General features: G+C 48.6%; 1 protein-coding gene across 6 annotated transcripts; it reads right to left on the minus strand.

The window, feature by feature from the left end:
• Positions 1-27666: 27666 nt before the first annotated feature.
• Positions 27667-110433, minus strand: Chst15 (carbohydrate sulfotransferase 15). Of its 6 annotated transcripts, none has more exons than XM_038347126.1 (8): positions 110260-110433; positions 64401-65403; positions 63296-63635; positions 60814-60960; positions 56727-56883; positions 41644-41800; positions 33009-33156; positions 27667-30265 (listed from the first exon to the last, which is right to left on the minus strand). In XM_038347126.1, the coding sequence occupies exons 2-8, from the start codon at positions 64944-64946 to the stop codon at positions 30075-30077; spliced, it is 1686 nt and encodes a 561-aa protein (XP_038203054.1). In that variant the 5' UTR covers positions 64947-65403; positions 110260-110433; the 3' UTR covers positions 27667-30074. The 6 variants fall into 6 exon arrangements, with proteins under 6 accessions (XP_038203054.1, XP_038203062.1, XP_038203072.1 ...); XM_038347134.1 differs by lacking the exon at positions 110260-110433 and adding an exon at positions 109511-110027; XM_038347144.1 differs by lacking the exon at positions 110260-110433 and adding an exon at positions 107534-107625.
• Positions 110434-144179: the final 33746 nt, after the last annotated feature.

A 144179-nucleotide genomic window follows, 5' to 3' on the forward strand; every position in this document is an offset into this window, starting at 1 on the left:
TTGATTTCTGAGCATGGACCATGCCCCCAAATCCAGTCTCAGAGACACAGATACCTCCTACTCTCCCAGGAATGGGCATGTGTGTGTGTGTGTGTGTGTGTGTGCGCACACACACACACACACACACACACACACACACACACACACACGCCCTCATCCCCAGAGGTCAGTTCTACTTCATAGTAGGGTGGACATGGGGCCAGAAAGGAGCAAGTCCTAATGGGAATCTGTACCTGGAACTCTAGTACTACTCTTAGCAACTCAGGGTGCAGAAAGAGGCCTCGAGGAGAGGGGTTGTAGCTGGGGTCCAAGCTGGCGCTGTCCTGCCTTGGAGCTTCCTGAATCCTAGGCTTTCCACTTCAGAGCTCTTTTTGCAGACTGTGGCAAATCACAGTCACAAGGACCATAGCTTTTTTTTTTTTTTGATGAATTGATTTTATTGAGCTCTACATTTTCCTCTGCTCCCCTCCTTGCCTCTCCCCTCCCCTTCAACCCTCTCCCAAGGTCTTCATGCTCCCAATTTCCTCAGGAGATCTTGTCTTTTTCTACTTCCCATGTAGATTAGATCCATGTATGTCTCTCTTAGGGTCCTCATTGTTGTCTAGGTTCTCTGGGATTGTGATTTGTAGGCTGGTTTTCTTTGCTTTATGTTTAAAAACCACTTAGGAGTGAGTACATATGATAATTATCTTTCTGGGTCTTGGTTACCTCACTCAGTATGATGTTTTCTAGCTCCACCCACTTGCCTGCAAATTTCAAGAAGTCGTTATTTTTTTCTGCTGTGTAGTACTCCATTGTGTAAATGTACCATAATTTCCTTATCCATTCTTTGGTTGAGGGGCATTTCGGTTGTTTCCAGGTTATGGCTATGACAAAAAATACTGCTGAACTTACAATGAACATAGTTGAGCACATGTTTCTGTGGTATGATTGAGCATCCTTTGGATATATACCCAAAAGTGGTATTGCTGGGTCTTGAGGAAGGTTGTTTCCTAATTTCCTGACAAATCACCATACTGACATCCAAAGGGGCTGTACCAGCTTGCACTCCCACCAGCAATGCAGGAGTGTTCCCTTTTCCCTACAACTTCTCCAGCATAAGTTGTCATCAGTGTTTTTGATCTTGGCCATTCTCACAGGTATAAGATAGAATCTTAGAGTTGTTTTGATTTGTATTTCTCTGATGACTAAGGATGTTGAGCATTTCCTTAAGTGTCTCTCAGCCATTTTAAATTCCTCTGTTGAGAGTTCTCTGTTTAGGTCTGTATTCCATTTTTTTATTGGGTTATTTGTTCTTTTGATGACCAATTTCTTGAGTTCTTAGTATATTTTGGATCTCAGTCCTCTGACCAATGTGGGGTTGGTAAAGATCTTTTCCCATTCTGTAAGCTGTCATTTTGTCTTGTTGACTGTGTCCTTTGTTTTACAGAAGCTTTTCAGTTTCAGGAGGTCCCATTTATTAATTGTTTCTCTCAGTGTCTGTGCTGCTGGGGTTCTATTTAGGAAGTGGTTTCCTGCACCAATGCGTTCAAGTGTACTTCCCACTTTCTCTTCTATGAGGTTCAGTGTGGCTGGCTTTATGTTGAGGTCTTTGATCCATTTGGACTTGAGTTTTGTGCATGGTGATAGATATGGGTCTATTTTCATTCTTCTACATGTTGATATCCAGTTATGCCAGCACCATTTGTTAAACATGCTTTCTTTTTTCCATTTGATATTTTTTGCTTCTTTGTCAAAAATCAGGGGTTCAAAGGTGTATGGATTAATATCTGGGTCTTCGACTCAGTTCCATTGGACCATAGCTTTTAAGGGAGGCCAGCCACTTACTCATGAGAGGAACTCCCCTTCACTGCCTGGTGGAAACAGACAACGGAAAGTGCAGGGAAGTGAGTGTAGCCTGTGAAGTGGCCTGCAGTCCCCAGATTAAAATGGACCTCCCGGAAGGGTCCTGGGAACCAACAAGCTACCCAAACCCTCAGTTTCACTAACCAACCTCAGCAGAAGTGCCCAGGTCCCCATCTTACCTGTTCTGGAAAATTCTATGCTTAGAGAGTTGCATTCTTCTCCCAGCTGGGCCTGCAGAGCTCTGGAAACTGGTTCTAGTTCTCAGAGTTTAGGAGGAAAGGACAAGCAGATCTTCAATGCAGTTGGCACCTGAAGCCTGAGCCCAGCAGCCCCGGAGGAGCCTAGAAAGAAAAAGCAGTGCATCAGCAAGAGCAGGTTTCCATGGAAACACGAGTCCAAGACCGGAACCCACACTCACTTTAGCCTCTCTGAGCTGCCCCTGTGAGCCCGTGTGCTCACACCTATGCAAGGGCTTCCTGCCCCGCTCCACCTGGAGGCAAGTCTCCCCACATGGAGGCCTGATCCATGGAGCTGATCCAAGCTGACCATGGCTCACAGAACCAAGTCCCATGGACATGATCCATTTAGCCCTCACTCTGACAAACCAACAGGACAAGAGGAGGATCTGAAGAAGAAGCAAGAAGCTGCAGAGTACTGTCACGTCCCCCAGCTGGTTCACTGCAGAGAAGGAACTAGCTCCAGCTCCACCACCCTCCACTCTCCACTTCCCGACAATCCCACTGCTCACAGGAAGCTGCTACATGGGTCCAGTACTTCCATTAGCCCCTATAAGGCCCCCAACACTCTCCCTCAGCGGCCCATGAGCACACGCCGCTTTCCCAAACTTTATTTTTTCACCTGCCCTATTTGTTTGCAGGTGGCAAACAGGTACCCCCCCCCCATTGTCTGCTCAAGAACCCCCAGGGTACCCACATCTGTTCTGAACCCCCGGCCACATCGCTCCTTTCACAGCCCATCCCAGGAGCCTCCAGAGCCCGTGCCCTACCTAATCCAAAGACAGTTGTTGGCTCCCTTTTGGGTGAATGACTCAATGTGAGAGGGAGAAGCCTGTGCCCTGCCCTGTTGCCCCACACTCAGATCAAGGGGTCCTCAAGCTGCCCCCATATCCCTTCCCAGAGGGCCCATGCCCTGCCTGGCTTCCGTATCATTCATTGGTCTTAAAAGAGTTTTGCCACTTGCAGAGACTTGTCCATTCTGGACAGAAAGAAGCAGGGAAGACCAACGATGAGATTCAGGAGGCCCTGCAGCAGAGGGTGACCTAGAGCAAGGATCTCCCTTCCCAGCCCTGTTCCTAGTCTCTAAAGGAAACACACTAGAAGCCCCCCTCCAGCTTGACAGACCAGCCATCTTTATGTAATTAATATTTCAGCTGACTAAGGCCATCAGTGGAAACCAGACAGAGCAAGAAGGGTAAAAACAAAAGAGGCTATCGTTGGAATTCGCAGTGTACAAACCCAGGCCCTGTCCACGATAAAGACTCTCTTAAAATTGGGGCAAAACCAGCCAAGATCTGATCTCTACCATTGAAGCCAAGGGGGAACCTGAGATCTTCCCAGGGACTTTGGCTGGGAAGAACTGGGGTGGGCATGGCAGGGAGGAGCAGGCACAGAAGCTTAAGGACAACCCTGGTCTCCAGGGATTGAGCCCAACAAAAGAGCCTTGTGAAGTGAGGAGCTCGGTGCCCGGTTTCCTGTGCTTTGGTGACCCACACAGAATAGTGTATGACCGCGTCTGGACATGGTTTCCATCCCTCCCGGCATGCTCTGGGCTTCGCTTGGCTGGAACTCAAGCCCTGGCCGTGTCCATGGTCTGTGCCTAGGCTGAACCATCACAGGGCAGCGAGGAAGGCTCAATGGCTCTCAGGAGTTCTCAGAAGCCTGGCATGCCTCTTGGGGCTTCTGGAATGAGCCCCACCTGTATAAAATTTCAGAGTCTCCTTCCTTTTCCAGAGTCTGAGCTGAAACTCAACCTCAGCATTTAAAAGCAACAACAGAAAACCTTCGTCCTCTTCTGTTTGCAGCACACAGGGACAAGAGCCTCACAGTCTGGAATCTCCGTGGAGTTTCCTCCACCGGCCAAAGCTGACCTGGGAGAGGCCGGTGCTGTCCTGGGAGGGGCCAGTGCTGATCTGGGAGGGGCTAGGGCTGACCTGGGAGGAGTCAGTTCTGACCTGGGAGGAGTCAGTCCTGACCTGGGAGGAGTCATGGCTGACCTGGGAGGGGCAAGTGCTGATCTGGGAGGGGCCAGTGCTGACCTGGGAGGAGTCAGTCCTGACCTGGGAGGACTCAGTCCTGAGCTGGGAGGAGTCATTGCTGACCTGGGAGGGGCAAGTGCTGACCTAGGCCTCTGACTGGCTAACCAGACCCAGGTTGGTTCTGACTGTGCCCCACCCTACAACAGCATTGTAAGGCCCACTGGGGAGTACCAGAGAAGAGAGTGTCCCACAGTCTCCCAAAACTTCAGGTGTCTATGTCAATAACATCTCTCACAGGTCTTGTGCTAAAGCCACCTTCTAAGCACTTCGCAGAGAACTATTTAGTCCCTTTTATCATTTCCTTTTTTAAAAAATTAGGTGTATAGCCAGGCAGTGGTGGTGCACACCTTTAATCCCAGCACTAGGGAGGCAGAGGCAGGTGGATCTCTGTGAGTCTGAGACCAGCCTGGTCTACAAGAGCGAGTTCCAGAACAGGCTCCAAAGCTACAGAGAAACCCTGTCTTGGGGGGGGGGAGGGGGATTAGATGTATATGGGCATTATCTGAATGAATGCGTGCCACATGTGTGCAGGGTGCTGGGAGGCTAGAAAAGGGTGCTAGATCCCCTGGAGCTGGTGTGGAGCTGTTATGAACCACCCCATGCAGGTACTAGGAGCTGAACTCAGGACCCCTGGGTGAACAGCAAGCATTCTTAACAGCTGAGCCATTTCCCCAGTCCCTCACGGCCCTACATGTGTGCCTTATGACAGGTTCTCATGCAGCCCAGGCTGGCTATGTAGCCTTGAAAAATCTGACCATTCTGCCTCCATCCCCCTACTGCTAGAATTACATCTGTGCCCACCATGCCTGGTTTATGCTCAGGATTGACCACGGGGCTTCACACACACCAGCGAACTGTGCCACATCCTCAGCATCCTCTGCCTGCCCCCTTTTGTAGCTCTGTGAAACAAAATGTCAGGTAACCCAGGATGGCCTAAAATGCTTTAAGTTGTTCAGACTGACCTTGAACTTCTGCTCCTCTGGCCTCCACTTCCCTAGCACTGAGATTACAGTTGTGTACCACTAGGCTCTGTGTTTAGTCCCATTTTACAGGTGAGAAAATTCAGTGCATAGGGAAGGTTGCACTGGTCCTGCATAGGTTGGGCCTGGAGGGGAAAGCGGTGGCAAGGGCTGGTTCGGGGCAGACTGGGAACCACATTCCCCATGGGAACTGAGAGAATAGTCTCAATGGGGTAGGGGAGGGGTAAAGCAGGGATCCAGCTCTGTCAGTCAGAGGATGCTGGCTCAGAGCCCCTAAAGGACAGATTCCAGGCCCTGGGACAGAAAGGGCAGGGGACAGGACCTAGCCCAGAATGCCAGAGATCCCTCTCTGGTGGGGAGGAAATCATCCTGGCCTTAACTGGTGGAGGGTGGGGCTGTAGAGGATGCCAGCCCCCACTTTCTTAGGGGTTGGGGGAAACTGCCTGTCGCTGGTGGAAAGGGAGCATTTTGAGTACATTCCCAGGCTCAGTCTGCCCCCTCCTGGATGCAGTGGAGGACATAAAGTCAGCCTCCAGCAAAGGGGTTCTTTGTAGAGTTCTCCGATGCAGATTTCAAATCCAATTCAATTCGAAAGCTTGTTGATTGTGTGCTGTGTACGTTTGCATCCTCCTGTGCAACTCTTCACAGGCTGGAGAACTTTCCTTTCCAGTCCACGTGCCAATGAAATCATTGCACAAAAGGCATGAAATGTCTGGAATATTCCGCCACACCTGGGGCTAGGTGAGCGTCAAAGTTCAGGGATAAATGAGCTGGACTCCAGGGCCCCACATCCTAATGTTTCTGAGGTCCACTCAAGATACACGGAACAAGACCGTGACTCAAGCGTAGAAGACTGCCCTTTGGCCCTGCCCTTTGGCCCCATGTCAGCAGAGGGCCCTCGGGCATGGGGTGGGACTCAAAGTCCTGAGGTGCTTGGAGTATGCTTCTCAGGATATAAATACCTGAAATGTTTTTTTTTTTTTTTTCAGAACTCAAGAACAGAGTCTCAAGCAATCTTAGCTGGGTTAGCTGACATGCATCCCCTTTCTGTTCACGTCATTGAGTCAGCAGAGGTAAAAGCCCTTTCACAGTAATGTGATCCCACAGGCTCCTTAGAGGACCATAAGGCCAGCAGCAGTGTGTCTTTCATTGATCCAAACTTAATCACTAACAGAATCCCAGGCAGGCTTTCTGCCTGCTGCTGGTATTGAAGCGCTGGCAGCAGAAACTGCCATGTTGCCAGCTGTTGGCCAGGACCCTGGGCTTCTATCTAAAGCAGGAATGAATATCTAGGTCACAAGCAGAACAGGTGCTGTGTCCTTCAAGCTGGACTTACCTTGGAAATCAAGCCCCCATCCACCAAAGACCAGTATTATAAGCCCCCAAGGATGGCTCCAATCTTTGAAAGGTGATAGGATCGTGAACACCATGACTTCACCCCATTACCAGATGTTGCTGTACAGACCTAGGATTTCTGTGTTCTTGGAGCCTTATTCAAAGAATTAAAGGAACATGATGATTTCAGAGTAATGAAGAACAGTGTTTCAGAAGCAAAGCAATCGTGCAGACTGGATGTGGTGCAAGTGAGCAGTGGGCTCCTGAGTCGTACTCAATGGCATTGGTCATTTTCAGGACTTCCTTTTATGGGATCTGGATGGAGGAAGAATTAGTTACTAAGGTGCATACCACGGGTGGATCTCTGGGTTAATTGATGGATTTGAATTATGTACATCTAAGCTACCTGTGCACATCCTTTCCCACGATGCATCTGATTTTTAACCACATGCATACCCAATTAAGCACAAGTATACGGTGGCTTCTTCATCAGGGTTTCTGCTGCTGTGATGAAGCACCCTTACAAAAAGCATGGAGGGAAGGGTTTATTTCATCTTATATCTTGTAAACCATCATCCAGGAAAGTCGAGGCAGGAACCTGGAGGCAGGAGCTGGTGCAGAGGCCATGAGGATGCTGCTTACTGACTTGCTCCTTGTGGATTTCTCAGCTTGCTTTTTATACAAGCCAGGATCCCATGCTCAGGGGTGGCACCATGCACAGTTGACTGTGCCCTCCCCTATCAATCTAACGGAAGCATTTTCTCAATTAAGATTCCCTCTTCCCAGTTATGTTGCGGTCTGTGTCAAGTTGACAAAATCTAACCAACACAAATGAAAAATGGGAGGCTGAGTTTGCCCCTGCACCCCAAACTAGTTCAGGCCACATCAGCCCCCTGCTTCCTGTGCAGAAATACATCTTGGTGCTTACTTGAATGGAAACTAAATACAAAACAAAGAGTTACTCAAGGTTGCAGGCAGCAAGAAAATTCATTCCTCCCTCCTCCTCCTCTCTGTTTCTCCCTCTTCCCAGCCCCTTAGATTTCAAAGACCCATGGTCACCTGCAGAGAGTTCTCAAAGTTCTGAGGTGAGCCTGCTCCCAGACCTGTAGCTCAGGGAATTAAGACAGCAAAGGGGACCTGGCTCCCACTTCCCTGTGTGACCTTCTGCTAGGGTAACTGGCCCTGATGAGGCTTCCTGGAATAAGGGACTTCAGTGCTGAGGTCACAGAACTCCTGGATAACCAATGGCAAGTCAGTCACCCTAAGGCCAAACACTCTCTGTGGTGAGAACAGTCACCCAACAGTACTAGGCCCAAAGAGAAGAGGAAGCCTGCTGGAAGGAAGGGCCCCTCCTCCTCTCCCTTTCCCAAGGATGCGCAGGCTTATTTCTCTTGCTTACACTCTATGTCTGTACGTAAACTTATCATATTCAGCTAGGGCCGGAATATGCTTTACTCTCTTGGATGCCCTCTTATTTACGAATTCCTAATCTGGAAGCAGCGGATTTCTAGCGTGGTTGCTGGCACTGGCTCTATCCAGCTCTTGTAGATCAAGACTCCGCAGAGCCTGCAGGACAATGGGACCTGGCACATTCTTCCCCGGGTTTTGGCAAGCTCTGAGCTGCGCTGCTTTGAGCATCTCAAGTCTTGTCATCTCTCATGTATTCTCTTGCCTCCCTTTGTGTTCAGGACTACTGCTGATGAGCCCTGTGCTGCTGACTTACTGAGCTCCCGGGCTCACACTGCTCTAAGCTGTGCTGGGCTCTTCTGAGTTCTGTTGTTTGACCCGCTTCACTTCTGAAGGCAGGTGTGCTGGCCTTAGTCAGAAATGGGGTTGCCTTTGAGAAAAGAGGAATTATTTTCAGATCTTTCTGAGTCTCTTGCCTGTTCCTAGACAAGGTTCTTGAACCTAGGTAGCCTTAACATTTCATTTTAGTATTGGTTTATCGTGGAGCAGTTGGTATTGACTTACCCTGGTTACAAAAACAATTTGAAAATTTGGGGAAATTAAGAGACTGTGAGGAGCTGGGAGTACGGCTGAGTTGGTAGAATGCTTGTCTCGCATACACAAAGCTCTGTGTTCTGTTCTCAGCACTGTATAAACTGGGCACGATGGTGTACATTTGTAGGCCTAACGCCCATAAAGTAGAAGCAGGAGGATCAGAGGTAAAAGGTCATCATTGGCTGCACAGCAAGTTCAAGGCCAGCCTGGGATACATAGGACTCTCTCTTTAAAAAGAAATTAATCGAGTGGCTATTTTTCTTTTCTATGTCCTCCTGCAAGTGACACAAGTGGCTCTCCCTGGCTTACCTTCCTGGATGACTCCCAGCCTATGATTCCTCCTTTAGAAACAGAACAAGTGCCCTAGCGTCCTACCCTATGAGTTGACAGCACCCTCTTGTTGGGTATGGCACCCTCTTGCTGGGTGTGGCACCCTCTTGCTGGGTGTGGTACTCTGCTCACTCCCTTGACTCCGTGTGACTTGCCTTAGGCTAAGCATGGCCCAGCAGAAGTTAGAAGCAACAGTGGCTCCTAGAGGACAATCAGCGTGAGGCAGAGCCAGGTGACCCCAGAATTCCTGCCACATCCCTCCTAGACCAGCCAGTCTATGACTGACCACTCAGCCAAGACCACGAGAACTACCCAACCGAGCTTGTTCACATCCTTGACCCACTGACCCTAGTTACAGCTAATACTGTGACATCAAGATGTTGTGGTTGGTGGGTGATTTTGTTTGTTTTGGGGAGACTGAGGGTTTAGGTGGGTGTGTGCGGGTGTGCCAGTGTGGGCACATGTGTGTGAGTAAATGTGAATGCAGGTGCATGAGAAGGGGGGCATGGACATGTGGAGACCAGAGGTCAATGCTGGGTGTCCTTCCTCAGGACCTTGGTTTCTGTGACAAGGTCTTCTACTCATCTGGGGTCATTTATGGGTAGGCTGGCTGGACAGCAAACTATAGAGGTCCCCTTGTCTCTATATGCCAACAGCTCTGGAAATGCAAGCATGTGCGACCATACCAGGCTTGTGTGCTTTGGGTCTGGGGATGGAATTCAGGTCCTCACGCATGTGCAATCAGCACTTTACTGAGTGAGCCATCTCTCTAGCCCTGGGGCTGGTTGCATGTCTTCTCATGTTGGGTTGTCTCATCTCTGAGTGATCTTTGCAGCTAGTAAATCTGATAACCACTCACGGAGCAATTGTGCACCTGGAAGGACTTTAAAAAAAACTTTGTTTAGAGATAGCCCCTTAAATTTTCACCACAGCCCAGTAACATGGGGCTGTTTTACCAATGGGAAGACTGAGTTACAGGGAGATTAACTGAGCAAGCTAGGGAACATAGCCTGTGCTTTGGGTCTGTGTGTGTGTGTTTCTTTGAGCAGTGTGTAGAAGTGTTCATGTGATGGCATATGATATGACATAAGAAATGATACAATTGACATACTATGATAAAGGGTATTTTTTACATGATATGACATAATGTGGGATGGTATAGCATGACATTGCATGATATGACATGGCATGGCATGATTTCATCTGATTGACATGATCTGATAATATAATCAGCATGACATGATATGCTACAATATGGTTAACATATTATGACATGATGTAATATGCCATGGCATGATGTGCATGGTATAATATGACAAGGAACGAAAAGATATTGTTGTCAGAGGTTTCTGTCCTGCCTGGTCCTGCAGGCATGCAGGTATTCAGTCCCAAAGAAACACACAGAGGCCTACATTAATTATAAACTGGTTGGCCTATTGGCTCAGGCTTCTTATTAACTCTTATATTTTACATTAACACATAATTCTTGTCTGTGTTAGCCATGTGGCTTTGTACCTTTTATCAGTGAGGCAGTCTCATCTTGTGTCCTCTGTGTCTGGGGGACGACTGCAGACTGAGCCTTTCCTCTTCCCAGAATTCCCCTGTTCTGGCGGCCCCACCTATACTTCCTACCTGGCTACTGGACAATTAGCATTTTATTAAACCAATACAAGTGACAAACCTTTACAGGGTACAAGACCATTGTCCCCCACAGCAAGATAGTATTGGCATGATAAGACATTTGATTGACACATGGCATGGCATGACATGATATGGTATGGTATGATTGACATGACATGTTATATGATATTGTATGTTTAACATATTACATGATATGATGTGGCAAGACATAGCATGAGATATGACATATATTCTTGACCTGTGACGTGGCATGATATGATATGATATGACATGATTGATGTGACGTGAAATATATAGTTCACATAATATGGTATGACAATACATGATGTGTTGACATATAATTGAAATGATATAATATGATATGATACATAATTGACATGATCACTGATGTTATGATACACATGGTGAGGTATGGGTGACACGGCATGATATCAATTAAGCCAAATGCATAGGAACAACTGGAAAATGAGATATGTAAGTAGCACTTTCCTGTAAGTACTGGGTTTTAATCCTTTCCCTTCCTGTTCATGTTAATCTCTTGAAGGCAAGTATTATCTTTATGTAAAGTGTACCCCTGGGATGGAGCGCTGAACAACATGCCTAAGCTTGATCTCCAGGACTGATAAACATCTTAAATGTTCCTCTCTTCCCAGCATTTGGCTCATTTCCTTTATCTCACAGATATCATGGATGTCTGGTTTCAGAATGGAAGCCTTTAAGTTTTTATTGCCGTGTACACAAGAGCCATCAACCTGGAAGAGCGGTGATTGCAGGCCACTTTCTCCTAACAGCATTTCCTGTGTGCAGGCTAAAATTTGTATCTGGTAGAGGAGGGCTGTGTTGGGGTAATGCAGAGGCAAAATACACTATGGCCCAAACACAAGAGGGACCAAACAAGCCTGAGAGAGGCCACACCCATAACACAAAGTGATTCTCCCCCCAGCAGCCATCAACAGCCAGTAACTCTCAGGAGGTGGGCCTCTGCTATCTGAGCTGGAATTTTGACCAGCTTGACCTTGTATGGATCTTGTTTAGGCAAACAGTAATTGTGAGTTCGCGAAGACAGCATTTCACAGCGATCACCCCTACCTCTGCTCTTGCACTCTTCCTGCCCCTCATCTGTAATGTTCCCTGATATTTTGTGGTTGTTGTTTGGTGGGAGAGTGGCATGGACATCCCATTCTTAGTGATGTAAATTTGTCTTTGCTCTTCAGATTCAGCCCTGACAGTTCAATTCCAGGCTTAGACACCTTAAACCCTGAATAGCTTTTTCCAGTTCTGCTGCTCTCACATTTGAGGCCCACTTGAACTATCTCCATTGTAAACTTTATGTTTAAAGTCTTTGTGTCATTGTTTCTGTTGATGGAGTTGATTTGAGTGCTACTCCCAAGGTTTGAATTTCTCTGAGATGAGGGACTGTAACTGAAGAGTCCCTGGAGCCTTTAATCCTTGGAGTGATCGTGATCCTCATGGATCTCTATTTACCTTTGTCCCTCAGGCATGCACCTTCTCATCAGATTCGAAACAAAGCTTTTTATATCCTGCTCTAAAAATGCATCTACTGGTAAGGCCAGTGTCTCCTTTTAGGCTCTCTTCCTTCTCAGCTGTCTCCAGAAGATTCTGGGAGAATTCAGGTTTCAGAGAACATTCTTTGTAGCGAGGACAGGAATATGGATGCATTTGTCAGAGGTTCTGGAGGGTTTCAGAGGCCCCAAGATGGGGAGGCCATGACTCCACAAATGCTGGCAAAGATGTGGGTGGAAGGAACTATTTATACACTGCTGATGGGAGCATGCATTCCAGTCCCTCCGGAAATCAGTAAGGACATGTCTCAAAAAAACAAAACATCTAAAAATAGAACTACCATATGATCTTGCTGTGCCACTCCTGGGCATGCTGCCAAAGGCAGCAAAGTCAGCATATCACAGAGAAACTTGTACATGTGTTTATTGAACACCCTTCACAGACCCAATGTGTGGAACCAGCCTAGGTACCCGTCAACAAATGAATGGGTAAAGAAAATGTGGACTATATATCTAGTCCAGCTTCATTCACCCATGGAGAAGAACAAAAGTAATTTGCTCTTTCCTGAAAAATATAAGAAAATAAGTCAGGCTCAAAAGATAAACACATTCTCTATCATATGCAATATCTAGACTATAAACAAGTACATGCTTGTACATATACTTTTTGGAATGAGGAAATGGACCAGGGAAAGGGTGGAGGTGGAATAAGAGAGGGTGATGGGGAAACAAATAGAAGTCAAGTATAATAATATACCTGAATAAATGTATCATAATAAAGACCAGAGTTTAGTACAGTAATTTTTAAAAAGTGAATAAAAGGATAATAACTGACAGTCTTCCCAAAATGGAAACGTTGATGTGATGCAGAATTCCCCTCTGTATGCTATGAATATGTCTTATTATCATTGGTTAATAAAGAAGTTGCTTTGGCCTATGACAGAGCAGAATAAAGTCAGGTGGGAAACCCAAACAGAGATATATAGAGAGGGCATAGGAAAAGTCAGGCAGATGCCATGTAGCTGCCCAAGGAGAAAGATACCAAAACCTTACCAGTAAGCCACAGCCTCGTGGTGGTACATAGATTAGTAGAAATAGGTTAATTTAAGATGTAAGAGCTAGCTAAGAGTACACCTAAGCTATTGGTCAAACAGTGTTGTAATTAATATAGTTTCTGTGTGGTTATTTGGATCTGGGCGGCCAAGAAACAAACTGTAGTCTCCCTTTACATTAAATGCACAGATTAAAAATCACTGTATGACCTAAGCAAGATAAATGTAAAAGAAACCATAATTTGCTATAGTTAAACTGATAAAATAATACAGAAAAACATTAAAGTTGCTGCAGGAACTGGGCATGGTTGGCACACACCTTTGACCCCAGCACTGGGGAGGCAGAGGCAGGCAGATTTCTGTGAGTTCACCACCAGCCATGTCAATGTGGCAAGTTCCAGGCCAGAAAGGAACACGGAGTGAGATCTTGCTTTTTGAAACAAGCCACCTAAATAAGGAAAACTCACCTGTAATTCTATGTCCAACAAAACACCATACAGCCTTCAAAAATAAAGGGATTTGAGTTAGTTAGGTTTTAGTCTTTGTGACAAAAACACAAGATAAGTAATTTAAAGGAAGAAAGGTTTCCTTTGGCTCTCAGTCCTTGAGATTTCAGTCCTGAGCCACTTGGCCTGGGGTGAAGCAGTTCATCATGGCAGAGGAAAGAGTTCCCCTCATGGAAGACAGGAAGCAGAGACAGGAAGTCAGGAAGTGGGCAGTAACCAAATGCCCTTCTAAGGCATGCCTCTATGATCTACTTTCTCAAACTAGGGCCCATTCCGGCTGTCTCCCAGTCATGATATCAATGGATGAAGTCATTGATGAGGTCAGAGCCCCTAGTGACCCACTTCCTCCAACAAAGCCCCACCTCCTAAAGTTTCCGCAACCCTCTGAAACAGCACCTCCAGCTGGGAGCCAAGTGTTCAAACATCTGAGCACGTGACCTCACTCATGTGGAGACATGTGCACATGCACCCACACACATGAACATGTACACACACATATCGTACCGACAGAAAACAATGTTGAAAGAGCGCTGGGAATGTAGCTCAGCGGTAGAAGGCCCTGCCCAGTGTATGGGGTGGGGGGCTCCTGGTTCCAGCCAAACAAAGTAAAAGTGATGGTACCAGCTATGTGCACATTTACGAGTCAATGCCACAGAAGACAGGAAAATGTCACGTGGACACGCATGGCCCTAAGCTGTAAACTGCACCTTAAACACCCATAAGGGAAGCTTTGGCCTATATGAGGCTGTGAAGACCTGGGCAGAGTGTGCCCAGCACTTCTACTCCTGCTGAGCAAAGCCAGGTAACAACACAAAAGGCATGCCCAGGACAAGCCCGGCTCTGCCCAAAGAAAGGTACAGAAGAGCATTGAGTTCAAAGGGGAACCCACCCTAACCAGATCCCACCAAAGCAAGCAAATTCCTCCCACTTCCAAAGAAACACTGCTTCTATGGCTGGGTCTCATTCCAGCTCCAAAGGCCCTTCAGTGGAGGTGCATAAATGCCCTTTGGGGGAAAAAACATCAACAGCACTCAAGAAAAGCCAGAACTTCTTGTTTACTCATTTTTCAGTTCGCATACAAAGCAGTAGGTTTCCCAACAACCTCTGCCTGTTCCTCTCATTTCTCCCACTCTCCCCAGTATCTCCTGGTATCTCCCTTCCATCTTCTCATCAGTCCCTTAAAGTTGCAGGCCCCGCTTCCCACTCGGAATAGGGGAAGTAAGTGGATGCAGTCACCAGGGTAAGTGGGTCCCGCAGCACTTGCTAGCAATAGCCCAGATCAAATTATAAACCAAATATGTTTAAAAAGACTAAATGCATAAGAAGGATTACAAAGCATATTGAAAGAACAATATTCTATGAAAATAAAATAGCAGGAAGGCTTGAAAATGGACCAAATCATAGTTTGGGAACTAAAAATAATTCCCCCCAAATCATTTAAATTTTGATATTACAATCGACGGTATAAACCCATAGTAGGCATTAGCGGCCTGGGAGGTAAATGCATGGGAGGCTATGGAGGCTGTGCAGATGGGGGAGGGGGGAGGGAGACAAACAAACAGCAAGAGGCAGGTGGATGGGAAGGAGTGAGTGAGGGGAGACATCAGGAACTCAGGAGGATTCTGAGCACAGCGGGGACCCATCCGTGTGTTCCTCTATGCTGGGATGAGCACAGCTGTCCGCGGGACACCTTAGCACAGGTCTATCTCAGGATGCGGAGGAAGTACTTAATGGATCACTGCTCAGTGGAGCTAAGCAGGTTCCCTTTGGGTGCTAAGCTGGGAATGCTACTTCAGAGGGTGCTGAGGGAGGTGGGCAGATCTGAAGGTGAAAAGCCTGGACAGCTAGACAGACAACTAGACAGACCCAAGGCCACAACAAGCCCAGGGCCACAGACTGGACCGTCCAAAAATGGTCAGCATTCAGTCAGTATTCACCCAATATCCCAGCATCTGGAATCTGGTCAGTGTGAGCCTGGCTTGGTTTGGCTTCTTGTGGGGACTGTGGGTACCCCTAAATCTGTACTGTTGCACTTCTCTAGCACCTCTGCCCTGGGGTACCCCAAGCCCAAGCCCAAAGCCATCTGTAATGATTAACTTTGACCATCAACCTGAATGGACAGAGAGGTAACCAGGAGACTAGTGAAGCCTCCCTCCAGTGTGCTGTGTGTCTGTGAGGGGGGTGTATGGAGAAGAAAGAGGGGTGACCCACCCTGAAGGTGGGCAGTGCCATCTGGAAGTCCCAGTAGGAGGCCAAACAGAATGAAATAAAGGAAAGACAAAGGCCATAGTCCTCCCACCCCCTCCCTCCTAGTCACCATGATGCAAAAGGCTCTTCTTAGCCACACCCTCCCTGCCAAGGCGGGCTAAAACCTCTGAGTCTGTCAACCAAAGTGAATACCTACTTAGGTTGTTTGCATCAGGTGTTCCGGCCCACAAGGAGAAGGCTAAACAACACTACAGCTCAGTCTGGTTAAGCAAACTTGTCACTGCTGGAGAGAGAGCAAGGGGTCATGGTGGCCAGCGGTGTGTGTGTGTGGGGGGGGGAGAACCCAAAAGCAGATGGTCAAAGAAGGATGGGTTTGCCCCACATGGTGATTTGAATAGAAATAACCCCACAGATTTGTAGGTTTGAATGCTTTGCCCATAGGGAGTGGCACTTGGAGTAGGTTCAGCCTTGGAGGAAGTGTGTCACTGTAGGGACAGGCTTTGAGGTCTCCTATGCTCCAGCTAGGTCTAGTGTGGCAGTCTCCTTCTGTTGCTTACGGATCAAGATGTCGACCTCTCAGCTACCTCTCCAGCACCATGTCTGCCTGCATGCCATCATGTTTCCCCACTTGACGATAATGGACTGAACCTCTGAACTGTAAGCCAGTCCCAACCAGATGCTTCCCTTTGTAAGAGTTGCCATGGTCATGGTGTCTCTTCACGCCAATAGAAACCCTAACAAAGACACCCACCCCACCCCACTTGGTCATTGTAAAAGGCTGAGAATCCAGTCCAAGAAGATAGTCCTGGACCTGTGTGTCTACACTAGGCTGGATGGGTGGTGAATTAACACAGGAGGCAGCATGGGAAAGGGTTAGGAATGGGTGAGTCACCGTTCCCTGGGCCTGCCGAATCTCTCCCCATTTGGGAGGGAAGAGCCTGATGGCAAAGACTGAGCAGTCTGAGGAATGGAAGAAGTTGCCTGGAGCCAGGCAGTCTTTCCACAGGGTGAGGAGAGGAGAATCCAGAGCAGAGGGAAAGTTTGGAAGAAGCTGAAAAGAGAGGTTTTAGGGAAAGGCCCTGCTCACTTGGCAGGTAGAACCTGATGGCACCGCAGGCCCTCTGTCCTCACACGGTCCCCTGGCAGGAGGAACAATCCCTAGACAGTGGTGACTAGCGGCCAGGCCAGATTCTGTGCACCTTCTCCCAGCCTCACTGTCCTGAGGGTGCTGTTCAGATGGTCTACAGGAGTCCCTGGCACCCCTGCTGGGAGCAAGTAGCGTGTGGGACTCACTACTGGGAGGTCGGCCATTACTCTTGGACCTCTTCAGAACCACAGCCGATGGCTGGTCTTTATTCCTGACCCAGGTCAAAGGTGATCCCTACAGTTAAAAATGGTCCTGTCTTGGTGGAGTTATTTAATTCAAAGATTAGGGAAGGCCCTCCTGATGTAATGCCTGAGTTGACCACAAGAGGGCAGCGCAGGGACGCCTTTTGGGTCTTCCTGGTCGCTGGGAGAAAAAAACTGCTAGGTGCTGAGGAGGGGACTATCCCTTCCCCCTACACACACACACACACACACACACACACACACACACACACCACGACCACCACCACCACCACCACCACCACCACCACCACCACCACCACCACCACCACCACCACCACCACCACCACCACCACCACCACCGGGTCCCTATCCTCTTCTTCCATACACTTTTGCAAAAACACTGCAGGAGTTAGTTGCCTTGGTGACTGGGGCAAGTGAATTGTTTTCAGGCCGGTAAAGAGGCAGATCTGCAGAGGCCCCTCGAAAGCCTCAAGACTGCACCCCAATCAGAAGCCCCCAGTTTAGCCCTCTCTCCAGGCACCCATCCCTAGAAACTGGGCCGCACTGCTGTGTGTCTGGGGATGGGGCAGTCCAGCCAGCTCTTGTAGAAGCTGTAACCTTTGAAGCTGGTCTTGGGGTCCAATAAGGAATCAACCCTGTGGACCAACAGTGTGGACAGAGAGCATGGAACATGACGGGGGTGGAGGGTGAAGGATGGATAGGACGTTGGCCTAAGCTGAGTCCTTGCAGGCTGCCTGGGTCTCTGCCTTTAGAACAACTGCTGGCTCCCTTCGGAAATTTCCAGAATTCCATTTTGCTGAAAGTGCTGTCCATGGCAGGAGTTCTCAGATTATCTCATATTGAGGTGGGAGTAAACAAGCCGTTGCCATGGCCACCGCCGAGAGGTTCAATGGCCCCTCTGTGGGCTGGAGGGCAGCCCTGGAAGAAATTAACCTCAACTCCATTCCTCCACCGTGATTTGAACCCACCGCAGTCCAGACTGACCACAACTGACTGACTGTGGCAGCCCCGGGTTCCTTGCCTCTACGATGGCCTCACCCGGGAGGTGCAGGGACCACATCTGGCTGGGCATTTCCTCACAGGATCCGCAGCACGGTGCACAGAGCCTACTACCCAGGTTCAAGCAGGTTGTGGAAAGGATGTAGCGGGGGCAGTGAGGTGGCAGTGAGGTCACCATGTCACTCCTGTGGGTACAGGACGAACTAGAGGCCAGAGGGGTCCCAGTGGCCATTTCTAGGCTTTGTGAGTGAATAGCATTGAAGCTGCAACCTGGCCCACACTCAGTCCCACTGCCTCCCAGCTGCTCTGCTTTTAGAACTACCTGGCCTCCCAGCCCACACATGATCTAGAAGGCACCACCTGCTGCCTCCTTAAGAACCTTCTTCATGCCGGACCAGTGGTGGTAGTGTGCCTTCAATCCCAGCACCCGGGAGGCAGAGGTAGACGGATCTCTGTGAGTTCGAGGCCAGCCTGGTCTTCAGAGCTAGTGCCAGGACAGGCTCCAAAGCCACATAGAGGAACCCTGTCTCAGAAAACCAAAACAATAAAAAAATTAAAAAAAAAATTTGAGAAGCTCTGAGCCAACATACCTAAGCTCAAGGCCTCACTCTGTTTCTCGTGGCCTCGGGGCCCCGGGTACGTTCTTCGACCCCTCCGAGTGTTTATTCTCTGGTCTTTGTAATGGAACCAGAGTACAGACAGGACCTGCCCCAAAGGCTGTGGAGAGTCCAGTAAGGAACTCATGGGTGCCCTTTCATGGGGCCTGGTCCCTACCTTGTGACAGCAGCGTTAGCACGTCTCATTCCCACCCGCTCACCACAGATGCCTCACAGCTGGTCTCCCCAGTGACAGGCTTCTCACCACACCAGGAAACATCCCAGATGATGCTAGGGACATGCGTCGGCCCTCCTGGTTTTAGGCCAGTGTGCAGAATGCTCCAGTCAATTTTATGTTCACCACAATTCAATTATATTTGTCCCCAGGCCTCTTTATAACCGTTGTTTTGGACATTATAAATATGCTATTTAATTAAATATTAGATAAATCAGCAGTTTTCCAACTGGCTCATCCCAGGAGTCTTTATAAGTCTTGACATTACTCAAGACCACAGGAAACAGCATGTATTATATGTGTATGTGTGTCTGTTTGTTTGTCTGTCTCTCTGTCTTCTGTCTCTCTCTCTCTCTACACACATACAGAGAGAGAAGGGGGCAGGGGCAGAAGAAGAGAGAGAGAAATAAGAAAAGAAAAAGAAAAGTGGGGACTGATTGGGAAGGACGCCAGATGTCAACCTCTGGGCCTCCACAAGCATTTGTGCACATGAACTTGACACACTTGGGCACACACAAAAGACACAAGAGCCTAAGTGAATTGCTTGCTAAAAACCAGGCCGGCAGTTTCGGAAAGTCATGCTCAGACGTGAGAAGTAGAACAGCAAGCAGCCAGAGCGCCTGCCTCAGTGGCTTTTTAAACACCCCCTGGTTCCCAGGCCCGTTAGAAAAACCGAAACCTGAAACTCGGGCTGACTCATTCCACAGGGTTTCTCTAAGGCAGCTAAGACCTCATGTAGACCTATGCTGGGAAGAGGCTTTGGCCCCTCACAGAGAGACTGGCAAGCGAGAGTGCTTTAAATATCTCATTTAGTAGCATTGCAGGGCCCTGGGTTCAATTTTTTACACTATTTTAAATGTTTGAGAAGAGTCTGTATGTTAGGTAGGAGTTGCCAACCTGTCCAGGTTGCCTTGTGTTCATGGTTCACTCCCCTACTGTGACCAAACACTGACTGAAGGTCACTTGGTGTGTGGGGGGGGGAGGGAGGACTTACATTTCTAGGCCACGGTCCATCACTAAGGGAAGGCAGGACAGGAAATGAAGCAGGAACTGAAGCCGAAACCACTGGCTCATGTTTAGCTTCCTTATACAGCTTGGGACCAGCTGCCTAGGAAAGGTGCTGCCCACTGTAGGCCAGGACTTCCTATATCGATTAGTAATCAAGACAATCCCTCCCAGTCATGCACACAGACCAACGTGATCCAGGTAATATCTCAACTGAGGCTTCTCACAGATGACTCTGGGTCACATCAAGTTGACAATTAAGGTTAGCCAAGTCTCCAAACTACCTCCATTTACAGATGATGATCCAACCAGGCCCCCTCCTATCATGGTGAATGGCCCTCCTCCACCTTGGGCTGGACACCAGCTCTAAGTCTCACCCTTGCCTTGGGTCATTTTGCCTTTCGCCTTGCCTTATTCATCAGATAGCGGAAGCCAGCCTTGTGTATCTGAAAAGCAGTTCCTTTGTGACTTTAAAGAAGCCACCTAACCTCTCTGAGCCCCAGTGTCCTCTGCAGTGAAGTGGGAAATCACATATAAACACGTGTGTAGACTCACTCCCAACAGCCAACTGTTCCTGCCGTGTGCTGGTACTGCCACTGTCACATCCCCCACGGGCACAGTGCCTCAGAGATGATGCTCACACATACATCCCACTCTCTCCCCATCCCTGTGACCAGCCAGGACCAACACAGGCCGTAACCTGAGTCTGCCCTCCAGCTTGTGCACACTCCCTCTGCTCTCCCTGAGAATGCTGACTGTTTAGAGGGTCAGGCAGGAGGCTCGGCACACACTCCCTCACCCAGCCCTCTGGCTTCTGGAGCTCTCATTTCTCTGGTGGAGCCTCACCTACTAAGCTCAGTGCGTTATCTCCATGACTAGGATATAGATGCCCAGACCTAAACTGCTTTCTGGGACCAGAGACTAAGCACATCCCATTCTGCAGGGAAGAAGGCAGAGGCACAATGGCACCAAGTCCCCGCTATGGAGCCACACATACGACCTAATAGAGGTCAGTCTGTATGTCCTTGATTCTGACCACCGCATTCTTGGGGACACTGAGTCTCTCCAGCTCCTGTGTCTTCCCACCTCCATCCCAGGTCCTCCTCCTAGGCTGATCTCCTTGCCAGCCTTCAGGACTCTGCTTGAGCACTATTTCTTTATCTGACTGACTGACTGGCAGCTCCGGTCATCCGCAGTCCCTACCCATGGTCTGAGGACTCCAAAGATCTCCCTGCCAGTTTCTGATGACTTGTCCCTGAGGCTGGCAAAATCTAAGGCCACGCCTTACTCGTCCATAGCCTGGGGCACCACTTTGCATTTCTTTGCTCTGAGGCTGCTCAGTCTAAGCTCCCAGGACTCGCTGTTGACAGAAATATCTTCCACCTAAAGCCGATTGATGGCTCTGGTGAGAGGACAGCCCGTAAGCAGCAGCAGGACACAGGCGACACATTTCAGGTGACTGTTATGTGATGAGTGCTCTTAACATAGCCAAGTGAGCAAGGCTGGGACACACACACACACTCACCACATACACACACATACACAGACACACATATACAAACACACATGCCACACACAAATACATGCACAAACACAAACACACACACCACATACACACACATACACAAACACACATGCCACACACAAATACATGCACAAACACAAACACACACACCACAAACACACACACATACACACACATACAAATACATGCACAAACACACACACATACACACACATATACACACACACATACACACACGTGCTCGCACATGCAGCCACCGGTCTCACTGTAGGACCACAAAGGCCTGGAAAGGGTGTGTGAGACAAGAGTGCCTGGAGCACTAAGGGCAGCGGAGAGGCCACAGTTGGCGCTACATGAGGGTGAGGTGAGAAGCTGAAGTCTGAGTCTGAAGGAACGCCTTGGTAGAGGGACAGGCCTTCGCACTCTATCCAGCATGCACTGAGGATGCCCGGGCTTCAGAGAGGAGAGCGCGCAATTAGGGCAGTGTGTATGTGCATGTCAAGGGGTGGGGGTGGGGTGGGGTAATGGATCCAAGTGAGCCACATGGGGCTACCATGTTGCTGCGGGAAACAGTATCGAAATGCTTCCTAGTCCCTCGGGTTTGGAGTGTCAGGGATCACTTAGGAAAAGAGCTCGTCACTCACAACTCCACCTGGCACTGCGCCACCCAACACCACACCACCCAGGGTGTGTCAGGAGGGAGGCCGAGAATAACCTTGGCTGCCCTTTCTCTAGGGAAGAATTGGAGACAATCAGGTGAGCAGCTGGTTGCCACTGGGCAGAGTTTTATAGGGGGTGCTAGGGTACAGGACCTGCCTTAATTGTCTGGCACCTACCTGATGTAAGGGAGGAAGGAGGTAGTGGGGGACCCCTAAAAGATCCATGAATGAGGGGTTTCCTGAGCTTTGCCTTGATGTCCTTGCAGGTGAGTGGCTTTCTAGGGAATGGCCAGCCTGGGAAGGTCCCAGGAGCAACTGGAAACCATTAGGTAACACAGAGAGGATTGTTCTCCAGTGGCACTGATGGCTTCAAATGCAGGAGCACAGCATGTTGACGTGGGTAGGCCTGCTCATGAGAAAGGGCTTCCTTCCAGGGTGGGAAACGTTCCGCTTGGCAAAGCTGGTGCAGCCTCTCAGGTGGAGGGCAGGTGCCCTCCACAGGTGCTGTCTCTACCTCAGCCTCTCAGCCCCACAGGCCTCTCTGATAGCTTCCTCCTTCTGAAGTGCTAACTCCCTGCTGAAGCTCCACCAGCCTCCATGGTGACTGTCCCTCTCCCTCCTACTCTCTTTGAGCCTGCAGCAGGGGGCCCCAGCAGCCCAGGTTACAGCCCTCCTGCTCAAATGGCCTTCCCACAGCTGCTCTTGACCCATCCCTGGTGCTGAGCTTCTCTTGCTGAACTCCCAGCCTAAGAATCCCACGCCAGTGTACCTTCTGGAGCCAACAATGGCCAATCCAACCTGAGTGACAGGGCCAAGAGCTTGGGCTCCATCCCTCCCCTACAGAACCTACCTTAGCCTTCAGGCTGAGCTCCCTGCCAGGACCTGCTCCCTCGGGGCCAACCCCTCTACTTCTCTCACCCACCCTCTCGCTCCCACAAACCTTCACTGGGAGCCTCTACCCTTGAGTGCTTCCTTCAGGTCAACCTCTGTGTCTACACTACTCCTACCACCAGCCTCTGGGACAGCCCTTGTACTAATCGAATGTTATTACACTTGGGTATCTTGGGCACTCGCTGATGAACTGGTCTTTTGGAGCAAGAAGGTGCCTGGTACCTCCTGAGAGCAGATGGGGCAGGTGCAGTGGCTCTCATGGAGGACAGAGAGTGGACACCCAGAGCAGGAGTCTAGGGCCTTGGGGTGATCTGGCCAGCACGGACTCCAACAGGACCTGGCCATGTGGGGAAGCTATCCTTACCCAGCATGGGGAAGACCAGATCATTGGTTCCAGCGATGCTTGCTGTCAGGCTTGGCGTGGGGGTGAGCACACAGGGAGGTGACAAAGTACAGCAGCTAAGGAGGGTTTGGGACCTTCAGATTGAAGGTGTCATTGCCCGCATCACCTCTCTCCGTAGCTGCCACAGCTCTGTGCTGCTTTGGGCAAATGATCGATTCCTGTCCTTGGCAGCAGGTGCCACATGACTCTCTCAGATGCAAGGCCACATGGATGACCCCCCCCCCCCAATCCTTACTGAAAAGAGAAAAGATCAGCACATAGGCACATGAACTACAGGCCAACCTCGCCCCATTGCCTGGCCCAGGGCCTTGTGCGAAGTAGATGTTCAGAAAATATTTACTAAGAAAATGAAATGTTAGTTCTTTGAGCAAGTTCTAGCTAGGGTGTGTACCTTGGTGCCGCCCAGGCAGGCCTGGGGCCAGAGGGTGGAGCTGTCCTTTTCAGGCTGTGACTCAGGTCTTGAGGGACACCTCCCCATAGGTCAGCCTCCGGTAGCCTGTCTGTGTGGGAGGCTTAATCCACTGGCCAGCCAGTCTGGGGCAGGGAAGGGAGGGTGCCTCTGTCAGCCAAGACTCAGTGCAGAAAGCCTTTGAGTGGAACAGGTGTCTTGAATGTCCTTTGGTTCCCACGAGGAAGCTTGTCACCACTCAGACCCCTAGTCCAGGTGACACCAGAACCAGCTACTTCTTCCTGAGGGTGTTTGAAATGAAGCCTGAGGAAGTGAGTCAGAACACTCAGACAGCCCACCGACCAGGGGCACCAGGGTGCCAAGGACATGCAGTGTGGCACCAGGGCTAAAAGCGTTAACATGGAAGTGAAAGTTTAAGAACTCCAAGTTGACATTGTGCGACCGCTTTCTGGGAACCTGCACTTTGTGACTTTGGCTTCTCTGATACTCAGCCTGCATTGGTTAACTGTGATGCCCACTCATGAGGACAACAGAAAAGTTGTGTCCCCATGGTTACAGAGACACTGGCCTTTAGACCCAGGACTCACTGTCTTCCTCCATGATAATGCTGAGGGTTAAGGAGCTGGGCTGGAATCTGAAGATGCCAACTGAAGCATCCTTCTTGGTAGAGAATAGCTAGGTCAGGGGAGGTGCCACCTCCTTACCTCCATTCCAAAGACCCAGCCTTTCCCGGTTTAGCCAGGAAGGGCCTTCAGAGACCTACTGAGTTAGGTCACCCAATTATTTTGCCTTGGGTAAGCCACAAGTGTACTTGTGACCCATATTTCATCCTTAACTGAGACCCACCTGCTTCTATATATGACCAGGGTCTGACTCTCTTGAGGACTTCCAAAGCACCCCCAGAAAACAGGTAGAGCCCTGGTGACCTCTTCACTGAGAAGCCAGATGAAGCTTGGCACCCCCCAGACTGCTGTCCTAGCTAGGGATTCTCCACTGTGAACTAGAAGGTTTCTTTCATACACTTAGCTGTGCCCTATCACAGAGCTGCTGCCATGTGCTGCCCAGCAAAGAGGGCATTCCTCTCCCCACTGCCCTGAAGACCCTGCACAGAACACACCAACGTATCAGTGGCAACCAAGGTACACCGTTGCTCCTCTCCAGCCCATATGCCTGATTTGCATGGTCACCTGAAGGTATGATGGGGTTAAAGTCCCATCATTAATCCCACGTCACTCCTCCTGGGACAACAACCTGCAGTTCCAAGGACCCCATGGCTGCTCACAGACAGTTCTTCCACCTGAGTCATGCTCAGGAGCAAAGGAAGAGAAAGAGGAAAAAGGATGTTGGCCAGATGGGCAGGACCGGGGGCAGAGCCTGTGCTCAGGCAGAGGCAAAGGTCATGAAGGCAAGGCCAGCCAGGACCATTATGCAGATGGATGTCAGCGGGGTTGGAGGTCAGCCTTGCAGAAGTTGGGGCCAGGGAGGCTGTGAGCTTGAAGATCTCTTGGGAACTTAAGAAAGGATTCTATTTTTTGCAACGTTTACGAGCAGTTGTCTCCGCAGAACGAAGACATCAACAACAGCCAAGCTTTGGAACCTCTTAGCTGCCTCGTAGCTGCAACCTGGGGACGGCCAGAGTAGGCTCATAAGCACTAAAAAGCCCAAACACACACCCTTAAAAGACGCTTCTCGTAGAGCTCAGTAGTCTACCTAGTTTGCACAGCAGTCAGCCAGGTAAGCGTCTTGCGGGGGAAGGCACAAGCCAAAGGGCTTACAACTACGACACCTGTCCCACTCACCCCATCACAGAATACCAGAGTATCACCCCAGAGCTTCTACTGAGCTGCTGCCCCCTCAGTCCTGCTAGGACTCCATATGGTAGAGCCACAGGCTCCCAGGGCCACCCTCCTGTGGTCAGCTACGTGACAGCCTCGGAAGATGTTCACATGTGGGCCCCAGAACCTATTGGTATGTTCCCCTAACACAGCAACGGAAACTTCGCAGGGGGGTCTTGAGATGGGGAAGTAACCACGGATCGTTCCATGTAACTCCAAGGGTCCTCATGAGAGGCCGGGGGTGAAGAGAGGCCACATGACCAGGGAAGCAGGGGCGGACAGAGATAAGAGTCTAAATATGCCACCCGAGAAAGGAGCTTATGATTCAAAGCAACTGGCAGCCTCTCAGAGCTGGAAAGGTTTGCGCATAGCTTGGTGTGGGGTCCCAGAAGATACAGCCTCACTGGCACCCTGCTTCAGCCAAGGATGCCTGGTGTGGAATTTCTGTCCTCCAGGACTGCATGATGAGAAACTCACTCTGTTTGAAGTCACTAAGACGACCTGAGGGATTGATGGGAAGGGGCTGGGGTCATGAAAACAAACCAGAAGCCATCACAAGGATGGATGCTAGCGAGGCTGAAGGGCACTCTTCCAAAGGCCCTGACTAAAGAGATTACTGCCCGAAGCTCCCTCTGGGGTGAAGATACATTCCAGTTGAAGTGACTTGTCGTAGCAGTAGCTAAAACCCTCACTCGACTCTGCCCAACCCCATTCCTTCTCTGGTGCCTGCAGGGGAGCTGGTTCTGGAGTTCAGGGAAATCTGAACTCCTTGAAGCTAATTTTTCCTGCAAGTCTCCACTAGTTTGGCGTCAAATACAGGGCACCAGGATGTCCTCAGGATGTGATTGCTGTCCCAACAGAGAAACGCCATCCTGCACAACACCACCCAGGCTTGAGGCTGTAGCTGTGTTTCCTAGCAACAAGGGTTGGAAGAGCTCCTGCAAGAAGGCGCACGAGCCCTCAAAGGCATGCCCTGGCCTTGGCCTGCTTCCTGAATCCCACCATCCTCCGCCTTCTCCAGCCAGAAGCATTCTCACAGAGTAAAGCCAGCACCAGGTTGTGCTGAACCTAGCCCCATATTCAACACACTAGAGTAAGGAGCCATGCTGGGAGACAGGTCCCAGAACTATGGGACTGACCAAAGGTCCATTCTGTGTCCAGGATGACCCAAGCTTCTAAGTGTGGAATAAGCCATCTCTGTGGACTGAATGGTTTCCATCCTCAAATTCATGTGTTGACATCCTGAGTGGATGGAGCGTCTGAGTATGACTGCATTTAAAGGGGAGTCCTTTAAAAAGGCAATGAAGTTAAATGAGACCTCCTAGGGTCTCGCTGTCATCTTTAAGGCAAGAGGAAAAGGTATCGGGGACCTACACAGAGGGGGACACCCATGTGAAGAGGAGGAAGGAAAACAGTCACTAATGAGCCATGGTAAGAGGTCCCGGAGAAACCAATGTGCGTTCCCTTGAGCTCAGACTCGCACTGACAGAATAAGCATGTGTTGTGTGGTGGCTGAACGTGAAATGTCCCCACTGGCTTGCGTGTTTGAACACGGTCTTCAGCTTTTGACGTTGTCAGGAATGTGGAACTTTTGAGGGCTGGAGCTTCACTGGGAAACGTGGCTCAGTGTGTAAAGGCCCCTGTCTGAGTTACTTTGCTATGGAGGCCAATGCTGAGTGGGATACCCTCTCCATCTTCCTCAAGCCCCAGCAGGAGACCCTGCCTACCCAGTGATAAGATACACCCAGAGGCACCAAGCATCCAAACTCACATCCCTGAGGCCAGTGGTCTCTCAATCTTAGATTCCTACATCTGAAGACCATATGAGAGCCGCTAGGAGCTGGACAGGACCTCCCAGCCTGTCTGCCAAGCACCACAGGACTGCACAGGGATTTCCCCAGGGAACAGGTGTGGCCCTGTGACTGCTCTGGGGTTTTCTTCTGCTACGAGGATCATGGGCAACCCCTTTGTGATGAGGAAGACAGGGGAGGTGGTGACCGTCCCTCCACCCCCGTGACTTGCTCGCGCACACAGGACACCATGGAAAGAACTGGCCGGCAAGCTTGTGATGGAGGGCCCACACCCCGCAGGCACCAGCTGTGTGGGTCCATCTTTAATTCTGTTAAATATGAATAAAAGTACAGAATAAATGTGACTCGCATATCATACCTTATATGACACAGGGAGGGAAGGTTTCATATGACCTGGCACACAGCTTTGGGAATACGAAGTGTCTTCGGTACCAGGTCTGTGTTTTGCTTTGGTTTGGGGTGACACGCTAGAGAGCTACCACCCAAAACACTACCTGTGCTCTCAAACAAGAGGAGGCCTCGACCGAGCAAAAGCAAAGGCAATGCTGGTGACGCCTGGGGAGAGACCATTAGAGGCCAAACCGGGTCTGGATAGCCCCAGATGGAAGAAGGGGAGGAGGGGGCTGCATATTTAAAAAGATCAGCAATGAACCAAATAATATTGGAAATAATACCTTTGGCAATACTTCTGTAAGAAGCAGAATTACGCTACATGTTATTCACATGCATAGGAGTGCGCAAGAAAAATGTCTTATAATTGTGGATGGGGTGGGGTAGTGAGAGATATGTTCTGGAAAATGACAGGCTAACTGGTGGAGAAATTAATCCATAAAGGCATTGTGTCTCTAATGGAGGGAGAAGCCTCATCAGCAAGATAGCTGAGGGGAACCCACTCGGTGTAAGCACCCGCACGTGTGTGCGTTCTTGCACACGCCACACGGCCACATGTACACACACACAGTATTCCAAATAAATATTCATTCTCATTCTCTCTCTCTCTCTCTCTCTCTCTCTCTCTCTCTCTCATCATTTCTTCCCAAAGCATCCTTGTACTCAGGCCAGATTTCCCCACTGGCGACTCAGCCAAGGGCTGGCTGTGAGAAAAGGGGGGATTGTCCTGGAATGCAGACTTCAAGACACACAAGCCCTTCAGTAGCATAGCTGGCCCGGTCCATGCTGATGCTCAGAGCTCTCCGAACCTTCCCATGGGCTGAGAGTCCCATCTCCAGCAATGGTGGACAGCAGAAGGACTCACACGGCCGAGCAACTGCGCATCCTCCTGCCACCAACGCCCGGCTTTTCTCACACATTCACGTGACAGTCGGGTATGTAGTGTGTACACTTTTTGACGCTGGTGGACAGGATCCTGACCTGAGAATACAGCTTCCCAGGAAGCATCCCTTGGCAATACTCCAGGGAGAAGCTTTGTGACATTCCACCTGGTCCTGTGTGCCAAATAGGCTTAAGCTGTTCTCCCAGGTATTCCCTGGATGACAAGACCTTCAGCTTATCCAATGCAAAACAAGTTCCTAAAAGGATCAGAAAGGTCCATAGAGAGCCAAGCTATCTCCTCGTCACCACGCACCGCATTTAGCCCAAGCTTAGTCTGTGAGATGTGTTTCTGAGGACACAGGTGTCTTGAGATCCTTCGTGAGTATGGAACTTTGGCCACACATGACAAAGAATGTGGATAAAAGATTCTTCCAACAGGAAGATGGAGGGAGGGAGCCGGTAACCAGCCAGAACCAGAAACTGAAGCAGCTTGCGCTCTCTGGTGACCTTCCACACAGGGCGAGGGCTTCACTTCCTTTCCCGCCAACTGTTCAACGCCTTGAGGTTGCTCTATTCTGGCATTAACACCAAAACTTCCCTTTCCAAATACAAACTGAATTTCTTGAGAAAACATCCAAAGGCGCAGAAAAGAGAGGCAGGGTTAGTCAAATCCAAGGCGCAGTTTAAGAGTGCCCCTTCTCTATGCTGGGCATAAATAAAGTCTGCGGGGGCAGAACAGGAGGTCAGAGAGATGAACGCACTGCCAAATGCCAGGGTTTTGTTTTGTTTTGTTTTGGGCACAGCAAAGGGAACAGGGCTTATTTCTGATGTCACTGAAGGGCTGACTTGGGAATACGAACCAAAATAAAAAGCGCCTCTATTCTCCAAGCAGCTCCGTTCCCTGCTAGATGGGGTTAGCCATTAATGCAAGGTGTACTGGGAAATAACACATGAAGGGTGGTTCCAATCAACCCCAAAGCACGGCCTCTAGTGAGCTTGGACTTAATCGGATCTCAGAGCTGTCCAATCCTACACCCAGACAAGCTCTCCTGAAGGTAGGAGGTCAGGGCTGATCTGTGGATTCCCCAAACCTCCTCTTCCCACACACTGGGTGCCAGCCCACCCTCCTAAGCTTCAAGGTACTCTGGGAACAGACAGAAGCCTAGCCCCAGTGCATTTTCCAAGGCTTCAGGTGGAAGAATTCAAGAGCAGAGCTGTTGAACATGGCAAGAGAAATGTCAGATAGTTCCAATTAACTATCAACTTGGAGAAGAGGGGCACCAGTGGCTTTCTTCACACTGTGGGTGACAGTTCTCCATCAGGAGACTTTTAAAGTCATGGCAATGACAGAGTCTATAGGTCCGGCTCCAGCAGAAGGGACTCAGCTCTCATGGCGTCTTCCAGGCAAATGCTTCATCATCTAGAACCTGTGCCAGCCTAGTGTTGAAAGGCCCATAGAAGTCCTGCAAAATCTTCTGTGTGATTGGCCACATGGGCCCCAGGCTACGATCCTCAGGACGCCGTGTGTTAGACGCAGGGCTCTTGGTCATCAACGCTTCTTGCTTCTCACTTAGAGGCCCTATAATGAGAAGGAAAATGATCCTGTAAGGCAGGAGGTGAAGGGACGTCACAAGAGTCCCAGCTGAACTTCGGGCAAGTACAAGACGTTCTTGTAAGAAGATACATGGCTGGACTGGAAAGATGGCTCAGTGGTTAACCTCCCTGATTCTTGCAGTACCTACGATCCTGTAACTCCACTTCCAGGGGATCTGATACCCTCTTCTGACCTCCGAGGCCACTAGGTGCACAGATGGTACATGCACATACATGCAAAGAGAACAAACATAAAATAAAACTAATAATTTTTTAAAAAAATAAAACGAAATAAAAAAAGATCTGGTTAGATCCACTGGAAGAAACCAAAGAGGGAAGAAACCACTAATACTGTAAAGCGATTCTAAAGTCTAGGGTCATGTCTGCCCTTGTGGGATGGTGTTCCTTCACCTTTGGCACACCTCAGAGTTCACCTCCAGCCACTCTGCATTGGCCACCCTTCAGGGCCCTCAGTTGTCCTGGGTAACTATGTATAGGGACTTCGGTAGCCTGGAATCCTGCCACCATCGTTTTCACGTTGGGTTCCTGAGTGACGCAAAGGGCTTAGGCCCGAGTGAGTTCTATTTCCTCTTTCTTGTGTCGTGGCCATAGGGTGGGAGGACTGACTGGTAGCCCCTGCACCTGCAGCAATTGCGTCCGTGGGAGAAATGCCCCAGGGCAGGCCAGCAGGGGTTACACATGAGGCTATAGCTCACATCCCAAACTTCTGAGTCATCAACCAGTCACTAGGCCACTATCTCCTCATGCTTCTGGACCCCAAGCTTGTAGGACCCAACTAAAACCATTGCAATAGCACTGTCTCTGGGTTATACAAGCCAGAAAATTGACCTTACAGTCCTGCCCCTCTTAGGAACAGAAGGCAACCACATAATGCAAGAGATTTACAGGTGGTCAAATCAAAGAAAAATGGTTCTAAGTCTTAAATGGAAAAGAGAGTGTCTATATTTCAGCCCATACCAGTTCTCAAAAAAAGGGAAAAAAATAATAAAAGAAAGAAAGAAAATTTACAAGAGTCCTGAATACCAGTGGTGGCCAAATAAATTTCAAGAAACATTCAGTTAGCAGAATTCCTAGGTCAGGTCATTGGACCGGACTATAGGAAATGTCCCGTGAAAAAGTGGCATAGGCTGACATTTACAGCCTCAACAGTGATGGAGGAGAGTTATCTGTCTATGTTTCTTTCATTGGTTAATTAATAAAGAAAACTGCCTTGGCCCTTTAAGAGACAGAAAATTAGGTAGGTGGAGTAGACAGAACAGAATTGTGGGAACAAGGAAGTAGAGTGGGGGAGACGCTTCAGGCAGTCGCCATAGGGAGTCTCCATGCTTCTCCTCTCCGAGATGGACGCAGGTTAAGATCTCTCCTGGTAAGGCACCCCTCGTGGTGCTATATAAATTACTAAATATGGGTTAAAGCAAGATATGAGAATTAGCCAATAAGAGGCTGAAACTATGGGCCAGGCAGTGTTTTAAAAGAATACAGTTTACAGTTTCCGTGTAATTATTTCGGGTGTAAAGCTAGCCGGCGGCTGGGTGGCGGGACGCAGCCCTGCTGCTTCACACTACACAACAGCTGTCCTTGGGTGACTCATTCACACCCAGACAGCACTCCTCACCTCTGTGTGTGCCTCTACCAGCCAGGGGCACAACCGGTTAGCAGAGTGCCCTTCGGCTGAAGGCAGGCCAAAGGTCAACCATGAGCCACCTCTGACTTCAGGGACTCCCTACCAAACACCTGAGATGCTGTAACAGCCAGACTTCCAAACTCCACGTCCCTGGAGAGCTTTCCTAGCCACCCACTGTGACCTTGAACTGTTTCAGGATTCAAGCCATCTGCTCTGGCCTTTCATTAATACCTCTATGCTCCTGAAGCAGCTGGGGTCCCCCATCATCACTAGGCCCACCGTGTCAGTACCTACCTTCCCCATGGATACCAACAGTCATTTTGTGAGTTAGGCCGGGCTTCCTTCTCCTTCTTCTAGGATGAAAGAGCTCAGAGGAGTACCTCCTCGCCACAGCCTGCCCAACACCACATGCGCAGGGCCGCATGCAGCGATACCTACCCGGTAAACAGGAACAGAGGACTTCTTCAGAAGTCCCTGGGCCTCACACAGTCCATCTCTGCCCATTTTATGCTTAACCTAGTGCACTCCTAAAGAGCCCACATGCCATGGAGAAGGGGAGTTGCCTCAGAGGGTAAAGTACTTGTAAGGCTTGTTCTAGAAACACAAGGACCTGAGTTTAAATCCTCAACATCCCCTTTAAAAGCAGGGTATGGCAGCATGTGTCTCTAACCCCAGTATTGGAAAGGAGGAAAAAGACAGACCCTGAGACTCCCCGGCTAGCCAGCCTAACCAAAACAACAAGCTGGGTTCCATGAGATCCCTTTCTCAAAAACAAAACAAAACAAAACAAAACAAAACAAACAAACAAACAAAAAACCAAGAAGAGTAGGGAAGATAACGGATATTGACTTCTTACACACCCCCATCTCTCTCACACAGACACACACGTGCAGATACACACACACCCCAGCACACACATACAGGTGCAGATACACACACACACACTCTCTCTCTCTCTCTCTCTCTCTCTCTCTCTCACACACACACACACACACACACATACACTGCAAATACACACACAAATGAGAAAGCTCATGTCCCTGGGGTTCATGTGGAGCCCCACTATCTGAAGCATGGCACATACCCAGGTTTAGAAACTGGAAGACCCTGTGCATGGTGGACTTGACATTGGATGCGTGGTCTTCCAGACGCAGAATGAGGAACTGTTCCTTATTAAAGACAGTGAGCCAGTCCAGAAGGTACACAGCATACAGCCCAACCTGGAGCCTCACCTAGGAAGGAAGAGGAGGATGTTACTGCAGAAAACACTTCCCCAGCCCTCGGTGGTGTTTTTCCAAAGCATGGCGGACATCTCTCTGTAAAGCAACACAGACTCATCTTAGCTAACGATTGCTTTCTGAAGTAAAAAATGTGGCATCTGTGCCACATGTGCAAAGAATCCTCACACTTAGGGCTGCACATAATCTTCATGACAGCCCATGGGTGGCTCCAACCTCTACTCACGAGTGAGAACAGAAGCCTAGGAAAGATGTCAAGGGCATGCAAGTCCTTTGTATAACATGTGGGTGGCTGTCTCCCTGCTGTCAATCACAATAGACACCTCAAAGGCAACCATGACTGTGAACATGTGTGATGCCCTTAGAATACAACCATAGGGGAATAAAACCAATGCACAGACGAAGCCTTCCTCCTTCCCTCCTACTCATTTCCTTAGTCTCTACCCTGTGTCATCTCTCATGCCAAACTAGAAACTGGTAATAAAGAACTGATCCACTCAAAGATAGGTCCGGCTTTTGCCCTTTGGCCTGGAAGGTGACTGCTAAGGCCTCTGGACTGCATAGCCTGGAAGGAGAAATTTCATTTCTCTAGACTGTGAGCACCAGCCAAGCTAACAGTGATTTCTAGTGGAGCTGTGGTCTCCAGAATAACCGGAGAGTATTTTTTTAATTGATTTTAGTGAGCTCTACTCCCCTCCCCTTCTACCCTCTCCCAAGGTCCTCATACTCCCAATTTACTAAGGAGGTCTTGTCTTTTTCTACTTCCCATGTATATTAGATCCATGTATGTCTCTCTTAGGGTCCTCATTATTGTCTAGGTTCTCTGGGATTGTGAAGTGAAGGTTGGTTTTCTTTGCTTTATGTCTAAAAGCCACTTATGAGTGAGTTCATATGATGTTTGTCTTTCTGGGTCTGAGTTACCTCACTCAATATGATGTTTTCTAGATCCATCCATTTGCCTACAAATCTCAAGATGTCATTATTTTTTTTCCGTTGTGTAGTACTCCATTGTGTAACTATACCACATGTCTTAGTGGTACGATTGAGCATCTGTAGATGGAGCAGCGGGGCTGTGTCCCGCCACCCGGCTAGCTTCACCCAAAATAATTACACAGAAACTATATTTTTTAAACACTGCCTGGCCCATTAATTTCAGCCTCTTATTGCCTAATTCTCACATCTTCCTTTAATCCATATTTAGTAATCTGTATAGCACCATGAGGTGGTCGCTTACCAGGAGAGATCTTAACCTGCGTCTGTCTTGGAGAGGAGAAGCATGGCGACTGACTATGGCGACTGCCTGAAGCGTCTCCCCAACTTTGCTTCCTTTCTCCCACAATTCTGTTCTGTCTACTCTGCCTACCTAATTTTCTGTCATCTTAAAGGGCCAAGGCAGTTTCTTTATTAATCAATGAAAGTAACACATAAGACACTCCTCCATCAAGCATTCTTTGGGTATATACCCCAAAGTGGTATTGCTGGGTTTTGACGAAGGTTGTTTCCTAATTTTCTTAGAAATCACCATACTGATATCCAAAGGGGCTGTACCAGCTTGCACTCCCACAAGCAATGCAGGAGTGTTCCCTTTACCCCACATCCTCTCCAGCATAAGTTGTCATCAGTATTTTTGATATTGGCCATTCTTACAGGTATAAGATGGAATATCAGACTTGTTTTGATTGGCATTTCTTTGATGACTAAGGATGGTGAACATTTCCTTAAGTGTCTTTTAGCCACTTTAGATTCTTATGTTGAGAGTTCTCTGTTTAGGTCTGTAGTCCATTTTTTTTAATTGGATTATGTGTTCTTGTGATGACCAATTTCTTAAGTTTTTTGTATATTTTGGAGATTAGACCTCTATCTGATGTGGGGTTAGTGAAGATCTTTTCCCATTCTGTAGGCTCTCATTTTTGTCTTGTTGACCACGTTCTTTGCTTTACAGAAACTTCTTAGTTTCAGGAGGTCCCATTTATTAATTGTTTCTCTCAGTGTCTATGCTGCTGGGGTTCTATTTAGGAAGTGGTCTCCTGCACCAATGCATTCAAGTGTACTTCCCACTTTCTCTTCTATAATGTTCAGTGTGGTTGGCTTTATGTTGAGGTCTTTGATCCATTTGGACTTGAGTTTTGTCCATGGTGATAGATATGGGTCTATTTTCATCCTTCCACATGCTGATATCCAGTTATGTCAGTACCATTTGTTAAATATGCTTTCTTTTTAAATTTAATATTTTTTGCTTCTCTGTCAAAAATCAGGTGTTCGGAGGTATGTGGATTAATATCTGGGTCTTCGATTTGGTTCCATTTGGTCCTCCTGTCTGTTTTTATGCCAATATCAAGCTGTTTTCAGTACTGTAGCTCTGTGGTAGAGTTAAAACTTCAGAAGTGCCTTTACTGTACAGGATTGTTTTAGCTATTCTGGGTTTTTTGTTTTTCCATATGAAGTTGAGTACTGTTCTTTCGAGGTCTTTGAAGAATTTTGCTGGGCATTGTGTTGAATCTGTAGAGTGCTTTTGGTAAGACTGCCATTTTTACTATGTTAATTCTACCTACCCAAGACATCTTTCCCAAGACCCAAAATGGACATCTTTCCATTTTCTGGTGTCTTCTTCAATTTCTTTCTTCAAAGGCTTCAAGTTCTTGTCATATAGGTCATCCACTCGTTTGGTTTGAGTTACTCCAAGATATTTTATGCTATATGTAGCTATTGTGAAAAGTGATGTTTCTTTGATTTCTTTCTCAGCCCATTTATCATCTGTGTACAGGAGGGCTACTGATTTTTTTTTTTGAGTTAATCTTGTATCCTGCTACATTACTGGAAGCTTTTTGTTTTATAGAAGCTCCTTGGTAGAATTTTTGGGATTGCTTTTGTAAACTATCATACCATCAGCAAATAGTGAGAGTTTGACTTCTTTTCCAATTTGTATCCCCTTGATCTCCTTTTGTTGTCTTATTGCTCTAGCTAGAACCTCAAGAACTATATTGAATACGTATAGAGAGAGTGGACAACCTGGTCTTGTTCCTGATTTCAGTGGAATTGCTGCGAGTTTTCTCTCCATTTAGTTTGATGTTGGCTGTTGGCTTGCTGTATATTGCCTTTATTATGTTTTTAGGTATGTTCCTGTATCCCTGCTCAGAGGGTCAGTATTGATGGAATCCCAATAAGAACTCTGGACATTACAACTTGGGGTGGTAAGATTCCCCACTGCAGTCATGTGGTCGTGCATCTATCACTGCTGGTAGGTGCAGGCACACCTCTGACTGAAGGGAGGCGTGAACTGGAGGTGCTGCCCTTCACTTTCCCTGTGGATGTGACTCCAAATCCTTCCATGCCATAAGTTATGGTCATGGTCATAGGAGCCTTTGGTGTGCCCTGTGAACCCTTCTGCAATACCAAACTTGAAGACGGTTGGTGACTTTCCCCCAGATACCCCCAGCTGAGCTGGCGTCAGAAGTGGGAGCATCTCGCTCCAACCTCCCTACTCAGACACTTTGTCAACTCCTATTAACACCCACTAGACACCCACAAGGCTCCTGGCTGGATCTCTCATCGCTATACTCCGTCCTTCCACCTGTCACGGGCATGTGCTTTGTAAAGCACAGTGAGCCGGCCCTGACTAGCTCTGGCTCAGGGCCTTAGGGCTCTCCATTTGGAAAGCCCCGAGCTGCCTCCAACTTCCAATTCATTCTTCCACTGTGGCTCCTCCCAGTCCTAGGCTCCTCTGTGGCGGCATGCTCTTACTTATTATTTATTTGTTGAGGCAAGCACTCTTCATCATTCTCCCTGACCAACTCGACTTTGAGATTCCTTGGGGCAGGGCCATCAAGTCATCTCATACAAAGCTTTGTGTCAGCGCTCAACGTCAGCTCCTGGCGGAACTGCTGAACACAGTATTAGCACAGCAAGGGAACATTTGACAGAGTGCGTGCAGATGCTAACCGTTTTCATCTCTCACAGTCTTTTTTTTTTTTTTTCCAGTTCATCATTTTTTTCTAACAATGGAGGAAGCCAGGGAGGAAGAAAAACAATTAGAGGAAAGACCTAAGTTGTCTCTGAAATCCATTGGCTATCGCTAAGCCTCGCTTTGGTACCACCGCCTTACACACCGGCTCATAAAGACTTCAAACTGGGCTGAAGGCGAAGGGCATGTGCCAGTCCCAGGAACAAGCATACACATGTAGCCTCCAACACGGAATAAGGACGAGAACACCGTGCTAGGGCCAGGACTCCAGGGGCTTTCCCCATCTCTTCCCGACCAGTTTGCAGCCAGCCTGGCCTCACTAGGTTCATCTCTCCCAGAAAAACTAACTACTTTTGTAACTTGACAGCTTTCCAGAAGGAAAGGGGGTGACTGGTCAGCGACAGGACACTGGTGCTTAGAGCAGCTGCATCCTGTCCCTGAATCTGCCCTGGTGGCAGAAGAACCTCGGAGACCATCTTGGTGAGAGTCTACCACTGCCCTCAGGACATAGCCCTGCAGGGTCCTGGCTGCACAGGGCTTTTCTCGCAGTGAGGGCTGGCCCAGCGAGTGAGGACGTGGGATGCCTATAAATGTACTGGCTCCTAAGGGGAGAGCCTCCCACCCACTGGTTCCAGAACCCACATCTCCCCATCAGCCAGGGAGAGCTCTGGGCCCCTCAGGGACATTGTCTATGCAGCAACACGATTGCAACTGGGAACCATGAAGACACCCCTAAGGCAGCACCACACAAAGTCCAGTCCCGTTTAACTCCTGTCTGTCCAGCCAAGGTGGGGAGCAAAACAGAATGAGAATCAAAATAGAACCAACGCAGAGAAGATATTTAGGGCAAAGGCCCAGTACATTTAAAATTAGAGAACGCCAGAGTTGAAGGAAGCCTTTGAGCTATGGATACCTGGTGACTCACTGACAAAGAGTCAGAGATCAGGGGGGCAGTGGTGTCTGCCTGGACTTAGCAGCTAACTCCTGATAAAGTCCATGAGGTCCAGTCCCTCTCGGGCATGATGCCTGTTCCACCACAGAGCAAAGACCCCCTATGGGGCCTGAGGGAGTACATTATAGGAGACCCAAGGAACACCTCGGGGAGGCATAGGAAGCAACACAGGACATCCTAAAAAGTACCTTGAGGAGTCTAAAGACTACTAGGGACCAACTCATGGGAATCCCAGAAAGTACCTGAGGGGATCCAGTTTTGAGCCGAACCAAGTCATAGGCCCAACTCTGGCCCAAACAGCCCTCCCTATTCCCCCAGTTTCCGGTGGGATCCCCACCCAGCCTCCCTTATCACTCAGGCAGTCACTTTCATTCATTCAGCAAATGCTGTGCGTTCACACGGTGTATCAAATACCACACCAGGTAGTGAAGATGTGATGCTACTTCACAGGCAAGGCCCTGACTCCTCGGAGACAGCTCTGAACTGATCAAGGAAGAGACACCTGTCATCGCCAACTGTCAGATTAAAGAAAGTTATTAAAGATGAGAAGGTCTCGGACAGGCAGGGAAAGCATGTCAAGGAAGAGGGGGAAGAGCCACAGAGAAGGCTCCAGAGCCCAGCATAATTGAACACACGCATTTCCACAGCAGGCCAGTTAGGCAGATGGGTCTCCCCACCTGCAGCCTCACCCCCAGCCTAGAGGGGTCTTCACACCTACACCCTCCAGCAGAATCTGCTACATGACATCTAGGGGGAACAGAGGCCTTGCGTTTCTGATCAGTTCTCAGGGACCTCACTCCATGGGCCCTGCCCAAAAGCCATCTGAGGACCTAAATGGGAAGAGGGTGGCCATGACATGGTGATGGAAAAAGAGATATTGTGGGGAAGGGAGGAGGCCCTCGGGCAGTGAGGTGCCATATGAAGGCCTTAATAGAGTACCCAGGGCTAGCTGTGTGGGCATGCCTGCAATACCAGCACCCAGGAGACTAGACCATATTCCCCATGCTATAGATGGGTTGCATGAGCAGCTCCCCACCCCAGTGAAAAACCATCTCCTGAAGTAGTCTCTTTTCCATCCCTAACTGCCCACTCCTCTTCCGGTGCAGAATCCCTTCTGGACTTCAGTTACCCTGTCCACTGCCACGCCCCTGGAGCTCTCTCCCTTAGACAAGAGGTGCCACGCGATAGTGCTGTCAACCCTCAGCAAGTCAGAAATGAAATTCAGAGTACATGCCTCCTGTTGGCTCAGAGCCACTTTTAAGAGCGAGGAAAGGAAGACCAGTTTCAAAGCCTATCAGAACTGGCAGCCTGTTGTTAGCTGTAGGTGGGAGACACCTTCCATGAGTCTCAGTGTCCCCATCTGTAAAATGGGAGTGACTTCACAGGTCAGGGAGGAAGCAGAGTTTAGGACAGTATCCAGTGAGCAGTGAACTGAAGTGAGATGCTTCCCGTCTCTCACCTATGGACTTGGCAAACAAACTAAACTAAAGTAAGGATGTTTCTAGTACACTCAGAGATGGAGAGTATCACACGGCTACTCATGAACTTCCTACCCAGTCACGATGGTGTCCCCATGTTCCGTCAGCCTGTAGCCAGGAAGAAGAGAGGAAACACACCAGGCACGGCCCCTCTTCTCTGTGGGAGGAAATGGCTGTGGATATCCTGTCTCTAGGAAGGCTATTTAGAGACAGCCAAAGTACATCCAGCTTGGCTGGTGCAGGCTTTGTCTTTCCCGGGGCAGACCTCAGGGTAGAATGAAATGTCACCTCATACGGATCAGCTTCTAACAGACACTGACCCCTCACAGGGCGGGAGAAGCTCGGTTCACAGCTATTAAACCCAACTACGCATGTGTCAGAACTCCCAAAGCCTTGCCTATCTCTCTCCATGAAGCCCAGCCAACTGAGGCGGGAATGAGCCTACATCTGTCCCTCCCTCTCTGAAGTCTTCCTCAGGAGAGCTCCCAAAGAGAGAGCTGGGTGCTAATTGCTTGGGTGATAATGTCCTTGCCTCTCTTGGGAGACACACTAGCCAAACCCCTCACGCCTTACTGTCTATCTGGCCTGTTCCTGCTTCCCTTTCTTCCCTTCTTTGCGGGCTGTGTTGAGAGATGCACACCACCATCACAAACAGGAAATTCTAGAAGGTCCGGGAAGGAAGCAGCCCTGAGGCAGGCGGCATCCAGGATTATCTGAATCCTCCCAACAGACCACCTGCCTTCTCCCACCCTCCAGAGCCTGCTGCGTTTTAGCGTGAGAGAGCAGACTTCTGGAGACAGGCTGGAGCCCCAAAGAAAACTGGGTTCAAAGCCTAGACTCAGGTCTCAGATTCCCCATCTAATGCGTAGCTGGCTACAAAAGACAACAAGACAGAGCCTCAATATCCCTGTCTGTAAAAGCAAGCCACAGCAACAGGAGGGTCTGTGTCGAAGAACACCCCCAGGCTGGTGGGCAGCCAACATGGGGCAGAGTCCATCACTTCCCAATCAGGTTGGAGCACTTCCACTCTTTGGGGGGCTCCCGTGGTACCAGGGGGCAGTACCATACGTTTATGAATGCGGAAACACGTGAAACAACTCTCAGTCTTGAGTTCCCATAAAAGCCTGGCCATTTTATAATGAAGCAGCGGAACTTCAGAGAGGCCATGACAGTTGTGCAGAGTCACACAGCCAGAGTGAACCCACGCCACCATCTGCCTCCAAAGCTTGCCTAGCTGAAAACGTGGCTACCTCTGCTGATCTTCCTTGCCGAACGACAATGTCTGCAGGAAGACACCCCAGGGCAAGAAAAGATGGTCTGAGAAGCCAGGCAGAGATACTGAAGTCTTTCCTCTGACCCTCACTGTCCTGGGGTAGGGGGTCTCACCTACAGCTATCTATGCTTACCTGATGTGTGACATGGCTTTACATGGGGGCAGGTAGCTACCTAAGACAAGAGCCCCACTGTGGAAGCACTTAGACCCGGGAGCCTACAATGGAGATGCAACCCCAGCTAAGTCACTGGGTTCACAGCCAGCAAGAGTTTTTTGTGTTGTTTGTGTAAGACTGGAACTTTAGGTGTATTACTTAGGAGGAGGTGGAGAACAACAGAGGAGCCGAGAGAACATCTTCAGTGAAGACCTTCTCGGAACGTTCAGACTCACAAGCGGGTAATTTGGAACCCGACAGAATGGCCCATGCCGCAGTGATGCTCGAGACAACCTGAGGGACTAGAGTCTTCCTGTCTCTAATTACAGAGTGCTCTTTGGAGCCTCACTAAATGGCAGGCCTCTTAAGTGCACCCTGGATCCCTAGTAGAGGGAGGAGATGCATGATGCCAAGTGTCTGGGTGACAGGCAAGGGAGGACACACACAACAGGCTGCAAAGATCCAGCTGCTCTTGCGGCTCTCCCCAGGCAGGAGTATCTGCTTCCACATTAGCCACCGCTCAGAGGCAGCTCGGTATCATCTGCACATTAGGATGCTCTGTCCCCCATCTCTACGCTAAAACCCTGTTCACACAATGACCACTGCACAGAAGAGCATCCCAGTGGCCCCGCTTTGTACGGGCTTGACTTGGCGTATACGCACGGGCATGGCGTTGTTCAGGGTGTTGTTGTAGACACAGGCGCGCAGCGAATAATCCAGCATGCAATTTTCAAACAGCTGCAGAGCCTCCGTCACCTTCTCGTGAAAGTCATCTGCAGATTTATTTGAACTTGCAAAGTAGAGATAGTCTGAGTACAGCCTGTGAAGAAAATAAATGATACTCTCACCACCCGAAAACGTGAAGCCACACCACGTGGGCGACGATGAAAAATCATCTCGCCATTACTTTAGCTAGCTAGATTTATTAAAACACAACAATTTCTCTTCCCTTTCTTTCAGATGAGCCCCCTCCCTCCCTTCTCTTCTTGCTCCCACCCATAACACACCGCCTACCCTTCCCACTCAGACATGTCTACCCTAGCCCCAAACACCAGCCAGTGGTGGCTTTTGTTACTAGCTTGTATTTGTTTGTTATCTTTCTTTCATTAATTTTATTTTGTTTATTATTGGGGCATGGGAGGTCATGCAGATGCCACAGTGCCTGTCATGTGCCGATTAAAGGGCACCTCTGTGCAGCCAGTTCTAGCCTTGAACCTTTGTACGGGTTCCAGACATGAAACTCAGGACCACCAGGTTTGTCGCTAGGTCACCTCGCCTACATCTGCTTTTTAAAGAAGACACGTTTGTTTGTTTATTTATTGGGAGTCGGGGTGGCGCGCATGCCACAGCACGCCAGCATGCAGTTAGCGGTCCTGTCCTTCCACCATGTGAGTCCAGGGACTGAACTCAGGCTCTCGGCCTTGGCAGAAGGCGCCTTTCCCCACTGAGTCACTCACTACCCCACCTTGCTATTTAAAATTCCTGCTAGTTCCCTCAGACGGCAGTTATTTCCACAACCAGGTTTCAAAAACCGTTCAAAAAGCAAAGAGAAGCCATGAAAATGTTTTGCACTGTCTCATTCCCTTCTCTTGAAGGGACCTAAGCCAGGTTACATGCCTTCCAGGCAGGATTACAATCCCCTGTGAAATTCCTGAGTTTTCCCATAGATATTCTGAATATCTAAAGATACATTAAAAATCAGGAATGGTAGCTTAATACCTGTAATCAAAAAGCTTGAGGCAGGTGAATGTCTGAATTTGAGGCCCATGGGGGACAGATATAAAGTCATTAGGCCAGTTTTGACTACTGTGTAAAAACCCTGTCTCAAAACAGACTAACGGCACCCACAAATAAGCATGGAAACACCTGCAGACCGGTGTGTTGTGCAGACACCACACATGGCATTTGCATGTAACCACATTTTCCACATTTTCCGTCTCCCTTAACCTCACTTGTCGGTGGTCCATTTTTCTGTGTGCAATGTCTCATTTGAGCAAGAATTCTGCTGTTAAAAGAATGGCACACGCCTTTAATCCCAGCACTCGGGAGGTAAAGGCAGGCAGATCTCTGAGTCTACCCTGGTCTACAAAGCAAGTTCCAGGACAGCCAGGGCTACACAGAGAAACTCAGTCTCAAAAAATAAAACAAAACAGAAGAAAAAGAAAGGGGGTAGGAGGGAGAGAGGGAAGAAGGGAGAGAGAGAAAGACAGACACACAGAGAGAGAGTTAGTTAATTTATTAAGGTATGTGCTAAGGCACAGGCCTGTAATCCCGGCACTCAGAAGGCTGAGGAAGAAAGATCTTGAGTTCAAGGACAACATATTGGACAATATAAGGAATAACACATTAAGTTCAAGTCCAGTTGTGACTCAAAATCTAGACCCCTGGAAGAGGGAGGAGAGGAGAGGGAAGAGGAGGGAAAGGAAAGAAACAGGAGGGGAGGGACAGAAAATTTATGGGAGGCCACTAGCAAACTAAACAACTAAAGAAATCTGTTGATGTTTGGGTTGTAGACATGGCTAAACTGACTAGGCTGCAACCCACCCCCACTCCTAAATCGTGACCACCCTCTGACTTGGCAGGGATCCTCCTAGCCCAGCAGATGATCCCAGCCTGCTGAGGGAGGAATCCTGGTGCAGCGGCTTAGCCAGATTCCCCCACCCTTAAGTTTCCCTTTAGTGATTTCCACTCCCAGTCCCTGATTCTTGCATATAAAAATCCTGCTTCTGCTGTACTCCAACCTGAGCTCAGTCGCTCCCCTCCACAGCAGAGTCCCAGCGCAGCAGCCCCACACCTCCAGCCACAGCCGGAAATGAAATCGGCTTGAATGTTTCAGCAGATGCTAGGATAATTTCTTCCCTTTGAGAACTCCTGGGACGTGTTTCCTAACTATTTCACCTCCGTTGCTGCTCGCAAAGAAAGTAAGAATTCCCCGCTGTCAGCTTTGTTTTTCCAGATGTTTCCCTCTCTGCTCCTCCTGCAAACACCTGCCCGTGCTCCCACAGCTCTGTAAGACATCCTTCATGAACACGCAAACCCTAACTGCACCCCCTACCAAGGGCGATGCTGGCTGGGCAGGTGCCAAGATCCTGGGGCTCTATGGCATGCTGCCCTCTCCTCCTAGCGCTATACTCTCAACCTTCTGCATCCCCAGTCTGTTATGGCTCCTTCCAGTGAGTCTCCTTATCATTATGTGTCTAGGGATGGGATTTCGGCTCTGAACCTCACCCCTATGCTCCCACCTCCACCAAGCTACATGCATCCTGCAGAGGTCACGGCTTGCTTCCAGGCCTCCTGCTGGGCACTCTCTCCACTCCTGCCTCTGACAACACTGTAACATTCCATGTGTTGACCCCCCACCTGGCGCAATGTCTTTGAGGTCTCTCCCTTGGTAGTATTCTTTCTCAGCCAGGTCCACAGAGGATGTTTTGGGGTGTTTGGGGTTGCTCGGAGGTTGCCTAAAAGCGGCAGCACACAGGTGGGACCGGAGTGTTTTGTTTATTTCAGCTTGGCCAGCCGAACATTTCAAAAGAACTTGCCTAGGGCCAACAAGATGGCTCGGTAGGTAAAGATATCAGACACCTAGCCTACGATTCTGAGTTCAATACCTGGGACCCATGTAGTATGTAAGAGATCCTTGTGAACACAGATAAAGAAGCTTGTCTCTTCAAAGAAAGATGTTTACCCGTCTTCTATCCAGAAGGCTGGGAAACGATGCAGTTTACAACCTGGTGATTCTTTGCTATCTATAAGACCAGGCTTCACCCAAATCCCACAGAATATTGTGTTTTCCCACCAAATCTTGAACTTTGCTTCTCGGTTCATAAAATGCATCCTTGTGAGAAGTGTCACTTGTATGTTACAACAACCTAAGTGACTTCTATGTTATCTTAGGGCCAGGCCAATCCTGACTCCCCCAGACAAGATGTTTACCTCAGCCATTCTCCCTAGAGCCTTAGCTTGAGCATTGTTTCTATATCAGTGGAACTCATCTTTATGGAAGACGCCACATATACTTTGCAAAGTTTCAATATAAACGTATCTTAAGTTCTTTTGTACAAAGGATAGTGAGTTAATTGTCATCAGGAAACTTTTCTCCAAAATGGTGCTGTGCTTAAATATGGCTAAAAACCTACCATCTGGTGTCAGACTTAGGAAGTTTGAAATCAGTGATGGCTAACGAAAGTTAAACTGAGTCGAGTTTCATTCTTGCCTTGAACTCAAGATTGTTCCACTGATGCCCATAGAGGTTGCAAGGACCCCCAGAGGACCCACATGGTAGGAGAGAACCAGCTCTTGAGAGTTATCCTATGACCTTCACAAGCATGCCTTGGCATATGTGTGCATGCACACACACACACACACACACAAAAAAAAAAAAAAACCACATTGTAAATTTTAAAAAAAGTACTACTTTCAAACTGACTTTCCTCATGACATCCCATACTTTCACAAGGCATGAGCAGAATGATCCCCAAGATTCATATGTTGTGGTATTTTGAATGAAGCTGTCCCCATAAGCTCATAGCAAGTGGCGCTATTAGGAAGGTGTGGCTTCGTTGGAGGAGGTATGTCACTATGAGGGTGGACTTTGAGGTCTCACATATGCTCAAGTCGTGTCCAATGCCACAGCCAACTTCCTGTTACCTGCAAGATGTAGAACTCTCAGCTACTTCTCTCCAGCACCATGTCTGCCTGCATGCTGCCATGCTCCCCACTATGATGATGATAATGGACTGAACTTCTAAGTATATGTTTTCCTTTCTAAGAATTGCCTTGGTCATGGTGTCTCTTCTCAGCAATAGAAACCGTAACTAAGACATCCATTTACCCAAGTTAATCCGTGTGGTGCCGCTGGGATCAGTTGTACCACGATACCTTCCTTTTTCACCATCAGAACTCCAGAGCATTTGGTTATAGCCAGGAATCAGATTTGCATGGACCTCAGTACTCAGGTCAGAACCCTTCCTGAGACACGTGTATCCTGGCATCTCTGTCAATAAACAGTCTGACTCAACCAAGAAACTGCCAGAGAAAAATGACAACTACCTCAACTCTTGCCCAGCCCTGCATGTGATACACCCAAACCTGACCCTTACCTAGGATGCCCACAGAACTAGCCACATAAACTCCCTCAGAAGAACCCAGTTATTGGCTCAAGGCTCCTTCCTGACATTTCCCCCTGTGGTAATAGCAATTCTTAGACACATTTGATTCATAAATAAAATGAGTAATTGAAGACTGACGCAATTATTGGTACCAAGTAAAAATGCCTGCCAATTCCGTGAAGTTCTTCAGCGATGGGGCAGTAATCCGTGAGGGAACATTAGGATGTGTTCAGTGTTCCATCCAGGAACTTGCACCCCACCCAGGTGAAGCTATGGATTTGCATGTTCAGGGTATCCAGAGACAAACTCACATATACCAACTACCTTTCAACCTTTTAAATTAGTGGAGGTCATTTTCATGGCAAGGTGAGAGAATTCTGGAATTCTGGGGCAAAGACACACTCCAGTAGCCAATCACAGAATACTGACATCTCTAAAAGCCACCAGAAGCTGCAAGCCAGGGCTAGGCAGAGGACAGATTCAGACACCATGGAGGGTACCAACCCTGTGTGACATCCTGATCTCTGACTTCCAACCTCCACACTGAAACAAAAAAAATGTCTGTTGGTCAAAGCCACTGAGTATGGGATGGTTTATTGGAACAGCCCTAGAAAAATGGTGGAGTCTTTAACCTAAGAAAGATGGAGGGCTTATTTATTCAATGCCACTCTCCACCAGAGACCCGGAACGTCGGCCCCAAATGTACAGAAAGAACTGGCCATGAGGCCATAATTTCCTGAAGGAAACAAGAAGGTAGCAGCTCATAGCAAGAAAGGAACTCAGTCCTCTGAGGAAGGAGAACAAAGCACCAACAAGGCTAATGACCTTGGATGAAGGCACCTGGATGATTAAAGCCCCTCAGAAAACGCTGTCAATGACAGCCAACAGGTCGAGACTATGTATCTAGAGAACCTAAAAGAGCCAGAGCAGGCAGGGGCCTGTAGGGACATCAAACGGAAAGACAGCGGTCCAAACACTCACAGCTCAGGCTTTAACCTCAGTAGCACTGTGATGACGTGAGGAGAAGGAGCAACACAGTGTGAGCTGCATGAATCATCACAGGACCGGAGGGACACCAGTGCCACCTGAGGGTGTATTGACAAAGATAGCAACGAAAGTCTGGGGAGGGTACAGGAAAGTTGCAGACGATTCCAGACCTAAAGGGACACCCATCCTTGGTTCTGGGTGCCAGATGGTGGTGGGGAAGAGAGGTATCCACAGGGAAACAAAGATTCAGTAGGAACGACTGCTCTTCTGAACCCCTAAAGGACAGACCAGTGAGGGGAAAGTCCGGCTTCATAAAAGGGAAATTTTCTCTGGTGAGGGCAGTGGCTCCAGCAGCCCAGAGTGGAGGGGGTGGAAGACCTGCAGTAGCATGCGGGGGGGGGGGGGGTCAAAAGCCCCTGGCACCCTGTGTCAGCGCTGCCCAGCCCCCTCCTGTGATCTACCTCATCTTCTCGGGCCCAAACCACTCTGAACAGATGGGTGTTACATTTGGCCAAGACTGTTTCCAACGGCAATTCCAAATATAAGCCCAAGAACATTCCAGGCCTTCTGTGCTGGGGTTATTTTAGAAGCCTGCTGGTGCAGCTTTGTAACTGTGGGCCTGCGTGAGGGCCAGACATGCCTTGTCAGTGTACCCCACTTCTGTAGAGCATAGAGGAGGGTCCTGAAACCCTGGGAGAGGCGCTAGAAGGGTGTGTTCGTGGGTAAAAGAGGGCTCCTCTTAAAATTACCACATATTCCCACAGAGACAGACAATGCCTCGCCATATAATACTTGGGTGGGGGCCTCAATGCCACGGCTGCTCAATTAAGGGGTTCTGCTCTGAGTTAGCACAAACCAGAGGTCGGCATACTGATAACAGTTAAAATGGGATCTGGGGCTAGGGTGTGGCTCAGTGACTGAGCACTTGGTTGGCTTCCATGTACGAGACTCTCTGTTCTCCCCGCCTCCACAGTTTGTGGGGGTGGGGGGATAAAGCAACTGCTGGTCCCTCGGCTTTGCAAAGGCCAAGTCAAGTTACCCTCTGCAATCCCCCCATTTCCAGCCTGAGGCTGTTTATGAGGGACTTGCAGAGGCTCCATGGTAGGCACAGTGTGCATGTTTTTATTCTGTACCCCACAACCACCCCATGAGATCCATACCCCATCACAGAGGAGATTGGCGTTAAGACAGATTCCAGGTCACACAGCCCAGAAACAAATCAAGGTCTGCCTGGCCCCAAAACCCATAAGCCCCACAGTCCCTCCCAACTTCAGGCAGGAGACAAGACAGTGGCTCTCCAAGGTGGATACCAGCCATTTGAGTCAATGGTTTGAGGATATTATCTGATGTCTCTATCACTTTAGGTGCGCGGCGATTTGGAAGCAAGAGTCAATTTTGTTCTGGAGCGGCTTAATAAGTCACAAGAGACTGGTTTAAAAAAAATTATAACGGGTGACAGTGCAGCCAACAAACATGGGGATGACACCAAAAAATGGCACTGCCATCGTCAGAAAAAGCCAGTGTGTTATGGTGCGTCACCACGCTCATCTACAAAAGCGATAGCAGCGATAAACGGGCGTTCTGGAGCCCACTGCACACCGCACACACTATAGTCACTTGTCACTCGGACAAGCTAATGGGGCTCGCATCGCTCAGTAGCTGTCAGCAGTGTTTGTTACTAAGACCTTCAACAGGTCCCTTCATCACCCTTCCTTCCACACGGGGACTCTGCAAATCCAAGCTCCAGGTCACTAGTTTGGTGAAACCTCTCTCCACAGTGGGTTTCTCCTCTCGTAGCACTTTATTTCTTCCTTGTAGCCCTTCCATAGCCGTAGATAAGCACACCCCATAGGATTCAATCAATGACAGTGTAGCTATGTACAAGGTTGTACGACCATCACCATGGTCTAGTACCAGAGCATGCTCCTTACCCAGCGTGCGACAACTACAGGCAGGGCCATGTCAGAAGTCACATGATCCAGCTCAGAGGCATGCATGCACTAAGTCATAGCCTTCTAGGTCAGGCTAAGTACAACCGTTGGTGGCTTCACCTGGGACTGCCCCTTCCAGGGACTGCTCCGTGCTCCTTCCTCCTAGCGACTGCTCCGTGCTCCTTCCTCCCAGCGACTGCTCCGTGCTCCAGACTTCTCAGAGATATGTTCTGAGAAAGGGTCCAAGGCCAACACTAGTGTAGTGTCCATTAGCTGTGCTGATCCCTTTTGAGCTGGCCCTCCCCAAAACCACCGTCCCCTTTCTGACCTCCACGAACCACCCCCTCCACCTGACAGCATTTCTGTCATTGGCTGCATTTCCTTATCCAGGAGCCCCTGAAGAGTGGGCACACTTTTACCTTTCAAATAACTTTACACTCCCATCTCCTGGTGCTGTAGCCACACAAGGGTCGTAATAAATGGAACACTGAGATGGTCACCAGAGCAGCTGGCCTCATTATTCTCTATTTGCCAGCATCCACATTCTAATCACGGATCAATAACTTCTCAGACTCCGATATGACACATCAATAATCATTATAGATATTTTTTTCCTACATGAAAAAAAAATTTTGTGTAGCTTTAAAGAAGGTCTCTGTCTTCCTGAATTACAGACTGCAAAGACATTATCATGAGCTACGTTGAGGCAGGATTTGGCCAGGCTAAGTTACTTGGAGAAACATCTAGGGTCACTTTAGGCCAGACAGGTGACATAGAGAGGAAGCACACATTATCTAAGTAAGGACATCTAGATCAGAGATGTCACACTTCTAAGTGACACAAGAGTCCTTGTCGGCTGGGACACTAAACAGGGCTCTCCCCTCCTTGTGGCGCCCAAGGTTCCTTGAGCACAGGTGGGTTCTATGTCTAACCTCTGCCTCTTCCAGTGTTCACAGAATGGGGACAAATCCTCTGGTGACATTACACGTCCTCCTGGCATCCCTGAGACACAGGGCTTACACAACACCTCTTGCAACTCACACATGATCCTGAAGGCAGAAAGAGATCCTGAACAGGGGAGAAAATCAGGAGGCTCCAAGCCAGCCTAGGTCATTGCAAAGGGGTGGCTGCCACACACTAGGACTGGCTAATTGGTGACATACATTGACTCTCCTACATCATAGCTCCAGAATCCTTATGTGTGACAAGTCTGGGTAGTCCTCCAGGCTACCCAGAGCCCACTCCCAGACCCCAACCCATTAGGACATCCCTCTATTCTCAGAAAGTAGACAAAAAAACACGTTTCTTGCCCCAGGGTATCTCCTCCACTGTCCCCACTGAATTGCTCTTTGCAAACAGCCTCTTTCGGAATACACAGGACGGCCAATGAGCTGGCAAATGTACTCTCAAGACAGACAGTTTGCAAGCTGAGGGACTCAAGTCCCTCACCTGGTGGCCACCCCAGATAGTCTTCACATAGCACCCCGACAAAGGCACCCACTGTTCTGTGATGTGACTGCTACAAGTGACTCCCCCTTGCTCAACAGTCTAAAGCCAATGCTCCCAGGCCTGGAGAGGCCCAGCCGAGAGGAGGGCTTTAGCAGCAAGTGATCCCTACCTCAGACAAAGATCTGCAGCCACTAGGATGCTTCCCTGAGCCAGCTCCCTTCCAGTGGAGCTAGCTCCTTCCCTAGTTCAGACTTTGCTCCTTAGATGCTGAGGTAAGTGAGCAAGGCCAGTCTGGGCTCAGTCCTCCATCTCATCTTTACTGTCCACACCACTTTGCAAAACCAGAAATCTCTCCTCTTTTTTCAGAACTTTTTCAGAGATAGCAGAACTACCCCTGTTTGGCTGAGATACCCACCTCACCCAGGGGAAAGCCCCAAAGGATTCACATCCAGTAACTAATGGATGGGAAATACCCCAACCGGGAACCATGTTAAAGGACGATTACAGCCCCAAGGAACCATTGTGCAATCTAATGCCTCTGTGGGATGCATCAGAGATCCCCCCTTCCTCTGCGGGTCTTATCTTCACATTCCTCTCAGGGTGGTTTGCAGAATCCTGCTGCACACGAAAGCAGCCTTCAGTGTCCATACTAGCATTGATCCACCACAGCAGAGGAACCCTTGGCTCCGTGAGACCCAGATGTGATGGTTACTTACTCATCACGAAGAAGTAAGAAATATAAGGTGAGAAATCCATCACCGCACCTGCGCCTGTGCCACAACCACCCTCTCACTTGCTGACAAAGCCCAATGAGGCAATGTCTGAGCAGGGCACGACACAGAACTCAGGTGAGCAGGTGCACTGATTTCACCCAAGTCTGTGCTCACACCTCCACTAGCCATGGGCTTCAGGAAGCATCATATGTACACGGCACCTTCAGCGCATAGACGGTACTCGATAGTATTTGATGGATGAACGTTAAGTATGCACGTTTAATTAAATAACAGCCCACTTCCCGCATTTCACTGATGAGGAGCTAAGGCACAGACAGCTTAAGTTTCTTGCCCCAGGTAGTAAAACCTTCAGGTGGCAGAGCTGGGATTCTGAAGCGAGCTGTTTGGGGACCCAGGGATGGTCTTTCGGGGGCACCATCCACTTACACATCTGCACACACACTCAGTGGTAGAAGCTGCTCCCCATCTACATGCCTCCACACATTCTGCAGACTATGGGGACTCCACCAAGCCTATGTCTCCATCCAAATGCTTGGCCCCACTCTTCGTGTGCTCCCCAGGAGTGTGGGCAACTACATACAAATGGGCAACTTTATCTAATACCTCCTTCCTTCCTAGTTTATATGTAGATTAATTTTTTAACCAGCCCAGGGGGTTGCTATAAAGTCAGTTTATATAAGCAGATGAAGAACCCAGTTCCCCAGATTTCAAGGCCCAAGGGATTAGGGTCAAGATGGAGGACTACCTAACCGAGTGGAGCTCTTCTTCCCTGTAAGCCCATCTCAATGAACTGTGGGAGCAACCATTCCTCAATGGTCATTTCTGGACATCGTGCTTTGACTAGATGGAATTTAAAAGCAAAACTGGAGACACTATGAAAGCCTTAGCAAATGGTGCAGGGCCCCTCTCCTCTTGTCCTTTGAACAGAAGAGGAATGTGACAGGCCTGTCAAGGGAGCCAGCACCTTCCTCGCGAGTCATTCCTCACATAGAATGGGAGAGCTGGAGCGGCCCTGAGTAAGGAAACAAACTCTATTGGTCATCTCACAAGCAATTAAAAAAAAAAGGGACTGGACCATTTCAGAGAAGGATTAAATGAAGAAAATTTCTGCTTGTCTGTCAGTGGCTTGTTTTTAATTAAGTGGACAATTTAGCCCAAGAATTCATTAGTTCTCAATTATTTCAGTCTCTTACAGAGGGAGACTAAAAACACGAATTGGTGGCTGGTCTCTTTGCCATTCAAACCACCCCCACAGACTTCTTTGCATTATTCCTCTATCTTCCCCCAGGGTGGGGGTTGGACTTAATGCTTCTGTCTTTTTCTGGGAACCTAAAAGTCATTAGGGTGAGCCTCCTCCAATCCCAGCACGTTCAACCCCTGTGCCTTTAATCTATGAACAGAAATAAAGGCTGTGACTCAGAAACTCCAAAGGACCCTCCTCCCCTCCAGTGAATTCGTAGAATTTAATGAACAATTTGGACCAATCCAACTCGCAGGGAGCAGCCCAAAGCATCTCCCACGTGCAGAAGTCAAGGCCAAAGAATAGCTAAAGTGGGCCAAAGGCCCAGGAGCCAGTTCAGCTAATGAGGACTTGGGCTCTAGCATTTGTTTCTTCAAGAGTAACCTAAACATACAATATTTATCATTCTTTCTGGTTGAGTCAGGGAAGAAGCTGAGCTGGCCACTTCAGATAGACCATCAGCTACGGGTTTCGAAAAGGCGAAATTCCCACTGTTGCGTATTTTTTTGGTCATGTTTCAGAAGCAGCAAACAGCTGCTGCTCTCGCTAACTCAGCACATGACAGCCTCCTGAAGACGCTGGAGCTGGCATCGAGCTGCAGTTACTCTTTTCTAGGCTACAGGGCAGGCACCAAGTTCCCAAGCACCGGTGAGAGACAAACACCCATAAGAGTGGCCAGACCAGGGGATCTGTCTGTGACACACAAAACATGGCAACAGTATCTGGATGGCAGGCCAGCCAGCTGCGGCACAAGGGATCTGTTAGCCAGCTTCTCCCTTGCTGCTTTGATGACACTATCAGCCATGCTGAAAAGCCTAGTGGCCAGAGATTGAGAGCCACCTCCAGTCAAGTCAGAGAAGAACAGAGGTCTGTGATCCAGCAGCCCTGCAGAAACCCAGCTCGGCCACAACCACGTGAGTGTGAGAGTGACTCAGTCTCCCTCCCAAGCCATCGGGTGGGACCCCAACACTAATAGACACCTTAACTCTGAAGCAGAAAACCCAATGACAAGGCATTGAGGCCCCCGATCCCCAGCAACTCTGAAATAGCAAGTGGGCAGAAACTATGACATATTGAAGCAGTTTGTCACACTGCTAGCTACCTAATGCTGCAGGCCACCTACCTAACACATGCCACTGCTACGGCACCCCTTCCCTGATCCCAGTATTATCACATTGGTTACAACACGGTCAATACCTGCAGCCCTGGACCACTATCACAGCTTGCCATTCAACAACTAGGCACCGAGTACAGCACTTAGCATGCAGTAAAGGGCTCAATAGGTGCTTCCCTTGATGGAATATTTGTGTTAAGCTGAGGGCGAGGGAGGCTGAAAGCTTTTGCCTTTGGTTTCTGGCAGAGGTTATGTGCACCTTAAAAACAAGCAAGAAGGAAACACAGTGGGCCAGTTGAACCTCCTGCAAAGTGGTGGCACACAGCCGGGCCAGGAAGGCAGATACAGCAGATTCTACTTTCAGCCATGAGTCTGAGCTTGGGCTCAGTTTCTGAGTGCTCCTGTCCTCAGAAGTGGATGCACAGTTTTAGGAAAGGACACTGTGGGGGAAGATGTGGCATTTCAATTGTAATTTAATAAATAAAGACTGCCTGAAGATCTGAGAGTTACACAGTTCCACTGGTCAGCCTTACAGTCCGGTTATGGTAACACACACCTTTAATCCCAGTAGCCACACTATTTACCATAGAAATGGGGCGGTTCATGCCTTTAATCACACGGTGGTGCACACCTTTAATCCTAGTCCTAGCGATGATTATTAAAATGGGAGGAAACAGCTCTCAATACACAGTCTCATTCTGAGATTCTGGGAGGCAGGATCGCCATTTCAGACTGAGGTCGAGGTAAGAGCCAGGGGCTGGCTATTACCAGCTTTCTGTATCTTCAGATTGAACCCCAATTTCTGACCCTGAGTTTTTAATTAATGGTGCTTCATTTGGTGCCCAACTTTTTGTGGCACAAGTTTACAAAAAAGCAATTTGCCTGAGGCTTTTTAGGTACCAACCCAGGCCAGGGCTGGTACTGGAATTCCAGCTCTAGGAATCAGAACCCAAACCTAGCTACCTGGGTTTGGGAGAAAAACTAACGCTCCCAGCTCCCATCTGCCCCAGCTTAGCTTCCATGTAAAGATGGAAAACAGAGCATCTGGATGCTGTATATTATAGTATGTTGTCTTTGAATTCTTTGATTGCTGAGGAAGGAACAACTGCTCAAAGATATTTGATTATTAATGTTGCTGGATTAATGCAACCCATATATTTTGGAAATGCCTTGATCTCAAAATTTAAGTCAAAAGATATGTTACTTTGGAGAACAGGTTTTGCTTTTATTTACACAGGAAATGAGAGGCTGTGGATTCGTTCTGGATTAAGAAAATAAGGTTTGATCAAGGAAGACCCCTGAAAAATCTGTAGTGGGAACAGATGGCCCAGATGATCCAACATGTCAGAGCAACCTTTGTTACAGTTTCCTCTGAGTTCAACATCCAGAACAGCTTCAAGACTGCTAGCTGAGATGATCCAGCCTCACAGAATACTCAGTAGACTGAGACAATGGCACTGGGTGGTATTCCAAGCACAGGAAACCTCAAAGCCCACCCCCACAGTGACACACTTCCTCCAACAAGACCATGAGTAGTTTAAATATAATTCGCCCACATAATCTCATAGGGAGTGGCACTATTAGAAGCTATGACTTTGTTGGAGTGGCTGCCTTGGAAACCCCATGAAATGGCTACCCCATATTGTGGACCTAGAAAACTACTGTGTCCCAGGCTGCTCCAGAGAGATTGTCCTCTGTCCAATAATCTAAAGAAAGAGCCGGGAACCTTCTAGAGCCTCGTGAGATTTTGGAAATCCAGCTCAGCCAGTGGGAGGGGCAAGCATGTGCTCTCAGACAGCCATGATGGAGGCTAGACAGCATGCTGCACACACAGATGCACACACATGGCACGCGTGTGCATGACAGAAGCTTCCAAAAGTACACAGAAAAACCTAACAGTTATCTACGTGGGAGATCATACATGGCCCGTTTCCTTTATAGTTTCTGATGCACTCCCTTAACGCGTCTACAATAAACAGTTATTGTTATAGTCAGGACGAGAAAGCCGTAGCATCTGAGGAAGAAATCAGATAGGCATTTCCTAGGACTACCGTAACAAAGCGCCACCCAGGACAGGAACTTCTTCGAAGATCTGTCATTCAGGAAGCTAGATTTGTGAAATGTAGGTGTTAGCATGGCTAGCTTCTTCTGAGGTTCCAAGCCTCTCCCCCAGCTTTTAGGAAGTGCAGCAATCCTTGGTATCCCTTGGCTTGTCACCACATCCTTCAATCTCTTCACAAAGTAAATTCCCTAATCCATCTGCAAAGGCCCAATTTCCAGATAAAGCTACAGGATTTAGGATTTCAGCAGATTTTATCTGGGGCAGGGATCATAACTCAACCCATAGGAAAACACAGAAACGAAGAAACAAAGGCTGCAGGCCTTGTCTTTAAATACCAGGTAGCTATCATAGTTTGAAACGGTTAGATTGGGTTGTGTGGCTTACAGGAGAATAAACGAGAGGAAGATATAGACAAAAGACAGTTGATCTCCAGACAGGAAGTTGAGCTGTTCTGACCTAGACTTGAGTGGCAGCCCCTTGTTCCTGAAAACATGGCATTTGGATGGCACAGCAAGTTAAGTGATGTAAAGAGGTCCTGACGGTCTACAGCATATACAGCATTGCCACCCTGGTACTGTCTGATCAGCTGTACCAGCTCTGTTCCATCCAGACCTGGGCAAGCCCTGACCTTATCAGAGGCAGAGCAATCTGTCAGTCATTTCCCCCTTCCTTGGTTTCCAGAGAAACTGGAGGCAGAGGATACATGTTCAGAGCTGCACAGGGAAAGGACCCAACAACCAAAGCCATTAGGATTCTGGGAGTCAGAGCACAGAGAACCCCAACACACCTGACACAAAGGGTATCCCCAGCCCTAACAGCACCTGTATCCTCTGTCACTCGCTCAGACCCACCAGAGGCTAGCACCCACAGACCGCAGTCAAAACTGCTGAGAAAATAGGCCACGATTTGTTTAAATACAGAGAGGATTGCCCTAAGAATAACATTTATGTAAGAAACAGCAGTAATGTAGCAAGTTAAGCTTGTTTATTATTTTTCTTAAACAGGCAAATCTTCTCTGTGAAAAGATGGAAACACTGTGCTCCAAAAAGCCCTTTCTTTTCACCCAAAATGCAAAGCGTGGTGCACCCCCCCCACACACACACACACATACACACACTCACCTCTCCACAGGGTCCCTGAGCATGACAATGAGCTTGGCTTCGGGCTGAAAAGCGTGAATGAAGTCTTGGGTCAGGAATGGTGGCTCACCGTCTGTGCTGTTGTCATAGAAGAAGGTCCAGGCATTGTTATCCCACATTGTAGAGGCGCTGGCCTCTCCTGCAAACAGACAGAGAGCAGATGCTGGGCCAGAGAGTATGGGCTCCCACTGTGAGCCAGAAGCCAAGCCTGGCTTCTGTGCCTTCCTCTTGAATAGCCATGACCGGCAAGCTTATAGGCCATTGTTGGCAGATGGGGACTCCGGGGATCTAATGAGAGGACAACGAGCACCTACTTACCTCTGCCATTGCCGCCGACACCCCCACCCCCACCCCCAGCTTCTTCCTTCAGGAAGAGCAGAAATACAACCTTTACTAACACTTAGGACTTGAATTTCACAACATTTGGCTTTGCTGGCAGCTCATAGCTCTGTGGCATTTTTAAGGGCCCACTGAGAATCTATTAGACAGTTTCCTTCAGAATGTGTCAGAAGAGAAAAGAGTCATCTGCCGAAGCCGACCCTCAGTGGGAAGTCGGACGCGGTTCACATCTATCTTTTCCTGGATCCATAACAGCTAGTCACAGGGCACAATCTGGGGCCAAATGGGAGGAAGGCTTCGCCAGAAGCCCAGGGGGTCTCAGCCTCGGCCCCCCACTTGCCTGCATGGCCAGCTGTCTATGCCCACAACTCAGCCCCTGCTCTTTATCCAGTTAGTACTCTGCAGGATGGTTTAACAGAATTTAATCAGGGTCCTGACAGGAGGATGGAAACAGTCAACACAGCTTTGGGGAGAGAGGTGAAGCTAAGACACGGGCACTTAAACAACAGAGACTCTTGAATAATTGAACTAATTATCATTGTTACTGTGTATGAGTGTGTGAATGCGTGTGTGTGTGTGTGTGTGTGTGTGTGTGTGGTCTGACGTCTGTACTCTTAAGTGAACATGTATGTATGTGTACCTGCTTATGAAGACCAGAAGTCAACAAGGAATGCCTCCCTCTATTGCTCTATCTTTTTAAATCTGGGTCTGTCAATTGGCTTGCCAATTGCCTAGACAGACTGGCCAGTAAGCCCTAGGGGTGCTCCTGCCTCCACCTTCCCAGCATTGGAATTACAGGAACACACAGTCACGTCCAACTTTCTCCAGGCATGCTGGAATCCAGACTTAGTTCCTCATGCTTCTGCAACAGGTGCCTTGCAGATAAGCCATGTTCCCAGTCACATTTATCTTGTCATGTTTTGTGACTGTGTGCAGAGATGTCGAAGGACAGGGACTCCAGGGATCTAGTGAGAGGACAACGGGCACCCACCCTTCCATAGCCACCACTACCCCACTACCCCCAGCCTATTCTTCAGGATGAACAAGCCAGTCAGCTCTATACTTGATTCCTGGACATGGACCATGTGCCACATCTCAATGTCACTCATTTAGAGACAGTCAGAGTTAAGGGCTCTTCCTGGTCAGTGATAAGCACATTATAATAAGATAGCAGGCCCTGTGAGCACACTGTGGACATGTGTGAAGACAGCAGGCCCTGTGAGCACACTGTGGACATGTGTGAAGACAGCAGGCCCTGTGAGCACACTGTGGACATGTGTGAAGACAGCAGGCCCTGTGAGCACACTGTGGACATGTGTGAAGACAGCAGGCCCTGTGAGCACACTGTGGACATGTGTGAAGACAGCAGGCCCTGTGAGCACACTGTGGACATGTATGAAGACAGCAGGCCCAATTCTGCTGCTTGGTCTGTGATGGCGTCAGGAGAACACTTCTACCCCAGCCTTCTTTCCTTTCTTAGTTTATTTTCTAACAACATAACTAAGAGAGAAAAAACAAGTCAAACCTCTGGCAAGCGTACTCACCATGAAGAAGAGAATATGAAATGCAGGTGGAGAACATAACCTGAACCTGGCACTAATTCTGCCCGATCTCAAAAGGGAGCTGGTTCTAAAACAGTGCAGGCATTGGTCCATCTTCCCACCTGTCTGTCCACCCGGCCTTCATCCACCCAGAAAGCATCCGTTTGACATCAGATTCATGCCCCACAATGTCTTGGCATAGGAGACTGATGAGGCTAATGAGGGAAGCAAGACTGGCATAGAGTTTCCTCTAAGAGGTGACCTAAAGGTCAAGAAGCCATCAGTCACTAAGGGAGTGGACAGGGACAAGCCACCCTGCAGGCAGAGCAGGGCCTTTCAGCATCCCCAGCCCCACAGAACCTGACTGCCTCAGTCCTGAGTTCCTGAGTGTCTCTTCTGCCAGAGGCTGCTGAGAAAGGCCTCCTCTGACCCACAGCCCCTCTCCCAAGCTGAGGTGATCCTTTGACCTCTGCCAAGGCCTTCATTGGTGGGGGGGGGGGAGGATGAGTTGAAAAGGGCTGAGTCACATTCCAGGGTTAGGAGAAGCAGGATCCTAAGCTGGTCTGGCAAACCCCATCTTACAGACCTGTAGGCTGGGATGAAAACAAAGCCCCGAAGTGGCATAGAGCTGGCTGGTGACAGGGAGAGCCAGATGCCAGCTTGTCATCTGCTTCTCCACACTGCCTGTCACACCAAGAGGCTATCCTAAGACATAGCACCAACCCTGGCTTGGAGTAAAATATCAATGTAGTATTTTTATTTCTTGTTCTTTTTGAAATAGAGCAGTGACTATAAATAGGACCCAAACGAAGGCTTTCCTTTCTCATTCATTTTCTAAGTCTGTTTCTTGGCTTTGGTAGGAATATTTTTAGCTCTTTCATAGAACCTGAGATTTCCTCAGAGGCATATGGTATGGGAGTCTCAGCAAAATATTAATTAGACTTATTAAATAGGGTGTTTGCACCCGAGTTGAAAATTTAAAAAAAAAATAACTAACAGCCAATTCATACTGTAGGTATGAGCGTAAAGTATGGATCCAGAGATTTTACTTATGAATTTAAAAGAAATCAATCCATCCATCAGCCCAGGCTTTGGCAGATGCCAGAATCTCCTCACAGATGCAGGAACAGGGTCCTCATGCAAGTAGCTGGTCACAGTCCATCCTGCACACCCAGAGATTCATTTGGTTTAGAGAATCAAAATGTAATAGATCCAGGAACACAAAATAGATCATTGCCTCGGGGAACCAATTTAAGTGAAATGTATGATTCAATTTCTCCGTTTCAGAAGGCGTTGGAGATAAACGCCTCATCCCAAGCTAAATCTGATGAAAAGAGTTCTGTCGGATGAAAGGAGTCTAGCATCTAAAGCACAGAGTTGGGGCTGGAGGTGGCGACGCCCTGCTGTGTGCTGTCATTTGGGCTTCAGGTACTCTCACCATTTGAAAGAACGCAAAGGCTAAAGGGAGGAAGCCGTGAGGAGACAACTATGCTCATTTGATTATCTGCAATAATCATTGCATTAAGTGTACGTACCAAAATGTGCACATCTACATATAAACATTTTTTTTTATTTCAACAAAACATTCTTGCAAATTTTTTAGATCAAGGAATCTCGGTTTGTTTCATCTTCCATTGCTTTATTTGTTTGGCTTTGCTTGGTTTTGCTTTGTTGAGACAAGCTCTTGCGAAAGAGCCAAGGCAAGCCTCAAACTCAAGATTCTCCTGCCTCCACGTCCTGAGCACGTGCCACTCCAACAGCTTCATTGTGAGTGCTCAAAGGCTCTTGGGTTGCATAGCAACTCAATCCAGAGGATTGCAGAGCTCTGCTAAGACCAAGAGGAGATGTGGTGTCCTTCCCATTGTCCTCGCATTCAGTCAGGGACTCGCCAGAAGGCTAACCCCAGCCAGGGCATTGTGGGAAGAAGTAAAGCACTCCTGCTCAATTTAAGGAGCAACAAAGAAACTTCCTTAAAGTCGTTTCAGCCATCCATGAGTATGCACAGAATAAGCGAGCTGATTAAATGCTTCTGCTTTTACAGATGGTGTGACTGTTTTACCTGGTTTGGGAAAGGGATTCACCTGTAAACGCTCTGCAGGTGAGTCAGAGCTGGGCCCAGAACATGGACCAGGACCCCAAGGAGGCTGCTTCTGCCAGCTTCCCTGAAGCTGCACAGAAGCTATACCTACCAATGATGATTTTGTTCATCTTGCTCTGGTCCTCTGCAGAGGCAGCCTGCAGCCCTTGATGGATCTGGTGTGCAGCCAAGTCAAAGAGGTCCAGGTAATCTTCCACAGGGTAGCGGTCTCGTAGTCCGTCCCTCAGGCGGACAATTCCTACAGGAACCGAGAAGTGAGTTACTGGCCGAGTGGTGGTGGCTCATGCCTTTAATCCCAGGACTAGGGAGGCGAAGGCAGGCGGATCTCTGTGAGTTTGAAACCAGCCTGGTCTACAAAGAGTGCTCCAAGATAGCTAGGGCTACACAGAGAAACCCTGTCTCAAAAAGGCAAAACAAAACAATAATTAAAAAAAAAAATCTGAGTTACCGAAGATAACATTGTCACTGATAGGGTGGTGGCACCCTGGAGCATGACCAGAAAGGGAGGAAAAGGCCAAGGGTACCTACCTTTAGCAGCAAAAGGCTTGAAGCAGATAAGTTTCCAGAGGAGGCACAAGGGTGTGGGATGGAGAGCTCTGTCAACTGCCTGCCTGCTTCAGTACACACACACGCCTCACAAGGTGAAAGGTACCACTTAAAAGAGGCCACGCCTACTCAAGAGGTAGAAAGGGGGACTTGCGGAGGGCTAGAGTTGAGAAATGACTCGTGTTTTTACCAAAAGAGACTAAAGCAGCCATGCAACAGTGGCACCTAGGATTTGAGTGGCATGCCAAACACGAAGAAGGACAAAAGGGAGGTACCAAGGAAGCAGCCTCCTGTGGCCTGCATAGTGCCTCTTTCTTCAGTGCCCCCATGGTATCAGATGCTCTAATACGGATGCATTCCATCAAGCACCCTGCTACTTGCCCAAACAGTAGGGTGAACTGATAGTACCCTGGATGGACACGGGTTATGGCACCAACTACACATATCTGAAATCTGTTCCCTGTCTTTAACTAGCCTGTAAACATTTAAAAACATGCACTGCCCAGCACCACAGCTACCAAAGTTACTGGGAAGTAGAAAGAAAACAGTTCTGGCCAAAATAGCAAAAGATTCAAGGTGAGACTGAATATCAGAAGCTGAGGCACGCTCTGTTCTTCCCTCCTTCCTGCTGGGGCAGAGGGGGAGCTGGTTCTCTTTAGGGGGAACACGGGCTGTGGTGGGAGAGTATGTGTTCACACAAATACATCAAATGCCTTAGGAAGAGGGACCTTGGTCACTCAGCAGCTACTGCTAAACCACTCCTGAAGGAATAACAAAAGGAGAAAGTCAAACATTTGTCAGGAAAAGTTAGTCTAAGGAAAACATCTAAGATTCTCTTCTAGTGACCTGGGTCCTTTATGTGGAAACTACCCTCGTGGCCCGCCCAGACTTTGGCAGACAACAGGCCGTGTATCACCCATTAGCTTGAGTGACCAAATGTCTCCTGGCAGAAGGAAAAGGTTATGGACAGGAAACTGTGACCAAGGGCCACAGGGTGCCTGGGGCTGGGTGGAGCAGAAACCAGCCTACAAGGAGGGGCAGAGCAGGCGGGGTCTACTGTCAACCTTGGTGACGGGGGGGGGGGGGGGGGGGGGGAAGGGGGGATATGTGTTCCCACTACATTTCAAACACATGAGGTAGAGAGGGTAGGTCCCACAGTTGAGGCCAGAAGCTGTGTCTCCTCCAGGTGTGTTGGCTTCAGTAAAGCAGCCCAGAGCTGGGTGCCAGACACCCCAGTTCCTGGCATGCATTGATCCCTGCTAAGTTTGTATGGTAAAGTTCTCTGGGACAACTAAAACCCTCAGGAACACACACACACACACACACACACATACACACACACTCACCACCACCACCACCACCAACAACAACAACAACAACAGCAACAACAGCAACAAATTCCCATTCTGCACCAGCCCCTTGCCCTGCACACACCTAGCACTCAGCCAGTGCTCACTAGGTGTTCCTTTGCCTGTGAAATAAGGGCTACGGTTTGAGTGTATCCCCCAGAGGTTCATGTGCTGGGAGCGTGGTAAGGCTGGCACCCAGGGTGGGATGCTGAGGGTCATGGAACCCTTTACAAAGCAGAGCGCGGTAGAAGGTGATTTGCTTCTGGAAGCTTCTGCCTGGAAAGTTTAATGCTGCTCTCTCGGAGTGACTTTGTTCCTGAGAGAGGTTTACTATAAAGCCGGGCCCCACCATGAACTTGGCCTCTGTTACCTATGGCTCGTCACATTTTCCTTTCTCCACCACCCTGTAAAGCAGCCAGCGGCCTCCCAACAGGACATCAATGACATGCTTTTGGGAACCCTTAGAACCATGAACCAAATGCATTTCTTTCCTTCTAAGTTACCCAAACGCTGGTGTTTGGTGGTTACGCCGCAAAACAGATTAACGCGACTGCCTACCGACAAGGACCACGTCTCTGAATCTTGGTACATCTTCTCTTCAGAACCTCATACCCATCCCTCACCAGTCACGACATGCATCCATGGCATGACTAAGAGAAAGTGAGATCCAGCACTCACCAAAGCGCTTCCGGGTCCACCAGTGGGGCTCCTTGATGGCTGAGAATCTCACTTCCGGATGCAGCCGGAGGCGATCATAAAGGTCAGTAGTTCCACACTTGGGCTGTCCGATGATATAGAAGTGTGGCAGGCAGCGCAGGCGGAAGTGCTTGCCATGTGCATGCGACAAGTGGCCCCAGAAGACTTTCCGGAGGGCGTCGAAGGTAGAGCGGAACCGCTTGGAATAGAGCACGTAGGAGTTGGTCAGGTAGGGGTCAGTGGTGTTCCTCCCAGAGAATTCCTCGTACCAACAGGGACTCTTGCTGTTCGGAAGGAATTTATTGGGGATTACAGAGAACATCTGCAATCAAAGGAAAAAAGGAGACAGATACAATGAAGGACAGCAATTAGCAAGAACATGTTCCAAACTAGGAGACATAGTGACACACACCTTTAAGGCCAGCACTTGGGAGACAGAGGCAGGTGGATCTTTGTGAGTTCAAGGCCAACCTGGCCTACAGAGTGAGTTCCAGGACAGCTAGGGCTACACAGAGAGACCCTGTCTGGAAAACAAATCTAAAGGATGGGGCCGGGGAAGTGGCTCAGCAGTTAGTGTATACTGCTCTGTCAGATCAGAGTTTAGTTTCCCCCCCTCCCCACACGGGCAGCTCACAACCACCTATAACTCCAGCTCCAGGGCATTCGACTTCCACTCTGGCTTCCAGGGGCACCTGCCCTCACATGCCCACACTCCTACACAGGCACACGCATGCACGTGACAAAAAAAATTAATAATCATTTTTTAAAAATACTAAATGATGGTTAAAGTGACTTTAACCACCATGACCCCATTCCAGGCAAGAAGTACCCAAATGCAATGATGAAAAGAGATGCCCCTTAAATATCTCTGGTGTGGCCATTTGAGACAGCAAATTCCCTCCTTGGCATGCCACAGCATAATCACACAGCACTATCTAATCCCAGAGGCTGTCAAATTATCTTTGTTGTAGACACCTAGGAAATGTCTGTGCCATTCCAGCTATACGCCCCTAAGATGGTGATAGAGAAGGAAGAAGCTACCATTCTTCAAAAGCCAATCATTAATCATGACAGGAAGGCTACTCACATGCAATTCCTGCCTCTTGAGATCTTGTAAGTCTGGGAGCTGCCTGGTCGTAAACTCAATCCTGGCAGCGATGCTGTCAATAATTAGCTTAACGCTGGGATAGTCCTTCACATAGGAGATGTTATTTATAGAAGGCTGGTAGTGATGCTCTTTCATGCCACTGGGGTTCTCACTGTCCATCAAGCTGGGGTTGCTGGGGAAACTCCCATAATGGAAAGGAGACGAAATCAGAAGCTCCTGGTGAGCCCCGGAAAGGAGATAAGAGGCCATCACCAAGGTCATGATTATCAATCCAAAGACCAAGCTACATCGCTTTCCCTTCTTGAAGCGCAAAAACCCACCCCAGTTCTCATTGCCTTCAGTCCTCACTTCGAGAACAGCCAGCAAGTTCATCTGCCTACTGTCCACACGAAACAGAATTTTGTTTTCCCCTTTGCAAGCGGGGCACACTTGATGACTGTGATGGGGGCCTCCTTGGCAGGCAGCTTGCTGCTTGGGTGTGTCCTCAGGAAACAACTGTATGCAGCAATTGATGCAGTGCCTCATGGTAGAGCCCTTGGACAGCCTGCTTAGAGAGCCATGGGCCAGCCCTCAAGGAGTTTGCTGGGAAAGTTTAAGGATTTCCTGTGATGACCAAAGATGGTAAAAAAGGCACGAGCAACAGAAACGAATGCAGAAGAGAGCAGACACCAACGCACTAGAGAACGAGGCACATTCTTTGGTTCAAATACGGAGGTCAATACAAAAAAAAAAATAGCAAATCCCAGTCGTCTGTTCTGCACCAGCCATGCAACACTGAAGCAGCCGCAGGTTTGGAAGCAATTCTGCTTGTGCTTCAGGTTTTTCCCAGGGCACCAAGGAAAGTAGGAGTGGCATCCGTGGAGAGCATGGAGCCACACTGGAGATTAGAAGACATCATGGGATCCTCATTGATAGGTAGACTGGCATTCCTCCAGAATGTTTTCTCGTCGTGGGGAGCAGACTCTTATGAATGGTACGTGACCTAAACATAAAAATATAAGTTGTGTTGCATTGTATGGTAACTATGACAGTACAGGAGTTGCTTCCCAGAGAAGGGCAGATGGTTAGCTGCCTCTTCCGCCTGCCCATTTCAACCATGCTCACTTGGTCGCAAGCAAGTCACAGATCATACGAGGTAAATGGTTTAGGGTCTTTGTGCTTGGATTTAGGGTTCATTCTCTGTCACCAAATGTGACCCCAAACACCACACTTAGCATGGCTGACACACCCTTCAGGACCTCTGCCTTCACACATCCGAGCTATGACATCCCAGTATGTCAAGCTTGAGGAACTACAGTCAGATTCATGCACAGCCGGTTTCTTAGTTAGGCTTCTGCTGCTATAATGAAACACCAAGACCAAAAGCAACTTGGGGTAGAGAAGATTACTTCATCTTATCCTTCTCCATCACAGTCCATCACTGAAAGAAATCCGGGCAGGAACTCAAGGCAGGAACTTGGGGGCAAGAACTGAAGCAGAGGCCGTGGAAAAAGCACTGCTTCCTGGCTTGCTCTGTGTGGCTTGCTCAGCCTCCTTTCTTACACAACCCAGGACCAACAGACCAAGCGTGGCACCACCCGCAGTGAACTGGGCCACATAGGTCATTCATTAAGCAAGAAACTGCCCTAAAAACATGCCCACAGGCCAATCTGATGAAGGAGTTTTCTCAATTGAGGTTTCTCTTCCCACTTAACTGTAGCTTTTGACAAGTTGAGAGAGAGGAGAGAGAGAGAGAGAGAGAGAGAGAGAGAGAGAGAGAGAGAGAGATCGATCCAGGACCATCAGTGATTTCCAATTTGAGGCATGAATCAAAACACCATTTTTACCTCAATGATAAACGTGAGGCGTGTAAGGAGGGGGATGGGAACGGCGAGGAAAAGCGGGGGGGGGGGGGGGGGAGGGGGAGGCAGCCTGTCTCCTCACAGCTTCTCCGTCTCTCCCCCACAGCTTCAGAAGCAAAAGTTAATGAAAATTCAGCAACAATGAAATGATCATCTTCTTCAGTCAAGTGTATAACATAAAAAAAAAAAAAAGAAAACCATCTGACTTCAAGTTATTAAGCAATTAAATCCAATGTACAGGATTCCCCCGAGCCACGTAACACTTCGGACCCTGAAGGCATTTTTCATTTTCATCATCCGGGGAAGATGCGATTCTTAAAAATCCATTAACGTAATGCCATGGCGGTAAAGTGTATTTTTTTCCCCAAAAGACACTTCTTTGGAGATGCCATTAAAGGAGCAACAGATGAACTAATGAAAGAGCCTTACTTGATTTCTAGCCGCCATAAACGACGCCACCCCCAAAACTGGCTGTGAGACCTCTCTGAGTTCTCAGGTCTTCAGCAGTAAAATGAGAATAATAACAGTGTTTCCTTGTGTCTTATTTATTTGTTTTGGTTTCTTGAGACAGGGTTTCTCTGTACCTTTGGAGCCTATCCTGCAACTAGCTCTTATAAACCAGGCTGGTCTCAAACTCACAGAGATCCATCTGCCTCTGCTTCCCGAGTGCTGGTATTAAAGGTGTGCATCACCAACGCCTGGCCTTTGTAACTTTTTTAAGATGCGACATTAATTAATGTGTGTCAAGCATTTGTATAGGCCTGACATGTGCTCGGGGACCCAGGAAATTCACAACATGAATAACAGCATCATCATTGGCCACACTGCCATCTTTAATTGCCAGTGAGTTTTAAAAGCAAGTGATACGCAGTCCCAGATGGGAGATCTGAGCCACATTCTTTCTCCTTAATTACCTAAGGGTGGTGAGCTCACATCCCATTGTACTAGTATACACCTCAAGCAATCCTCTGTCCCCAGAGAAGTGGCATTAACCAAGCCTTCATTACAGACTCTACATATTGGCTAGAGATCTGAACAGCCACCACCCTACAGTAGAAACCTTCATGTCACTTGGATCCAAAGCCCGTGTTTTCTTGAAATATGTTGGCACCAAGTGGTGTTTCTTCCACCCACAGAATGCCCTGCATGCTGCCAGCATTGGTGCTTAAGTATTTAGAGGAGCGGAGAGCTGGACAGATTCTATACAGCTCACCACAGCAGCACTCTGTGGACCTTAATATGAAAATGAGCCTTTGTGAATCCACAGCCAGGAATATAATAAACAAAAGTTGCATTGTGTAGGCCTGGGGGACGGCTCCAAGGATAACTCACTTGCTGTGGGAGCATGACAACCTGAGTTCAGATCCTCAGGATCCACATCAAAGCCAGGCACCTCAACCCGGACTCTGTTTCGTGGGAGATGGGAGACAGAGGCAGGAGAATTGCCAGAAGTTAGGAGGCTAACTAGCCTGGTATATGTGTCCGTGAACAAGAAAGACTGCCTCAAACAACATGGGAGACAAAGAATGATATGTGAGGTCATCTGACCACATACATACCATGGCATGTGCCCCAAATTCACACACACACACACACACACACACAAACACACACACACACACACACACACACACACACACTCTCACCTCATTGGTCAAGGAATTATCACTATAACAAGGAGGTCACATTGAGATGTGCTAGTCTAAGGGACTAGAGTCAGGCAGAGCCTGGGACAGCCAGAGGAACATACTTGAGAAGCGTGGGAGGAGATGCCCTGGACCAAGCTGGGTCCCTCTCCTCCCTTAGGGCAGTTAGCAGAGCATACTTGGAGCCTCTGCTTCCAGCCTTGCTCTGTCACCCCTGACCCATTGCTTGGTACAAACAATTCCTCTAAATAAAGAAACAAAAGGGCAAGATCCCTACTTGGGAACTCCATCCCTGAAGCCAAGAAAACATTTTTTTCACTTGTCAAAGACAGGGCCAAGGCAGGGTTTAAAATGAGGCTCCAAGCAGGGACTCAGTGGGAGGATGTTCACACCCTTCTGTCTTACTGCTAGTTTAAAAGAAAGAAAACCAAACATGGACTTTGAAGCCACAGAACAAGAATGTACATCATTGGGATCCAACAGAATGGGCAGAACATTTCTAACCAAGAGCTAAGCTATCTTATTTCAAGCAAAGTAAATAAAATAAAGCTTAGGAATGGGGAAAGCTGATAAAGTTAATGAGAGTGGATGGGACAGAGGACAGGCTCCAACATGCCCAGTGTTCCTCTACCTAGCAGCCATACCTCCAGCTAGGCTTCCTACTCATTAAAGGACCAGGGAGACTACTCCCCCAAATACCATAACACAGTGTGTTCTCATTTCATTCATTCACTAATTCAGTACACACTTTCTGAAGGCCAACTGTGTGCTGGGTACATCCTAGGGTGGGGACCAGAAGTCAATATAAGATGTAGCATGTAGGTACATGTGCACAGACATGTATAGTTGGTATTTGGCCTCAGTCCCCCCTGCCCCAGCACACAGCTAATGGCGCTAGGAGCCACTAGGAGCTTCAGGATGGGGAGTGGTCCTCAAAAAGCCCAAGCCTCATTTAGAAACTTAAATTTTCAGGTAGGATGAAGTCGAACTGAAGACCGAATTCCTGGTGATAAATGATGTAATAAATCTGCCCGATGTACTAAGACCTCTGCCCAAACTCAAAACCACAGGGACCTGAGGGCTTCGGGACTGATGAGCACACAGAGGCTGGCAAAGACGGGCATCATGAGTATTCTTCCCTGTGCCTGACTGGCTGTGTTCCTGCTGGCCAGTACATACTCCTGATAAACTCCTGCTGGGGCCCTTCCTGGAGAACAAGGCATTCCTCCAGGGACTTACTGAAACCACTCGGGAAACCCTGGGAACATTTGCCGCTGTGTTCAATTCGGACAAGTGTGGGTGTTGGGAACCCCCACTCATGACTGAGATGGAAAGCCGAGCCATCTCTTGAGAATGAGCCCTCAGACTCCAGGCGTTGGGTGCGGACCTTGATGGCAAGACTCCAGGACGGTGTCACAAAATTGAAGAAGTGGTTGGAATTGTAACCCTTCTGGAGGAAGGGGACAGTAAGCATTTCTTCAAGAAAAAGATATGAAACTGTCTTATTTTTACAAGGATTGTTTTTTGTGTTTTTGTTGTTATTGTTTGTTGTGGTTTACCAAAGCCATACAGACACTCTATCGTTTGTGAACTACATCTCAATAAAGTTGAATAAGACCCATCCTGTGACTGGTGCCCCAAGTGCAGGGTGTGAACCTTCATTACCTCTGGACAAGCCATTCCCTGGGTGGACAGGAAAGGTGCAGAGAGGACCTCGACAGAGGTCTCTCTCCACCTGAGCTGGCTTTTACTCCACCTTGGGTAGGGGTGCTGCCAGGGGCATCGAGCCATAAAGGAAGTCACAGTGCACACGATAACCTCAGGCACCAATAAGAGACACAAATTTCCCAAACGGCGAAACCATGAGAAGCCGCTGTTCAGTACCACAATGCAGGGCCTAGATAATTCCTCCCAGCACAGGCTGTCGCCCACTGTAGGATACGCAAGGTGTTCAACAGCTTTCTTAGTCTCCACTGCTAGGTACTGAGATAGGACGAGAAAAAGAAGGTCCAGACACAGGCAAAGGTCCCCTTGGGGGCACAATCTCCCCCAGGGGGAGCCTGTCTTAGAGGTGCCACTGTGTGAAGCCTAAGGAACAGGAAGAAGCCCAATTTCATGGAAATGGAGAAAGCAAGGGAGGGGGGCGCTCTGGGGGGAAATCAAAGCCCCTGAGAACTAGCTGTGGATAGATCCTTGGGAACTTGTGCTGGCTTGTAGAAGGTAGCAACCACATTAGGGGAGCAGTAGGGATTGGATTCTATGTGCCTTGAAGTCTAGAATCAGGGGTGCTATTGGCCCAAGTGCATAAAGAGAGGCACACTACATATTCTTTCCCAAGGCTCTCCATGAGCTGTGTAGCTATTAAATAACACAGCTCAATGGGGGAGGGGGGATCCAATTCACGTGCCTGTACGAGAAGGAGAACAGATTGCTATCACTTCCCTTCGCTGGTGTTTCCCATACACCACAGGTGATCCCAGGGAACAGCCACTCAGAAACTTAACACTCAGGTGTTCTTCCTTCAGAAACAGGTAAGACATTCCACCTGCGCTTCGCCTGGTGCTCGGTGCCAACCGTCTCAGGTTAGACAGGGCTCTCGGTGCTTTCATTCATGTAGGAAACCAGGGTACTCAGGGATACATTACAGCTCTGCCGCCTCCAAGGCAGAGCTCCACGCTGTGCCCCGTGGATACAGACCAAAAGTGTGGGAACCCAGTGCTACCATGAGATCAGATAACTGGTCCCCAAATAGAAAGCATTCAATTACCCAGCCTTTGCTTGGATGCCCCCTATTAACCTATGTACCCCAGGCATCATTAGCAGACCATTTATAACAAAATTGTAATTGAGAGACCCAGAAATACCACTTTAGATTAAGTAATTGAATGCCCCTCAGTGAAAGATCGATAAAGGGCATCCAATTTCACCCTAGGAAAAACTTATTAAATTATTGTAGCTAGAAGCTGATAGAGCAAAAGAAAGATGTATGAAACTTCAAAGGAGACCTGGATGGGCCTCAATAAATAGCTTCATTTAGCCAAAACATTCATGTCTGCCCTCTGGGGGGAGAGGGGGAAAATAGCTAATTACATGATTTTACTTTTATGTTTTAAGGGGAAATTTTTTGAGGGGTCTTAATTAACCTTTTCCTAAAACACAAAGCCTTCTTCCGGTTAGTATGTCTAAATGCTGACATCTCTCTTTGGGCTTTGTATATGAAAATACTCTTTTTTTATCAAGGAATATTAGTCAGTAAGTGAAGGAAGGAATTTTTTTGAGTCAGCCCAAAGATATGAAGAGACTGGCAAGACCAAAAGGAAGGCTGACAGAGTTCTGTACAAACAATAAAGTCTCTCTCTCTCTCTCTCTCTCTCTCTCTCTCTCTCTCTCTCTCTCTCTCTCTCCCTCTCTTCTTCCCTCCCTTTGTGTGTGTGTGTGTGTGTTGGCAACAGATGTCATCATCAATTGCTCTCCTCATTATTTCTTGAGATAGCGTCTCTCCCTCACCCTGGAGCCCACCAATTTAGTTAGACTAGTTGGCATACAAGGCCCAGGTATCCTCCACATGCATGCTATGCGTGTAAGCACAGGCCCTTATTTTGTACAGCAAGTGCTTGACCAATTAAGCCATCTCTCAGGCTCCAGTGTCAATCTTACACCTGAAGTTTTACAGTCAATTAACAGAACGGATTCGCTCCTCGCCTTGACATCCAGCATCCTTTAGCATTGTAGAAAACACATTGTGATCTGGTGAATAAGGATTCCAAGCTCTTGTCTACCAAGGGACATCAGACAAGTGACTTACCTGGGCCTCTGCATTTTCAAATGGCAGACGGTCAGGCATAGACCACCCACAGATTTGGAGTTAAGAGCCTGAATGTTGGGGCCAAATTGCTTGGGTTTGACCTTGACAGGACATTAAACCTCTCTCCTCCCTGTTTTCTTGAATAAGAAGTGAGGCCAATCAAGGGACCTATAGACTACCACTGCCGTGAGCATCAAGTGAACTAACGTTTGCAACATACTTATGAGGGTGACCCATCATAAACAACAGACGTTAGTGAATATCGCATACACATAATGCTGGCCCACAGTAGCATTGATTCTAATTATTATTCATAAATATTACTTAGGACAGATTGTATTACTTGGCCCTATTCATTATTCCTCCCTGTAGTCACACTCATGCCACGTGACTGACTTTGCACTTTACAGTAAAGGAGCAGACTATTTCCTTACCCTTCAACTTGAGCCAGGTGGCCTACTTTAGTCAACAGAATGAGGTAGAAGAGACCACATGCCAGTCTTAAGCCCTGCTGAAAAGGCACAGGGTGTGCCTATTCAACCCACTGGCATCTTTGCTGTCGTCACAAGAAGAACATGGTTGAGTCAATAGAAGGATGGCAAACACATGAAACAGAGCCCAGGACAACACAGAAGAGTTGGAACCCAACTGACCCAGCCACCCATCCAGAAACCATGTTCTAAGTTTCTCATTACGTAGTAAAAGCTAACCAACATGGTGCTACAGGTTATGAGCCGTCAGGGCTACGAAGATCAGCAGCAACAACTGTGTGTTATGAGCTGCACAGAGCCGGCGTCTGATTAAAGCTTAGGAGAACACAATACAGCCAAAGCAGCCCACCAGGGATGCAGCTAATCATGGAGTCGACCCTTGCTCTGAAAGCCTTTTTCCCCCCAGCACCAGAAGGAGGTAATGCCACAACAATGCTGAAAACCAGAAGGAAGCTCTTCCCATGTTAGGCCACAACTGCCCCCACACACCTAACTAGCTTCCGGCAAATCTGTGTATTTTGTTTCAGTTACCTGGACAACTGACCCCACTCCCCAACAGGATGTACAGCCCTTCCATCGAGCCTCTTTGAGGTTATTGCCATTTATCACTGTGTCCTCTCCCCCTAGCAAGCCCTTGCCGTAATCTGACCCTGATAGGTTCCTTGCCAAATTTCATCTTTCCTGGTGCCTGGAGTCTCTTATCAGTGCTTCGTCTGCAAGTATTCCCTGACCACGGTCATCAGGCTCTTCCTGCCTGGCCCCAAGTGTGTATCACACTTAGCACGGGAGTTTTTGCTTAATCTACAGCTGGCACACAGCAAACTTCCGTAAGTAAAAATACCGTCTTTGCATCACTGGATAAAGCCTCAAGCCCTCACTCCAGGGCTACCTGCTTTCTGCTTTCAACACCCTTATAATTCTATGCCTACATGTCCAACTTCACCATCCGCATCCAATGTGCGGTCACAAATTCCAAGAAGAGGCAGATGGCAGAGCCCAATTTCCACAATCGTGCCTGCCCCTAAATGTTTGGAGAAAACTAGGAAGAGTGCTGTAACAGAGAGAAGCCCACAGGGGACACCTAGAACTTCTCCTGAAGGGTCATTTGCAATGGGAAATCTCTACTATATCCTGAAGACAAGAGTGGGCATACTCAGAGTGTAGATAAACCCATGCACTCCAGAGTTATCGGCCAGGCAGTACAAGCCTATAGGCACCTGCTCATCCAGCCTTGTCTTCTGTCAAGGGAACAGGTGCAGCATGGTTTTTTGCTTCCCAAGAACACGTAGCTCATAAGAGACAGACACAGTAAGAGAGTCGAGGGACTGGCACCCCACCTTCACTGTATGAACCTCCACAGAGGGCCACCCTGATTTCAGGCTATTATCTAGCTTAGCCTCAAGTGGTCAGCAGCTCAGCCAGGCCCATCGCTCCTCTCTTTCCTGGTCCCTTCAAGAGTCTGCCTAAAGATCAGCTTCTCTGTCTCACAGGGGCTCTGCATAGAGAGGGGAGGAAGGCACTACCCAAAGAGAAGGAGATGAAGTAGGACATTGTCAAACTTTCTCTGGATGCCTTGTTGGCTCAGAGTCTGGTGCCACGTGTCACATGTCCTGCACAGAGAAGCCTGGAGCCACAGGAAGTCAAGAAGCCTGGACCAGGTGCTGGCTGAAGGAGGAGGAAGAGGCAGGGCTGGGTGCACCGGCACATCTGAGACCACAGAAACACAAAAATGACCTTGCAAAGCAGACAGGTCCAGGAACCCACCTATACAAGTCCCTTCTCACTCCTGCAGGTAACAGGCCAGGATCCGTGAGACGGGCCATGATGTAGGAATGCTCTCGAGGCTGAGTACCCAGTAGGACTTCCTTGTGTGTTTCGAAGGAGGGCTGTGTTTCGAAACTTGAAAGTCTAAAGTAAGTACCCTCCCAGAATGGCAGGGAGCTGCTGGGTAGCGAGGGTTCTGAGCAAAACTCCCTCCATCTCTCAAACCGGACTCAAATACTGGGAGTCATCATTATGAACTGTGGCCTCTCTCTGGCCCTTATCTTTCCCATATGAGAGCCATGGACTGGGGACTTCCCCTTTGAGCTTTAACACTTTCAGAAATTAATTTCTCTTTAACAAATACCTGCCATCATCACTTCTGCCTTTTGCGACTGCTCAGTCACTAGTTTACAGTAAATGTTAAAAGCCAGCACAGCTCTCGCTTTATCAATTTCCACAGAACCATTCTTAAAGCTTCACCACGCGTTTTCTCCCAAGAGCAGACCACCCTTCCCACCCCAGTCCCGTTTGTTCATCACGAGGTATCAACTACTTGCACCATGCTCAAAGCCTGAATTTGCTGGGGCTATGAATGTGGGGGCCACACAGTCCAGAGCTCAGGAGTATCCAGCTAACACTAGAGCAGACTCCAGGGACTCCAGAAACATGATCACCTGCCTGCTAGAACGGTTCAGCCCCATTATGGGAATAGCCCTACCCCCCACCTCGTGCCTGGCAAACTGCAAAAGACACACCTTGGCTTAGGGGCTGGAGACACACTAACAACAGTGACAATGCCTAGAGCCACAGTCCCTGACAGCAGGGACAGGTGGGTGGGTGGGTCCGTCCATCTGTTCCAGCTCCGACCAAGCCAAAGGCAGCCAGATGCCCCGTCTCGTCAATAGTCGTGACATATCAGGTTTGCTTCACAAAGGCGTAGTGGGCAAGGGGCTTCCAATATGCTCACACGGCAGGTGCCACCGGGTGATCTCCACATGCAGAAAGAACTCTAAAGGTCTGTGTGACATTACAGGCAATTTTCTGTTTCTGAGCCCAGCGTGTCTGGAGGTCGACAATTTTCGAGCACTCATTCTATTATTTCGAGTGGTAATTCAAATCATCGGGGCACTAGATCTTCCACTCAAGTCGGGCTAGTAAACTGTCTGCGGCATTCCACTCAGACGCAACCTAAAGAACCCGAGCTTCGTGCTTTGCTTTGGAGCCTGCCCACCAAAATAGCTCTGGGGAACATAGGGACTGTGTGGCCTTTGGACACAACTCCCAGGGGAGCATGTAGACTCAGTGTTCCCAAGGAGCCCAGAAACAGTGAAAGAAAGAAACAAATACTGGTACAGGGTCAGTCATGTGTGGAAGGGCACATATAACCATTCTTTTTTTTGGCGGGAGAGGGGGTGGTTGAGACAGGTTTTCTCTGTAGCTTTGGAGCCTGGCCTGGAACTAGCTCTTGTAGACCAGGCTGACCTCGAACTCACAGAGATCCACCTGCCTCTGCCTCCCGAGTGCTGGGGTTAAAGGCGTGTGCCTCCACCACCCGGCTCCAACCATTCTTAACTCTCCAAGGCCAGCACGCAGATCCTCAAAGTCCGCGTGGAAAACTGAGGCACAGCAGGGTTAAACACATACCCAGAGCCACACAGTTAGCCAGTGGCTATGTTCCCTAGAGCTATTTTGGTGAGCAGGCCCTGTAGCAATGCGTGAAGCTTGGTTACCCTAGGTTGTCCCCTGAATGGAGTAACAGACTGTGATTAGAAAACCACAGGTCTCTTTGACTGGAAAGTCTGAGACCTTTGACCTTTACCACTCGATGACGCTGCCACCAACAGAGGCTGGCAGGGTGGCATGTCAGCCAACACCTGATTGGCCAGTCTGGATTTGAGACCACTAAGGCAAGGCAGCCAGGCTAGACTGTGAGCTGCACAGAAGCACAGGGCTAGCGATGCTCACCTCTGAAGAGCACGGGCCTCCCACTGGATGGGTACTCAGTAAATACTCCCACCTTAGTCACAGGAGAAAACTCCAGGATGCTCCACTGAGTTCCTAGAAATGCTCCAGAACAGGGCTTCTGCAGCTTGGTGACAAGAGCAACCCCAGTGGACACCGACCTGTGTCAATATACCAACCTCGGGTTGATGTGGATGTTTAGGTTTCGGTGTTCTGATACTATTAGAGGCAAGAGGTGAAACCGCTATCCCCACTGTCCAGGTGGCTCGACTATGACTTTCATGCCATATACTTCCTGCTTGGTGTGACTTGCAGAGATAGGAGAGAACATGGGCCTGAAGACGAGGCGGCTAAGGACCCAAGAATCTGCACCTGGGCACCAACCACAACATTGCAGTAGTCATGTGACTGCAGACAAACTCCCTCATCACGGGGACCGGCATCCTCTTCTAAAAAACAAAATGGAAGGCGTCACGTTGCCGAACAGGCCCAATATTCTCAAGAATTCAGGTGTTTGAGAGCCAGTTATTATTCTTCTTGGCTCGCTGTGAGGTTCCCAGCACGTGCAGCCCCAAACTGTAACTACTGGGGAGAGTGACACACTTGCAGACAAGGGTGATTTGGGCTCTCGTGTGGCTGGAGTACAAAGTAGTTAAGCAGTGGCTTGTAGTCACCCTCCAACCATTTCCCCCAACACAATGGGGGGAATGAATGTGCCCAGGGAGGGAGAGGGAGAGAAGGAGGGGGAGAGACAGAGAGAGAGAGAGAGAGAGAGAGAGAGAGAGAGAGAGAGAGAGAGAGAGAGAGAGAGAGAGAGCCCACAAAGGAAATAGATGACTCTGTCCACCTTTCCATCCCTAGATCCTCCTTGTCCACTCTGCCAGACTCTGGGAAGAGGAGAGAAGACCCTGAGTAGCAGGAAGGACTAGCCCAGATGTCCTTCACAGGTCTCTCATAGAACAGAACTCACACACTGAGCACAGAATGCGAATAATGATCTCGCAAATGTACAGCCGAGCTCTGAAATGAATAAATTAGAGGCGGCACAATTGAAAGGGGAGCAGCTGTGAGCTCCCCACCAGATGGCCTCCCTGATCTGAATACTTTTAAATATTGTTTTATTTTCAACAATAAGCAAAAGAAGAGTCTGGTTAACCCTTGAGTGGGGAGAACCTCCTGAAATACTTCAGTGGGACCCCTTTCTTCTTGACAGAAAGAGCATGCAACCCATCTGACAGTGTCTTCCAGATGGTTTTCCAAGGTGAAGCTGGACGTAGCATGCATGACCAATCCCCAGCAGACCAGCCCTTACCAGGTGTGGACAGAGGCAAGCAAGTGTGGCCACTGGAGACCTCTAAAATACGAGGGGCTGCACGCACCTGAGGGTACGAGGCACCTGCATCACAAGTGCAAGAGTCCATGTTTAGAATATTTAAATTTTATCATCATTTTAAAACTAAGTGGTAGCCAAGTACATGGTAAAATGAGAGGTCATGCTACTGTTGGAGTTCACTGTTGGAGTACCGTGGAGGGCCGCCTGGTAGGTGCTGTCTAGTCCTATGCCAAGGACCCACCGAAATCCTCATCTACTGACCACTCACAACGGTCCAGGTAGAGTGTGGCCACTCTGTAGTACCGAAGGAAGGGAATCAGAGGCCTTGGGCAGAGCCTACTCTAAAAATGTCACGGCAGGAGGCAGATCTAGACACAGCAGAAGCCCCAGCTGGCCCTCTCTCCGTTGAGCATGGAGATGCATATATCCCCTATCAATCGGTTTCCAGGAGTGACTGAGGGTGGAGCTTGGGGCACTTGGCCTCACACTTGCACAGCTCCATCTGGCTTTGATGTTCACTTAGATCAAGTTTTCCTCTTGCAGCTACCATAGCAGTAAAGAAATAATGAACATTAAGCAACAGAGCAGGGACAAAGAGAAACAGGCTGGAACACGCCCTTGGCTTCAACTTCCCCCCTTGCACTTAAATACATGTACTCCTTGCTGTCCTCATCCGACAGGTAAACAAGGGATGGAGATGAGGCCTGAGGCTAAGGATGATCAAGGTAAAGGGTTGGGTGCAAAGAACAGCAGAAGAGGAGTTACCACCCAGATTTACTTTAACCCCTCATTTCTCAAGTATCTTTGAATTATTAACATTCCCCCACTAGCCACAGCATGAGGCTCAACCAGTGTCCTTCCTGTTGTTATTGCCATTGCCACCACCACCACCACCACCATCATCATCATCATCATCATCAGTTGAATTCCCATTTGAATGAGAATGATGCACTTGAGGACCATCCCAGGAAGGACGCTGTCTCTTGCCTTCTCTGTCACAATGATGGGACACCCAACAGCAGACCACAGAACTCCCCAGAGTGGGTGTAGATCTTTATGAATACGCACACAAGTCAAAAGCAGAAGCCCAATATGGCTCTGGAAGACGTTGTTTTGTGAGTTACTCATTCATGTGAACAGAGATGTCCTTGGATGTGGCTCCATGTGACTGCATGGGCCATGAGACGGACAGGTAGGTACACTCTGGTGTAAAGAGAAATGTGGAGGTAAGTCTTAACAAAAAAAAAAAATGAGGCTCCAAAACCGAGAAGTACTAACACAGCCCACTTCTGGACAGCATCCATCTCTTCCTGGCTGTGTGTCCCCAGGCCAAATGCTTTACAATTCTGGGCTTGTTTGCTTCCCTCCAGCATAGAGAAAATTGCAGCAGGAAATGCTGGAGGATTAATGGGATCATCCAAGCAAAATGCTTCCTTGATGCCACCAGAGTTTGAAAATCCCTGCCGTGACCACCTCCCCCATCCTCTCATGGCTTTCTCCTTTCCCTAGGTCTGCAAAGATTTCAGCCAGCAATAGGATTGGTCTGATGACAGAAGCCCCAGCCATCCCTGAATGATGCCAGAATTCTTAAGGCAGAAGACTAGCATGGTGCGAACAAGCCCATACAGAGAGCCCCCTCACCCTCAAGTGCATCAAAGTCAACACAGGAACCCCAGAACACTGGGCCCACCAGACCCAATTTCTGGAACCTCGACTCAAACCTGGAATCTACATTTCCAATGTCTGTAAAGTAGGTCAACCAAGGATTTATTTATAGACCCAAGACACTAAACACAGATATGCTGTCTATAGCAGAAGGGGAACCTCACTCCATGGTTATTAGTCAAGCAATTTAAAAGTTCCTGGTCGACCATGAATTTTGCTTTTTGTTTGTTTTTTTTTTTTGTTTTGTTTTCATTAACTTCTCCCCAAGTCTCCATAGCTGAAGCTGAGGAGGTGAACGCCGATGTTCTGACAAGGGTATGCTCTCCAAGAATCCTGGTGTCTGCCAGGTGCTGCTACAACACACTGGAACCGTGGCTGTCTGTGGCTGTCTGCAACCAGCCTGTCAAGGACATCACTAGCTGGGAGGACACTGCCGCTCACAGCTATGTGAGGCCAGGTGAGAACACGGGGAGACTGTAACAAAGCAGATGAAGCCAGCTGGCTGGCCCCAAGAGCTGCTGTGCCCTCAGCTCTATGTAAACAAGTTAATAAAAAAAAGGGGGGGGAGAAAGCACTTATTCAAAAAATAATCAGTGCATCTTGGCTCAAGCACAGACTCCCACAAAGCAAATGATGTATGATATGAGAAATCTGTAACCTCAGAATTAACTACAGAAGAGTGCAAAGTCACACACAGAGACCTGGGTATGTACACCCCCCACCCCTGTCCTGTGAAGTAGGGTTTATTCTCAGAGGTCAGACTTCCTCCTGGACTTGGAAAGCAAGAGTCAAAAGGGAAAGAACCTTGCAACTAACTTCCTACCAAGTGGCTGCTGGTCTCTGTCTGAAAAACAAACATCTGACCCAACAGTTCCCAGTCCTTGGTCAATTCAGTGGTAGTAGCGATGTCTGTCAAGGGCCTGCATGATACACTTGCAAAAGCACAGCAGGCTGAGAAGCTGACATGAGACTGGACTTGGAGTCCGGGGTGCTTGAGATGAGCAGAGCAGGCGTGTTTGGGCTGTGTGGTACTTACAGGGCAGTGGACACCCAAGGTGAGGCAGCAACCACACCAACCATGTGGCCCTGGAGAAATAGCTGCCCCCAGTCCTTCCTCCATCATCAGGGTGGTGCCCAGAGTCACTGGCTGCTCTGTTACTGCATCATGGGAAGAATTAAAGGAGAAACCAAAGTCCACCTATCCACAGCCATCTTTTGTCCTGTCTGCCTCTATGTACCAGTCTGTGCCTTCCTCAGCCTCCGGCCAGTACCTCTTTCCAAATACCACTGCTCCCACTGGCCCATCACTGCAGTCCATGCTGCAAGCCTGAACCAAAGCTTCTCCCTGACTCCCTTGCCCCTCAAGCCCCTTCTGCTGGGTATCCCTGCGGGTGTCTAATAGCACCTGCCTTAATCACTAGGTGGTGAGCTCGGCGCAGAGGGGAGAGCCTCTGTTCACTTGTAACGTGTCCCAAAGAAAGGACACCAGAAAAGGACACGGGAAACATCAGCATGCATCAAAACCCCATGCAGCCACAAGTAAACATTTCTGATAAATGCTCCAATTTTTATATCTAAAATAGAACTTTAAATTCTGCCTCTCTGGGATTAGTGTCTGTCACTGAAAATGCATTTTTTGGTATCTTGCTGGTGGATGTTGTCACTAATATGGGGATGTGTGGGAGGCTGGCCCTGGCCTGAGAGCTTCTGATGCCCACACCCCATTCTGCAGGGGACTGTGAACAAGGGGAGGGTAAAGGCCCCAGGACCTGGCACTCCTGCCAACCCCAGTGCGCCTCTCTGCCCTTCTAAATTAGCTTTCACGCTTCAGAAAACAACAGACTGATATGTCTTGGTAAATTATGATTCTGATCTCTGTGCAGAAGTTCTGTTTTCTCCATTTTCTTTTATTTTGCCCCATTTTCAGCTCTAACACCCCTGTCAGGCAAATTTTTCTGAATGTATTCAGACCACACCATTTTTTTTTTAGCCACACGCTATAAAATCCCAGGTGCTGAGCTCAGGACAAAAGAAGTGTGCGGGGTGGGGGGGGTCCCCTCCTCCTTGTGGACATTTCATTCCTTTCCCATAAAGGGAATTTGGAAGTGTTTCAAAAACATCCAGTATTCAGAGACTAAAACCCCTAATTACCCTGCTTCTCCTGTCTCTCTCCTGGGCTGTGGCTCCCTCAGCTGCTTTTCTCAATTCTACTCTTCCGAAAAGACAGGTTACATAATGGACCTGCTGGGGCCGATGGGGGCAAGTCCTGGAGTTCAGTAGATAACCTACTAGAGAGGGCTGAGGTGAGGACTCTCCTCAAGCATTTGGGGAGTTGGAGGTGTCCCTACTAGAGAGGGCTGAGGTCAGGACTCCCCTCCAGCGTTGTGGGAGTTGGAGGTGTCCCTACTAGAGAGGGCTGAGGTCAGAACTCCCCTCCAGCGTTGTGGGAGTTGGAGGTGTCCCTACTAGAGAGGGCTGATGTCAGAACTCCCCTCCAGCATGGGGAGAGTTGGAGGTGTCCCTACTAGAGAGGGCTGATGTCAGAACTCCCCTCCAGCATGGGGAGAGTTGGAGGTGTCCCTACTAGAGAGGGCTGAGGTCAGAACTCCCCTCCAGCATGGGGAGAGTTGGAGGTGTCCTTACTAGAGAGTGCTGAGGTCAAGCATGGGACGAGTTGGAGGTGCAGATGAGAGAAATGGGGGACATGGAGTAGCCCAGCAGGGCTGGGACTAGCATCCATGGCTGCTTCTGTCTTGCCTCAGGACATGATTTCTCCTGTCTCCTCACCATCCCGACTCCCCCTTTTATGAAACTGTCATAGAGCAATCCTAGTGACCTTCTCAATGTTCTCAAACCAGGATTGTTTCCACTCTCCCATACTCCCATCAATACAATCAGCAGATGACCTCACCAGACAGAGTTTGATTGACAGTTTTCCTGGGATTTTCACATCCAAACACTTGCTGCAGAGGATCGTGAATGGAACTCAAATATTGCTCCCCACACAGGCCCACAGCATTCATTTCACAATTTATAAAAGATCCGGACACACTCCCTTTCATGAAGGGGAACCCCAACTTAGGCCAAGCATCCCCATACTGGAGGGGTAGGTCTGGGCTAAGAGCCTGTTCTCTCCATGTACCCCACACTGCTCCCTCATCAACCAAATCCCAACCCTACCACGTCTTTCTAAGACAACAGGCTTTTGGTGTCCCCAGGACTGTGTAGTGCCTGCCACAGGCTCAGCCTCCTTTTTTGTCCCATGCATTAGCCTGTCTCTAGCATAATCCCCTTAGGTTCTGACCCACCCCAAAGGGGCTTTGCACCTGAAGGAGGAGAGGGCTACCTGTAGATCCCAAAGTAACTGGCTGGCCTTCTCAGAACATCAGTGAGCACAGCCTCCAGTCCCAGGTAACCAGGCACTCCCAGATGCCACACTCCACAAACACACGTCAAAGAACACGCCTGAGGTATCAGGACTGTTATACGCAGCATATTTCAAGGCTCCTTAGAACCATCTCTGGAGATCACGAAAGTAGAGGAATCGTTTTCAGACATAGCATAAGGCGCTTGCCTGTTTCTCTCTATGGATGGTTCCTGGCCTATCATTTTTGTTCACATCATTTATTGAAATCACAGGCAGATTTCAGACTTCTTCAGCCCAATTTTCTCAGTTATCAGCATCACCAAGGAAGGAAGCAGAGAAGGGCAGGCCTCTGTCCCGGGTCCTAAGATTGTGCAATCCAAGTGGTCGCCAAGGCCACTGGGCAGGGGTAACTACAGGACAATCTTGAGTAATGCTAACAGCTCCCAGGTGAGCAGCAAGATGACAGCCTGCTAAAGGCCAAGGCTTTGATTGTGTGTGTGTGTGTGTGTGTGTGTGTGTGTGTGTGTGTGAGAGAGAGAGAGAGAGAGAGAGAGAGAGAGAGAGAGAGAGAGAGAGAGAGAGAGAGAGAGAGAGAGTCAGAGTCTCAGCTTGGTTTCAAACTCCTTATGTAGTTAAGGGTGACTTTGAACATCAAACCTTCTTTCTTTCACTTCTTCATTCTGGGATTATACCACTTGACATTACCATCCTTGTTTTGGTTTTTTGAGGTTTTTTTTTTAGTTTTTTGTCCCCAATCCCACTGTGTGTGTGTGTGTGTGTGTGTGTGTGTGTGTGTGTGTCTGTGTGTGTCTGTGTGTGTGTATATACTGTGCGTACACCCATGCAGAGGCCCAAGGAGAACACTGAATGTCTTCCTCTATGGAAAACCACGGAACTGTTTGAGACAGAGCATATCACTAAACACAAAAATCATTGCTCATGAGCCTGGCTGGCCAGTTGCTCCTGGGCCCACCCTTCAGTGCTAGGGTTATAGGACAGGCACCCCCGGCTTCTGTGTGCTTTTGCAGCAAGTGGTCTTATTCGCTAAGCCAGCTCCCAGCCCCTTCATCTCCATTTTAACTTCAGGAGCTGAAATGAGGTTAGTGATGAGGACCTGTGTCCTTGTCCCTCTGCTCCCCACTGCTCAGCACACAAACCACTCCACACGGAGCCAGTGCTCTGCCAGCCCCTATATTTTCCTCTGGGCCCCCCTGCTCCTCAGGTTGAGAACTTGAGCCAGATATTCCCGGAATGGCCTGTGGAATGGCCCATATGTTCATTTTTTTTTGCTTCAGTTACTTCACTAATTGAGGCAGAGGTGCTGAGAGTTTTGACATTCAGTATCTGAGTCATTGCCTTGTTGTCTCTTTTCACTTCCTGTGCTTCGACACAGCCTTCTGTGGCCCTTTGGAAACACAACTCTATCCGGGGAGAAAAGCGGCAAACTTCAGTCTCTTTCCCAAAGTGTTCGATGCCTTAAGCTTTGAGTTATAAGTTAACCGCCTGAGAAAAACTCTTCAGCTGTCTGCTTCTCAGGCTTGAAAACAAGCCTTGGCCTGGGTTTCAAGCCGAGGACAAAACTGTCACAACCCGTGGAAAGCGCTGAGTGAGAAGCCCAGTGTCCTGCGACTGCCAGGCTACCGTGACTGTCGCGATTCCCATCGCCATTTCTACAGTCTGTATTTAGTGACATGGGGTTGTGTCTATTGTCTGGTCTGGGCCATAACACGCAGGTTATAGAGACAGGCTTCTCTCTTGTCTCTTCCAGAAACCAGATTCCTTGGAATGCTTCAGATACGAAGCAGGAAAAGGTAAAAACCATTTTCATGTCCTTTCTACGTCAGCTGTGAAAAGTATCATTACACTCTCATTTTTAAAAAAAGGTTCTTCAGGGGCTGGAGAGATGGCTCAGAGGTTAAGAGCATTGCCTGCTCTTCCAAAGGTCCTGAGTTCAATTCCCAGCAACCACATGGTGGCTCACAACCATTCGTAATGGGGTCTGGTGCCCTCTTCTAGCCTGCAGGCATACACACAGGCAGAATATTGTATACATAATAAATAAATAAATATTTTTAAAAAAAGTTCTTCAGCCCACCTTAATATCCCTGCTCTCAAATAGGGGGAAAAAATCAGGAAAAAAAAAGTTTACTTTTAAAAGGAGACCTTTTCTTGTGAATGGCTCTAAAGTGTTTGATTTTAATAAAAAAAGACAAATTAAAAATGATAAAAACAAGGCTTTTTTATTTTAGGACGTTCTGCTTTTTGGGCCCCGAGTACACAAAGAAAGTGTAGCAAGATGATCCATGCCAGAGTGTCAGAGCACGCCCTACTGGGCACGTATCCCTGGACGTGCTGCCACAGGCACAGTGGGACAGGATGAGGAAGATTCAACACCAGCCTCTGCCATGCAGAAGCACAGACGCTCCTGGGCTCTGCATAAGCCTCCAATCCCACCTCCAAGCCAGCTCAAGGGGACCATTAGTCTGTGCTTTGCACTTACTATGCAAGCTGTAAATGCCCACACTCCAACATCCCATTGAGTCCCCAACAGACAGTTCAGGCTCAACTGAATCCTGCAGTCTTAGCCCTCTTAGAAACTAGCGCCTCATAACCAGGAAGCACTAATCTTACAAAGTTCAAGTTTATCCCAGAAACTTTCCGGGCTCCCTCCCTACTGGCAGCAAGGAACAGTGGACTGGAAGCAGAGACACCATGTCAGGGTAATACAGAAGAATCCATCAGGACTAGCTCTAGGGATTTCAGAAGGGGTAAGGCCTGGCCTTAACTGTGACAACACATCAGGTCACCGAGCTTGAGAGGGTGACACAGTAGATAGAGCACCATGCTGGGCCTGTGGCCTGGAGAAGGCTGGGGACCCACGCTGACAGTTTCAGATACTAGAAACGTACATCGCTGGCTTTCCACAGAGAGGCAGGCACCGGTGCACAAACTGGAGCAGCGCACTCCTCCACGAGCTCCCTGTAGGGAACACATGCACTCAGAGGCCAATCTGAAAACGGCACGTGCCCAGGTGGGCAGCTTGTTCTCACCAGAGCAGACTCCAATCTTCTTGAGGAGGAATACAGATTTTCTATCATACAACCTGATATCTGACTTCAGTCTTTCTTGCCTGAGGGACTGAGCTGTCAGGATTTAGAAATCAGTGGGCATTTAATGCGTAATATACCAGGGTCAAGAAGTCACGCCAAATGAGTATTCCCCTAAATTTGAAGTCCAGCTATTGCTCCCTCTAATCGTAAGACTTTGGACAAGTGGCCATGCCTGCTTCCCCAAGGCACGTGGAAATGGTAACATGGCCACCATGCTTCAGGAGAAAGTAACTAGGATGGCTGGGGAAACTCTGTAAATAAAAAAACCAAAGAGCCAATGAAGTGAACAAATCTAATCCCAGAGTGACAAATAATGTCTGTTCTCGTTCACGTGATACCTAGATTTTTATATAGATTAAGTAAACTATGCCATAGATTATATGACATGGAAGTAGACTCAAAACTGTCTAGGGCAACAGAAGGGACTAAGAGTGGAGAGAGGTGAGACAAGGAAGTATGGGGTACGGGCATATGCTCAACATACAGTGTGTACCGGTATGAAAATGACCTAAGAAATATAGTTCCACATACAACATTTCACATCAAAGACTCAAAAGTAAACACCCAGCTTGGGGGGGGGGGGGGTGGAGTGGAGGGGCAGGCTGCAGGTTGCATTCTCGAGAGGTGGGAAGATACCTGGGGAGAAGTGGCAGGAAGAACAAGGCCCCAACTTTCCCAGAGTTCCCCCTTTGGACAATGGACACAATGGGCAGGACTCCCACAGCCAACCAGAGCCCAAGAGACCCACACGAGCAATCAGGGGTCCTCAAGGGTAGTCATCCCCAAACACCACACCCAGGAGACAGAGACAATGGGAAACAGGCATTTCCTCCCCACTCTGAACCCCCTGCTGGGCTTGGAAGACAGGACACTCCTCACAGCAGCTCTGAGCATGAGCCCCAGGAAAAGCTCGTTTTCAATGTGCTGTTCAAGCCCCCATCTACGAGATGTCACTATTTCCATACATCTTCATAGAGAAGTTGTTAATGAAAAAAATGCTCATTTTCAGCTTGTCCCATTCTGGGTGCTAAATTCCCATCTGACCTGAGAGTAACTGATCTGTACTTATCTCATATGTCTTTTTTTATGGAGTTATATGCCCACGCTGCTCCAAATACTCTTTTAAAATAATCTTTCAGCACTGGAGGTGAGAATCTACTTTTAAATTTAAATTAAGTGAAATTAGGAGAAGTGAAAAGAATCATAAAGATCTCATTCCTTGGGCTTTCCTGGTCCCAGGGTGGGTCATGAGAGTAGACAGACGGTGCAGGTAGACAGGCTGTTATGTCCAGCGTCACCGAAATGTTGGGACTGCTGGAGCTGTGAGCCCTGGAAGGCGAGGTCAGAGTCACACGGCTCACTCCCTCCTTGCAAGCCTGCCAACCAGAAGGCACTGGGAAGCCACTTCCCTGAGCTGCCGTAACATAAGACTGTGCAATGCTTGTCCCGGTGGATGAACCTACATGGCTGCAGTCATGAGGGTAGGCAACAGCCTAGGTGTAACAGCTCCAACTCCTTTCCCCTCCCATCTCCTGAAGACCTTGTGTGATTGTGCACGGCAGCCCCAGACTCCCCTCTCAGGAGGGCAAACTCCAGGCTAGCTTCTAAATCAAACACTTCCATCTCAAAGATTAGCCCTGAGACTTTACTCCATTGTAGGCACATAGCCCAGAACACCAAGACCAAAATGCTGGTCGTGAGCCCCTTCTCAGAGACTGACCAATCCCCAGGGCCCAAATTTCAACACAGACTACACAGTCCCAACGTAAGGACCCTCTCCTTCATCCGTCAATCCAGTAGTCATCCTCTGGGAAGTTCGAGCAGGACGCAGAGGGAGTCCTCTCTCTCACGTTCCCTTATGCAGCCTCTTACCTCATTTTTCAGGAGAGTAACACACTGCAGGGGGACCTGTTGTGATCACTTGAAGGGCTGGCAGAATCACCCTCAAGTTCATCCCCAGCCGAGCCATCCACCCCTGCATGCGTGCCCATCAGAGACACCTCCCAGGCTTACCAAAAGACACAAGCTGGAACAGCCCGGGTTCTGTCTGTAATGCTCCAACTGTAAGTCTCGCAGTGTCAGCCCACAGTGGAGTGGATGAATGCAACCCAACTACAAAAATGAACAAGCAACAACAGGGAAGAATCTCATAAAAGCAGGTGTTGAACAAAAGAGACCAAACATGAAGGAAAATATCCTGCATGATTCCTCTGTCATGAAGTCCAAGATCCAAGCCAAAAAAAAGATCAAGGCTGTGGAGGTGAGGCAAGAGGTTTCCCATGGGTGGGGTGGGGAGGTGGCTAGTGACCTTTATGGCAGGGTCAGGACTTCTAGGTTGTTACTCATTCCTGCTGGTTGTCCACGGGGGAGCTGTTTGTTACCATCCTTCAGGCTCTATACTTATGGCGTATATTTTTTGATGTAAGTTGTACTCCAGTTTTAAAAACAGTCCATAAATCATGGCTATAATCTCAGAGCACAGGAGGGAACTGCAGGATTAGGAGTTCAAGGCCAGCCTGGGCCACATGAGGCAAAAGAAAGAAAGAAAGAAAGAAAGAAAGAAAGAAAGAAAGAAAGAAAGAAAGAAAGAAAGAAAGAAAGAAAGGAAGGAAGGAAGGAAGGAAGGAAGGAAGGAAGGAAGGAAGGAAGGAAGAAAGAAAGGAAGAAAGAAGAAACAGTTCATAACATTAGTTTAATGGGTAGAGTTAAGTTTCTGTCAATGGGGTGGAGAAGATCCCATGGGCCTTTGTCTAACAGCCTAGTCCTCACACACCTTCACCAGGAAGGTGAGTGTTCTTCCATCAGATCAATACCATTTCCTTTCAGAGGTGCCAAACCGAACTTCCACTCTACATACATTTCTAAGTGGCTAACGGCATTTATAAGCACTTGGGGCTATATTTTATGATCCGGCAGGCAGTCAGATGGCTAATGACCTCCAAGTGCCAAGGTCTTAAATGGTTCCTCTCTAGTGAAGACAGCCAGCAAGTTAAGCCTTGCTCAACCACTCAGTGGCTACTGACAGACAGGGGCACACAGTCAGGGAAAAAGTCTTAGGTAGATATGTGAAATAATAAATAAACAAGTAAGTAAGTAAGTAAATAAATAAATAAATAAATCATTTTTTAGCTATAAGTAAAATGGTCCATTAATGGGGGAAAAAAATCAATCCAGTCCCCAGGAACAGGTTTCTAGCATATTCTAAAACTTAGGAAGAGAGCCACAGGTCCATCAGCCATGTTGACATTTGGGTGACCTCTTCCCTGATGGTCCCCTGATACCAATAACAAGACCATGGTCACAGAATCCCTGTAGACTTGTCTTCAGGGAATCTTCCAGGTCCTTCTATCCCCTTGCCTCTGGGTTCAGGGCTTTAGTGCCCTAGGCTCCCCTCCACATTTCCTCCCCCACAGTCTGGAGCTCTGGAACGCTACCCACCACCCTCCCTGGAGTAGGCTCATGTCACTAACATACCACTCAGCAGTCTCCCCTAGCTGCTATTGAAACCAGAAGCTCGCTTGGTTCCCTTCAAGGCTCTAAGCAACTTCATGAAGGCAGGACCCAGGTGTGCACCTCTGTAATCAGGTATCATGCCACCTACCCTGCGAGCTGAAGAAACTGACGTAGGTTGAGCTATGACAAACACGGGTCACAGTGACCAAACACCATCGTTTGCTTTTTCTTTTATCTCCACAGCTTGCTCCCATCTGAGGACACTGTCCAGGACGCTGAGTCCAAGGCACTAACAGGAATCTACTACCTGGTTCTTTCATTCATTGACAGGTGCTACTGAGTACCATTGCAGCAGGCTCCGGACACAGTGGGCAAACACAACAGAAGGGACCCTGCCCCACTCAGAAGCTGCTGAGGCTTCGCAGAGGACAGAATTTAGCTTTCCTGTTTCCCTCATTCTCCTTTTTTTTGTTTTTAATTTGCCAATTAAGATAATTTTTCTCCAATATCTTTAAACCAGACTTATCCAAGTATAACAGACTCTCGTGTCAGGTAATAAGAGTATCACGGATTTTTAATCCTATTATTCTCCTTTTTAAAGTCAAAACAGTGATTGTGGCGGTCTTAACAGGAAAAATAAACAAAACCAGCTTTCTCCTGAACACATAAGCTCTGTGTTTGTTTATTCAGTGACTATGTTAAACACAGGTTCGGTGCTCTACGGCCCATGAGGATCTATTTCCAGACAAGCAGGTATAGCCGACCTACCCCTGTTACACCGCAGCACACCTGGCTGCCCGCCACGCTTCCTCCCCGTAGCCGGGAGGCATAAAAGACAGCCAGTTTCTTTCAAGAGTCATAGCTCCATTCAGATTTACCAACTTGTGAGAATGCAGAGTGAGAGCAGAATCCTGGCCGGCTGGGGATTCACAAGCCCAGTAGCCTCGGTACAAACTGAGGACAAAAGGTGGTGACCATGGAGGCCATATGCATCACTACCCTGTGACCCAGCTCTGAAGAAGTGAGGTATATGGGTAGCCCTCCCTGTGTAACTCTGAGACCCTCAGTTCCCCCAATCAATGTTTAGGTAATTTTAATCCTTGTTCAAGATTCCTGTTTCCAACTGAAAATCCTTTAAAGTCCGAGCTGCCCTAGGCTGGGAGACACCCCTTGACACTGCTCTGTTTCTTTTAGTTTCCAAGAAGAACAGGGCACCTACCACACCTTGGACCAGCCTACCACACCTGGATCCTCGTGCTGAAAGAGAATGAAGCCTTGACAAGAGGTGGATAGGTTCCTTCCAAGCTCTGCAGCCACTTGCTCCAGAGGGGAGACACCCTCCATAGCTCCTTTCTTCTCCAAAATGCACTGTCCCCCTCGGGAGCCCCCTGACTTCACAGGGTGGCATTCTTCACAGTAACCAGGGTGACCTGTGGTGGCCTTTGAGATCATAGGTTCTCTCCAAGAACATTCCACTCAGCTACAGAGGGCAGAGCCCAAGCAGAAAATATCAGAGGGAAGAAGCCAAGAAGAAAGAGGAGATCAACTTCCCCTCTTGGGACTGAGACACAGAAGCAAAAAGCTAGAAAGAGAAGCTCAGGGTAGCCATTCGCAGCACTGGATAAACACACACAGTTTGTCAGCCTGTTTTCATCATGCAGGGCACAAGGATTCACACACTCACACACACACACACACACACACACACACTCTAGAAGAAATGCATATTCATATTTTGTCTTCTCAAGGCAGAGCTGTGAAGACTGTGAGCTTCATTAGGTATCTAGGTCCGTGCCGCTGTTCATTCTGAATAACCCAGGGTTAATTACTCCAGAGTCTTGATGCATGGAATCTGAGTGTCGCATGAAACCCCAGCTCTGATTAGAAAAATCATGATGTGTCACTTCAGTTCCTCAAGCATTCCCTAAGAGTATCCCCAGACAGACACCCGTGTCCCCAGATAGATACCCAGCCAGCCTCCTCAGAGGTCTGTACTGGTAATACAGCACACCTCTGCCGTCTGGACATGTACAGGCTGACTCTCTCTGCATGGCCTACATCGGGTACCAGCTTCAGTGGCATGCAGGTTTCCAGGGCCGGCTGGATGGACAGGAACTCAGCACTTCCACATGCTCAAAGCCAACCCATGCTCAAACCCTCTGCACACTTGATTTCACGCTCTGCTGGCCCCAGTCTAAAGTTCTTAATTTTTTAATACGGGACTCATATCACCATGTTGCACTGGAGCCTGTAAATGACATTGCCAGTCTAGAGTTTCATAGAGATTAATAATGAAAGCTGAGATGCAGCTCAGCTTGGAATGAGAATGACCCCCATAGACTTATATATTTTAAAACTTTGTCCCCAGTTGATGGCACTGTTTGAAAAGGGATGGAAGATGTGGCCTTGTTGGAGCAGGTGTGCCACTGGGGTCAGGCTTTGAGGTTTCAAAAGACGAGCGATACGCCCAGTGTGTCGCTTTCTCTACCGCCTACCTGTAGATCAAGATGTGAACTCTCAGCTCTTCCTGCCATTAGGCCCTTGCTCCACCATCATGGATTCTAACATCAAATTAAATGCTTTATTTCACAAGTTGCTTTGCTCGTGTGTTTTATAGGTGCATATCTGCAATCCCAGCACTCACGGGTAAATACAGAAAGATCAGAAATTCAAGGTCATCCTTAGCTACGTATTTAGTTTAAGGATAGCCCAAAATATATAAGACACTGTCAGAAGGAGGAGGAGGAAGAAAAGGAAGAAGGAGAAGGAAGATGGAGGAGAAGGAGGAGATGGTGAAGGAGGAGGAGGAGGAGGAGAAAGAGGAAGAGGAGGAGGAGGAAGAGAAGGAGGAGGAGGAGGAAGAGAAGGGGGAGGAGGAGGAGAATTAAAACGACAATGAGGGTCGAATGGAGAGAGAAAACATACCCAGGAATCTCTTCCTATTCTTTAGAGATAATGATGGCAATCATTCAGAAAATTGCATTCTGTCTCCCAGACTTGGGATCATCGCTGGGACCTTCCTAGGAGTGCTTGAGAATGTGGATCAGAATGATCCCTCTCTCGGGAAGAGCTAGCAGCAGCCTGTTTATCACAGTTCCCATCTCAGGACCAGCTCCCATACTGCTCTGCCTGACAATTTAGCCAACACTGGGCCCTTTAATTTATCGCACTAATGTGGTTAGACACTGGTCCCCGGAGTCAGGCCATCTCACAGGCACTGAAGAGAGGCCATGGAGGAAATTTATGAGCCAAGGCTTATCCCTCACAGCCTCTATAAATGGGAAAATCTTTACCTTCGTGGAGTGATGTGCTTAGTCCCCAACCAGAAGAGAAAATTAAGCCCTTCACCCAGCGCTCTGCACTGTTGGTTTTTACAGCTTGTCCCCCAGCCTGGGCAGCTTAGACACCATTTATAAACAGGCTTCATTTTACCCTTCCTTGGTAGAGAATACAAAAACCAATTAGGTACATGCAGATAAAGTTCGCACATTCCATTCTAGTGGCATGTCACCATTTATGGTACCCATGACAGGGAGAGAGAAGGATGCACACGCATCATTTGAGTCTTGAGTCCTGAGCATGCGTGGGGGTTCTGGGTCAGCCTGCCACTCGGGATTTTGCACCTTGAAATAAGTTTGTAGGTAGCCTAATTAAAACACATCAAAACATAAATTAATGGGAACTAAGGTGTCTATCACAGCAGATAGGACTATAGAAATCTCCCTACCTTAAAGCACCCCCAAGGGGCAGGGTAGGGATTTTGCTTGCTTCTTTGAGGATTCCCAGCTCCTACTAATAGAACCATTTCACCAGAGAAACCAACTGCACTTATATTAAGAGACATGACAGAACTCAGACAGGCCCATTTCAGAGCTGGGAGGCCAAAGATGCTCAGAGCAGTCTGGTCAAGTGTGTAGGCCTGATTCAAGTACTAAGGCCTGCCAGGCTGCAAGCAGTCTCTGATTCAGACTGCCTGGGTTCAAGTCCCCACTCTACCACTGAGTTACAGGAATTTAAACTGTGAAGTGGGGGCACTGGGCTGTTAAGCCTGTCTCCTCAAAAGCAGCTGAGAATATTAAAGGAAAGCAGCTCATATTAGGTCCCCCATGCACGCTGGTTACAGTGATCAGATATCAATAACTCCAGATCTCTGTGCTATGTTCCATTATACCAGCCTGAGCTGAACCATCCCTCGTCTCTAAGAACTTCTCAAACCCAGGTAGGAGGGTTTCTCTCAGCACATGCTTCAGGGATAGAAACCCATAGACTACCACATGGGCTGCAGAATTTGGGGAAAACATTAAAGTGGCTCTTCTAGGATTTATTGACCTGACGAAAACTAATGTCATTGACTGCCAATTGGAAAAGATCCAAAAATCATCTAAAAGATAAACGACAGGGCTGAAATTCACGAAATCCTAAAATGCTTCCAAAGTGCTGTGGATCCCTGGGCTTAATAACATCAGAAGGCACAGGATGCAGCCTGCAGCTTTGTTAATGAGACTGGGCCAGCCTCAATTTCCTGGCTTTTATGGGGTCTCAGGGTCACAGATGAGGCTATCATGGTAGGAAGCTGAGCGAAGGGGACATAGGAACACTGCAACTTCCTGCATCTCTAAAATTATTTCAAAATAAAAAGTTAAAATTACGAGGCAGCGTTAGAAGAGGGGAAAGATTAAGGGGGCCCTTGGCAGGTTTTCAGCCTGTCAAGACAGTTTCCAGACAGTTGGACTCGGGCTTGGAGAAGAGAGATGGTGGGTGAACATCTGGAAGGATTCTAAATCAAGCTGCTCTGAAAAAAAAAAAAGAAAAGAAGAACTATTTTCTCTCCATTTTTACTAAAATATAAGGACGTCTATATTTTATATACAACTTAAAAAAACTAATCATAAGCAATAGGAAGCAGATCTATATATTGCCACGTGATAAATATTTATCGGCAAAACTTTCTGGTGTGATAGCTGTAAGGACAGCCAAGCAGAACCGGGGGAGACCTAACACACAGAACGGGACAGGAATAATCTGCTGAGCACCTGTCAGTTCGTTTGCAGGGCAGAAAGGCTGGGGTTAACATGTCGTGGGTGCAGACCAACTACATGTTGTTTGTAGCAGTGCAGCCATGGACAAGGTCTAGACGGAGGACCCAGGGAACTCTAGTATGCACCATGCCGACAGCAGGGCATGAAATGGGGAGGCAGCCTGGGGGTCTACTACCTAGGAGACAGAGAGGCAACAGCAGCAGAGGGAAAACCCATGGCAGGAACCTCAAGAGAAACATCTGGAAGCAGCAATGGCCAGGAACAAAGGCTAATCAAGTTCTGTAGAAGACAGCAGGGCAAGAAAGTGTTGCACTATGGGGTAAGAGGGCCAGTGTGCACATTTCCCATGCCCACTTCCTGCCCCTGCTTGAAATTATCATTGGACTCATGTTAACAGCCTTGCTCACGTTTGGACTTTGTGCTTATTTCAGTATTGTTTCCGGGAGTATGCTTCCAGCTGTCCACCATGGTGTCCCGTCCCTTCCCCCCGTCCCCCCACTGCCAGCTCCCGTTCTCAGGTCAACCATTGCAAGAGAGACTGGGCTGCTGGTATATTTCCATCCTTTTTTCTCTCCCTGACTTCTGAATGTTGAAGCAGCTGCTGGCCAGCAAGGCTCAGATGGGCGTTCATCACCCTAATGGAGGAAACGGCAACTGGCAATTTGGAGTCAGGCTATGCGTTCTTATGAAGGGGGATAAAGGGAGAAAATCTGGCCGCTCATCTCAGCAGGTCTCCCCAGATACAAAGGCAGTCAGCAGGGTGGGGACAGAACAGGTGGGGAGGCCTGCAGCCATCCTAGCACTGTGGGTCAAGACACTTGCACCCACTCTTGCCACCTTCTTTCCACCACCCATCAGCCTGTCTATCCATCCACCCAGCTGCCCAACCCTCTCCTTCCAAGATGAGGAAGACTCATTTCCTGTTCCAAAGCGACTGAGTGGCAGCAATAAAACAAAGGCAAGCGGGTGCTGTCAGCCATTGTCACAGATGACACCCTTTGGCTGTAGGGCAGAGGGGTGGGACCACTCACGAAAAGGAAAACTAATCTAAACTTTACACACACACACACACACACACACACACACACACACACACACACACTGCTGAGCAAGAGAAGGTGAGGTGCATCTAGGCAATCTGGACATGAGACCTAAAGACAGTCGGAGGAAGTCGCAACAGACACTCAGGACAAATGAGCGTCATTGTCACGATCACTGTCCTGATTCCCTGTCCCTCATCTTCAGTGTGAAAGCGCTAGAAATGCCCCCTCAGAGAATGATTGTAATCACAGCCAAGCTCCAGAGAGTGTGTCCTAGCGAAAGAGCTGGGCACACACACACATGCGCATGTGCGTGTACACCTGAGCACACGGGTACACCTGAGCACACGTGCACCCATGCACACACAGATGCCATCAACAAGCCAGTGCAAACAAACTAATAGAAAACCACAGGAAGTCTAGGTCCTTCTAAACCCCCGGGGTGCCTAGTACAGCACCCTGACTTAGAGTCCCTACCGTCCCTCCCGATTTTACCTCTTTGCACAGTTGTGACGCTCGTGACAACAGCATGATAGAGCTATGCCGGTTAATTTGGGAGAAGGGGACGAACAACGTTTCAACTCCTCTTTCTCTCATCTGCGTCTTCCTCATGTACCTTTTCCTGAGTGACCTACGCTGGACCCTTGAGGTGTGGCCCCTAATTTGGTCTGTCCTCTCTACCCCGTAGTCCACCGCAATGTAAACAGTAGCCTCCTCATCCTCCCAGGACCACCGAGCTTCCTTTAGACAGAAAGCAGCACCCTTTAGCTCCCTCCACCCTTTAGGGACCAATGGCAGCTTCTCATTCAACCTTGTGCCACCTTGCATCCCAGTCTGCCTCTCCTCCAGCATCTCTCTAGCACAGCTCCAACAGAGAGGTCATGGTTTGAGGGTTTAAACTAAGTTCAGAATAGGAAGAAGCCAGATGGCTCTCTATTGGACAGCGGGGTCCTTCTTGTCTCCCTGACCCAATCCATAATCTTAGGTTTCCCCACCATAGTGGATTCTGTCAGCGTGGCCACATCATTAAACCCATGGCCACATCATTTCAATCATTAAATAGAAGCTTCTCCTTCTATAACTGTCTCCCACCTCTCAGAGCATTAGAAAGTTCTGCAAAACTGAGGGGCACCTCTGGGGTCTCTTCTCTGTTCTCTGTGCATCTCCATGTCTAAGTGGGCAGAACAGGCATCTGCCTTTCTGGTTTCAGAGAGGTCAGCTTTGGCCACGTGGCTGTCTTGTTTGCTGGTCTGGGTGGCAAAGGGCCAGTTTGGAGCTCCCCAATATCCTCTATAGCCACTTCCCAGGGACTAGGCAGAACTCCTCTCCGAAACAGAGCAAGCATCCCAGCCACAGAACACACACATCCACCGCGGTGGAGCTCAAGAGGGACTTGGAAACAGAGCGTGTAGAAGGCTGGCCTGGGGACACAGCCAGACCCCCAGGACTGCACACTCTAGCCCATTGCCAACCCCAGCCAGGGAGGCCTCCAGCTTGGCCCCAGTGGAGTTTTTCACATGCTTTCGTCCAGCACAATTCTTTAAAACACAACTTCTTAATGTCTCCTGGAAACACAATCACAGCCCCTTGTTTATAGACTTGGCCAGATCAGATAAAATTTCATCCTCTGAATTGGTTCCTAATTTAATTACTCCCCCCACCCCCAGATCAGCAGCGGCCTTTCTGGCTGCAGGGAAAGAGAACTAGAAAAGCCACTGGCGCCACAATTTGCAGCTCTCGTTGGTATCCGGTGGAGATGAGATTTTCCCAGGCCTGTGCTAGGTTAGGAGTGGGCTGAAGCAAGGCAGTCACCATCCGTCCACCCACCCTCACCTACTCCCCAGCCTGGTCAAGAAGGCAGCCTGGAGTTTTACAAAAACTTTGGAAGAACATAGAGAGTAACCGAATTGTAACTCGGAAACCTAGATACAATCCTGGCTCTGTGTGTGACTTCTCTGGGGCCTCAGTTTCCCCATCTATAAAGACGATCTGAACTATGTTCAGTGCTAATCCTTGGAACTCAACAAGTCAGGCTCTTCAGGAACCCCACCCCCCCACCCAGCATTACAGCAAGCAAGGTCAAGACCTCATCTATAATGCAAGACTTCTTTAGGACCGGAGGAAGAAAAATAAATAAGTCCCTGTTGTTAGGAGAAAGCAAAACTATCTTAAAACAAAACAAAATGTAGCCCCAGAAATCGAAACACATTCACGTGAAAAAAAACCTACACACAAAAGTTTACAGCTACGATGCTCATGAAAGCCAAAGCCTGGAGACACTGGAAATGACTCCCAAGGGACACTTGGGTAAATATAACTGTCGTCAGTGCACCCCACAGACTATTATCTGACCATGAGAAGAACGGACTTCCTATGTTACAACGTGGGTAACACAGAGTGAAAGATGCCGTCCACAGAACACCACATTCCTCATGATTCTGTCCTTACAGAAGCCCAGAATTGAGAAACGGGACTGACAGAGACCAAAAGTTGATTTGTGACTGTTCAGGTGGTGGGGGTGAGTGGGTGGGGGGGGTAAGCAAAGGGTGCAGGCTTTCTTGCTCAGTGGCTGAAATGTCATAACACCAGCTGTGATGTCATGCACATACCTATGGGATACACAGAAAACATGAATTATCTATTTCACACGGATGAAGTACACAGCATGTGTCTCTTGTCAACTTGGCTAGATTTAGAATCAACATGGAAGCGCACCAGTGGGGTATCTGTGAGGGTGTTTCCTGAAAGACTCAACTAGAACAGGGACACCCACCCTGACTGTGGGCAGAACCATCCCACAGGCTCAGGTGTCCGGCTGAATAAAAAGGAGAAGTAAGCTGAGCACCAACACTGGTCTCTGTCTGCCTCCTGACTTTGGCTACAACGTGCCCAGCTGCCTCGTGCTCCTTGTGAGCTCACCATGTGAGCTGTGCCCTCCAACTGTAAGCCAGAATAAACCCCTTCTTCTTAAGTTACTCTTGTCTGAAATTTTTGTCAAAACAATGAGAAAAGTAACTAACATGGCATGTAATAGCAACAACAACAACAAAAAAAAAAAACCCTGTTTTTAAAAGAAAATATTGACTGAGGTTTTTTTATAAGGCCTTCTGTATGACTTTCAAAATCCCCCGGATGAGAGTTATGTTCTGCATATATGAATATGGGAGACAGCCAGCCCCTAGGCCATCTCAAGGGGAAGCCCTGTGAATAGACAGGGCTTCCTCTTGTAAACCAAAAACCTGCTGACTGGAGAAGTGAGCAGCCCGGCGGCTTTTCCATTGATTTGTTTGCAACAGCTGAAAGCAAATTTATCTTCCACCACTCAAACAGCAAGGAGGCTTCACCTGCTTTTTAATACATCATTTTTATTCGGAGCCAAATCACACACAGGGCAAAGGATTAGTGGACTCCCAATGGTTGGCTAGGGAGCAAATGTTTTTCCCTGCTTTGGCCTGACAGATAATTCTGAAGAGGGGATCCAAAGCACTAGCTTCCTTCTCTGGCTTCAGGTATCCCACCCGCCCCTCACCCCCAGCACCTCACTAAAACTGCTATTGAGTGGGTTTAAATAGCTTCTCAGAGTTAGCACAATGCAAATGCCAGGCTGATACAGCCTTCATTAATGGGCACCCTTTCACCCCTCCTCTCATCCTCCTGATAACTTTCTTAGGCAAGTTCAGCACATCCTAGAAACAGCTATTGCCTGACTTCCGACATAACGCGTTTCCATTACTGGACAGAGGTGGAACTCCCTGGAATGTATTATCTGTATTAAAAAACTGTGGCAGACAATAAGTGCCACACCATTGTGGATCAAGCCAAATACACACACAGACAAGAATAGTGTTACCTTAACTCAATCCTTAGAACGCACAAGATGTCCTTAGGGTCCTCACTCCTAAGCCCAGATAACAAGTCCTTTGGGTGAGGTGGGTCACCTAAGGCTGGTCAAAAGGAAATGGGAAGTTTCATTCTTGACAGTGTGTAACACAGAACTCTATTCTTCTGCCCTTGGGCCACTTCCTCTTCCATTTGGGGTTCCGCGCCCCAGGATTGTTATGAAGGAAATGCTCCCAAGCAGGAAAGCAGACATTCCTAGTCCCAGAACTCCATTCCCTTTGAGAGACAGAGATGAATAAGGAAAGATGGATCCTGGTGCCTCAGCGAGTCCTTGCCCTAAGCCATCCGTGTTCAGTGGACAGAGAAGAAGGCAGCCTCATCTAAGATAAGACGCATGGGCTGGCTGGGAAGCAAAGACAATGGAGGCCCTCAACTCCAGCTCCAAAAGGAGCCAGAGATGAGAACCAGAGATAGGGAAAGATGAGAGCCCTGAAAGCACCTTTCTAGGGTCCTTCCAACTCCCCTTCATTTGCCCTTCATCCTGCAGTGAGAAGGACGCTGCTACATGAAGGATGCTCAGGGTCCATCATGGTAGGGAAGGCTATAGACAGGCAACTCCATCTAGCCTCAGGAGCTTACAGCCCACCCTATTCACATCTCAGTAGCCAACCAGCAGAGAACTAGGGACAGAAAGAAAGCCAGGCTACAATTATCTAGCTGTCCCTATGATCACACAGCTGACAATGAGACCCCATTTCCAAAAGTTCTACAGTCTCCCAGAACAGTGCTACCAGCTGGAGCCCAAGTATTCACACAAGTGAGCCTGCAGGGAAAGTTTCACACTCAAAGCTTAGCAGCCTACCCTACATAAGCCCCTGGCCATCCGTAATGTAAAATGCATCCATCCGAACTTCAGAAGTCCCCATAGTCTCACAGTTCCAACACTGTTCAAAAGTCCAAAGTACCTTCTGCGACTCATGCACTCTCTTAACCATGAGTCCTTCTAATAGCAAACACCAAGTAACATGTTTTAAATACACATTGGTGTGAAATAAACATTTCCATTCCAACAGAGAGGAACAGACACACTGCAAGGGAAGACTGACTAAGGAAACACCAAAAACCCAGCAGGACAAGACAAACAAACCCTGTAGCTTCACGTCTACCACCCAAGGCTTTCAGTGGAGGCATCTGGACTCTAATAGGCTTGAGCAACCTCACCCTTAAATCCTGTCACCTCTAACGCATGCAGCCCATTTGGTGTCGCTTAGGTTTCGCTCAGTGCCTGTAGCATCCCTTTTCCTGGGATGTAAACATCCCCGGTCTCCGCTGCAAGAGCCTGAGCTTCATCTCCGCAGCTTCACAGGTAAACCTTTCAGGAACTCCACACTCAGAACGCGATTTTTCCTCTGTGTGGCCTGTCCTTCACGGCTGTTTTCTGGAACCCTGGCGCAAGCCTCCACCACCCCAGGGCTCTTGAATTTTGCATGTTTGCAAAATCAGCACCATTTGGACAAAGCCAAATTCTGCCAAAAGCTCAAAATGAAGCCTGGCTCCCAGGGACTTTTGGCTGCAGCGGCCCCAAAAGCCTGGAGGGATGCACCTGGGAAAACACCTCCCTAGGCAATCCTGCCAGAAGAGGATAACCTGGAGGCTTTATCTTCTTTTTTAAAAAATTTATTTATTTATTTATTATGTAAACAACATTATGTCTGTGTGTATGGGTGCAGGCCAGAAGAGGGCACCAGACCCCATTATAGATGGTTGTGAGCCACCATGTGGTTGCTGGGAATTGAATTCAGGACCTTTGGAAGAGCAGGCGATGCTCTTAACCTCTGAGCCATCTCTCCAGCCCCAAGGCTTTATCTTCTTAAGTGATTTCTTCCCCCACTGGTTTACACTGTTATACCCTGGAGTCTTCCATAAGTGAGATCTTGTCTTCAAGGTACCATTTCCATTGTCATGCAATTGCTGCAATTGCTCTTGAATGGCACTAATCTCTTTAACAGTCCAGTCTGCTTGGTCAGGACCTGCCTTGTCCGCAACCTTAAACAAAAGCACAACCCTTTCTTGGCCAAACCGTTCATTTTTCACATCTTTTTTTCCCTCCACATTGCTAAAAGCAGCTAGTACTAACCATGTCTTGGCCTGACTGCTGTGTTGTCTTCAAATTTCCTCCACCAATGAGTTAGGCCATTTCTATCTCATTCAACCGCTCTCAAATTTTCAGAACAAGGACAGAACAAGGCCAAGTTCCTTGCCAGAATGCAAAATAAACAACCTCTTGCCCAGAGGGAATCTCCCCCCCCCCCCCGTCTCGTGAGCCTGACCTTTGCCATCCACAATTTGTATTGGTGTTCTCGTTCCCCAGACTCCCATCAGAAGACCTAGTAAGTTCTGCTCAGCTAGTCTAGGGATTTTTAAACTCATCCACATTTCTCCTGTAAACCAGTTCCGAAGACCCACAAACCACATGGTCAGGTTTATAACAACCACAATCCCATTCTCTATACTGATTTCCTAGTGAAGTTTTCTCATTGTTAAGACTAAATGCCCGACAGAAGCAACTTAAGGAAGAATTTGTTTGGATTTGTGGCTCGGGGGCTACAACCAATCATGGCAGGAAAGGCTTTCTCTGCAGCTGCCAGAGCTTATCATGTCTTGGTTGCCAATCAGCAAGCGCAAGACGCAAGCCAGACTCAGAGACGGCCTAGAACCTCAAGCCCTACCTACAGCCTTACATCCACCAGCAAGGCACCCCCTCCCAACACTTCTACAACTTCCCCACCAGCACCACTAGCTTGGAACCACATGTCCAGACACACCAGTCTGTGGGGGTCATTTCACACTCAGACCGAAGTACCACCGAAACGGGCTTGATACGCTGGCTCCTTCGAACAGAGGCCACCTGAGGAAGAGGATAGAGACTGAGGGTTCCTCTGGGCCCTTGGTGTGCCAGGCGAGGGTCTTCTAGCAGAAGGGCTGTGCTGAGAGTCCCCCTCCAGGCTTTGGTCAGTGTGGCAGACTCACCTTTTCTGGTGGTTGTTCCTAAGATGGTGTTAGTTACTGAGACTTGAGCCACACAACACAGACTCTAGTGACAGTGGCCGTTTCCTCTTGTAATTTGTGTGGCCATCCCCCTGACCCTCAAGCCCTGCTCCTCTCTCTAGTTCGGGAAGGCCTTCAGTCATCCGTCCCTTCATCCCATGTCCTAGTTTGTGACCCTACGATGTGGATATAATCAGCTATGTTCCTGCTCCTGTCCATCTGTCCTGTGTCAGTTTAATTTCTTGTAACCCAGTCAAGAATCCAGATGTACAAGGAAGAAGACATTTTTCACCCTGCGATGCTCTCCATCCAGAACTGATTCAGAGGAAGTCCCAGAAGTGACCTTGCCCCTACGCAGGGCAGACGGTCAAGGCCAGTTCCCATAAGCCACTAGCCTTGAACCCAAAAAATATGACAGGCCAGAAAGGCAAGCAAACATTTGACAGACCTGGGCTAGTCTCCAGAGGACGAACAAAAAGCCAAATTGCCCCCAAAGACGATGATAGAGGAAACTGTCACACAGATTCCACAGTTCAACAGCAACCCAGCAATGGGTCCACAAGGGTTCCAAGATGACTCTTCTGGATGTCTTCGTAGAGCAATAAACACCTCTGAAATGACATGCTTGCTGAAACGACATGGGGATCGACCAGGACCACCGAGCCAGCCCCTACCTAGATGAACAGGAAACGGAATCAGAAATCAGGGTTAGATGATTCCATGGGGCCTGGTCCCAAAGGCTGCTACTATTCAATATAGCTCTTCCGCTCAAAATACAGAAGGATCAGCCGTGTGTACTGAGACTCACCACCAGCAACGCAGATTCGCCCGGGGCCAGCACTTTCCTGGAGGCCTGGAGATCCCTCATGCACACAAAGTAAACATGGTCCGGTATGTGTACATTTGGAAGACTCTTTATATAAACAGGTTCACAAATTGGAGGAGAAAAATCCTCTGTAGACTAATAGTCTGATTTGGGGTTTAGAAATTACAGTCACTAAAAATATACACCAGGGCAAGCTTTATATTTTTAATGTAAATATTTACATTCCAAACAAAGGATCCTGGAACCTTAAGACAAGCTATATGTTCCAGGCACACAAAATGCTAACAGCCCCTGGCTCTTGCCTGAGTAGATGACCCTTGTTTATATTCTTGAAATAGCAACCAAATCCCCATAACATTCTTCCCACAACTCTCAAGACGTACAAAAAAAAAAAAAAAGGCAGTGATTGTTCTTAAAAATAACTGCTCTAAGAAGATACCAGGAGTCCAGCGTCATCACACCAGGCTCTTCCAGAAGGTCACCAAGTGTCAACTCCTGGGTCATGACACCAAGCCCAGAATCCCTATCTTCTGGACATATACGAGCATCCTCCGGAGACCCGCTCTCAGACAGATCTTGGTAAACTGATGTACGGATTCAATACGCGACAATCACTCTCAACTAGGATCAGGGCCAGCCATGAGAAAGGGACAAGGGACAGCCTCCTCGCTGATAAGGGGCCCACTAGACCAGGCAAACAGACATTACCCAGAAATTCAGAACACAGTACACATGGAAAAAAACTCAAAACCAAGAAATACAATGGAGTGGAACTGTAGAAGCTCAGAGGGGGAAAGCTGCACATGGATGGGACAAGAGGCACATGACACTGGCCAATGTCTTCACCACGGACCAGACACTAAGCTCAGCACGTTGCTTCCTGCCCACGAGAGAAGGCAACATGCAGCATGGGGGACCTCTCCAGTGACTATGCTGGGAAGTAGCTGCACAGTCCCAAGAATACAGAAGACACAGATGGTCACTGCCTGCCTCACCTCTCCTGCTGCTTGCCCCAAAGAGGAAAGGGGCTATCCAGAAGGGACCGAAGCTTCCCATGTGTGCAGACTGTGGAGTCCATCAAACCCTTGTTTCATAGTATACCTCTCCCACCATACTGGTTCAGCATACGTGCCAACCTCAGCTTCAGGTAGGAACAAAGTCACATTCGAGCTCCACCAGAAAAGTGGCTGGATCTGAGGAGGATCCCTGAACCCCAGCTTGTACTGGTCATAATAAACCACTCACCAAGGCAGCAGTTGTCACATGAGGAAACTGTGATACATTCAGCCTTGTCCAAGGTCATGGGAACGAGATGGAAAACCACAGTGGGGACTTGAATCGGAATGGCCATGAAGCTGCCGGACGGTCTCTGCCGGGGACCTTAGGTGGCTTTTCTGAGGGTCTGGGGGTCCAGCCCCTGAGCTAGGAGAATGCACTGTGTCCCTAAACATGCTGACCAGAAGTGCTGGCTATTCTTCCAATCGGCTGAGCTCGCTCACAAGCATAGAAAGTGCAGGCATGTTCCAAGCCCCATTCATCAACAGTGTGTCACTTCCCCCCTCCAATCTCTTCCACTCTGAAACGCAGGCTTGGACCTTGTGACAAAGGTGCCACGGGCCAAGTACCCCTAGGGTAGCTAGCTATGCGGGCACGGAAAAGCACGACATCTTCCTCTTAGGTGGCTGTACCACATTATCTTTTTGACCACGGGGAACAAAATAGCCCAGCAGGCACATAGTCCATTTCCAGAGAAAATGTGAAACCATCGGCCCCAGAACACGGTAAGGAAAACATGATTGTGCCCAACCTGAATCTAATTATCTTCCCATGTTGGGGTATTTTCCAGACACCTGGGTGACTAGGCCGCCTGCTTCAGTGTTTCTACCGCAAACACAATTCTGGACAGTATCCAAGTTTCCTTTTTTTTTTTTTTTTTAACGACACCCTCTGCTTTTGAGGATCTGCCAGTCTTACTTTCCTCAGAAATCTAAAATGCCTGAACCAAGATGAGTTCTAGAAATGTAAACGAGGTGTCAGGAGCACCTGCCCTCGCCAGGAGCTTCCTTCCACAGCCATTCCCTCTTAGGTTCTTTCAAACTCAGAGAGGGGCTCAAGATGTGACATTCAAAGGCCAGCTACACCAACCAGCACATTTTTGTCTTCCCGGAGAATGGTCTGGACTCTACTTTGCTTAATGTGACAGCATCAAATAGACGGGCACCTACAGCCTACCTACAAGGCCAATTAAAAGGGGCACAGAGGGTACTCTTTTTAGTGGGTACCCCGCCCCCTCCCTGCACAGATGAGAAGATATCTGGGAGATTTAAGCCACAGCCTGTTCTCTCTCTCTCTCTCTCTCTCTCTCTCTCTCTCTCTCTCCCTCCCTCCCTCCCTCCCTCCCTCCCTCTCTCTCTCTCTCTCTCTCTCTCTCTCTCTCGATGCTTTTCTATTTTTTTTTATCTTGCACATGCTAGGCAAGTCCTCTACCACTGAACTACATTCCTAGCCAAGGCCTCAAGGTAGACTATATTAGACAGAGGACATGACGCTTTAAGGCTCTCAACCTTCCTAATGTTGAAACCCTTTAGTACAAGTTCCTCATGTTGTAGTGACCCCAACCATAAAATCATTTTGTTTCTACTACATAACTGTAATTTTGCTACTGTTATGAATCGTGAAATAAATATCTGTTTTCTGATGATCTCAAGTGATCTCTGTGAAAGGGGCATCTGACCCCTTAATGGGGTCACAACATGTTGAGAACCGCTGCTCTAAGGAACTATAGATACACGGTTTAGGGGTGCTACGCAGTTTTAGGCCTCAGAGATATTCCTCTATCATGTTAGGAATTCTAGAGAAAAAATAACTACAAAAACCAATGCTCACTGAGTGCTATTTACCAGGCATTGTTCCCAGCACCTGGCAGGGACTTAACTCTTTTATAGGACACCTGGGTGAAATCATCCGAAGACTCCAATCTCCAAGGCACTCACCAGACTCCCACTGCACTCTCCCAAGGCCCCTCGAAGATGCCTGTCAGCTGCATTATGTAATTCTGACTTGCACAAGTTCTGCCTCGCCCACTAATCTCATTGCTGTGCAGGAACTGCGTGCTGAGAGCTGACTCTCTGCCCCCATGCACCTGGCCCAGGGCCACACCTAAAGGGAATACATAAATATTGCACGGAGCTGCTTTCAACAATGGGGGGGGGGCTCCCCTCTTCTCTGCATCCCTGCAAATTCTGTAAAGGACAGAAACCGCTGCCCACTTGCCAACTCCCCTCCACTGTTAATTCCACTCATGGAAACACAGTCTTCTCCTGGAGTGAGGACTGTCCCCTCCCCCCTTCACCCATCCTCCCTGCACATAGGAATAACCAAAACTATGGGGAGGGTCTCCATTGCCCTTCCCTGGACCTCTAAGAGAGACAAAAGGATACGTATATCTGTGGAACCTGCCTAGCACAGGGCCAGCTGTGAATGTATAGGGGTTCCTCGATTCTCATGTTTTAGGGAAACAATTCATACTGGCCACATCGACACAAACCCTTCTCTTCCTGGATATTAGACTGGACAAACTAAGTATGTAACTGCCAACTTTACAGTCTCCTAAGGATGTGGAAGAGCCCGGTCTTTGCATGGATCATTTCGTTGTGGTGTTTCAGTGGAGAAGCAGTCTCGGGGAACACACGGGACCCAATATGTGAGGACAATAAAGAAACCCACTGTGTAAGCTGAAACGCATTGTCTCGACCAGCTAAGAACAAACAAGATCTCTCTATTCCCAGCTGGAGGACCCAACTGCCCTTTGAAGTAACGTAATATCCACAGTACCTGAGCCTCCGAACTTACAGTCCAGAAAGTGACACGGGTTGCACTCTTATTCCCAGTGACTCAACGGTCGCTTCTAAGTCACACAGTTACCGAAGACACATCTGCTCGGATGCATGACACTCCCGAGCCTGCTACAACTTTTGAAAAAAAAAAAAAAAACAGTTTCTACCTTTAGAATTGAAAACATCTCTTCTCTCATACAGGTGGTATTCCAATGGCATCTCTACAACTAGGGACCAGCTGAGGCTCCAGGAAGGGGACAGGCTCAAGAGGTGTGGACAGAAGTGACAGCTGTCAACTCCAAAGAGTGTCCTCATCTGAGAGTTTGTAAGAGACCCAAGCCAGCATAGTGGCCATGAAGAGCCACCCCCAGGCTTTTCTCCTGTCCCCACAGCCAACCCCTCTCTTACGCTGGCTTTGCCTACTCTCACTCCAACGCCTGTAGCTGGAGGATCATCTGTCCACCTGACAGTGGCAGGTCTGCCTGCCTCTCCGAAGAGAGAGCCAGGACTCTGTCTTATTCCCATGGCATCCCTTAGGCGCAACTATGGGGTCTGTTCAGTAAACCAGCAGACAAGATGTTTTACGGAAAGTCTCACTGCCCTTGATGGGGGTGCATGGACTAGCTGTGGGACCCACGACACAAAGCACGTAGAAAAGCCTGGGCAGACCTCCTCTAGCTCTAGGCAAGACAAGTAGACATCAGTGTGTGAGCCCATATGGACCATCACCTGTCTATACCAGTTTAAGTCTTCTCTTGCATCTCAACACAGGACCACCACTACCATCACTGCCTCACCTCTATCATCCTTAGACTCCAGCCCACGCATCCATACCCAAGCTTAAGAACTGTTCTGCAATTAACAAGACCCATGGACTCTGCTTTTTCCCAACTAGCTGGAGCTGAGTGGAGGCTTCCTGCTGTGTCACTCGCCTGTTCAAGGCATCTATCTCTCTTTTCTACACACACACAGACACACACACACACACACACACACCCCACCACCACCACCATCACCACCACCACCACCACCATCACCACCATTACCACCACCACCATGCAAATCTCCAGCTTGTTCTCTGCAGTTTCAAAGCTTTCCAGCTCCTGGGGCCCAACTGGTTAATTTGAGATTATTCTTCTCAAGGCACTTAATAGGCACGATCCACTTGCCACTGGCCCAACCTTTCCCTCTTTTTCTGGCTCCTCCCAGATGCAAGGATAACTCTCTTGGGAATGGGGAAAAGGGAGGCCTCTCTTCAGATGCAAGCAAAGACAGGGTGTAGAAGGAACAGTGGCCCTCACAGCAGCCACTGTTAACAGCACTAGATCCCTGGGTAGGACAGTTGCCCAGGTTTCGTATGCATCAGAGAAAAGCATGACAGACCAGCCTCCTCCAGCGCTGTGTTTCCTTCAGGAGACCCTAAGATAGTTCCTGGGGCAGTCAGACCTTGGGAAGAAGGTTGGACCTAAGTCTTCCTGTTCACCTATGCCCTAGTAGGGAAACAATAGCAAGCCACTTCACCTCTCTTGAGGTGACAACAAAGAAAAAAAATATTGTCAGCTTTTCTTTAGTTTGGGGGGAAGCAAACTTGCTGGTAAAATCTAACCCCAAAAGCATTTTTACTCTAAACAAAACCATATGATGTGTGTGTGTTCACATATCAGTCAACTGACCCTGGTTCAACAAACACTTGGTAAAAGCAGCAAACGCCATATTCTGAAGAAGAGGTCTGGATTTTGCGAGGAGGCAGCTGAGAGGAAATTTCTGGTGGAGAACAGAGGGACTTCAAGAGAAACTTTGGGAAAACCTCTAAGCTTCATCTCCCCTCGGAGCAACCACAGTGGAGGAGGATACAGATGTTGGGGGAGGGGGCGGGGGAGCTATTGGTATGATCACTCCAATCCCGGGAGGTGATCCACATCATTCAGTCAGGCATTGCAAAAGATGGGTGCACTGAAAAGCTAGGCTTCAGTAACAGAGGCACCCCACCGGTCAGAAGTAGCAGTTGATAATGGGCAACCAACCTCAGGGGGTCACTGGCCACAGGCCCTCACAAGGCGTTCTTGAACTTCATTCCTGAAAACTGTACTCATCACGGATTGAGTGAAGGAGTTCAGCAGATCTACTAGGAGACACAGGACAAGAAGCTCCCCCCCTCATCCCCCAGCAGCTGGTACCAACCCCCAGACTCGCCGCCTCCAGCAAGCGCGCTTACTAAAGGCGCCAATGTCCGGCCAACAGCCAGCAGCCTAGTAGCAGGCAACCCAGTCCCAACACTGGGTTGCTCTAGCCGCTACTCCAGCAGCGTTGTCTGCACCGAGGCTCAAGACAGGCAAGCAACGTGGACACTCAGATCGTGATGGAGCAGTCAAACAAGGGTGCGCGGGACCTTGGAATCCTAAACGTGGACACTGATGAGCGCAAGCCAGCCAATCAGTTTGCCCGAAGAAGAAATCAGGCGCTTCCCCAGCTCTCCATTCATTCCCTGCAAAGCCTGGCTCCCCTCGCCCCGGCGCCATCGGGAATCCCAAGGGGCTCCACCCGGCCAAGTGCGCCAAGACCTGCCACCAGCCACCACAACGCTCGCTTCCTCTCCACCGGCGCACACAGCCCCACCGTTTAGTACACCATCGCCAACCCCAGCGTCGCCCCCAAGTCCGGGCCGCTGCCTTCCCAGCTCCCGGCGGCGCCCCGCGGCCCGGATCAGACAAGCCTCGTTCTACTCGCTGTTCCCCAACTGGCCGGGGACACCACCAGACTCTTTAGTCAGGCCGCTTCGGGGACTAGGGGACAGGAACGAAGGAAAAGGCCGAGAGTAAAAAAGTTCAGGCCTCTCCATCCGTTCTTCCCAGGCCTGCCCCCACAGTTCCTCCTCAGGAACCCTGGTCCTACAGACGCCAACGCCTGAAACTGTTCCCCCAAACCCACACGTGCCTTCCTGCTGGGAGCCGTATAGCAGCTACAGCCCGGGTTTCCGAGGCGGCTCCCATTGGTACCAGAGACAGTGGTAGATGCCCACGTACCTGCCCCAGGCTGTGCCTGGAAACTTCCCCCAAAGTGTGCGGGGGAGGGGCATTGAGCACGGTTAGGAGAACGCCGGTCCCCAGTTCTGCCTGCGGCGGCGAGCTCGCTCCAGAAAATCGCCGACCTGTCTGTCCATTGGTCCTATATCCAGCGGTCCTCCGCCTTCAGCTTCCAGGGCTGGCTGGCCCAGGGTCGCGCGGATTCTGACTCCTTGGGGCGTTTCTGCGGGACAGCCAGCCGGTGCGTGCCCCGAGGCGTGCGTCCTCCGCCGGCCTCCAGCAGTCCACAGCGCCACCACGCCACCACCCGGGCCCCTGTCTCGGAGCTCGGGCCACATTCGCTCTGGCTTGGGAGGGGGCGTGTGAGCCCCGGCGCCTCCACCCGCAGTCGTTCCCGCAGGGCCCCCAAGCGCGCTGGGCACCCAGAGCGCGGCCAGGACCGAGCAGTGAAAGGGACGCCTCCTACTGGGGACTGCGCCTGGAGCGTGGAGGCCCGACCGAGGGGTGCGGGCCCAAACCTGCCAGAGCTCGGCGCGCTCCAAGTTCATTGTCTGCCTGGGCCGCCGCCGCCTCCACGCCGGGAGCACCGCGGGGAGTGAGGCTGCGCGCAGCCCCCGCCACCCGGACTCCCAGCTCCCGGTCCCGGCCAGCCGGAGCGGAACCCGCAGAGGGGCACCGGAACCCCGAGCCAAACCTCCGCGCGCCGCTTCTCGCCGCCCCCAACCCTTCAGCCCGCACCCAACTTGTACCTGAAAAGCCCAAGACGAGCTCGGAAGCCTCTGCAGCTCCGACTCCGCGGGAGCGCGCACCCAGCCCCGCGCCTAGCGCCTCGCTTCCAGGGCGCATCAACCTGACTCCACGAGCGCTAGGAGGAAAAAGTTTGGGAGTGACTTGCAGATGGCGAATGAAACCTCTGAAGAGAACCCTCCCCCCCGCCCCAAGTCGCGCTGACACACATCAGCTCGAGTCTGGAATGCGAGATCAAGGCGTGCGCGACCCGCTGAGCGGTGGGTTTGGTCCCCGCCCCCTCGCCCTGCAAGTAAATACAGTTTGTGTGTTGCGGTAACTCTGAAAAGGCAAAACCGAAACCTGGTGTGTGTGGCTGTGACCCAGGCTACCAGAGACAGTTTTAAGGAACTTGGAGGTCCAGAGGCAGCCCATACATTGATATTCAAGGCCATTGACGCTGGTGGTTTCGGCGCCCTCTGTTGTATTTTTGCATCCTACAAAGGCTGCCTAGCTCTTTAGCCTGGTAGGTCAGCTTCTTCTGAGAGGTAAAGCTCTGCAGGACACTGAGCACCACTGTCTGCCGCAGTGGCCCACGGGGGGCTTCTCCAAGGAAGGGCTCCAGTGGTCGCCCCCGGCCCTATGCTGTGGGCTGAAGATACAAATCGGTTAGTGTAAAGACACCTTAAACTCTTAAGGCTTGTTCGGGAAAGCCTCTGGAGCACCCAACCCAGACTCTAGGAACAGGATAGAAGCCACAGCCTGTTCCCATGACCAGAATCCAGCACCTTGTTTCTCGAAGCAATAGGGAAACCACTTTCTAAACTGTAGAATGCTGGCACATGTAAGAAAGGTGTTTCTAGACAATGGGAATCCCCCTTCTCTCTTGCTGGAGGTTGCACCTCATGCCTTAGAAGCTACTATCACCCTGAAGTCATAAACTTCTGGCTCAGCCTCCATGGCAACTGACTCAGAGGTCACAATCAGAGGATTATAACTGCAGATGGGAACCGTGAAAGACAAGGGAGTTCTTCAAAACCCCTGTCTTGTTTTCCAACAAATACTGCCTCTTACATAAAAATCTGCAAAGAAAGATTAATGAAGCAATGAGGCTGGGCTCCCCCTCCCCTAGTCAGCAGACTGTATTGCTGTTTCCCGTGTAGACTCGGCCTAGCGATTTGGAGGTCTTTATTATTTTTTTTTTAAACAAAACCCTTTTTTTCTAAAAATACAATGAGCTGGTTTTTGCAGGGTTCACAATTCCCAATAGATAATGATGCCATTTTTCATGGTCTTACACACGTTGTGGCTTTGGGGCTTATTTATTAGCTCCGGAGAAAAGACTGCCTTTCAGTAAGGTTTATATATTCGAGTAATTGCGCTGGGACACAGTGCAGGTTGCTGTTAAAGAGGGTGGGTTGTGCAGGCGCCGGCAAGCAGAGTCCTGGGCCAGGCAGCTGTCAGAGCAGGGTGTGCAGCCGGTTTAAGCAAACACAGGGAAGGTTCTTTGGAAACAGCAAGGAGGAAATCCCCTCCTGTAAGTGTGTGTGGAACATGATCCCCGGGCCACACGGATGGGGGCTTTCCAATACATGCCCCATTATGGAGATGGCGCTGGGCCCACCCTGATGACTTTCAAATTCAGGTGTCAGAAATCACAGCTGACATGGAAGCAAATTGTTTTTAAGTAAAAATCCCTGTGCCGCTTTGATATGAGTTCCACCGGGACTTTCCAACAGTATTATACATGTTCCTGCGATTACCTGGAGAAGGATTTCTTTCTTTTCCTCACTCAACATTAACTTCAAAAAAATATCCAAGTAGTGCCTGTTATCCCAAAAGGCTCTAACAACACCCAAATGCCCTGGGTGAGTAGAGAGAGGGGGTGAGGGATAGATGGCTGGCAACGGGGAGAGACTAATGCTGGTAGGGTCTTTGGCAATTCATAAGAAACAAACACGGCCTCCCCAGCATTCATTCCCACGTTGTCATGATAGGGGGGAAGGAGGGAGTTGTGGCCTGGGTTCAAATCCTGCTTCCAATACCTACTAACTAATTCTGCATAAGTCCCTTTTTTTCTGAGCTGCTATTGGTCCATTGAGTTATTAATCCCAGCTCTTCAATCTTTCCCAGTGGTCATACTCGTACGTTTGCATGACTATAACAAGATATCTGAAGCTGGCTAACACTAAAGAAAAAGGGTTTGTTTACCTCATGATCCTGGGGGCTCAAGAGCCAGTATTTGGCAGAGTTCTTTTTTTACTGGTAGACTTCCAAAGTAATTCAGACCATCACAGCAGGGAGCCGTGTGTCTGTGTGTCTTCTGGTCTGTCTTCCTTTTCTATAAAGCAAGTACCTAATGGGATTAGGACTTCCCACTCTGGTAACCTTATTTGATTCTGATCACCTCCCAGAGGCCCCACCTCCAAATACTATAGTTGAAATTTCTCCTGATGTGTCACAACGAGGATTACATTTCACCATATGCACATTTGGCTGACACACTTCTCAATGGTATCAGTGACATACATCTCCCCTGCCACCATCTCATGGTGAATGGGCTGCTCTCCGTGACTTGACTTTTGCCTTTTTATGTGGGGGAGGACAATGAGATATTGGGGAATGATTAGGTCAGAGGCTGAAAGTGCTCCTGTGAGGCCAGGCTTGCTGTGTCCTATTCTAGTGGCCCACCTTATAAAGAGCATGTCTTAAATAGGAGCTTCGTCTTTCTGCAAGGCTCCAGAATGAACACCATAAAACAGAGCTGAGTTTAGTTTACACCCTGCAGCCAAGTGATCCCAGCTCCAGCTGCACTCAGAGGCACACCAGCTGATGTACACACACACATAAACAAGGTGGGGGGGGAAAACGTTCCTCTGTTGTAAGCTGTTTTGTTACACAGCATTATTGTGGCAGCAGATGACTGGGACATTTACAGCAGTGTGTTTATGGCAAAGCACATGCTAAGCACAGTGGTAGGAGAGATGACTAAACAGTTAAGGGCACTGGCTGCTCTTACAGAGGACCTGGGCTCAATTCCCAGCACCCATGTAGTGGCTCAGAGCTATCTGTAGATCCAGTTCTGGGGCATCCAATGCCCTCTTCTGGCCTTCACGAGCATTGCATGCACATGGAATACAGACATACACACAGGCAAATGCTTACCCGTATGCATAAAATAAAAAATAAATCTTTAGAAATAGAAAAATGATAGTCACAATTATTTGGCTATAGGAAACAAAGTAGCATTTATTAGTGAGCATCATTCTTGAAAGTTCTGTACATAGTTGTCGTATAATTGTTTGATAATGAATTAAATGAGTGACAATTATAACTTGAATAAAGATTTAGAAGGGACAGCACAAGGACATCAGAGCATTGTAAAAAGGACCCACTACTGCCCTTACAGGCACATTCATTCATTCTGGAAATATTCTCTGAACACCTACTGTATGCCATACAATAGGATGACTGAGGGAGCCCCTGAGATAGCTAAGGTCCATTCTCCTCCTAAAGGGACCTCCACAGACCCCCATGAGACAAGCAGTACTTTCCCATTCTTCATCCTTAAACCTACCCAACAAGCAATGCTACTTATGCCCATCCTTCATGCTGGAAGACTGAGGCCCAGAAACCAAGCGTGTAGAAGCACACCTGTTTGCTACCTACTGGTGCCAATGACATCAAGTTAACGGTGGCAAACCCATTAGAACTGGGTTCCTGTCCCTTTCTGGACCTCAGTCATGCCAGGGCTTAGTAAACATGAGGCCCACAAGGCACAGATTCTGCTTCCACCACAGAAAGGGTTTTGCCCGGGGGCCTGAGGGCCCTAGAGGTCATTGCAGAGGCTCTCAAATTCATTCCGGCAGCCCTAGCTTCAGATTTCTGCAACGACCTGCTTCCCACCCTGTGACTTTGACAAATTTAGACTCCTCAGTAACCCGAAGTGCATTTCAATTTTTATAAATTTAGAAATCCTCTGGTTAGGCGGATCCCTCCCGCAGTAATGCATCCATTAAGTGTACTTTAAACCAATTTTGGTATGCTAATCCATCACAAATTGACGTGAAATTTGGGTTCTTGTGAAAATTTCCTACACCCGATCCAAACTCTCTACAGGATTTAGGATAGTAAGAGGTTCCTTAGAGCAGCAGGCTTGACTCGGCCCTGAACGTTGGGGGATGGGGGGAGGCCAGAGCTGATGTTAAACAAACATACACGTTCACACACAAACTGTCTGTGATAATGAGAGGGGAGGGGCAGTTATTCCAAGAAAAAAAAATGCTGCCAGATCATTAAGATTTCAGAACTCTTGGAGCGATGGCGTCACACATGTTACTGCATTCCCGGCCCATAGCCCAGTCTAGCACCACACACACACACACACACACACACACACACACCCTAAAGGTGCTTGGCAAAGGGGTCTATTGGAGTCACCTGCTTGGATTGTGACCTGCCTCCTGTGATTGTCCCCATTGCCTAAAACTCAGACCTTCTCTCCCCACCAGTGAAGCGTGGGGATGCTGCAGGAACAATCCGAGCCCGCTGAAGAACCACGTGAGGATGGGAGTGTGGTCGAGGAAGCCAGGGGAGAACACAAGCCCTGTAATTGGCAGCATAAAGAACCCAGGGGTGATAAACAAGACATAATGTCACTGTTATCACCACGCAGGACTTCGGTTGCTACTGATTGTTGAAGGGCAGTGCCTATTAAGTGGATGTTTTTAGCTGCATAATAGACATTTTGCCAATAAGATCAAGTTTACAGCCCGGAGCATTACACTTACTTGCTTCTGTCATAAGATCTACAACCCACCCAACCGCAGAACTGAGCGGTCGGCGTGGTAAATGGTGAGCATCGACACCTGCCCTGACTGTGAAATACCTGTACCTTCTAAATAAGCTTCATTCTCCTGGTGGAGGGTTTAACGCAGTCAAATGTTACAAAGTGGTGCTTGGGAGGATAATGGGAATGACGCCCACAGGCAGGTGCCGGGAACTGACTGTGATGTGTTCTCCTTGTGTCTCCTTAGGGATCCAACTCCACCACCCTAGTTCTGCGATGCTGTCACATGCACCTGCCTGGGGGCCTTCAGGAGTGCCACTGTAAGGTTTGAAACTGTGTTATGCCAGGCCAGTTAGCCACCTTCCTGGTCGCAAGCCTGACTCATTGTAAAGTCCCTCAGGAGTTTTAAAATATAGAGTCCTGGGTCCTGATAGGTTCTATGTTACAGGCTCTCTCAGACCCACGTCCGTTCTCCTTTAGGGCTGTCTCTTTAGGCTTCTCCTGCTAACTGTCCTTTTCCTCCCTTGACCCCTACTGACTGGTTTTTCCTTCATATACACCAGGATCTCCCCAAACATTATCTGGTCCTGTCAACCCTCTGGTCAAGACCTTTGACACTCATGTCTCAAGCCTCCATGGCACCAGTAAGACAATTGAGGTCTGTAAGGCCAGGTCAGGGCCAAGGCTCCCACAGCTGTGGTCCTTCCTCTTTTCTGGTTCCGTCTCACATCAGCTTCTAGAGTTGATTCAGACAGGACTTCTGTGTCAATGGCATCACAAAACACTGGTGTCTTTGTCCAAGAACTATCTTCTCTTTAGATGGATGTCAACGAAAGGGAAATGGGCCCCTGAGAAATCACTCATGAAATTAACACCCACTGTAAGTACGGCTTTGGCTGCGGGTGGGCATCTGGGAGGGGAAACATCCAGATCCAGCCCTTCTCCTGCTCCATCTCCATCCTACCAGGACTTTTCTAGATGCAGCAGTTGTGCCAGAGAACGGCTGCAATTCCCCAGGCTCTGGTTTGAACCTCGTATGCCCTGGCATCTCTGTCTCACATCTTTCCTTGGGATGTGAATGTTGGGACTGCATGGTCCTTTGGGCTGTTACCTCTCCAAGTTGACATCATAGTTTCTTGTTACCCACCTAGAGAAGTGAACGTAATGGGACTGGCTCGCTATTTCTATTCAGTCTCCTATTGCTATGCAACATGTCACCATCCTAGCCTTAGTGATGAGGAACAATACCGTGCAATAGTCCACAGGAGTCAAGAAAAGATGGGTACAGAGAGAACCCGTTCTCACTCGGGATTTCCTTCTATACATGCTCTCACCTGATTGGATGAGACCCACCCACACGAAGGAGAACAATCACCCATACTCAATGCACTGATTCCAATGTCCTCGTCTTCCAAAAGAAGATACACCCAGCATACCATTGGCTAAGTATCTAGACATCTCAAGGCTAAGTTAAGTGCAATGTAAGATTGGTCATTACAGCCGTCATTCAGCTTCTGGCTCACTTCCTCTTCTGCATCGGGAAGTAAACCTGCTTGCTCACACACTTCCTCCTAAACACACCCAGGAGTCCTAGGGTCCCACTCTATCCTTAGGGCCCCCTGGTCTGCAAAGACATACACAAACAAGGGCTAGAGCTGGTTGCTGCCTTCTCTCTGGCTGCAGAGATCTTAGGCACTTGGCAAGGAGCTAGCCTGAAGAGAAGTCCCCAGCCTCAGTCACTCCAGGTCCTTCAGGCACTTGCTGTAGCCAGGACTTCCCGGTGCCTTGATTTACACTTCCAACCCCACATTCTATCAACACACTCACAGGGAAACATTCATATTCTGGAATGTCGGTAGATAGAGCCGCGCAGCTGCTGGGAGTGGCTCTGTGATGAGGTATGGGAAGAGTTGGGGCATCAGGAAGCAAGCTGCTGGAGGGCACAGGCTTCCAAGGCATCTCCAGCATCACCTGCATTGAGAAATAATCCACTAGGAAAAAAGCTCAACAGCATCCATAAAGGATAATTTTTTCATCAAAATAGAAAACACTGTTATCATTTACTATTTAAAAAATCATCACAAAGTAAACAGATTGAAAAGTAAACAAAGAATTTACATTAGATCAGAGCCCTGAGCAAGGGCTAAAGGCCAAGGAACAGAGCACCATGTTGTCTCTCACAGGGAAAGCTTTCTAAGACTCGTTAGGAGTCTACAGATGCATGTAATCCCAGCACTTGGATTCTGAGACAGAAGGATTGCTGTAAGTTCAAGACCAGCCTACGCTATATACTGAGACCCTGTCTCACCAAACAAAATCCAAGTCAGATTTTTTCAATTTTTATTTTTTTTAAATTACTCATTTATTTATTTTATGTGCTTTAGTGTCTTGCCTTCATATATGTCTGTGTGAGGGCGTCAGATCCCCTGGAACTGGAGTTACAGACAGTTGTGAGCTGTCATGAGTGCTGGGAATTCATCTTCTCTCTTAACCACTGAGTCATCTCTCCAGCCCCCAAGTCATATTTTAAGGAATTTGATGAAAAACTAAGTTCTCAATATGTGCCACTTTTTTTTTTCGAGACAGGGTTTCTCTGTAACTTTGGAGCCTATCCTGGAACTAGCTCTTATACACCAGGCTGGCCTCGAACTCACAGAGATCTGCCTGTGTCTGTCTCCCAAGTTCTGGGATTAAAGGCATGTGCCACTTTTATCTCTAACAGCGGATCCAAGCATCACCTAAAACCCCTCAGGAATAGGTGAGCCCTGAAGCCCCTGCCAGCCCTGTGGTGTCTTAGCTGATGACTGTGGCACTCAGGGACAGGAAGGGGATTTAGACTGGGAAGGAGGTGAAGAATGGAGAGGAAAGCCAAAGTAACCAGGAGTCTACATTTCAGAAAGAAACGGTTGGCCTCACTCCTGACCTTCCTGGATCCTCCTTTCTTCTTAGTTAAGGTTTCTATTGCTTTGATAAAACACTGACCCAAAGCAACTGGGGGTGGGGAGCTGCTTGCTCCTCCTAGCTGGCCTGCTCAGTTCATATTCTTATACACCCCAGGGCCACCTGCTCAGGGGTGGCACTGCCCACAATGGGCTGACCTAGTCCATATCGATCACCAATGAAGAAAATGCCCAACAGGCTTGCCTACAGTGCAGTCTTAAGGGGTGTTTTCTTGGTTGAGGTTCCCTTTAATCAGATGACTGTAACTTGTATAAGATCCACCAAAGCTGACACATGCCTACATCACTACTTCTTCCTCTTCTTCACCCTCTTCCTCTTCAGGGTCTCACTATGTATCACTGGCTAGCCTTCAGCCTAGTAGGTAAAACAGGCTGGCCTCCACCCTCCAAAAGCTAGGATTATGTACTTCTTGTCCTCAGCTAGCCTAAGTTTTCCATCCTGAGGCTGGGATAGCGCACCTAGCTGTCTACCTAGCAGGCAGCTATGAAAACAATTATTTCTTTTCCAGTTCACGCAGAGAACTGAACAAGTGATGGAAGAGTTGAGGAACATACTCACAGAGACTATTGGGATATGGGTAGGTAGGTAGGTAGGTAGGTAGGTGGATGGATGGATGGGGGGATGGATAGATAGATAGATAGATAGATGATAGATAGATAGATAGATAGATAGATAGATAGATAGATAGATAGATAGATAGATGATAGATAGACAGACAGAGAGTTTGTTTTGAAGATAAGGTCTTGTATAGACTAGGCTGGCCTCAAACTCACTATGTAATCTAGGATGATCCTCCTGCCCCTACTTCACAAGAGTTAGGATTACAAACATGCCAGTCCACCACATCCAGTTCACACATAGTGTGCAGGCACTCCACCATCTGAGCTACATCCCTAGCTCCTGGGTAATTCTCCTTTGAAGCATTAATAACGAGCGAGACCCGTCCCATGGATATAGTCCCTTGCTATCAAGTCCTCATGGAGAAGCTAAAAGTACACTGTAAAGAAACAAGGTCCCTCAGCTGCTCAGGACCTGTCCCGTACCAAAAATGACTTTACAAACACTTCCTTATCTGTCTGGGTCTTTGAGCCAGTTTGTAAATCCAAAGGTTCATGGAGGAAATACTGGTGCACTGTTTGGTAAAGTTAGCAGCTGGGTGAGAAAAGAGAGACCTCCTACTCAAAAAAACCATAGCTATTAAATTGTCACTATACCATGCAAGACTGAAGATATGACTCGGGGTATAGACTTTCCTAGCATGTTCAAGGCCAGGGGCAATGTACAGCATGGCAAATGAATAAGTAAACAGATACAATCAAATCTAATGCTGGTCCTGCTGAACCCTCCACCCTTGGGAAATCTCTAGATCCTCATAACTCCGAGGAATTAATATTCTTTAGCTTGTTTCATAAATAAGAAACTTGCTTTGACCCCTCCCATGCATCTACTCACCCCTTCACAGAACCTAGGACCCATGAGGGTGGCATGCATACTGCACATTTGGCAGTCTTTAAGCTCTCAGCCTGGGCTTTAAAAAAATATCAACACAGGGAACCCACAGGACATGAGGTTTGCTGCACCCTGGCAGGTTTCCTGCTGACTCAGTCCTGCTGGGAAGGAGCCAACCATGGTTACTTCTTAGGCCTGTGTGAAAAGCATTTTCGTATATTAGCTGGTCTTATAGCTAATATAAGGCACCAGGGCCTCACGCCTGGGCAGAGGTCTCTGCAGACGCAGCCCTATTCCTCCAGCCCACTGCTTCCCTGGATTCCTTAGGCACAGAGCTGTCCTCTATGGCTCTGGAGGCTTGTGTTGTCCTCTGAAGAGAGGAGAAGGCAGCCAGGACTCATATCTGCAGCTTCTGGCTCCCTTTCCCACCCTCACGTTTTTTGTTTGGTTTGGTTTGGTTGTTGTTGTTTTGGTTTGGTTTTTTACCCCTCAATGACATGGCCTTCTGGCTCCCCTTCACTGTCTGAGAAATGCCTAGAGTGAATTCAGGGCTTGATGCATTTGCAACGAATGCTCTTCTGGTGGGTTCCTGTATTAGTCAGGGTTCTGCAGAAATACAGAACTGAATGTGGTCTGACTGTTGCAGCAATGACTGTCTCTCACCAAAAACCCCAAGGATCCAATATATTCAGTCCACAAGGCTGGATGTCTCAGCCGGTCTTCAGTATACACCAGAATCCTAATGCCAGTGAAGGAATGGACTTGCCAGTGAGAGCCAGAGCAAGCAGGCAGAGAGCAGGCTTCCTTCTTCTGTGTCCTCTAGGCAGAAGGTGTGTCCCAGATTCAGGCTGGGTCTTCCCATCTCAAATTATCCACTCAAGAAAAATCCCTCGTTAGGTGTTCCCAGCCACTTGGGCTTTAATTTCCAGATGTAGTCACATTGACAACCAAGAGTAGCCATCACAGTCCCCAGTACCTAATTCATCCCAAAAGTAAGATAAGCTCCTGCTAAGGGCAGTGGGGTTTTGTTCCTTGTGGCTGAGCAGTGAGTCTGAAGTGATTTAAAAGTGATCCTCCAAGTCAGGTGGTGGTGGCTCATGCCTTTAATTCTAGCACTCAGGAGGCAGAGGCAGACAGATCTCTGTGAGTTCAAAGCTAGCCTGACCTACAAAACAAGTTCTAGGACAGCTGGAGCCACACAGTGAGACCCTATCTCAAAAAAGAAAAAAAAAAGGAAAGAAAGAAAAGTTAAGGTCCTAGAACACCATCTACCCCAGTGTAATACTCAATAGCACTGGTTGTGTGTCTAGGTCCCCTGCATAACAAGCACACACCACTTGGCCTAGGGACTATGTCCCAGCCTAGCAGCCACCCCCAAGCTGGGTTTGTTTCCATTAGGAATCTTATCCACTACCAGAATCAGAACTTTGGCTCCGTGGTAACATGTCAAGTTTTCAATCTGAGTGTATTTGCCTCTGGTCTTTGGAAAACCACTGGTCTGATTTCCCAGCTCCTCTAGGCAGGTTGAGAGGAAGGGAGGAAGACCCTGGAGTAGTGCACCACCCAGCTCCGTGGTCAGACCTCCATTCTAAGCCTTCAAAGCTTGTGTCCTGCGATTGCTGGGTACATCCACTACCGAACTTCTGGTTGTCCTTCAAAGCTGTCCTTGCCCCTCTGACCCACACCTGAGGAATAACAGTCATGGATGAAGATCTGGAGAATTGTCATTATCTCCTCCCTGGTGACACCACTGATAAATCAAGGACCTGAACCCTCCTCCCCTAACCTACTGCCATAGCCTCCATTCAGCCCTGCACCTGTCCGTCTTCCCCAGATCCCTAGAATAGATTAGCACAATGTCTCTTTACCCAACCTTCACCCCATCACCTTCAGTGTGGCCACAGCTCCGGAGTCCAGATGGCTCGCTGTCTTATCCCAGAGATTACCTGGTCCCCATTCGGTCCTCATTCTTTCTCTCACCCCTGCAGCTAAGCTGCCCAGGGCTTCCCCAGCAAGGTCTCTTTCTTTTCCTTCCCCATTGCTTGGAAGACACGCTGCCCCACCCTATGTGCCCACAATATTGCCCACTGAGTAGGCATGAGCCCTCCTGCATCTCACAGCTGCCTTCCCACTGAATTGATACCTGTGATGTGTTCTTGCCAAGGGACCAGGAGTGGGATGGCAAGTGCCATTTCTGGTTGAATCAGGGAAGAGCAGGTGGATGCTGTTATTTAGCCTCCTATCATTGCTGAGATGCTGAACTGCTGAAGCCAAAGCCATATCAACCACTGAGCCTCTGTAAGGACATGGGATAGTGAGCCTCTGGACACAGCCTGTGCATGGCGCACACAAGTAGATTAAATGTGTCTAACCACTGACGTCTTGGGTAGCAGACCATAGCAGAGGCAAGCCTGCCCATTCAGACTAGTACATTAAAGTCACCCTCTAGCAGGTCACACTAAACCCTGTTATCTGTCTTCCTGTGGTTTCCACAAATGAGGGATATGCCCAATAAGTGCCATTCAAAGCTCCTCTACCAGGCCAGCCTGCTCCAGAAATGTTCTTTCAACTTTATTCAACAAATAATTATATAAAGAAAGGCGGATGGGGCTGAGGAGATAGCTCAATTAATAAAGATCTTGCTATGCTACCATGAGAACCTAAGTTCAACCCCTAGCACCCACATAAAACTCGGGGTGTAATGGCATGTGCTTATAATCTCAGCACTGTGGAGGAAGGGACGGGGGATCCCTGAGACTCACCAACTGATGGCAGCTGAATTCTGAGCCCCAGGTCCCCGTAAGAGAAGCTATCTCAAAAGGTAATGTGGACAGTGACTGAGGAGCAACATCCAAGGTTGACCTCTGTCTTAGTTATGAGTTTCCATGGCGGCAATATGACACCATGCCCCAAAACAAGCTGAAGAGGAAAGGGTTTGTTTCAGCTTATAGTTCCAAGTTCATCATCCAGGGATGTGAGGACAGGAGCTCAAGCAAGGCAGGAGCCTGGTGGCAGGAGCTGAAGCAGAGGCCATGGAGGAGTGCTGCTTGCTGGTTTTCTCCCCATGGTTTGCTGCCTTCCTATATCATCCAGGACCTATATTGTTCAGGGGTGCCACTGCCCCCAGTGAGCTGAGCATCAATCTCTAGTTAAAACAATTCTCCACAGACTCACCTACAGGCCAGTCTTACGTTCTCACTCGAGAATCCCTCTTCCTAAATGACTCAAGCTTGTGTCAAATTGACAAAAAAAATTAGCCAGGACAGCCTCTAAAAAAACCTACCCAAGACAATCTCTGAGCTCAGTGTGCATGCACACACACACACACACACACACACACACACACACACAGCACAGTTTCCATTCCTGGCTTCTACCAGGACACTCAATTCAATGGCTTCTGTTGGACCAAGGGTTCTCTAGGCCCAGAGCCCACTTGACTGCCCCACCTTCTGCCCTTTATTTACAAAGGTGGAAGAAGTTTGTGGGCCTGAGGCTCCTCATTGCAAACACTGAGAGCAGAGCAAGGCAGGAGAAGGGAGCTGCAGGCAGCCCTGGCAGGTTTGCCGCTGGTATCACATGTGCTACAAGGGAGTCATTATGCCCACTGTCTTCAGTACTGGGCAAAAAAAAAAAAATAAAAGCGACCCCCAGGTAACAAGCAGGAAGGCTGTTCAGAGGCCAGGGGAGGTCAGCTCTCAGAGCAGGCGCGTGACAGCAGGACCATGGCTGGGAGGTGAGCAGACAGCTTGTGTTTTGTTCTTCGCCAACTGACTGCTAATGTCAGGCTCTGGGGGAAAGGGACTCTCAGTGCAGTCTTGGGGCAGAGGCTTGCTGAGATGGCTCTATCCCTCCCACTAGCCGCTGGGCTCCAGGAATCCGATGGAGGTAGTTGTTTGTTTATCTTTTTTCCACTGGCCTGACTTAGGACCCAGAGACAGCCAACAAGTTAATGCTTAAAAATCAGCTCCCAGCTCTCTTAGGGATTAGAAAATGCCCAATCACCAAAGCCTGTTGTCCATCCGATCTGCTGTCATCTAAAAAAGACAAGGAAGAGAGAGCCCTTCTCCTTCCTGGAGACAGCCAGAGGGAGAAATCAACAAGCAGGATTGGACAGAGCCAATGGGAGACAGGAGAGGTAGAGGCAGAGTCTTGTCATTCTACTTGAAAGTGTGGCCCTCTCTATCTACATTTCTGGACTGAGATGACAAATGTCCTTAGAGGTTAAAGTAGTTTGAATTGAGATTTTCTGTTACTTCGAGCAAAATCATCCTAAATTGAAAAATCAGAAACCTGGCATTGATTCTGGAGGCCATGGAGATTAGATCACGAATATGGATGGATGGATGGATGGATGGATGGATGGATGGATGGGTTGGATGGGTTGGATGGGTGGGTGGGTGGATGGATGGGTGGGTGGATGGATGGATGGATGGATGGATGGATGGATGGATGGATGGGTTGGATGGGTGGGTGGGTGGATGGATGGGTGGGTGGGTGGATGGATGGATGGATGGATGGATGGATGGATGGATGCACACTGCCTGGTCAAAGGCACAAAGTTACTGTAAAGATAATGGACTCACAGAGGAGAGTTTTATGAGCCAAGATCAGGAAGGATTGGAAACAGGCAAAAGCTGAGGGTCCACCAGTCCATGCCACCCCCTACCCTTGAGAAGAAACTTCATCAGGAGCAGGAAGCCACCCTTGGAGCAGCCCACCCAGACTCTGAGACAGAAACCTAGAAAGACACCGGACACCCAGTGCAATAGGCTTCTCTCCATGCTGTTGGGCTGATAGAAGAACTCTCCGGAGACACAGCACTCATTGCCTTTCCACCCACGGAGACCAGGGCCTTCTCTCCTTGTATCAGCACCAAGTCCTTAGAAAGCACGGCTAATAGAAAACACAGCCACATAGGAGAGGCTTCACCTCCTTGTTCCACTCGCCAATAAACAATGCAGGAAGTCTCCGTCCCTAGGCTCAGGAAATGGTAGTGTGGGGATTTGGGAAAAGCAGATCATAGAAGTGAGGGCGTGTGGTCCCTTCTGAGCTGCTTGGATAAGCCACACTGCCTGAGGCAGCCGCCTAATGCATCCTAAACACCCATTAGATGCTTGGTAAATGGACAACTGGATGCTTGGAGCACTTAAGGGACATTTGTGTGAAGTTAATCCAAAATCTCTCGGGAACCCCACTGTGGACAGCACACGGAGTCACAGACTGGAGTTAGTATAATAACTCAGCTCTCTTTGTTTCCTCTTTCATGACTCCAAGCCGTCCCTTTAGGCCTTAAAACCTCAGTTCCCTCAAGAGTCACATGAAGAGCGGGACTCGCTTTTGTGTGGATTGGTTTGCTGCTGAACGCAGGGGTGAAACTTGGCTCTGTGGGGGGATGGAAAGGAAAGAATTAAGATGGGGCAGAGGGAGGATGAATGTGGGGGAAGGAGAGGGCTCGGAGACATAGACTTGTCACTGGGCATAAATACTTAGGCATGGCAATGTCCAGTCTCCTAAAATGTATGCTTTCCTAGGTTAAATGTTACACTGGTGGGTTCTGTTTCAGGAGTATTCCTCTGTGTCTTTTGGAAATGAGACTGGCCCAGACTTCCTTAGTAGTGTTAACCCAGGCTAAATGCTCTTCACCACATCCACTATTGCACCCCAAAAAAGTCAGTGCTCTGACAGGTTCCCGGGCTTCCTCCAATGTCACCTGCACTCTGCTGGCCAGCTTGGTCACAGCTTTCACTGTTTATGTCCCGCTTTAAATCCACAAGCCTCTCGTGTCCCTCTTCCTTTGTATGAGGGCTGGAGGGAAGTAAGAAGGTGTGTCCTTAGAGGTGGCCTCTCAGAGAGGAGCTTCCTCAGGAAAATGCTCAGTTAATAGCTTTTCCCTCTCCTTTCAGGATCCTGGCAGTGCCTGCGGGGCATCAGCCTGGTGGGTTAGCAGGTAATAAACCCAAGGGAGGTGAATGCTCACACTGTGGAACCTCCAAAAAACATTGTTGGGCCTAAAATTACATAAATGTTCTTAGTTCCCATGGGGCTTCTTACTGAAGAAGCTAGTGTAAGAGATGCCTTTTAGAACATTCTATCTCCCTTATACTTGTTCTATAGTCTCCTTCACCCTGTAGTATACGAATGTCTCTGAGAGAAGCTGTCCCTGTTAGCATATGAAAACCATGCCTATCCATTGCTGGCCACAGCCTACCCCTGAACCCCATTAAACTCCCCAGAGACCATAATGTGAAACAGGAAAACAGATTGGAGAATGACGAGAGCGGACAGAGAGGGTCAGAGCCAACAAAACCTTCATTGCAAGTATCTCACCTAGGAGAGAACACAGTCTTTACTAAGGAGGCAACTCCCTTCTCAAGATAACAGAGAAACTGGGGCAAAGGTCCACCTAGGACTAGGCACACACAGCAGAAGGGAGAGGAAATGCCAACAGTGGCTCAGAGGTGCTCCTCAAAACACACAAGGTTCATTGGCTCAGAGAGACTTCTGAACGAATCTCCCGGTGGCAAAACAAAGGGCCTCATATGCTTCCATTCCCTCCACAGGGCCCCGGCAACTCTGGAAGAAAGACTTCTGGAAGGGAGTAGCTAATGTCCCCAAAGGACACCACCTTCCCACTGTGCATGGCTTTCTATGAGCACTGCTAGCACCTGACTGGGAAATGCCACCCTGAGTTCTGTGCCATTTTAAAGAGTGAACATAAAGAAGGAAGGCAGGGCCATTTGATGGAGATGGGAGTAGGATGTCCCGCTCTTGTTTCAAATGGACCAGGAGTGCTTGGCCCACTGAAGGCAGAACACTCTTCTGGGTCATATTGATTATCTTTGGGGACAGAAACTGTTTCGTAGTTATTGCTGATTGAGAGGTTTTCTATTAATTCCTACTGGAGGACAGAATCAGAAATATTGAATGCCTAGTTGCCTTTGAATTAATTATACCCCCAAATACCTTAACCAACACATCATGCAATCAATGTCTTGTCAAACGCTAGTGGTTCAAGAAGCCATAGAAGGTTAGTGTCAGATGAGGAAGGGGAGCACCAAGGCACTGTGCCATGGGGTTAATGCAGGTCACCTCCTGCTTGGGTCTAGGTTCTGTTCTCACTCAATATTGGCCCATTAATAAAGTTAGCAGACAGAAGTCTCCTCTCATCAAGGATTCAGAAAAACAGAAGCAAAGAGAGACTTTTGCTGGAAAGGGCTGGGGGAGAAAAGGTGGGTCACAAAACAGAGTCAGAGGCATGGCTTCAGACACCAGACCTAGTACCATCAAAGCTCCAAGACCCCAAAGACATTAAGCAGCATCCTGTGCCCTGTGTCCTATGTTACATATAAAAAAAGAGTTAGTCCTGGTTTTGTATGACTCATAACTCATTCGTATATGTGAAAGTATAAATTCCGATGATTGTTCTAAAATATTTATTTAGCTGGGTGGGGGTAGTTCACACCTTTAATCTCAGCACTCAGGAGGTAGAGGCAGGTGGATCTCTGTGAGTTTGAGGTCACACTGGTCTACAAAGCAAGTTCCAAGCAGCCAGAACTCTGTTACACAGAGAAACCCTGTCTCAGGAATATGTGTGTGTGTGTGTGTGTGTGTGTGTGTGTGTGTGTGTGTGTGTGTATGTATATATATATTGTGTGTATGTATGTATGTATTAGTTTCTCCCAATACCAGCACTGATCTAGGTGTTAAGGTAACAGTCACGAATAAATCTGACTGAATCCCTGACCTCAGAGAGCTGGAAGTAGGTCCTGAGCAAGGTATATAAATGTGGTCAGCGTTCCACATCCTCTGGTTCTGTATGAGAGAACTCAACCAACCATAGATTGAAAATATCTGAAAAACACTGTATTTGTATTGAACATGTGCAAACTACATTTGTATTGAACATGTGCAAACTCTTCTTTTTGCCATCGTTCCCTACACAACACAGCATAACAAGTATTTACATAACATTTACGTCATACTGGGCACTATAAGTAATGATTTGAACAATTTCAAATGTAGGGAAGGATTGTGTAGGTTAGATGCTAGAATTATAACATTTTATATAAGGGACCTGGGCATATGCAGATTTTGATAGATGAGCAGGGTCTTGGAGCCAATTCCTGGTGGATATCAAGGGCCAATTAATCAGAGAATAATGAAATAAAACAATGAGATCATGAAGAGTGACAAGAGAGTATAGACAGCGTCCTCAAGAAGCGTAGCTGTGACAGGAAGCAGCTGAGCTGGATGTGGGCAGAGCGGAAATGGAATCACAAGATAGGTTTTGTTTTATGAGGGAAATGTACAGCATGTTTGAATAGCCGTGGGTATCGTTAGCCCACAGAGGAAGAAAACCTGCGTTCAGAGGAAGTCAGAAATTGCTAGAAGAATGTCTGAAGCAAGTGGGAGAAAGTGGGATCTGACATCATAGATTAGGTTGCATCTGGATGCAGAGTCCAGAGCTCAAGGAAGACTCATACAGCATGGCTATGTGTTCCTGTAGCCACACTGGCTTCAGGGTCCAGGCTGCTGTGGAATGGGCAGAAAGCTGGACTTCAGGAGCATGGTAATTTGGTAAGAAAGCATCACAGGCAGAAAGGGGCTGGGTTGGAGGGTAGATAGCAGGCAGGGCTGTCAAGACAGCCTGGGGAGTTCATGCTGGAAGAGGGGTAGGAGAGGCCACACTAAGAAGGGGACAGATCTCAGGGAAAGGCCCTCCTTGTGGGGTCAGTGGGTTACTGAATGCAAGAAAACAAGGGGGGTGGAGTTCAGGTACCAGCTGCAGCTTTGATTTAGGTAAATCTTCACTTAAGCATCTTGTGACCCTCTTGACAGTGAGCTCAGGGGCTGTCTCCAACTCTTACAGGCTTTTGGGACCCTACTCCTCATACTGGGTTGCCTTGCCCAGCCTTAGGATACGGGGAGGTGTCTAGTCTTATTGCAACTTGAGATGCCATGTTTTGTTGATACTCATGGAAGACTTGCCCTTTTCTAAACAGTAATGAAGGAGTGAATGGGGGAGGGGGTAGAAGGAGTATGGGGGAAGGACTGGGAGGAGAGAACAGAGGTGAAACTATAGCCGGGATGTCAAATAAATAAATAAATAGAAGTGGGTTTTTGTTTGTTTGTTTGTTTGGCTTTGGTTTTTCGAGACAGGGTTTCTCTGTAGCTTTGGAGCCTGTCCTGGAACTAGCTCTTGTAGATCAGGATGGCCTCGAACTCACAAAGATCTGCCTGCCTCTGCCTCCTGAGTGCTGGCACGTTAGTGTATGCCACCACCGCTCAGCATTTTTGGTTTTTTTTTTTAAACTTACATGGACTAAGGGAACCTAAGCTACTGTCTTTATCCCATGTCCAAGTCATAAATCCATTCTAGAGAAACATTAAAAAAAAAAAAGAATCCCCACCTGCTTTGAAGCATTGATTCATTTTTGCACCTAGGGTCCACCGAACAAACCCATTTTACAGACAGGACAGAAGAGGCTCAATAAGGAGGAAGTTGTGACCCAGTGCAGGTCTACAGCTTGCTAAGGGAATGCACCTGTAGTTTCAAGTCGCCAGCCCAAGTCCCCCCATGTAGTTTACTTTTTTAATATAGACTGTTGTGAGCTGCCTGGTGTGGGTGCGGGGAGCTGACTCAGCTCCTCTCTAAGAGCAGACCGCACACGTTCTAAACCATCCGGCCACCCTGTTACTTTCCTACTTTCTCTCCAACAGACCTCTCATCCTCACCAACTCCCGAGTGGGACAATTTCACAGAGTTCAGCACCCTGACCCTCAGTCTGGCCACGCAATCTGGAGATTTTTCCTAAGAATGGAGCTAGCTTGCTTCTGGGGGTGGAGGGCTCATGACCTCCTTCCTACTCATGGATAAGGATGCTCATTTCCTCTTAGCTGTGCCTGTGATGTCCCCGAATACAGCTGGGATCAGTCCCGATGATCCTGGAGTTCCTAACTTGCAAGGTGGAGCATCCTTCAGGCAAGCTTTTTTTTCTATCTCTCTTTCCAGTGGGAACCCAGCTTGCATCTATAATTTGATCACCATTAGCACACCACTTTCAGAGCACTTTGGGGACTTTAAAGCGACTGCTCTAATTGCCCCCGGATCAGCCCCCTGAATACTTTTTTTTAAAAATGCTAATAGTCATATGTTCCACTGAGAATTTGAAAAAGAAAAGAAAATGAAATCGTACTTTTATGAAAATTATTCACTGTTACCCTAAAAACACATTCCATTTGAGATTTCATTTCAGCTCTGAAGACAAGGCTGAGAGGGGGTGGGAGTGGGCTGGACCAGACCGGCAACAGGAGAACAGCGCAGAGGGGCTTTTCCCAGGTGGCAGGCCCCACCTCAGATAACAGACTTGGCCCTGACCCACACTTGATAAAATCAGCCATATAGTAAAGACCTTCAAAGGGATAAAGAAAGGAGGTCTATTTTCCTCCATATCCCTTCCAGTCTCTTTCACAAACAGCCCCAAGACACCAACCCAGGAGGCCAAGACTCCTTTTCACCTCAGTCCTTAGCTGCCAGAGACTGAAACTGAGAGGAAGCCAGCCCTTCTAAAAGTGCATGCCCGTCTCATGACTCCCGGCATCCCCTGCTGAATGGGGACCCAGGCATAGTTATCAGAGCCCTTTGGGATGTACTTGATACAAAAGGCTCCAGAAGGACAGAAATGCCACCAGAAAGTGACCTGTCTGTGGGAAGAACAAAGACAGAATCAAGGCTCGATGCATAAGCTGCCAGCTGTGCGCCAGTCCCCACATACTCCCGATCTGTGGTGGGCTCTTGGCAGCACTGGTTACATGGCCACCCTCACTCTACCCTGGTTTGCCTGGTTCAGATCCAGCCAGGCATCTGACCTGTGTGTTCTCCCCTGCTTTGCAAACCCACCTGTAGGCTTTGCCCTGTTCCCCTATATATTCCCTGCAGGATCCCATCCCTTCCCTGTTCCCCATGCATTCCCCTTGTAAGATCCCAGCCCTCCCCTGCTATGTACCCCTATAGGATTGCACCAGCTCCCTGCTCCCCATGTACCCGCTGTAAGATCCCAGTCCTTTCCTGCTATGTACCCCTATAGGATTGCACCCTCTCCCTGCTCCCCATGCACCTCCTGAAGGATCCCAGTCCTTTCCTTCTATGACCTCTATAGGACTGCACCTGCTCCCTGCTCCCCATGCACCCCCTGAAGAATCCCAACCCTTCCCTACTATGCAACCAACCCCTGCAAGATCCTCCCACCTTCCCACTTTTTCTCTGGTCTCAGTGTCTGGCATAGCTGGGACCAGAGTCCGGATACACTGGAGTTGGAAGGCACTAAAAACCACCCCAACCCTCCCCTCTCTTAAAGTCAGAGTCTGGGGGTGGGGCGGGGGCACAGTCATGTATTTGAAGTTGCTATTTCATCCCACTTGCTGCTTAGATACATTACAGGGAAACTGAGGCAAGGGAGCACTCTGTCTGGCTCTCATCTTGGATATGAGTCCATCTTCAAGCCAGCATTCTGAAGTTCCTGGGCCAGATCCACTTTTATGCAGAGTTGGTGGGACTAGGTGGAGAGCCTGTGTGAACTGGCTTTTGCAGGGACCACCTCCAATCCCTTCTCAGTAGCCCAGCTGTGACCCAGGCTGGGATCCCATCTCTCTGTATCCATTTAGCTTTCCATCAGCCGCGGGTCAACAGGCACCCTGATGGACAGCCCAGAGCACCTGGACTGTATTAGTAAGATTGTAGGTTGGAGAATGATAACTCTCCCTTGTCATGTTTTTTTTTTTTTTTTTTTTTTTTTTTAAAGGAAGCAATTTTGTAAGGAAACAAACTGTGAGAGCCTGCCTCACCTTGCCCATCCACTCTGCTTGATGGAGGCCAGTGAAGGGGAGAGGAGAGTCGGTAGTGGGTGCTGGACAAGGGCGGCTCCAGACATGGAAGGAAAGTCCCCAGCACGTGTGCTGGGACAAGCGCCCCTCCAGACCTGGGAGAAAAGTCTCCAGACAGAGCTGGTGTTTGCTGTCTGGCTCAGTCTGCTGACTCTGGTAGGGATTGCTTACTGCAAGCCACCTGGCTGAGCCAGGCATTCTCACATGGGTGCGGGAGTCCCATCCCTTTCTAGAACCCAGAGCATGAGCTCTTCTACCTCCCTAAGAAGCCCCGCCCCCAGGAGACTCGTTTTTGCCCTGGGGGCTCCCTATTCTCAGCAGCGGAGGTGGAGCTAACGTTTCATTGTTCCTTTTTCTATGCATCCAGGTTTGGTGAGGTAGAAATGTTTTTTTGTTTTCTGTTTTGTTTTTTGTTTTGTTTTGTTTTGCTCCCAAAGTCAGCTTTGGGACACAGCCACAGCAGAAGGGAGTTGGAACTTTAGCTTTTCCTCCTAGTCCTGGCAGAATCTCGAATCAGACTCTATCTCTTCATCTGCAACATTGGAGTAGAATGCAACCCAGCTCTGAGGTTGTGTAGAGGGAGGGGCTAACTACAGAGTCCCCAAGCCCACAGTCAGCACCAACAAAAAACGAGGAAAACTCCCTCCCCACCAGCTGTGCTGGACTTGAATGGAGCTTTCTAATTCTCCTTTGCTTTCTTCATAGATACAGTGAATGTTCAGCAACTAGGTGCTGAAGCCATGGCAAAGAGCCTAGAAGAGAGGGCCCAGGCTTGCTCCCTCCTGGAACCAGCACAGAATCAGCACAAAAGCTGCCTTCCTGTCCTTGGTGAATACTGACCATCCTGTGGCCATTTCCTCCTCGCAAACACCCCAACTTCAGACACATTTCCCTGGAACAATAGGAGGAAATGAGAGGAAACTGGGAACTCAGCCCGGAATACTGCTGAATGACTCAGAAGCCTGCTTTCAGGATGCCGGTGGTGTGAAGCAGGGAGAAGGGAGATGTTAGCTTGACTGCAAAGGAGAGCAGGAAACGGTGCTCTCGCTCTCTCTCTCTCTCTCTCTCTCTCTCTCTCTCTGATGTGTGCAATGCGTGTAGCTGTAGGCATGAGTGTGGCCAATGTTTATGTGGTGATATGTATATGATGCATATGTATGATTTGTGTTTGAATGGTACGTATCTGTGGTATGTGGGTATGTATGTGGTGGCTGTGTGGTATATGGTACATATGTGGTGTGCAGTATTTATGTGCTGTTGTGTGGCTGTGTGTGGTAAACAGGTGGAAGGAATACTGTCTGTCAGTGATGAGACCTGTCTCTTAGAAGTTCTTCGGGCAGAAGGAGCCCCGGAGCAGGACAATGGGGTTATGAACACGAAAGCACAGCGTGCCAAACTGAAGAATGCTCTCAGGGAAGCTGGTGTTCGTTTCTGCTGCAGAGGGTCCCGGGCTTCAGGATATGGTTGGTCACTGTCAGAGTAAGAGCTGGTGATGTCAGGAAGTGCCATCCAGCAGAACAGACCCCCTATGATGAAGTCCTGGAGGGGAGACCCAAGTGTTTGCTGAAGGCCAGGAGCCCGGCAGAAGGCCAGGGGTGTGCATATTCAAAGGTCATCAGACGCAGGTGAGTAGGTCATCTCTGAGACGCGCCCCCCTTGAAGTCCCTGTTTCTGTCTGCACCTCCTTCTTCCCCTCTCTTTTCTCTGAGTCACATGTCCTCTCTAGTTCTCTCTATCCTCTACGGTACATTTGATCCTGAAGGGTACAAGTACTGCCCATCGTCTCCTCCCTAGGTCACTTGCTCCGGTCCTCCCTTCAACTAGCATCTATGAGAAGCCACTGTGAGCCTGGCACTGGAAGGCAAGGAGACTGCGTGGGCTCACTTTGAATTCCCAGTTCTCTAAAGAAAGAAACTGAATGGTGCTGAGCCAAAGGACAGCTGTCCTGGGATTCCATCCCTCTGATCCAAACAGCGGCAGAAGGAAGAGTTGCATCCCATGACTCCAGACCTTCAGTGGCACTGTAAGCAAGCAAAATCTGAAGCGCTACCTGCCCCCGATTCCTCGGAATGAGGCCATATCTGCTCCTTGATATGCCAGCACATTGACAGGCAGATCTGTGACAATCACTCTGCTTTCTGCAAAGCCAAAGATATTGATGAAGTTTGCTCAAAGACTCATCAAAGCCACAAATCCTACTTAAGTGTAAGGAGGTACAGTACTTCCTCCCGGTGTGACTGCACAAGACTCAGCTGGACCACTGAATAAAGTATCAAACATCTTGTATGTCGTTTTCCATGATGACAAGCGTCCTCTCCGGGCCATTTGCAAATATGAAATGTTCTGATCTGTCCTGGTCCTGATGGATGAAGCGTTGTCACAACAGCAGAAGCCATGTGTCTAGGTGCCGTACCAGCATGTCATCTCCATAGACTTGATGCCACCATAACATTGCTCAACTTTTCAGCAGCCTAATGACTTGGTTCTATTGATGCCCAAATTCACTGAGACCGTAGCTAGAGAAGGGCTTCCCAGTAGGAGACAGAGCCAGGGCAGACACCTGGCAGACACCGCCAACCTCCTGCCCTTCTTCTTTGGACTGAGAACTGTGTGCCAATTTTGTATTGAAGTCATTCACCCCAGGTAACCTCCTAGTCCCTAATCTATGCAAAACAGTGAGGTGAATGCTTTGCAGAGAAGGAAGAATGGCGAGCAGGATGTCACCCTTGCTTGTTGAGGCATCATCTGGGGGAGACACGAGGCCGAGAAATGCTTAGGTGGGATGTGGAAGAAAGCAGTTTCACACAGATGTTCTAGCTGAGGGCTATGGCTAAAAAAACAGATGAACATTCAGGGAAGCGGCTGCCACAAAGATATCTTAGTGTCTGTTAACCATTGCTGCAACAGCCAGCCAGCTATCGCTGAAGCCATCTCATCCGCCAATGAACTATCTCTCCCAGCAGGCCTTGCGGGAGGTGTGGGTAACTGGAAGACTTTATATTCATCAGAGAAAGCAACTGAGACACTCTGCTTCCCACCTGGCCCGTCAAAACCTTCCGCAGGTCTCCCCTACTCTTTCCTCTCCAGCTCATTAGAACAGACAACCCTGTGAGAACCCAGATGTGCTCAAAAATGGCACCGAAAAATGACAGAGACACAGACAGAAGGAGCTAGAATAAGTCACTAATGTCTTAGTGGCTAGCTGTTAGTATGGTTCATGATTGCTACAAGAATGAGAACAGAGCCAGGCATGGCTGTGCACACCTTTAAGCCTTTAATCTCAGCACTCCGGAGACAGAGGCAGGTGGATCTCTGAGTGTGAGGCCAACCTGGTCTACAGTGTGAGCTCTAGGACAGTCAGGGCCCTACAGAGAAATGTTGTTCAAGAAACCAAAGACCACAAAAGAATGAGAGCATATGCTGACCATGTTGAACAGGTGAGATTTAACTGACGTGCTTTAATAAGCTAGCATCTCCTAATACAACCGCGTCTCAACTTTGGATCATGCTAAAATCATATGTGGAGCTTTTTAGACACCAAGATCCCTTGAGCTTGGCCTAGGTGTCCTGACTCCGCAAATTTAGTATATGGTCAGAAAAATCAGCCACAAAAATTCTCAGGGAAACTCTGCTGAGCATCCTCCTTAGATACAACCGAGGTGTACACAAATATTATTGTAGAACAGTATCTGACTTTAGGGATCAAAGAGAATGAATGTTCGTTGGCATATGCATTTCCCTCTTCTACCTTTGAGGTCAACCGGCTTCTCTTCTCCACCACTAAATTGCAGTTTCTGGGTGCTAGGAGTTGACCCTGCCCCTCCCCCCCCCCAGTCTCTGGCCTCACTGCAAGTCCCCTCTGCTTGTTGTCTGCTGTCCCTGCTAGGGATGACTCTCCTGCTTAGGCGAAAGTCTCTGTATTGGCAAGCCCGGGTCATGAGTTTGTTCTGCACCCAGATAAGCTGAAAGTCTGATTTCCAATCTGTGAAATCTTGTAACATTCAAGCCTGGCCTAGTTACATATGCACTAACCTTGTTCTTTGTTTACTAATCTTGTGGAAATGTATGCTAACTTCACTGAGTGTGCACCATCCTTCTGGTTAGAAAAGTTTGCATTCCTGCCATATTCTCCCTTGTCCTGGTGGACCCCTAGTTTGCTCTGGCTGGCATCACACTTGTCAAACCATATCTGCACTGATCTTCTCAGGCCTCTCTTGAAACCCTAGCTGTGCGGAGCTCTGAGTGTACTCAGGCCACCTGCGAGGCTCCCTGCCTCTCTTCCTCTACTTATCCTCTGCTACACAGCTCAGCACTCAGTGGGTCCCAGTGCACAGCAGGTATTCTTAATACCTGCGAGCTCATGGTTCCGGCCTGGGACCAGCATTGTCTGACCTTAGGTCAGTTTTCCTAAAAATATGATCTTAGCTGCAAGCCACTGACTTGCTAGGCACAGCAGCCACCTCTGGAAGCATAATCCTCACCAAGAGGGCTTAAATTCATCCCATTTCCGCATTTAGCACAGGAAAACAAAATTTACCTAAGGGATTCTGAAGAAAATTCCATTCCTTATTTTAATGTCAGAACTGAGATTTGTAATTTCCTAATGGATTTATAATGGGAAAAGAAATTACCCCTTAATACAGAATTCTGGCCAGACACCAAATCTGTTCTCATTTTGAGTTGAGTCGTATGACCTCTGAGCAGCTGAGCACCCATCTTCCTCTGGGCAGTAAACTGAATATACCCATGGAACCAGAACTTGGAGACCCACCAGAGGTAACTAATCAGAGCCAAAGGGAGAAGCGCATGCATTTTCTTCTCTAAAATACATCATGGAAGATCCAGAGTGGGACTGGCAAGATGGGTTAGCAGGCAAAGGTGCTTTTCTCCAAGCCTGATGCTGTGAGTTCAATCCCTGAGATCTACATGGTAGCAGGAGAGAACTGACTTCTACAAGTTGCTTTCTGACTTCCACATGTATTCACACACACACACACACACACACGTGCGCACACACACGTACACATACACATGCATACACGCACACACGTGCACACACAAACACACCACAAATAAATATATGTTAAAAAAATAAATTCAGGATGATTGAGAGACGATGAGGGCCAGGTAGCCAGTTATCATTCATCAGCTGAGGACCACAGATGGAACAAACATCTATTTCTCACCATGCTGGAGGCAGGAAATCCAGGATTAGAGGGGAAGCAGGACCGAATTCTGGTGAGGGCTCTTCCCAACGGCAAATAGAGCCTTCTTGTCATGTCCTCATGTAGACAGAGACAGAGAAACCGAGAGAAAACAAGCTGCTCCCTGATATTTCTTCATATGAAAATATCAATGCCTCCATAGGACCCCAGCCTCCTGACCGTCCCTCTAAACCCAATCCCTTCCGAGGAATCCATCTTTAAACACCATTAAAATGTGTGTTAGGGCTTCAACATAGGAACGTGAGGAATCACAGACGTTCAGTCCTTGACAGGTGGCAAGGCAGGGGTCATAGTCCCACTGTCATAGTTTAGCATTCTTGGGAGACAGGCCAGCACCACCCAGCCTGCCAGAAGACCCCTTTCTCTCAGCCTTGCCTCACGTCTGGGCAAACCTAAAACCCTTAAGTAGGTGTCTCTGTGGGTCTGGTTTCCAGAAATTCTCTGCCCCTACGTGGAAGGATTTTAGCCTTTCTATAGCAGGTCTCATCGGCCCCGTGAGCTCTAGGACCTGGTTCCTGCTGAAAAAGAATCCACCCGGGAGGCTAATCATGTTCTCTTCAGGCTCCTGCAAGACGGCATATATGCTTTCCTCTTGATCAGGAGGGTGTGCTCAGGAAGAGTGAACACACGGGGAGATGGGAAGTGCATTTAAAGTCCGCCTTGTCCAGACACTTCAGCTGGGACCGTGGTCTCTTTCTTTGCCACCCCGCACTTGTTTCTAACCCAGCCTTCAGTCTATATCTAGCAAGCCTCAAAGGGCACTTCAAATGGACATTTATGCCCAGATCACAGTGTCCCCCCAAAACCAACTAGGAGACTGAGTCCTGTATGTAAAAGCAACGAGCCTTTATTCTTATTCAAGTTTGAACTTGGACCCTTCATGTCTCCAACCTACTGGCGTAATCGCAGACCCCCAAGCTCAGCTGGGGTGAGGTTTTTATAGTAGCAGAGGTTGGGGTGAGGGATCTCTAAGGCTCAGGACCCCTGATTGGCTGACATTTGTCTAGGGCTATACTGGTGAAAAGTTGGTAGGTGATCCTATCCACATTAGAAATTTCCTTTGGATGGTCTATTCTTGGGCGCAGATCCTCATCACTTTCTGTGTCTGCTTTCCTGCTTGGGTGTAGAAGGGAGCTCTGAAAGCAAGGCTGCAGCCACAGACTGTAGTTTCCCTGGTAGGCAGACAGATAGGGGAGAGCCTTGGCTAGATAACAAAGACGGTGAATTTCCAAGATGGCAGCTTCTTCCTCACCCTGCCAACTTGAGACCAAAAGTCTGGTAACTTAAAACATGGGCCTTGAAGACTTTTTCTCCCAACAACAGGCCCCCTGTGATGGACTGGCTCAACCAGTTCAAGGCCTGATCAGGACAAGCTGGCCATCAACCATTGCTTTCTTTCTTCAAACCAACCAGTACTAAATTAGGAAAGGAAAACTCTCCACTTTCCCAGCCCTTGATGAGAGACTGGATTTTTTTCTTTCCTGAGCCCCCCCTCTTCTGCTTTGCAGAGGTCTTTTTCCCTGTGCATCTGCTGCGTGCGGGAATTTCCTCATTCCCGATAAGCGCCTTTCCTCAACCTGTGACTCTGCGGTGTGTGTGATGTCTCTGCTGTCACGCTCAAGATGTTTCCTGCCTTTTACTCTTCAACTGGTCCAATCAAGACCCCTTGATTGCATCAGAAGGGCTCTGCTGCCAAGTAGGGTCCCAGCTGCACTTTGGACCTGCTTGGAGAGTCTATCACCCAGGGCTGAAAGAGAATGAAAGAAAGGGGGGGGGGGGGACATGGCTGCTCCTAGGTGTGTTGGAAGAGAAAGTTTATTGTAGACATGCGGGGAGAATGTAGTCAGAGGCAGGAGCATCTGGGAGAGTCCAGAGCTGAGCCACGTGGGGAGACGGGGAAGGGGAGAAGGGAGTGGGGAGAGAGAAGAATCATGTGTAGCACCAGGAGGCCAAAGGTACAAAAAAGGGGCAGGCAACCAAAATGTCTGGATTATATAGGAAGAGCCTTGGGTGGGGGGAATCCAGTCTCTGGGCTGGAGAATTCAGAGTAAGGGGGCAGGGTGTGCCAGCCATACCCAGTAACAGGTAGGGACTGAGGAAAGCTGGGAGAATCTGGTAGCAGGTTCACTTTAATATGCTAATTAGGCACCTCAGTTGTTTGTCAGGGCTGGAAACTTAACAGAAAGGAAACTCTTTCTGTTTCTGAATTCCAGTAGAGGTGAGGCAGCTGGGAGACCTCAGAGCTCCAGGACCAACAAAGTGCTAATAGTCAACTGGATAGAAGGGAGGAGTAGGCAGAGGGCTGGCTGGCCCAGGGCCCAAACCACACATGCATGAGGCCAGGAAGGCAAAGGTGGCCCTGAGACCATCCTTGAGGCCCCTTGAGGGGCAAAGGGTGTGGACAAAGTTCCGCAACAGGCACACTGAGGACACAGCCCCTGGTCCCCAGGATAATAGGAAGTGAAAGGCCTTGGGGGCTTCAGGCAGGACAGTGGCTTGTTTAGGTGGCCTGGTGACCACATTCTTCCGAAGACTTAGTCTTCTACCCAGAAGCACAGCTCCAAGCTCATCCCCGCTTCCTTCCCCAAGACAACACCATGTCCAGCTGCAGTACCAAAGCCCTTAACTGCTCCACCGTGGCCTTCATAGCCCCCATGGGCAGACCAGAGGCCAGTCATCCTCCACTTTCACCCCCAGTGCTCAGGGACACTATTGAGGCATTGGTACCAGGGGCAGCTGGTGGCACTGAGGGCCTCTGTGGTAACAAGAGACCAAAGACTGCATTACGGACAAGAATTCCTGGAAAGAAGCTGCGTTTGCAGATCTGACTCACAGATTCAAACCTCAATGTCTGTGGAGAATTTGGAACGTGGCAGGACTGGCCCAGAGTCTAACTGCAATTTATCTTTTTGCTATCTCTGGCCTTGCAATGAGCCACACTCCTTGCCCACCTCTGGCTCGGATCTAATGTCTTGATAAAAAGATAAAAATCGCTGGAATGTATTAGTTTAACAAATTCTCATTCTCTACCAACCAGAGGGCTAAGAATGCCCTCTATCCCACAGCATCTGAGACCTGGACCTGAGATTTCTCCACCTGTCTGGTACCTACCTCTCCGGTGTTCCCACCAATGCAGACAGGTATCTGCAGAAGCAGAACTTCTCCTTAATCAGAATGACAGGAAGGCCACCATCTCCCCTGGGAGTGGAGACTGTGTAGCAGGGTTAGTATGTTTTGATTTATGATTTTCTCTCTTTTGTTACTTATAAAAAACTGCAAGAAGCTGCTTCCCCATTGGAGCATGAAATTTGGAGCTAATCTATTTCTGGGCTATAGTCACTCAAACGTGCCTCCAGGATCAACTGCCTCTTCCTCCCTTGGAGGTGAGAGATGTGTTTTGTGTTGAGGTGAGAGATGTGTTTTGTGTTGAAAGCGTCATCAGATTTCCAGAGGGTCAGGGCTCTCAACCTTGTGTCTCCTGTGTGCCAGGTATGGGGAAAGAGTTGGGATAGAGGCACGGAGTTGAGCGCCCGCTCTGCCACCCAGTGCCCTCCCAGTGATGGAATACTTACCTTCAAACTTTGTTTTCCTCATCTAAGGAAACACCATGAAACAAGCCTCAAGGGGACTGTGAGCTCACTCAAGCCTCCCTTCCCCCGCCACAAGCTCCCAGTAATAGGACCTCAGTCTCCCCAAGACCCTGCTGTGGTACTTCGGGTGGGTCATATTTCCTTTGGCCCATGTGCCCTCATCTGTGAATTGAGACTGAATGAGACACGCCACAAGGCCTTTTCAATAAGCACCCCACCCCTTCTCCAGGGTTTAGCACAGCCCCGGAAACCCACAGAAACGAGCTCTTCGGGTGTTTTGTTCACCCTGCTAACCACTAGTACTGCACAGATCTCCAGCGATGATGTGTCTCCCCTTTCCACGGTTCATCGCCAGATGATTCTTCACTTCCGAGTTACTCCGAGGGAGGACCAGCCTGTGGGGGTGGAGCCAGGTGGAGCAGCCTGGGAAATGAGCCACATTCCTCCACTCTCCCAAGGGATCATGGGTCCAAGCCTGTGGCCTGTCAATACAGAGCCTCTCCTGGGGCGCTGACTCCACCCGCCTGGGCCATGTATAATTGACAAACCTTCTTTCTCCCCCACGCAGAGCCTGAGCTGGTACAACCATAATGCAGGTTGTTAAAAGCTTCCTGGGAAGCCGCTGCAAGAGGGGTAATTAACGTAATGAAGGGCTTTCTAATCTTGCTTCTTGTTGCAACGTTCATTCCCTACAAATTCTCCTGAGAGGCTTCCAGAAGCACCCAGAAGCACCCAGGCCTTTACAACCTTTTTTTGCATCTAAGTTTGTCGAGAGAGAGAGAGAGAGAGAGAGAGAGAGAGAGAGAGAGAGAGAGAGAGAGATTATGGAACCAGGCCTGTACACCCTGTTAGATCAGGATTGATGGAGTGACATGGAAAGCAGACAGGCATCTCCAGAAGCAGAATTGTTCTTTAATCAGAACTGCTGAAGGGTCACAGTCTCTCCTCAGAGTGGGGATTGTGTTTGGTTTGTGGACTCCCTGATTAGAAGCTTCCAGGGGTGTTGTCGGTCAGGTCAACTTTCCAGTCCACAGCTTCTAGGTCCACCTGAGGCTTTTAGGTCATTAACCCTTTACACCCCAGACTGAGACTGAGAGGGCTGAGCCACCTTCCTTAGACCCCACTCTTTTTTATAAGAACATACTACTAGTCTCCAGAAGGACATTGTGGTGGAGCTGGAGCAGCCAGGGAGCTCTGCTGAAACAAGAAGACTCTGTGGCCCAGCTGCTCCCACACAGGGCCTCCCAGGAGGCTAGTGAAGCAGGTGGGCGGCAGCTGTGGTTTCCACGGATGTGAACCTGTGCCTCAGAGGGGTGCTAAGCACAAGCCGTCTCATATAGGGATGCAGAAATAGCAGGACCAGGACCCAAGGCCAAGTGCTCCCAAAGCCGCTGGACCACTGTGAACAAAAGCATCCCTGGCTAAGCGCCTTCCTCTTCGGGCCCTTCCATAGAGTGGAGAAGACACAGCCCCTTTCACTTGCTAGAGGAAGCTAGAAGACCCTGGCAGGCAAGGTGGAGGGAAGGGATCTACAGCCTCAAATGCACAAGGCCACAGCCCCAGTGCAGTGGACTAGCTTGCTGCAACACAGGAAATGATTAAAGGGACTTTGGATAGGACAGAGTCAGCTGGGCTGGGATCCACCAGGCAATCAGGACCTGGGTAAGCTTGATTTGCTTATCGGGGAAACTGAGGCAGCTGACCAGAAATGTAGAACATCTCAATGTGGGGTAGTAGAAAGACTATATGACTGCACACAGGTACCTGGGCTCAGTTCACAGCCAGCCCAGGTGATGCCAAGCCAGAAGCATGCCTCCAAGTGGCCCTAGTGTTAGATTGGGCTCATGCTACAAGGAGACCCCTTGGCGGTCTAGGCAGGGGTCTCATCCCCCTCACCTTCCTTGTTCACTCTTTCTCCTCACTTCTCTATTTCATCCCGTGTGTTTCAGTCCAGGGATGCTGTGTTTAGTCCCAAGAGGACTTAATTAAACCCGGAAAAAAACAGAAGAATAACAAGAGGTGATGGAATCTCGGGAGCCATGAGCAATGGAGTAAGGTAAAGAGAGGAACAACAACTCAAAAACTGAGCTAAGAGAGAAAGCTTCTGCAATAATGTCATCGGCGGCATTTTGCTGTGCATCTAGAGATTTCCTGCAGAAGCCAGTCCTCTTCCTTTGATTCAATGCCAATCTCTCCAGAGTCCCTGATATTTCCGGTTTGCCTCAGGCTGAAACTCAGAAGTTCCTAGATATTAAAAATTAACATGGCACATACCCTTTTCTAAAAGCAAGAATAATTTACAATCAAGGTCTTTTATTTAATTGCACAAAGCGTCGTGAATAGGGAGGAAGGGTGAATCTGGGAAGAGCTATGGAGGTTGGCTATGATCAAAGCATGTATGAAACTCCCAAATAACTAACAAAAATATAATAATAATAATAATAATAATAATAATAATAATAATAATAATAAACAGTCAAGCTGGAGACATGGCTTAACAGTGAAGAGCACCGGCTATTCTTTTTTCTTTTTTTTTTTTTTTTTGGTTTTTCGAGACAGGGTTTCTCTGTGGCTTTGGAGCCTGTCCTGGAACTAGCTCTGTAGACCAGGCTGGCCTCGAACTCACAGAGATCCGCCTGCCTCTGCCTCCCGAGTGCTGGGATTAAAGGCGTGCGCCACCATTGCCCGGCAGCACTGGCTATTCTTACAGAGGACTGGGGTTCGGTTCCCAACACTCACACGATGGCTCATAACTGTAACTCCAGTACCAGAGGATCTAACACCCTCTTCTGGTCCTTTCAGGCATTGCATGCAGTGTGGTGCTCCCTACTAAAATAATAGTTATGACTCACTTAAAAATAAAAGCTGGCTTTGGAGTTGGACAATGGCTCTGTCCTCTAAATTTAAGCATGTTGTTAAAAGAAAAATTCAGAGTTTCTCTCTCATGTCAGGAGCTGTCTGGTATGGGACAGAAAGAAGAAAGAATTTAGAAAAAAAATTACTTTTCTTCATACCTATTTTTGTCTCTATCGTACCTTTCATTGAATATATATCTGTATAAATAATGTTTAAGTTTTCCACAATGAACAATGAATTTTCCGGCAGTAATCTTTGAAGTTTCCAGGAAGAAGATGGGGCCCCACAACAATGACGCCACCTGGTTGATATGATGTCATTATGCAGATAGCGCTATCATAAGACCTTTTTGGGTACCAACTACTCAAGATGGTTCCAACTTGATTAGCTGAAATGGTGCTCTTTTTTTTTTTTAACAATATTCTGGCCTGAACAGCAAATAAGATCCTCAGAAAAAAACCTGCCGAATACTCAGAGACTATTTGCACTTATACCAGACAGTAATCTTGAAACTTAACCATCATTTTACTTTCATAGGATCCCATAGAAAGAACATCGCCCCCGCGACATCTGGAAGTAATTCTAGAAGACGATGCCCCCTCTCCTAACAAAGTTTGTCCTCAGGGTTAGGGATGTGGGTTGATTATAATTGGTATAGGATTAGGGGTTGGGATGGAAATTATGTAAGCTCAGGATCTCTTTAAAAACAAAAAACAGGAAATTGGATAGGATAATAGATAGATTAATGTGAGCTTACTCACACTAATAATAGTAATAGAGTGAATACTTGTAAGCTATTATTTATAGGCAATTTACATTGGTATAGATTCTTGTATATTGATACAAATTCAAATTATATTGAATATGTTCCTATTTCTATCTATATTTGTATACCTAGGCAAAGTTATTTTGTCATATTGTGTGCATGTGTGCTTCTACCTCTGCTTAAGACATTTTGTATATTGATACAATTTTAGGATATATTTATCATGTTGCAATATACATTTCTACCTCTGATCAAGATATTTATACATTGTTTACATTTTGAGATCATTGTCCTCATTTGTTGCACAGTTGTTTAAAGATTGTTTAATAGTCTAATATAAAGTCTTAGTCTTTAAATCATATAAGTATTAAGAATTATAGGTCAATAGTTATCCATGTTTGTCATACTTATAGTTTGACTA

Source organism: Arvicola amphibius, chromosome 1, assembly GCF_903992535.2.
Source record: "Arvicola amphibius chromosome 1, mArvAmp1.2, whole genome shotgun sequence".
In the NCBI taxonomy this organism is placed as follows: Eukaryota; Metazoa; Chordata; class Mammalia; order Rodentia; family Cricetidae; genus Arvicola; species Arvicola amphibius.

What these genes read in the sequence shown, in the direction of transcription:
- Chst15 (XM_038347126.1), bottom strand. Translation starts at nt 64,946, where the DNA reads ATGAGGCACTGCATCAATTGCTGCATACAGTTGTTTCCTGAGGACACA. An exon ending in GTGGACCCGGAAGCGCTTTG is followed by an intron (nt 60,961 to 63,295) that starts GTGAGTGCTGGA and finishes CGGTTCCTGTAG; the next exon opens with GAATTGTCCGCCTGAGGGAC. An exon ending in CTCAGGGACCCTGTGGAGAG is followed by an intron (nt 41,801 to 56,726) that starts GTGAGTGTGTGT and finishes TTTTCTTCACAG; the next exon opens with GCTGTACTCAGACTATCTCT.